Source organism: Phoenix dactylifera, chromosome 16 (assembly GCF_051530095.1).
Source record: "Phoenix dactylifera cultivar Ajwa chromosome 16, Ajwa_hap1_PhDact_Kaust_v1.1, whole genome shotgun sequence".
In the NCBI taxonomy this organism is placed as follows: Eukaryota; Viridiplantae; Streptophyta; class Magnoliopsida; order Arecales; family Arecaceae; genus Phoenix; species Phoenix dactylifera.
In genome coordinates, this window is record NC_143205.1 from 17415111 (window position 1) to 17522732 (window position 107622).

Here is a 107622-nt window from a genome sequence, read left to right on the forward strand (position 1 = left end):
ATATAATAATACCAAATGTTCCAAAGATTTATAAATAATTAAAAAATAAAAATATTCCAAAGATTTGGAAAATAAACGGACGGCCATTCCAGAAAAAACGGCCGTTAGTAGGTAGATATCGGCGCTACCGAACGGGCTATCCACCGCCGTCGGCGCCTCGCCGGAAAGTTGAAGCACTTCCCGGACCAACCAAGAAGCCCTCGTGCGCATTAATAAGTCGTCATCGAGAAGCAAGAGGTGACGCCGCCTTTAAATCCTCGTTCCCTCTTATTCTCCTCCTCATTCCCCTTTCTTTATTTCTTTTCGCTTCGATTATGCTTCGAATCCGCCCCCATTATGGCTCTTCCGCCCGTCCTCTCCCTCCTCCTCTTCTTCTCCGACCGCCGACGCCCGGTTCTTCTTTCGCTGCGAAATTCCTGAACTCGATCCCTCTCTTCGTCCCACGATTCGATGGATCTCACCGCCGGAGATCTCTTCCTCCCCCTGCAAGGCTTCCCTCGGTGATGGCGATCAAGGGACCGTCGGTGATGGCTGCGGTGCCGATGACGATGACCAATTCCTCCCGGCCGTTCTCTTCGTCTCAGGTCCCGTTGCTTTTCCCCCTTCATTCTTGTCTCTCGCGGTATACGAGATATCATTTAGATTTTAGTTAGGAATTGAAATTGGGGATAGATGTCTTCACGAGAACACACTGACGAATAAATGTGTGAAAGAAGATCTAAGTTGGTCTACCGGACTTGTAAAAGTTTTGGGGTTGTCTGTTCAATGCTTAGCATGGTTCAAGAACTTGATGAGGATTCTGTTGCAGTTTCAACTTGTTTGTTCATTTTTAATGATCCGTTGTCTTGAATCCCAAGAAAAACTTTTTCTGGTTAATTCGCGATTTCCAAATCAGATTTGAAGTTAGAAATTACTTTTTGTGGTTTCTAATATAGATTCTGTACAATATGTAAGTAGAGAAAAAATTTGTTACCAGTGACATGGTTTTGGTCCTGCCCCTCAGTGATTTAGGCTGGGTTTCATCCCATCAAGAAGAAAAGATTGTTGCCACTTGTTATACTGATTCAAAATCCACATTCTAAATTCATCATTTTCTTTAACAATGTCGACAATGCTTCATGTCTTGTAAGTAACAGAGTATCATTGTTTTTCATATTTTACTAATCTTTGCTAGGCTTTGTTGTATCACACCTTCATCTGATGACATTTGATGTTTGTAGACAGCTAGATATGTTTTTCTTGTAGACAATTGTCTGCCTTTTTTTTTTCTACATTGTGTTGAAACCTTGCTGCTGGGCAACTACAAGAAACACTCATATAATGTGTATCCATGCACAAGCAAACTCATATATGCCGGTTCTCAAAAGCAAAAAGAAAAGGTAAGTCATGTATGCTGCTTAAATTTTTCTGAGGTGCTTCAAGCTCATGACCTTGTGTTTCCCAATTCTTGCAGCAAAGGATTGGCATGCCTGATGCATATGCGACAAATCGAATTTAAGTGTTGAAGAGATCAACTATGCTTCTGTCCATGGCCTCCTTGGACCGATTGATGTAATTAAATGCTCATTTTTGTACGATCCAACTATAATAATGAGTTATTAAATTCAAAGTATAGGAGTGGTCCTTCGAACCATTCATTGCTTGGAGTATAGCAATTTAGATAGTAAAGATTCTTTTGCCTTATAATTAGAACCATGCAACCATATGTGCAACTTCTAGAACAATCTTTCACAAACAAACTAAGCATCTCGATGATGATTGCGTCTTAACCATAGCTGCCAAACCTTGTCTAAAACTCTTTAGGGTCTTCTTATTGCTACTTTATCCATTAATAGTTTCTGTTAAAGGTAACACCTAGTGTTATTCTAAACTTGTGTAAATCCTTTCTTAAAATTTTTATCCATGTTAACTTAGGTCTCCTCTTATTTTTGGTACTCCAATGCATTTTCAAGCACCTCTCTGAACCGAGGTCTTCTCAAATCTTCTTTACAGAAGTCCATACCAGCTCAGTTGTTTCTCCACCACATCATTCTTAACTAATGTTGTGCATATACTTACTTTGATGTACTCATTTGTCACTCTCTAGTTTTGTGTTTTACCAATAAATCCATCCTAACATTATTGTTTCTGTTTGATCATCTTATTTTCATGGAATCTTTTCAACATTTTGAACTAAACAGCATTGCAAGGTATGTTCTTTACCACTATTTTACAAAGTCTTACCTTGTATTTCCAAGACTTTTCATGGTGACATAACACCCTTAAGATACCTCTCTGGTTGAAGTAAATTTGTCATCATTAAACTCGTTATCTCCTTCATTATTCATTATAATCAAGTGGCAGATATTATTGCCAAGGAAACTGGACACGCTCATGATCATCCCTTGGAGGCCAAGTTGGATATGCTTGATCTCTATATGCACCACTAGCTTATGGAGTAGTGTTAATTATATGGTTTGTCTCTGATTCTAAATCTTTTGTACTCTGTAGGATAACAAGGAGCAGCACAACTAAAACTCATACTAACATCCTTCAATCCACCTCTTTTCTTTCTCTTCTTTCTCACCTACTTCCCCTTTTGCTTCTTTCTTCCTCATTTTCCCATCTTTTCGTTTATGTGGTAACTCACCAACAAGAAGGAACTCTTATAAATAATCCAAGTACTTTAATCCAGTTTCTGAAACCATGGTCCTTACCTTATTATCACATCAAGTGCCTGGTAGGCTTATAAAAATCATTCTCAGTTACCACTTTCACATTGTGTATCTGATTGAGAGCCCTGGTAGGTACTGCTGGAGTGGCATGTAGTTATGGTGCCACTCATGATACTGCCCCATGTACTCCAAAAATTGCCTTGGATCATGCTATAGATAACTTAAACCATCTGTATATGCATTAGCACTGGAACACCAACGGCTGTGGGCTAGTATGGTCCAATCTGATTATATGCAAAGAAGGCATCTCAATTATTGTATACCCTGAACCTTAAGTAAAAATGCCCTGAACGGACCATAAGAGTCGTATATGGACCTAAACACAATTCAGATAATAGAAGACGATAATTCAGATGTTAACCTTGAGTTGGAGGTGTCATGGAATCCATGCTAATATGATGGAAGAGAGTTCGGATGGTTCATCCCATTGGTAGTAAAGATTGATGACACCCAACCACCTTATCAATCTGACTCCCTTCTTGGTGGCTCTTAAGCTTTTTTCATATGGACCTAATAGTGCCCCTTATGGAAATTTGTAGATTCTCTTCTCCATATCCTTGCTTCTCTATTATCGCCTGAAGGGAGGAAGATGACTGTCTCTAGGATTATGATCAAATCTAGGATGTAGTGACTAAAATCGGCCTTGTATGTAAATAAGCTTAGTTCCACTTGTGCTCGCCCTGTGTCCACACCACCATGGCCATTAGTAGTCACATCACTGGAGCTACTATCATGGTCATTCTTATTGTTGTCTCTGGATGATGCGAGCAAGTCACAATCTGAAGGCACCAGAGTCTGGCAGTGTTTGCTGTATGCAGTCTCTAAGGATCAACCGGGATCTTCCCTTTAGTTTTACTATTTTCTTCAACTAGCCTGACTGATCTATGTAGAGTTTCTTTCTTGCCTAGCTCTAAAACTCTAAATAGTGCCTGATTGGCCTTGTTGACAATATATCCTAAAATTAATCTGAAGGAACATTATTACATCAGTTAGTTTCAGGTTTAATGTGTCTTTAGGTAAGGATTTTTGATCGTCTAATTTGACCTTAGAAAGACTGATGTTTTAGGGCATGCATTCAGTATATGTACAACAAAAGATTTAGCCAACTAGTAATCCCTTCCTATGATCTTCAAAATTACGTTATTTTTGCATACGTGTTCTTGGCTTGACTCATGTAGATCTGATTTGCTTCAGGCTCCCCTCGGCTGAAATGTTGAAATGGCAAGAGACAATAAAAAGGGTTTATGGCTGTTTAAGCTCAGTATCAAGCAGTACCAGCAGGTGCCGTTCTTGCTTGTAGATACCATTCAATACCACTAGATTTGGAGTGGTTCTACCTGGACCGGTGCTGGGTGTGTTAGCTGCTGGTTCCTTGTTGGTATGGGCGTATGACACATACCATCTAGCATGTTCCGGCAAGGCCAGCACCTAAATCCTTGCATCCAATAGAATTCCAGCCAAGAAAAATGTTCCTCAATTAGTCAAACCTGACATACTTTCTGACCTGTCAAAGCAGGCTGCATTATGTCATGATGCATGTAAAGAAAGACAAAAAGAAGCATATAAAGAAGGAAATGGAACAAATAAGATTAAATGGAGGAAGAACAGACAGAATCTTGAAGAAATTAAATCTTATTCAGAATATGACTGCTCAAGAGAATGAATCCTATATTGAATTTATATCCAAGTAGCTGATCAACTGGATCTTACCCTAAAACAAATTTTAGTAGTAGATTATTGGAAAGAAAGATGAAAACTACTCGAGAAACCTGCCACCATAAAGTGTTCCCCAATCTAATTTTCTCTGTAGAGAAGGGCCTCAACTAGATTTTTATCCTGTTTAAATCTCTATTTTCCTCAATATAATAATTGATTGGTCCAATGTCTTTCTCTAGGTCCTTTTATGCACTGCTTCCTGCCAATTATGCTATTACTTTAAGTTGAATCTAACCCTGTGTCTATTGCATATTACTCTCTTCCAACATTGCAACGATGCATTAGTATGACGATGATCCTTGTGCTTCCATCTGACATGGATTTGGGCCTATTGGGCCTATAATTTCTTCATACAAGAATGACATAATTATTATAGGACAAGATTACTATAGATCATCTACGTGTACTTCATCAAGTCATATTACTACATTAACATAACTGTGTGTTCTCACATTGCTCGAAGTCAAATTAGTTGGAATCCCAGTCGTTAGCAAGTCCATATGCATTCTGCAAACCAAGACAGTGCATCTGTAGCACTAGAAAATATTAGGTTGAAAAGAGTGCGGCAAAAGAATCACAGAAAACTGCAATATCTTGTTGTTTATTCAGATCATTGCATGAAGTCTAAGATCCAAGATATATGCTTGCCATTAGCCTGCAGGCAATGTGCAAAATTTGTTACAAATTTATTGCCTTTGTTATATAATTTATTAAAGAGTTGTTCAAATTTAACTGGGACATCTGAAATTGCGTTGCAACCTAACAATAAGCATTTTTTCCATAAACAGATATTTTCAACTTGACTAGCATATCTTGGAGTCAAGTAAGATATGATTAGTCTCACCCAAACTGTAGAATGCTGTGTACAGTGAAAGTTGTACTGCACTGTTGATGGCCAGTGTATATATATGGATTCAGAAAACACTTCCACATCTTATGCTGTCCGGTATGATTACATTTTCTTGGGAAATTGATATATCATTATAGGTAAATATGCATCCGATTGTCTTCTTTTATGTCTCAAATCTGAATGTAAGTCATTTTCTCTTTAAGCACGTTATACAACAAGATAATAGAACAGCATTAGGGAATTTGGAGTTGTCCTATAGGCAGTGAGTGTGATTATTGTGACATATCTTTCTTTTTTGTTTTTCTCTCAGTGGACTTTATCCATACCGTACTGGTAGGTACGATGAGGTTTCTCAAGAATACCAATTCTTTCGGACCGAAGCGCGGTCAATGGCTTTTTGGGGCTTTTCGCGATGCCGAGATAACTAATTACCCCTTCGAAGCGGAAGGTTTGGATCTTTCAATCTTATGTCGTGAGGGATGTGACCGATGTTAGGTCCATAATATACCAAAGCTTTTGGTGTTCTATGATTCACCTCCGAATAATGAGTAGGTAGTTCGATCCTTTTGATTCTTATCTTCCTAGTAAACGGGGATCCGGAGCAATAGGTCGAATTACTATATAAAGAAGACTTGTAAACAAAAGGACTTATTGTTCGAGTAGGAAGATTTCGGTTTTTCTCGTTCCTTCTCTTCAATAAGAAGAAGTATTTGAAATGAAACAAATTCCTCTTCATTCTGTTGTGCTCAGCGAAGGAACTGCCTAAGCATACTTTTTTGGATCCAAACTTCTTTGGGGACCCTCTCTAAGGCATAGGAGGACGAGGTCACAGCATTCTTACTAACAAAGGGGCAACAAGCAACAGAAAAACGTAGTGACCACGGTGGACCAATTGTATCGATTAACAAAATGCATCATGGCAGGTTTATATGCGTATCTTTTTGCCCTTATAAATCAACTGCATAGATAAAGAGAATAAGAGTGCCATGGCTGAAGTACTTGATATTATTTCTTATCATCTACCATCTCATATATTTCTCTCTTATTTCTATCTATCTCTGTCATGGTGTTAATGATTTCAAGTTTGATCTATTTTCCGTCTACCTAATGTAGTTCGCAGGTTGTAACAGATTATTAGGCTTCTCTGATCTTTTTTTCATTTAACATAACCATGTAAAAATATAAAACAAGTGGTCAATAACTTATTAAGGGCAACATGGTCTTCTGCCCTTCGTAATTCTCACCCTTGTTACTGTAATAAAGTTGAGGACACTTCCGAAGTTTCATTTTGTCTGCATTTTTATGCAGAAAATAATTATTTTATGGAGAAAATATTAAATAAGAATGTTTTCTGTGGAAATCTTTTAGAACACTTCATGATGGAATGATTTACAAATCTATAAGATCCCCCCCTTCCCCTCTCTCTCTCTCTCTCTCTCTCTCTCTCTCTCTCGCTTGCTCGCTCGTGTGCCCTTGCTTTATACTCAAATGCTGGCCAAAGAATTCTTAGACTATTGATTGAAAGCATCGAGTCCTCTCTCTCTGTCTGTATCTCTCTTGTGCTCTTCGTACTGAAATGCTGGCCAAAAAATTCTGAGTAGTCTGTTGATTGAAAGCATTGAGTCCTTCCACAAAATCTTCTCAACTTTCTGCTTTATATCTAACTCAATTTCATGGAAGAAAGGCTCAAATGATGATGAACTTTGAAACCACTCCATATGACAGTCAGGTACATCATCTGGTCTTGTCTAAGGATATGGCTGCCAAGATTGGAAAAAGTTATGTGCACAATTTTTCTTTTGTTTAGTCTTTATTTTTCCTTTGGCCTTTCTTAGAGAATGGTTTTTTTTTTTCTGTGTTTCTTTTCCTTACAGCAGGCAGAAGGAAAATGACAAACATAAACTAGGAGGTATGAATTTTTCCATATTTGATTATTCTTGTATTCTACTATATGTTTGTGATACATATGACAGCAACAGTGATTATGCATGCGCACAGAATCGAATTATTGTTGTTTTAGTCCTTCTCATGTGTTGATGTACTAACGCATACCCTAAGCCACGGATATCATTTGCCACCTTACACAAAAGAAACCAAACCTTGATTGTCTTGAGCAGAATGGTTATCCTAAATGCACTTGGGAAAATGTCTAGAAAGTTCTGATATCTATATGTTTTGAGTCTCAGAAATCACTTTTCATATCTTTATGTTTAAAAATAGGGTCCTATGTAAAATTAGGTGCTTCCATTGTAAAACTTTACTGGAAACTAGCATTATCATTGTGCATGTTATTGAAAGAGAATGGTCAAGTCCATTTAGCAGGAATTTTCTTGCAAATATAAACCAACTCAAAGTTACCTTTGCAGCTGTTCCGTTGCGAGTGAAGGAAAGATGAGAAGAGGGTTACGAAAGGTTCACTTCATCCGCTCAAGCTTGGGTTGCAAACAGATGGTTTCACAAAAAGGATCTCTTCATTCATGTTGGAATGGGTTGGAGTAAGCTAGGTGGGTGAATATGGCAGAGGTGGTGAACCCGTTGAAGTTGGACCCAGCAGATGCTGTGTATGCCCCCATGTTGGGAAACACAAGCCAGTCATTGACGTGTAGTTCTGGAAGCTGGTGCCCGGTGAGGACTGTGTCAAGTGCGTCACACGTGGGGCCAAACACTGTAGACGGGTACCTTTGCTTCCCTTGGCATGTTGGGTTATCACTGTCTGAGGAGCAAGCCAATGGCAGCGCCATCACACTTGCATGGTCGTACACGATGCAATTCATGGAACCATATATCCCATCATTGATCCAGTACTCCCTCAGCTCCTCACGCACCCTCTTCCCTATGATGTTGGTGGCAAGTGTGAATGCAGTCTCAGCAAAGAACCTTCCTGGTTCGGCTATTACCTTCAGGCTGGGCTCATTGGCAAAGTATTGAAGGAGCGCTGAGTTGACGACGCCTGAAGCTTCATCAAACTGTGCACCAGCTGTGAACCCACCACCAATGTTAAGGATCTGCAAATGGGGCATCCCGAGCTGCTCTGCTGCGTTGAACACGGCTTTAGCTGCTGCAATCGCTCCACTGAAAACCTGTGATCGCATCACCGCACTCCCAACATGGAATGAGACACCAACAACTGCAAGCTGTGCATCATTTGCAGCCTGAAGCAAAGGAAAAACCTCCTCCGGAAGTGCACCATACTTGGGGTCCCAAGGGACATCGGGCCTCACCATCATCTGGAGCCTTGGGCCTGATTAAGAGCTCGCATTTTGGATGCCACCTGCGAAGTTTGTCGATTTCTTCCCTGGAATCAAAGGTTGTCAGGTTGACACCAACATTGGCAGCATACTTGATGGGAGACTCAGCCTTGCATGGGTTAGCATAGATGATGCGGTCTGGAGAGACACCAAGGGCTAGGACCGACTCGATCTCCCCACGGCTAGCACAGTCAAAGCCAGAGCCGAGGGCCGCCATTGCTCCAAGGAAGGCAGGCTCCGGGTTGCACTTGACTGCATAGAAGGGTTGGACCTTCTCCAGATGATGGCTCCATTTCTTGAAGAGATCTACGACCACACCAAGGTCCAAGATATAAAAGGGGTCTTTCACCTCATGCTTCTTGGTGATGATGGACTGAATGAAGCTGGTTACACCTTCCTTTGACGCTCTTTTGAGGCTTGATACCTTCTTCCCCTTGACCCCTGGGGCACCAAGTGCAGCCTGGATGAGGCTTCCTCCGGCCATGGAGATGAGGTGTGAGGTGAAGGTAGACTGGTGTAGCAGATGTATGGAAGTTGGAAACAGGTACAATTTGCACTCTTATTTCCTTCTGAATATGAACATATTTATACAGTGGGACAGAATAAAGCAAGGTCTCTATTAGTGGGATTTGCTTTTGACAAAAACAGAATCAGCACAAAGGTACTCTTACCCAGTTTCTAGATATAGTGCTGTGAAGAGAATAGCATTGCTGTTGTCAGAAGCAATCTCTATCCAGTTTCCACGCTGCAAAAAGGCTTCGGCTTGGCTAAATTGACTTGAGCGACTAAGAATGTGAATAATTCTCAGAAAAGTTGCATATGAGAGGAGATGGGGAAGGTATTTCTGAATTTTGTAGTGGTTCAGGAGTGGTGTCTGCATGTGGGTGGAGCAGTCAATGCTCTGGGTCAGCCATGGCAAGAAATCTAAATGACCGTTCCAGAGGAGTTATGCTCTCTTTATTCTGTTCGGATAACCTTGAGTCTTTCCCCATAAGCAATTCACTCCTGACATTGCAGGTGACTCTTATGGGAGCAGGGATATTCAAAATGATGCTGGCATCTATGCATGCTACCCATATCAAAATGTATAGGCCCAAGTAATGGGGAAGTGACAACGGCAATGCTGCAGGTGGCCTGGCCATGCAACAGATTAGATGCTTGAATTCATTTGAAACGGAAGTATGTACAGATATATCATATATGATATCAGATTGCGAAGCACGCTGCTCATACTAAAATGGATGATTTGCTTTGAGGATGCAGGGCATTCTAACTTAGGGAGACACAAACCACAGTTATAATACTGATGCAACTTTGACATTGTGACTGTCTGTGTAGGCATGTACTATGATCACTTAAAAGTTAGTGGACTTGGAGCGGAGGATGGAAGAGTCAGCTTCTCAACGATTAAAATTCAGAGTCTTTCTGATCAGGATGATGGATGATGCGCTTGTCCTCCAATTAGCTTTTGGTATGCATTAGAGCACCAAGCAAACTTTATCGTGAGCCAGGAAGTAGTATCAGCCCAAAAGTTTCTTTGCTATGCAGCGTACTGTAACGGTCCTTGATTGTGACATCGGTTTGGTACATCGAGTTCGAGTGGTGATCTGATAGGTATTTCCAATATGACAGGATTAGAATTTTTTAAGAGGACCGAGTAAATAACAATTTTTTTATGAAGTAACCACTGCCTCTTATTGCTCCCTGCAGATATCATTGGAAGGGTAGGTAACCTTATCATAGATCCGGCATTGGCAGGCAACATACGTACTCTTTCTGATTTGATTGTCAACATCAAGGAGAAAGCTGAGGAATTGAAACCTGGAATCAAGCATGGGAGCTCACGTGGTTCACACTCCATTGTTCAGATGATTAGATCCGTTTTGACCTGCTATTGTGGGTGACCTGAAATTTCAATGGCCATTTTCAAGGCTGCTGCTTTTTTCTTGATGCATTTATAGTGGTCAAAAGTAGAGTTTGGATTATAAATGACTCGTTGATTCACCATATTTTGCTAGAGTGAATTCTCCCTCTTCAATTCTATGTTACATACTCTACTATTTGAATTCTCGCTTCAGCATTTCTGTGACTTAATACACATGATCATGTTATCATTCTCCAAAGGATTTCTAGTATAGTCCTCCAAGAGATTGTCAAAAAAAAAAGAGGAAAATATTTGCTCATCCGGACTTGCTCCACCGAAAGCAAGCCAAGCTCAAACCTGTTATTGAGGCATAATTTATAAATCCATGAGACAAGCCCCAAGAAATATGGGGTTAAAATAAATGTAAGCTGACACTAGTCTTGACATGAAACAACCTGGACGCAAGAATACCTTTATAGGAATACTTTGAGCTAGAAACAACCTCGAAACAACCTCGAGGGCCCATTGTCTACAAAAAGTTTTCTAGCCTGATAGGCCTGCAGGGCCAAGGTAGTGGGCCTCAGTTGGCCCAGTGCCATCAGTTTCGTACTACCTGCACGAAAGATTTATTATAGACAACTACGGGAAGTTCCTGGAATCATAAATGGGAATAGGTTTTCCTGGTCCACAAGCAGCAACATCATGGTACTCGTAGGTCAATAAGCATCACATGCGTCACTGACAACTTTGATGCATGGCATGTATTTCATGCACTTCAACTGGCAATATTTGAGGTAGAATTTCATGCTTGAACAGCCAATTTATCATGCATCCAAGGCAAGAACATGGCGTTAATCTTGCTATCCATTATACTCCAAGCCATGCTCCATAAAAGCATCACTAATGAGTGTGGTAATAACCTATTAACTCAAGACTTCATGCTATCAATTGGATCCTCTGTAGTACATGATCTGCACCGTATAGAGTTGCACACCCCTTGACGCTCATCACATCATCCAATTATGGTGATGGGTGGGTATGCAACCGACATCCTATTCGACGGCCATCCGTGCTCTCCACGGTGCAAAACATGCGCTGCAAAAAATCCAAATTCATCAATTCAACCTACCTCCTCTACATGATATCATCTTCCCTTTTCTTTTCCTAGAGGATGATCAAATATGTAACTCGAAACATTTCCTTAATAAAACTCAAGCTGGACCTTCATGACTTAAGGGTTACAATTCACCCACCACCACCGGAGAGTCTTTTCAAGATCAACTTCCTTTCTTTTCCAAGATCATGATCAGATGTGCCACGTTTCTGATTGCGGACTTGAAACATTTTCCTTGATAAAACCCCGAGCTGGACCTCAATCACCTCATACTCCCTCTTGACTTAAAGGTTTTATATGACTCCTGTCGATGTTTCAGAGAGAGAGAGAGGGTGACTGGCTTACATCATGGAGTAATTGAATATTGCTGCCATTCAAGTTCTCAATGACAGAGAAGAGATGGAGCTTCATAAATGGAAGGGTTAGAATTTGCATGCAAGTTTACCTTGTATCGTCTCTGTCCTAGACAAAAGCTTGTACCCACCGATCACAGGGCACAACCAAACACCACCACTCTTTTTCCAATGCTGGAAAAAGTCCCAGCTGCAGGAAAGGGGGCACAGCCTAAACTCATGAAAAACACACATCAAAATTGTACTGCCACTTCATGGTAGCCAACGCAGTCAAATTGGTTGGTCCAGCTTTTTTGAAGCCATTTCTACCTTGTGATTGGACCTCCAATTCGGCTCCAATCCTCCCAATTGCAATCAAACAGTTCTTTATTTGCCAATGGCTTGGGTCTGCTAGTTGGCAACTCTTGTGCTTATAAATAATAACAATGACAAAAGAGCTATCTTCTCTTTTGTTTCTTTGTTTTTTTTTTTGTCATCTCTTGGCATGGAAAAATGAGAACGACAAATCTTTAATTCATATGTCCATGCCTTAAACGTAACTTGACCTAGGAACTAAAAACTCAAAATCGATAGAGTTATAACTGCCAAATCAAGTTCCATCTGGATGGCTACCATTAATCAAGCATGGCATATAGTTGTCGTAACTGCAAACAAATCCATAGCTGTTCTAATATTAAGCCAAAATCTCGATTTTTGCCTCCACGTCTCCTACCATTCAACTACTCTCCAATAAGTGTATTTACTTTGTTTAATTTTTTTCATTTTGAAGGGGAGAAGCAATAAAATTAAGGTGTGCTCATGAAACTATATAAATACTTAAAAAAATTAATCATGTTTGGTCATAGATGAGTCATATACTGCTTCTCTCAAGCAGCATGTAAGTCACACAATGTACAAAATATATCCCTAAATTGGATTTTGGGTTTAGAACAAGTATGAGTCCATGGCACCTTCAACTTGATCTCTATGTGGTTGAAGCTTAATTTGACATGTTCTGAACATGGGTCCACACTCTCATGCTGCCTCCATCGTCATAATGATTGGCTCGTGTAAGATGGGGACCAAATGATCCAGAAAAATACAAAAGAATCTCCGAGTATGTTAATATTTAGTAAAATTTTAAAGTCGCTCTATTATAACCGGGGTATCATGGATTTGAAAATTTGTTTGCATCAATATTGGTGAAATTTTGAAAGTGGTCCTAGTTCCATGGATATCTCACGGAAAAGCCATAGGGGATCCGAATTCTCCTAGCTAGCAGCTAGGTATGTATACATCGGGCATAGCTTGACTTGAACCAGTAGCATCACAAATTGGGTCTTCTTGGATTTGGATGGATGCATCCACTCTCGTGAAACAAATCTTGCTCACTACTCTCCGCTCCCTCCTCGTCCCGGATGAAAGCCGGTCGGTAATAACGAGAAGGGCAGGATAAAAACAGAGCCAAGCTAGGACGAGAGGAAAAGTCTAGGAAGGCAGTTTGGCCATTAAAAGAAGCTGAAGAGCAGCAGAGGAGAAGACCCCCTCTTTCTCCTGTCCTCTGCCTCTCTATAGCTCTAGGAGAATTACAAGAAGGGTCTCTTAGCAGAGATATATAAGCCTAATAGCGTTGAGAGATACCGAGTTATAGAGATGGGCCAGTACGCGCAGCCTCATAGGCGGCCACGGGGGAGGAAGGGGGAGGCGGCGGCGTCGGAGAGGACGGGATGCTTCGCTGCAGCGAAGGAGCAGCGGTCGAGGCTCTACATTGTGTGGCGATGCGCAGTGATGCTCCTCTGTTGGCACGACTATGGAAAGTACTGAGCTTTAGTTTGAAAGCTTATGTGTGTGTGATACGTACTCTTATTTCCTGTCTCTAAGATTGTTATCGTAGTTAGTACATGGCTACGTTTACTTTGCCATTCTTCTGACTCTTGCTAAGCTTTCTCTGTATTTTTCACTCATCTGAATTATTTCTCTGCTCTGGTAGGTTTTCCTTTTTTTTTTTTATTGCATAAGTCGCTCTATATCTATTTATGTCTTTCATTAATCCTTGGGGCATTTATCCTCCGTTTTTTCTTTAAAAAATTACTGAGACAATAAGACAATATTCTTACTTTAAGAAAATTGCAGGTTAAAATGTTTTCAGAGGAGTTGTACTTGTAATTTTATCTATGGCTTGTGCGGAACAAATTTTAGTTAAATGATTAACTAAGAGCTGCTTAGCTAAATGGTGAAGGTTTGGACGATGAAAATATCATCATCATTGGTTTTACATAGAATGCATATCATGCAAGGTGGTAACCGCGACAATATCACTGCACGAAATGCATGCCATGCCAAGTGACAACTAATAGATTATCGCAACGTTGGATCCGTGCCAAAACCAGGCAAAGAACTCATAAAGGTTGGTGTCCAATGTTGTCATCGTCGCCTCTCAAGTGTTGATGCAATGGTTGCCTTCTAGCTTGGAAAGGCATTCATGCATGCAGAACCCTCGCAACATGCTATCGAGGGTTCTTGTCACATGTTTGGCTGCTCGTCCCACGTGCCACTCATCCCATTTTCCCAAGTGCCAGAGTTGGGCCGATGGCTTGGGCTAGAGCCCAGCAAGGTTGTTCCATTGGGTTGGGGCCTAGGGGCTGAGTATAGCCCTTGCCCTAACTGAGATCATTTGCATCCAAGGGCTTCTCATCAACACTTAATTTCTTAAATCATATCAGAGTTTTGAAGTTATGATGCTTTTATATAAGGAGCTATACTTAATGTCTCAAAACTCTCTCCTCAAAAGAAAACCGAGAAGAAATGACATTATAAATTTACTTTAAAGGAAAATGTAAAATGCTATGAATGCCGTGTTAGAGTGATATATATATATATATATATATATATATATATATATATATATATTTGTGAGAGGTAAAATGTGCATGTTTACAATCATCAAGCTCACCCATGTCTTTTGGGTGCCAACTTCATGATCTGTGACATTACATTGTGTGAATGACATTAAAATCCCATTGCTCAATTAAGGCTTTCAATCAAACTCTATTTAAATTAATTTCTCCTCTTCAATACAAAGCCATAAAAAATAACAGATAACTAGTATTTATTTAGTCCTAGCAAATTGAGCACTATCATTTCATTTATTTATTGACCGCTAGCCTTTTATTTATGTAAATTATCATAATTAGCTATCATCATTGCTGGTTTTTTGAGATATTGGAGGAAACAAATTAAAAGCAAGATGTATTAATTTAATATATAATCCAAAAACACCAATAAAATGTAAGTTAGATTCTAAAATGTTTAATTTTGTATACTAAATTTATTTATAAACATTATTTAATCAACTTTAAGCAAAAATAGAGTCAAAATACGATTACATCATTTAGCTTGTATATCTAGAGAACACAATATAGAAGCAACTTCAATGCCAATTTCTTTCTTCTAAATTTTCTCTCTTTTAATGCCAGTATTTTTTTTCTTAAATCTCTTCTTTTTTATTTTATTTTTCTTATACTTTTGTATTTTTTTAATTACTTTTTTTTATTTCATATTTTGTCATCCAAAAGCTTGAGTTGATGATGAATGGACCTACGAGTACTTAAGCTCTATGGTTCCTATGTGGCAATATTCAGATCGGCACTCGAAGGCCTTGATGAGGAGCAGGGAAGCCAAGCTGCAGTAAAGGCGATAGAGAGAGAGGGATCAGGATCCAGAGAAGAGAGAATCGATGAGGACTTTCACTCCCTACTTGCTCTTATTGTAAAATCTGAGGAAGAGAAACAGAGCATTGGACGACATGTAGATTAGTGACTACGCAAGGCCATCACAACATTAATTCAAGTAATGTTGTGGAGAAATTAGAGATATGAATCTTTAAGAAATAAGACAAAATATAATGGAACTTAAACTATAAAATAGAATAAGAAACAGAGTCATAATTGAAGATATGACATATGAAATATAAATTAGGTTTTTTATACAAAATTTATATTAGAAAGACATGATAGAATTTCTCTCGCATCTCACATACATTTGAGTGTGGTTGGCCTAATGCTCAATTCTAGTCAATAAATAATAATCAATAATGAAGTATAATTTGATAATTGATAATTCTAGTTTCATAACTGGTACTCGGGTTCAAACATGACAACAGTTGCATGTTTGACTGTGAAACATGAAAATTTATAACAAAAAGAGTTCTAGATAAGTTGATGCACCAAAATAGCTGTCGTGCTCAAGTCCTCAGCCTGTCCCATTGATTAATAATGGTATGGTTAATATCCTTGACAACCTTATGCAACTACGCAAAGTCTTAGGAGTATAGATATCATAATTTTTGGCACTTTGCACTATTAAAGATGATTAATCTAATTAAGATAGCAATATTAATCAATGGCTAATCACTTTAACCACAAAGAAACTGATCCCATGTTGAAATACAACATATAACAAATCATACACAAGAATATGCTTTTCCTCATACAATCATGGTATCAACATCATTCTACTTCCTGTGAGCACCACCACATGCATTAGAGCTGCATTATTTTTGGGTCAACATTGGAGTCATTTTGATGCGATGAATTTTCAGTGCAATTCAAAGAAAAGGTGTGAAATGTAACTTGATGCACCAAAATCATGTGTTGCCCTAGATTCTACTATCCCCTTGACAAGTTGTTACCAACCCGAGATGCATGGGTTCTGATTTCCCAAACTTGCTCTCTAGGATCTAGGGAAAAGATTTGCACAACTGGTGGTCTATAATATATGTGATGTGTTTTCTACTAATAATAGCAATATATTGGATGTTTGTCACTAAATAGAGCCTTTGCACTCCAAAATATGTACCCTTGGCACGAGTAGGCCTAATTTGGGCTCTGCGGGTTCTAGGGTAGTTGTCATTTGGTTGGTTGGGCTGTCGCTAGCCGGGTCGTAACCTAGCCCAGTTGATTCCCCAAACATTAATTTCTTGGACTTACTACAGTTTTGCTGTCAGTCGTGATCATACCATAAGATATTAATTCGTTAGTAGGGCTACAATTAGTACAAAGCTTCTGGAAAAAATAACAAGAAGAACTTTTTTTTATTGTGCTATAAGAAACTGTGGAATATATTATGAACGTTTGTATGAGAACAAATTAGGTTCGAGAAATTAGTACCATGCACTGTACTAGTTCTCCGACAAGCCGTGTCCGGTCTGTATCGAAAAAAATTATCGGTAGAAGAAGGAGAGAGGAAATGAGGCTGGCGGATGTTGGTGGTGGGCTGCAGGGGGAGGGGCAGCGGAGGCCGGGGTCCGGCGACGACTTCACTTAAAAATTTCAAAAAATTTTAACCAAAGTTGGACTCTTGTTTCATTTAAAACAAGAGAACCAGCTATGGCCTTGTCTGCCGTGGTTACCGGCCCTCCGCTGGCGTCAGTCACCTCTCACTCTTCCTTTCTCCTCCGCTCGTTCTCTCTTTCCTTTTCCTTCTCCTTCTCCGGCTCTGGCAACGGGTCTCGTTTCCATTGTCGGAACTATGGTAATATTCCTCAAAATGAAAAGGTAACATTTAACGATCAAAAGAAATTAGCTTTTTTTACTGAATAAAAGTGATTAGGTTCTGGCTAATCAATTTTTTGAAAAAACAAAAGAAATTAATACATTTATCCATATGCAAAGGGAGCCCACATGTGGGATTAACAACTCCTCTAATAACCGAACAACCAAATCTATATGAACAACATAAAGTGGCTAAGATGTTAAATTATAATAATTGTCAATCGAGGATCCACAATTGGTGCACATTGACAAGCAACTAGGCACCCCACTTGGGAAGCTAGTCCACAAGAACCACTCCGAAAAAGATTTGTGGATAAACTCTTGGATCCAAATAGCTTTCTGGCTCAAATCTTGCCGTGTTTGGGCTGGTGGTGGTAGGAGGCGGTTTCAGCTTTTCCTCTTGGTCATTGTCGTCTCAGACACAGCTCCCACTAGAGCCAATGTCATGCCATTTGAAGATGGATCTAGCATACCATCCACCTCATGTCCACTAGAATTTCCCTTCAACCCTTTCTTCATCATATTCTTTATTCCCCAGAACTAGAGCTCAGTTTTTTTTTTTTTTTTTTGGTACATCGACAACTTGCACTAGTCTAGCATGAGCACTGCCATCGGAGTTAAGAAATAAAATATTCTATAAATATGGAAGAAACAGATACAAAGTGGGTTCAGAAAATTTCTTCAAAATGGTGAGCAGCAAAGGAGGCGACTTAATCTCGATTTGCCTCTCGGAATACATATACAATCTGGTAGGCATCGCACTCCCTCAGCAACTTCCGGAGGTCATCTAGAAGTGGCTGACCGAACACCTCCGGTCAATCAGCTCTACTGAGTTATCCTCCAAGATAATGCGCCCCGCCCTCCCACCATTACCAACCTGGACTCATGGTCTCTAATCATAAAGACAACACCAGTACAATCTTCGCCAGCTGGCAAACTATCATTAAAGTTCATCTTTAGATGACCATAGAGTGGGGGCTTCTAGGATGTGAGGATATACTTACACAAGTATCTTTGTGGTTTGAATTTTGGAGATAAGATTCGAGGAATAATAAAAAAAAAGAGATATTATTTAGTTGGTGGTTGTTGGAGCGAATTTTCCCTCCCCGAATATTCCCCGTGGCACGGTCGGCGACCCTTGCGGGTAGGGCTGCAAATGGGTCGGGTTGGGTCGGGTCCTAGGTGACCCCGATCCGACCCGGTTGCATGTTCGGGTCCTAATTTTGGACCCAGACCCGACCCGGTTGAAAAACGGATCGGGTCGGGTCGGGTCCATACCTACCCCGATGGGTCATTCGGGTCGGGTCGGGTCCGGATCGGGTCCGGGTCGGATCCGGGTCGGATTTGCATTTTTAATTCAATATTTTGTCAACTCCAATACTCCATCACCAATTCACCATCAGGTGAAGCCTTTTGCAAGCTCAACAATTCCTCCTGGAAGGCTGGAAGCGTGAAAATAAAGGCTGCAAGCTCAACAATTCAATATCTGTTACATTCAAAACCGGTTCAGAATACGTTTCACCAAAAAAATTGAAGGCAAACTGATCAACCAGGTTTAGATCTAGCTTATTCAAAACACATCTGTTACATTTATCCATCTGTTACATTCAAAATAGGTTCAGATCTAAAACAAAATCAACTTGTCCAACATTGAGACTGCAAGTACCTGCATCTAAAACATTTGAACAGGTGCAACTTTCCATCTAAAACATAAACATTTGAACAGTTGCAACTTGGAATTGCTATTCATAAAGAATCAAAGCTGGTTACAGTATTAGCATCACAGGATTTTTCAAAGCAAAATTCAACCCCATATGACAAAGGACAATCCAAACAACAGCATTACAACCTGGGTCACAGTTTTAGGATCACAACATTACAATTTACTACATCACAGCAAAATTCTACCCCATATGACAATCCAAAAGGATGCATCACAAACTTCAACTTGAGAGTACAGATTTCAATTGAATAGTTACACACTTACACTAGCAGGAGCTAATTAATATACAGGCATACGGACAATCTAAACTTATTGTGAGCTAATTAATATACAGGAGCTAATTAATATACAGGCATACGGACATTAACCTATTTCATAGGCTTATAGCGTATTCATTCTTCACCATCCATGTTTTTTCATAATTTACAGCATGCAAAGCCAACTATAGAAATCCCTACTATATGGATCCTCCAGTCAAGACCCAAGGACCTAAACTTTGCTTAAGTCAATCAACATTAGAAAGGAGGAAAACTCTGATGAATGATAAAAGTAACAAATCCAAATTTATCTATCATTTCATGAGAAAGTAGATCGAGGAAGACCACAGCACTGTTCAAAACCTCTTGCAGAATATCACAAGTTATGCACAAAAAAAACAAAAACCACAGCACTGTTCAAAACCAGATCAAGGAAGACTTTAGCAGAGAGAATGTCGTGCATATAAAATCTTGAAAACTATGATTAAATCTCAAAAAAATTGTGCAAACTAGGTTAGATCTCACAGATTGGTAGAAAATAAAACAAGTAGGCCCAAATGATGCTCGCCAAGTGTGGCACGCCCCTCCTCCAAATCTTCCGACTATCCCCGACGACCCCCACCTCTCCCTCTCCCTCTCCCTCAAGTCCGGCGTCGTTGCCCTGTTACAAGATAAGCCCCCTTCGCCGGAACCATCTCCCGACCTATGCTAAAAAAAATACGGAGGACTGGAGGAGGGACATACCTTGGGACGCCGAAGAATGGAAAGAGGGAGATCCGCGGAATGGGGAGTCGAAAGTCGGGAGATCTAGGGCACCGAGCACGGAAGCGGGCTACTCTTCTCCAAATGATCCTCCGCCGCAGCTCAAGATCTAGGGCACAGCCGCACGGGAGATCTAGGGCACCGAGCACGGAAGCGGTCTACTCCTCGTCTCCTCCAGATGATCCTCCGCCGCAGCTCAAGAGTCAAGACCTAGGGCACAGCCGCTGCGCCGCACGGGAGAGAAAAAGGAAGGAAGGGGTCCAACAGGTGAAGCGGATAATTTATATATCATCTGTTGCGGGCTGCGGGTAAAGCACAGAGCACAGTAGTCACTAGTCAGTAGCACTGCGGGCCTGCGGCCCAATGGCCTGCATGTCTTAAAAAAATGATCCAAAAAAATTGGGTCGGGTCGGGTCGGGGTGCGGGTCGAAATTGGGCGGACCCGACCCGACCCGAAAAATAGAACGGGTCCAAATTTAGGACCCGACCCGGCCCCGCGGGTCCTAAAATGCGGGTCGGGTCGGGTCTTAAGCGGGTTGGGTCGGGTCGGGTCACGGGTCGACCCAACCCATTTGCAGCCCTACTTGCGGGTCTCCAAGGGCCATTCTTTCCACGTCAGCCTGAGATCCACCGCCATTTGAACCAAGTGGCGGCTTCAAATAGTCAATTTGGCGAGAGCAATCCGCTGGATGGTGCTCTGAATGATGGGAGAACAAGAAAAACAGAAATAAGGAAAATTATACCCCAATGACATAGCTACCCCAGATATTTATACTAAAAAAAATATATTCAGTATTTTTTTAAAAAATAAACTATCAAATTTTTCTTGAAAAATACCTTGGCATGTTATTATCTATTGTTAAGGAGTAATGTTATATATCATGATGTTTTAATATTACAATATATTACATTATTCAAGAATAAAATATATTACATAGTGATAAATTGTAGTAATATATCCCATTATGTGATCTTATATGTCCATATATTGTCTTTAATTTATAGAGAAAATGACTAACATATTAGAAATATCTTAATGAGTGGTATAGTATACATTTAATAATAAATAAAATGCTATTATTCTAAATAAAGTATTGTCAAAACAGAATACTATATCTGTAGATTAGAGATGTAGACATTACCATAATAATTTATTTTCTCTTATTTGTTATAATAAGTATAATGATATAGCAATATTTATTATATTGTAATATTATAATAAAATTATTATATTTTATATTATTATTATTATGGTATATCAATAAATTAAGTCATTATATATTCATAATATAGTATAGTGATACTATAATATTTTATTAAAGTAATGAAAGAATAATAATTCTTTTGATTGTAATACTATATAATATATATTTGATACTGATTTTCATGTTGTAATATTTATATCACATAACTCATAATATAAAATTAAAAATAGGGATGCAATCTGAATATGTTAATTTGGCATAAAAAAATTAGTGCAAGGTTATTTCTAGATCACCACTACCGATTGGCAGGGGGTAGCTGAGAAGGCTCTGTCATATAAATTGACTTAAATGGGGCACATCATCATATTTTATGCATTTTTAGTGCACATGTTTCCCATTGAATTTATTTTTTGACGCATATATGCATGCATTTTCGGCTCAAGCATTGTTTTACAATGTCGGCACGGATCATCACTGATGGGTTCATCTCTTTGGTGTCAACTTTTAGTTCCTTAGTGCTTTCCTACCTAATCCTTCAAGAAAGAAATGAAAGCATGACATTCTGTCATTGTATCAATGTGAACTTTGGAGGTGCAAGTCTTGGTATGAGTTTCCATAACATCTTTGAAGGGATGGAATTGATCAATCAATTTAACCATCTTTTATAATTCATATAGTTAAACGATATGTTCCACGTGTATCCAATGAACTATCCTTGTATCGACGCTAACTGCTAAGAAAATTCCATATAAGTTAGGAGACATTAGCAACTTGCTCCTTGAGTTGGAGGTTCTAGTTGACCATGTTAATAGTCTTTGATGGTTTGAAGAAGAGATCTGGGTTCAAATCCTTTGTTAAAAAAGAATTCTTCCTTGACTTCAATCATATCCTGTTCTTTATTGCGCATTTTAACTACCCAAAGTTTCAAGAATTGATCTTGAATAATTTGGAATATGCAAGGATACCAATTGCTTGCGCCCCAGTGGGCATGGAATGCCATCTTAGGCAATAAGTGACATGAAATTGACCACCTTCCACATAATTTTGCTCATCATATATCTCTTGAAAAAGACTAGTTGGTTCCATTTTATGTCAGCTTAGGATTAGTTTATATGGGGAAGCAAGACCAAATCCAAGCATATCTCCATCAGCACTGGGAGGACCACCACGAGAGCAACGAGCAATAATGCAATGATGCCTCGTGTCTGCGTCCATTGTTCTTCGCTTGCTCCTCGGCATATTCGTCTCATGGCGTCGTGCCAAACTCGCGGACGATGCGGTCCGCCCATTGACTAGCTCCACATCCCACGTACTTCGCTTCACCGCATGGATATCGTACAGTTTTTCTTTAGCCCGTTTACCTCCACTTATGTCATCGCCCAAATCCATCACCTGATTTGGCACCTACTCAAAATAAATTTTCCTCATAATCTATCATCTGGAACAACATGTGATTCACCTTGCATGTTCCTAAAGTTATATTTTATGAAATATGCAGCCATGTCACATGTCAGCACAAATAATGGACTTGGAGAACCCACAAAAAGATTGGCATGATCTATAGAGCTAGTACAACTCACGGTAGGATGATTTGGCACCTACTCAAAATAAATTTTCCTCATAATCTATCATCTGGATCGACATATGATACACGTTGCATGTTTCTAGAATTATATTTTATGAAATATGCAGCCATGTCACATGTTAGCACAAATAATAGACTTGGAGAACCTATAAAAAGATTGGCATGATCTATAGAGCTCGTGCAATTCACTATAGGATGGTGATCCAAGCACCAATTTTAGTTGCAACTCATAATTTTTTTTTTTGGAGAACCTAACACCCAATCTATTTATTGGTTGCCATTTTAGATCTGATCTTTTGGTCTTTAATAGCTAGTTGTCCCCACACACAATAATATTATTCTTGCACATGCATATTTATATTTGATTATACACGATTATTCATAACTGCATCCAAAGTTGCAATGCACTTCCAGAGGCCAAAAATTAAATAGCTAAGGAATCAAAGTTTGGGTCAGCAGATTTTATACATCAAATCATGGTCAAACAAATAACTGGATATTAATTATTTCGAATTTTCTTGATAGAAGCATACATAAGCAAAGAGTTACACGCCTACACCATGGGAGGTAGTTCTCTCCTAAATATCTCTAACATTCTAAAGTTCCGTATGGTTCTAGATCTTAAGTCTCTTAATCTAATTGTCAAAAATTTTACTGGTTCAATAAATTGGCATCTTCATCATACCCCTAAGCAAATATGATTGTGATCTAATTTGACTATAATCTATTAAACAAAAATTATGATTGGCATAAATCAAATGCTGGTGCAATTCATGGCTGGTTTTGTAAGTAACGCAGCAAACACAAATTAACACACCATACATGGAGAGAGAAGGGTGGCGTGCCATAGCATGATACAAAAACATTTGACGCAAGAGGTCTCCTCCACTGTTCAATGACTAGATGATGAGTGGCATTTTGATTTGCCGTGAGCTCAGCCAGTAACAAATAAACTCAAGTTAATTAATATTTTAATCCTGCTTTAAGTCTTATTATATATACATAATTAATCATGAAGAGAAAGTAAGGTCGAGAGAGAGAAAAAAAAAAAGAGGAGAGAAAAAGTACACTTTAGTACATTTAGAGAGAGAGAGAGAGAGAGAGTGCACGCTGGCGTGTGTAAAGTACAATGTTTTCAGCATTTTTTTTTTCTTGTGACAGAGAGAAGAATCTTAACTTTTACAGAAGATTGGATAAGGTCGAGGTAGAAAAACCTAGAAAGTTGCAGTAGATGCGGATCAGCAAGCTGGCACTTTCGCCCGCTGCAGTCTTCGGGTGGATACGTGGTGCGGGCTTCACCTTCTTTGCATGATGTGCATGGTTGGACGTGGAGGTCAGTGGGAGGACAAACTGATTATTTTACCACCTTTTGATTTCTTTTCCGTTTTTTAAATTATCTTATGGGAAATTTTAATGATAGGCTCTCCACCTTTCGATTCCTATACATCCCCACATGTTAGGTGCCACCAAGTATGAATGCCATCAAGACAATGTCCATGTCACATCTTTTTTTTTGTGTGTGTGTGTGTGTTCGCAGATCCCTTGCATCAAACCTGCTTAATTAGGATGACTCTTTTCCATCTAAATTGGCATCAGATAAGATTCATTGCTATATGTTCGTTGGTGCGTCGAGAAGTTTTTTTTTTCTTTTTTTGAAAAAAAAGACTAATTAACCTGGCAAAATTTTGAAGCTAGGGCATTATGCAACCAAATAGTATATGTCGGCAATCTTGAGATAAAGTTGGATCGGTGGCTCTAATTAGCCGTAAAGCAATAAAGCATGTGACATAGGATGATCAATCAATGGTTTAAAAGAATAATCTTTATCTTCATAAAAAAAGTAGCATGATGCCGAGGTTAATGACACTTGACCGACCATATTGAGATCATGGATTTATCATTTTTTTTTATGAAAATGTCTTCTAAGGACTTGGGTTTGGTAAGGATGAAAATTGGTTGAATTTGAGATCTTTTATACAAAAAAATATTTGTACGTGTGGAAGTTGTTACGTGGAAAATTCACCAAAAGAATTGGATTGGTGAATGAAGAAGAATATGACTTTAAATTTTGTATGTTGTAAAGAAAAAACTTTTAAATTCAGTTTCTATAATTAATTTATCCTATGTAGATAAAACCAACAGATATAGATTGAATAGACTAGGTAAGGGATTATAATTTGTATGTTACCCTCATAATATTAGCTCTTTGTATGCCAAATACAAAACAAGATCCATGGACATAGGATGGTGTTGTATATATAAAATAAACTTTTGGTGTTATGTAATAATTTGATGGCTTTTCTTTCTTTTTTTTTTTTAAAATGATCGATGATATGCGAACCCGACTATAGTGAGTTCATATGCTCTACAAACATGCCATAGAAGCTCTTATAATTTTGTCCGATAAGATGAGGATGGTTTTTTGTTGGTTTAACTATTCAAGTCAATCATGATGCATAGTTTCAAGGAATGACAATGTAAATTTATCAATTTTATCACCCCTCTCTATGTGATTAAAACAAGCCATATATTATAGGGCCCAATGATTTTAGCCTAACACGTAGATGATCATCTGCATATGTAGGGCCAATGCTTCACATGACATTAGGGGGAAATGAAAAAGGAAAAAACCACCACATCACTTCACAGAGAAAAACCAACATGGCTTGAAGACAATAAATAACTTTAATTAACAAATATATTACCTGATCAAAATAAGAATAACCTAATAATATCATTACATCTAAATACATCATTCAATACTTTGAAATTTCTCTTAAAAATGTTGAGTACCAATAATTATATTGCTACTAATTTTCCACAAAAATCACAAATGCAGGCTCGAGACTATAATATTTACAATCCAAAATACAATATAGAATTGCTCAAGTGCTTTCATACCATCAATTCAAAAATATTACAAACAAGATGTACATGTTTTATAATTTCTATGATTTTTAATGACTGGACTAACATAAATACCGGGATTGCTTGCAAGCAATAAAACATGTTTTGAGCAGCATCCACAATAAACAACATCTAATTCTTCTAATATTGGCAATTTTTTATTGACAAAAAAATACTATAAATTGTGATTCCATTATCAAAATTTTCTTCTGCCGCATGACCTGCCTTATTTAATATATCAAAAACTTGAAAACAATAAAGATTTGCTCTTGATTACTTATTTTGGGTCACTAATATTTCCTTGCCAAAGCTAGATCACAAAACCTCGCGGCGCCAAGGCGGGGGTTTCATAAGTGGAGCCCATCTAGACTCCAACGTAACCATCTCCTCAAATAAACCCGTTTCTAATATTATCCACTAATAATAAATTAAGGTAAAACGCTACAGGCTCCATCCTGTTACTTTGTAGCATAATTGCATGGATTTGGCAATTCTTTATTACAACGCGGAAGGAATTGTTACAGCGGACAAATTTGGTACTGGTTTTGGGTTTCCTAAGAGCTGAGTTCCTACATCTAAGAGTTGAATTCTTTAACAACTTCTCGCTTCCCTTGCTTCGTCCTTGCCCATAATCCCACCTCCACCTCGCCGCCTTTCGTGTCTCTATACATCTGCGGTTCTCCTCTTCCTCTCTCCCTTCCCCTCCCTCTCCTTCTTTCCTTTTTCTTTTGAAGAGATAAAAAGCCTCGTCTTTGGCTCACGTGGGATATTTGGGGCAAAAGGGACCGAGGGATCGCTTTCATTGCTTCTTCTCTGGGTTTCTCTTCTCCTTTTCTTGCTTTTTTTTCTGGCTGGTTTCGTGGATGGTGGCGATGGGGGAAAGCACGGAGAGCTGCGGCAGTCGGGCGGCCGACGCGTCCCCGGCGGCGCAGCCGCGACAGCAGCAGCAGCGGCACAAGCTGGAGGTCTACAACGAGGTGCTCCGCCGCCTCAGGGAGGCCGGGCTGCCGGAGGCGCTGTCGCCATCCTTTGAGGACGATCTGTGGGCCCACTTCAATCGCCTCCCCGCACGGTAGATTTGTCTTTTGTCTATATTTTTGTCGATTTGATTGTTTTCTTTGGGACTCAGGATTGGAAGTTTTCGCCTTCCGCGTGATTACCGGGAGATCTTGCTCGTCCTTGACTTGGCCTCAGAGAGTTTGATTTTTTAATTCTTTTTGTTCAAATAAACCATGCAGTGTTATTGTTTATCGAAGCGCCGCCATTAATTTAACCGTTTCGGTCTATGGTCTTCGGAATTCCTATGCTGGAACTATTTCCATCCTGTTGTCAGTGTAGTGATTCAGTTAGATTGGAGTGGTCGGTTTTTATGTTTCTTTTGTTTTTCTTGGAATCGGACTTTTTTTTTTGTTTTTTTTTGTTTTTGAACACCAATTGTTTGTGATTTTTACTGTGTTGGTTTTTGTCCCCTCCAGCTATGCGATGGATGTGAATGTGGAGAGGGCAGAAGATGTTCTCACGCATAAGAAATTGTTGGAGCTGGCACATGATCCTGCCAATAGGCCTGCCTTTGAGGTCCGATTAGTTCAGGTAAAGGCCCAGCCAGCTCGCCCTTTGTTGACCGTCAAAATCTGCTTCTTTCTCCAATTGGTCAATATGGGTTAATCCAATTCTTGATGGTCATTTCTTGGGCTTTATCACCACTTGTTTTCTTGTATTTATGCTATGGTATTGGGTGAAAAGTTTTTCTTTTCAAAAATTTAACTTCTGTTTCTATCATTAAATGTTGCAAAGCTATTATCTCGGCATCCTGGTTATACAATTTGATGGATCCAGTAATGGAAGCTTGTTACTGGTATTGCCCTAGTGTGTCAAGTGATAAAAGAACATAACAATACAATATTTTTTTGTTTGAATAATAGAAAATATTTAATCTCCTGTACCAAGAATAGAATACCAGGTTCCAAACTGCGGTCTCTGTTCTTATATCGATCACTTCAAAGTCTTCCAATTTTGAAATGTCTTGAACTGTTGTTTGATGATATTGTCTTGAAGCATTTCGAGATAAAGTATTATTTCTTCTATTTGATGATTATAGCGATATGACTGCCTTGCTTTTGTTTGGCATTTGGTTTTTGCTGCTCTAGTTATCATGTTTGGGTTACCATGATATGTTGGAGCTCCTTAACTTGCATGTGTGGTTGGTTGCATGATGGCATATTTTTTTCCTATTTAGGTGTCTCCAGTCCTTGATGGTAAGCAAGCTGATTCTTTTGATTCCAACAAACCAGGGGAGGAAGATGCTCAACCTACTTCAAATTACTTAAGTAGGCAAAGGTATAGTTACCACTTGTTTTACCATTCCATATTTTTCTGTTCTCAAAAAGATACCTTTATGTGCATCTTTTTTTGCCTTCTAATGGATGCATTTATCGGCAATGAATTTCTTGTTCATATATATTATACAATCCCCAGCAGCCACCCCCCTCCAGCCTTCGGCTCATCACCGAATCTAGAGGCACTTGCCCTTGAAGCCAGCAAGCAATATGTTCAAGATGCAGATAGTGCTACAAACACCTTTGCATGCTTTACCAGGTAAATCTTGCCCGCTAGTCCTCTTCATGCTAGTGACTTATACATATTTTCCTTGATTTCCACATCTTGAATCCTTTTGATGTCGGAAAACTCAGCAGTAGTTTGGGAATAACTGTAACTTTTAAAACTTGCATTATTATTTGTTATAATGCTAAAATCATCTTTCATGTGGATGCCGATGTATCATCTTAAATTCTTTGTAAGGCTAGCCAGTTCCTGCATAAACTATGGTAAAAATACCATTAATCATCTTGTCTTAATATCTTGTCATCTTTGCTCAAATTTTTTAGCTTTCTTTTTTCGAATTCACAATTTGAACAAGCAGCTAGTAAATATTTAGCTTATTTTATATGATTAAGACCTCCCTTTATTTAGGAGCAGTCTAGTTATATGGTGCTCAGAGCTCCAGCGGTTTTCAGGGGTTGGCCTAGTTCCATCGAAGTTTCTTTTCTATTGCTTGATCACATTTCTCTCATTAAAGAAAGATAATTGTTTGAACCTTCACTCTTTTGGTTGGTCAACTTGGTTTTGCAGATGGAAGAGTATCAGCATAGGACTGTAATTAGAACCATTGCTTTAATTAAAGCAGTGGTTTTTTAATTCTGATATTCACTGCACTTTTCAAATTGTGCTTCATTTTCACCTCCGCATGTATGACAAAAATGCGAATCTTCCTGTAGAAGTAATGATGCAACTGTTAGATCTAGATTGCCCTTTTGTATGCAACAGGATAAAATGAACCTGCTATCAAATTCTCTGTTGTATCTTTCATCTATCCAATATATGTTATAAAGGTTATATAACTTTTTACTTCAGAGGACTATAGGTTATTCGTAGGCTGCCTCCTATGTCAGTGGCTTCATTTTATGTGGCTCCACAGCTGACCTTGCTGTGCTAGGGAAGAGATAATAGTATGAACATAAAATAAGTTAATTTTCAGTTTTCCACTTTTCTTGAAAGTATTTGATCTTTGACTTGATCCATAATGCCATATTGCCATAATGTCTTTGACCAGGCAGCTAATTGTGCACTAGGAATCGTTGATCTAATTAAAATTTTTACTGCTGTACTCTGTAAGGTGATCTGTTGATGGCTGGTCAGGGTTAACCAAGATCATTTCTGGCTGATTGAAATAAGTAGTGGAGTATATGTATCCTCTGGAAGTTTATTTGAAGCATAGTACATAAATGTTTGCCAGAAATTAATGGTGATAGCTGTTGAACTGTTGAATTGTAAAAGCTAATAGAGTACGGTAGAAATGTGTGCTGAAGAGGAACTGAAATCCTGCAGAATTTGAGAATAAAGTGGCCAGAACCAATTGAGATGGTGTCAACATGCAACTAAACTTCAAGAAATCTGATCAAGGGACTGCTTACATTTTGTTGATGGATCAGGATAGAGGCATTAAGAACCAAAATAACTTGGCTAGATTTTGTAGGAAAGTAATCAAGGTTCGCCAAACGAGTACTGGAGGGGGTACTAGACAATGACTGGTTCGGTATGGTACGTGTTTGTACCATGCCATTTCGGGATGTACCATTCCAGGATGTATTGACACAGGGAGAGTCAGAGAGGGAAGGAAAGAGAGAGAACCAGAGAGAGGAAAAGAGAGAGAGAGGGGGGGGGATAGAGGCCGGGCGAGAGAAGGCTCGAAAGCCCTCTTTGGTCATCATGGGGGGGTGGACGAGAGAGGGGGAGAGAGAGAGAGGGAGGGAGGAAGGGGGGCGGGGTGGTGCCGGAGAGAGGGACTTACCGGGGGGAGGGGGACATCGCGAGCGGCTGGGAGGGAGTAGTGTTTGCGAGCATCTTGAGTAGGGGGAGTGGATTTTGAGAGAGTTTCGAGCGAAGAACTATTGCGAGCGGGGTTTAATAATGGATCCGACCTCGTCTCGATTTAATCGGTTGAATCATGCCTGTCCCTGACCGGTCCATTTCGGCATGCTATAAACCGGCTGGTTCGGCGAACCATGTTTCAAATAGTATTGCACAAATAATTAATTATTCCCTTAATATGAAAAGGATACAAGAATATATTGCCAGTTCCAACTTGATAGGATAAATATGTTGATCATTTTGATTCTTATACCACTAATAATGTTCCTTGTCTTTGCTATTTTAGTTGTTTTACCACAACTCCATTGAGCTTTCATGCATATCAATGAACTTCTTGTCATCCTTTATCAGCTTTGCTTTTCTTTGCAGTTTGTTCCATGAACTTCTGGAGGTGTTAGTGTTTTGCAGCTCGCACTTCTGCTAAACCCTGCACAATATGTCTTTTGTTGATTCTGTTTATGATTCTTTTGTCTCCATTAAAAATTTTATATTAGTCTTCCTTGTCATTATTAGATGGATTTATTGCTTGTTCCTTCATCATGTATGAGTTATATACATGGCTCTGGTGTTTACTGATTTTAATCCTTCAAAAATTGTTGTTACTATGCATATTTGTTATATTATCAGTCCGCCCCCCTCCACCCACAAAAAAAAAAAAAAACGTGAGAGTTACAATTTATGCTCTACATGGCTGTGTGATTTTGTCTGCTTTAGTATGTTTGTATATGATTATCAAATCTATTCATTTGAGTAAGTAATTCCCCCCCTTCAAAGCAGCTGTTTTTTACCCTGGAGCATCTTATCTATTTGTGCTGTGAAATACTGATTTTGTTTGTTCACTTTCTGATAATTTAACAGGCCCATGCATGAAGTTACCTTTTCAACTGATGACAAGCCAAAGCTTCTCAGTCAGGTAGACCAATTTCTTACCATATTAGGGTCCATTCCCCATCATTTTTTCTAAATACATTTGGAAATTAAAAATTTGCTCGGTCCACTGGGAATTTAGTTATGTCAGGAGGGTGGCTGTACTAAGTTTATGATAAGCTGACATTAATTGAATTCTTGGATTTTTTTGATTTGTTTTAAAGAGAATAATGTGGGGTCATGCTTGCTTGTGTGAGATATATATTATTGTGGGTTGTTGTTGTTCAAAGTCATACTTGTGCTAATTTTTTGTTAAGCAGATTATAGTTTCTATTCATCAATTTTAATCTATAAGATTAGCAAATATTGATCAAGCATGGGTAATTTGACAACATGAAGTGCGAAAGTTATGCAGGACATGAGAACAGATTTTTTGACCATTTGTATGAATTCCATCAACATGTTCCAATCTGTGAACTAAAATTGCTGATGTATTTGAGAATAAGGAACTATAAAATGATTAGGAGGGACACGTAGAATACACCGCCATATTCTCTTTGATCAACGATAGTTACACCACGTACTCATGATATTTATTTGGAAGACATTACCAAGTGCCAAGTGAGTTAATGTGATCTCACTAAAAAAAAAGTGATATCTACTGAAGAACAATCTGCATTAAATAATTATTCAGTATCTAGAAAATGGATAAAACTTTGCTTTTATAAGATTTTATAAAAGTGTTGTTACAAAAACGATGAACAACTGACTTGAATACAAAAGTTTTAGTTTTTAGTGATGCATTTTTGTATACCGATTAAAATCATTTTAGATTCTCATTTCTTATATTTTGAAATTATGAGATACAATTTTGTACAAATTATTGTCTGTTTTTGTCATAAAATTGTATAAAATCTCTGAATGCATGTCACTGGAAGTTTCTTTTTTTGGTGGAAACAGAATTTTCCATTGGCTAGTAGGTGCTTATGCAAGAAATAATATTAGTGAGTTCTAGAAGGAAGAGTTGCAGCTTTTGTTAATATTGGTTTACTTTATAAACTTGGTTAATGAAAGTTCCAGTATTCTTATGTTTCCAGTTGACTGCATTGCTTGCTGAGGTTGGCCTTAACATCCAAGAAGCACATGCATTTTCAACAAATGATGGCTACTCGTTAGATGTCTTTGTTGTTGATGGCTGGCATTATGAGGTATTACTTAAAACCCTAATGCTAAATTTCAGATCTTGACGTGGCAATCTGTATTGTGTAAGCTGCTAATATATTCTCATACTTGTGTCAATGATAAAACTAACATGCACTATTATTGTTGCTTAAAATCCATTATATGAATGCACTTTGTTAACAATCCAATATTCCATAATTTTGTGGTATATAATTTTGACCTATTCAATTTCTGCATTAGAGAATAGCATAAGCTGTCTCAGACTCTCAGCTAGCTATGCATTGAATCTGATGCTTGTGATTCACTTGATTATCAAAAGTGGCAAGAACATCAAGTGTTAAAAGTTGCTTTATGTTTGAAGAAGAAGATCAAGAAGGAGCAACTATTTTCTGTCGGATGATGATGATAAAAATGCTCTTTGGAGATAAATAAAATGGCCTAGTCATTAATTTTGTTAATGCTAAGTATAGGATATGAAAATTGCCTTAACCTCATTCATTTTCATGGATGAATCAGAGTCTATAATTCTGTTAACTGTTTCTGCGTGTAAAGACAGTTGCGTAACTTGGATACAGTGGGAAGAAGTTGTACTTGTTGGAGGTAATGTATATCAGCTCCTTGCACTTAGGTTGCTGGAACTTATTTGAACTTTCTTGAATGAATATTTAGGCATTGCATGTTTTCCCCCAGATAAATAAATTCAATACAATGAGAACTTGACATTTATTTGATCAAATAACGCCTTTCCTGATCGTCATTCTATAACCCTAAGGAAGAATATCAGAGTTGAGTAGTGAAATTGGTGAAAGAAGAAACAAAATAATTGTTTTTAAGAGTCAATGGTGAGGCTATTATGGTGTACTTCATTTTTGCGTAAGATTTTTCATGCAAGCTAAGCATGTTTCTAATCCAAAAACAACTCAATTTACGACAAATCTACTATTTTGTTTGTAAAGTTAGAAGTATGTAGGAATTTGCAATTGTTGAAATTTCTAAACCATTGTTCTAGATTGACAAATGTAAGAAAATTGTTATCCACGATTTCAGACATAGCTTTTATCATCAACCAAATCTGGAGTCCATGAATTTTCCAGCATTTACTAGATTCTGTCAATTATTGGGTGCGAACATTGTTAGTCCCTTTCCTGGGTCTAGGTGCATCATGCTTAAATGTTTGATGTTTTTGCACATGACTGCATGAATGTTATACTATGAAACTTGCATATATACACTGGTTCAGAAGGACTGTTCATTGTCCATGGGAACATGTGTGGGTCCACTTGTGTAAGATGGAACATAAGGTTCAGTGGTTATTAACGCGTACTTTCGTCCAAATTATTGGTCTTGCTACCTGAAATTTGTGTTTTTTTCTTTGAAATTACGGAAGGCTTGTAGTACTGTTAATGATGTTGACTGTTGGGGCAAGGGACTAACATATCCAACCAGGCCAAGAGTCAAGACTCTGAGTATGTGTTTATACTGGTTGCAGTAAATTTTAGGCATTACCTGTTAACTCATGTGCTGAAGCAACGTATTCTTCTCTTCTCCCATATCGTTGTTTTAAAGACCGTGGCAGCAAATGGGAGGCCATGGGGCTGCATAGTGCCTAAGCACTTGGCAGGTGTGTTGGTGGTCACCAATAGGTCAAGGTGGCCCAGAAGAAACAAATTTAAAAATTAATAATATATGGATACATGTTAAAGAAAAAATAGTATGAATGCGAAATATGACCACATTTTAAAAAAGATGTTGAAAGTCAATTGAAAGTATCAACATATCAACATGCAATACTAATTCATAAATTGATTTGCCCCCATATGCAAACTTGATGCAAAATAGGCAGGCATCTAGGTGGCAGTTTAGTGGCACTATCTAAGGGGGCACCTGGCCAGCCAAGGCAACACATTTTTAAAATAAAAATATTTTTTATTTATATATCCTTAATTTGTATAATAGTGGCTTAATCTCCGAATTCTTCAATTCCAAAACTGACCCTAATCAAATTACTCTTAAAATTTTAAAATTTTCTTGTAAGAACTCTAATTAGATTTCTTAAAGTATTTGAGATGTAATAGATTTCTATGGAAAATGGTTTACTAACATTGATAGACTTTAAGAGAAAATTCCAATTTAATAAAAAATAAAAATATTAGAAATTATTTTTTTAGGTCTTTTTAAAATCAATTTTTTAATTAAATTATCTAGCAGCCATGTGCATCTGCACATGCATTATAACTTTATATCTATATCTATATATATATAAAATATTTGTATATTGAGAGTTATGTGTAGATGGTGCTAAGGTGTGCCTGTGAAGGCTATCCATATAAGACATTCTGAGATTGCCTCATTTTAGGAATCATCCCCAATATTCCCTTGATGAAAATAACATGTGCATGCACATATACACCGTCTCAGCCTTTATTCTTTAATCTCTTCCAAGTTCAAACTTTATAATGACACAGTCTTTAGTAATTAATCCATTGTAATGTCATCTTTTTATAGGCTAAGTGTTGAAGTTCTTTTTTACGGTATTTTAGCTATGCAAGCTGTTGAAGGTTTTATTTATTTTTTTTGAGTATTTCTTTGAGAGTGTGTACTAGAATGGCTGCAAGTGGATGATCTGTTTATCATTATGACCTGTTATGCTAATATTTTCATATATTCGTCATCATGGGACAGTTCTTATATTTTATCAAATTCCAGCCTGAAAGAATTCTTACTTGTTCATTGGAAATATTTAGGAAATAGAGCAGCTTAGGGATGCATTGCAGAAGGAAATTCATAAGATTGAGGTAATTTTCTCCTTTTTACCTTTTCGGCCAACCGAATGCCTTGCTGATCAACTGTTGTTTCTTTTTGTACCCATCAATTTATCAAAGTAATGGAGTCAGATAAAAAACTATACATTTTAATATTCATCTCCTTACTTTTGCTGCAGCTTTTGTTTTAAAAAACTGCTGTTGCTAGTGAGAAAAATATTGGTCATCATATATAACATATTGAATGAGGTAAAAATTATAACACCTGTAAGGATTGCATAAACATGTACATTTGATCTTAAAATGTCATTTGTTTGGCCTTAATATTTTTAGGTAATTAAATTCATGAAAATTAAGTATAGTAAGTCACATCAATATGTAAACTTTGAACCTACCTAAGGGACGTTATTGCTGAATTAGTTCAATGGTGATCATGATTTGAAAAATAATTCTCACATTTTTAGTCTTGTATTGTATTATTATTATTATTATTATTATTATTATTGAGTTGATATACTATATAGTTTAGAGAAAAATGGTGGATTTGATGTGTAATGAGTATGTCGAAGGGAGCATGCGAGTTGCATCATTAGAAGGTGAAGTGGTAGAAAATTGATGAAGACAAGGCCACGTGCACTGGAAACTCGAAGAGTTTCATAAATAAGGGAAGAGGCTCAGATTTATGAAAGCTTAGCAAAGATGAGAGAAATCTAAGATAAATCAAAACAATGAGGTAGAGTGCATTGCAGCAACACTGTGATAGTGAATGATTGAATATGGCCCTTATACATATATGAAGGAAGAATGTTAACTAGTTGAAACGGCTCAAATGGAAAGTTCCAACTTATTTTAAATCTATGAGCAACTCTTTGTGAGCAGAATTTGCATTGATTTCAGCTTAAGTTTTGAACCAAGATTTTTCTGATACTTTTCGAATTTCTTGTCATGTATTAGATCAACTGATTATTTTTCAGTGAAAAAGTATGAGCTGAAATTTTGAGCCATGTTTATCCAGAATTCTCTAATGATATTCTCACAAGTCACAATATTAATTGCATGTTTCTTTTGGGAACTATTATCTTTACTGTATTGAAGAAAGTTCCCATTAAATTAACTTATACATGCACATGAGGTCATGATACTTTGAAATTATTTTCATAATTTTTTTTCAGGGAATCCTACACAATGCATTTAAAAATGTAGTTTTGTTTATTTTTCTTTATTATCATCAAAAATAGTAACTTAAACTCATCTAGAGGTCTTGATTTTTATGTCTTTTATTAAGCAGTTATTCATCTTGTCTTTACTATGCCTGCATATCTACGTATGTAATTTTGAATAAAGAAAGCAGAAAAAAAATAAATTATAAGAAATTAATAATTTTGTCCTTCCAGCTGAAAGAAAGGTGTTGATGTCTACACTCAGTGGCAATCCTGTGTAGAAATTGATCAGCATCTGGAATGAGGATGTGTTAAAACAACTTGGTGTGATTTGAGGAGTGGATGGCAAATTTATGATTTTGCTCTGAGTTATAGCTAACAAGTTTTTGGCACATAAAGTAGCCCTAGTGTTATGCTATTTTGGTCTCTCTATAATGATGAGAAGCTGCGCTTTTGTGTTTATTCTGTGTTCCCAGCTGATATTAGTTCATCAAGTTAATTAAAAATGGATTGGTGATTGTAAATCCTAAGATTGGATTTTTTATGCCAAATGGTTATAATGGAAGTAAATAGACCAATGATTGAAAAGGAGGTGTTCATAAGACTCTTTCTTCTGCTATATAGTAACATATACATTGTTTTTTGTTTGCATAAGTCATAATAGTATGGAAATGGCTTGATTGACTTTATTTGGTTTGACAGCATGCTGTAGCTTTCAACTTTTGTAGTGATGAGCTATTAAATCTTGAGATAGTCATCTCAAGTTCTAGAAAAGGAAGCTTAAGAAGTAAAGTTGCTTTTCTACGTATCAACATTGTGCAATAAAATGAGAACTCGTTTTATTCTTATTTGTGTCACTTGATGTACTCCAAGTCCTTGAAATTTTGTTTGTTTGATCCTTTGGTTTTCATTTCTTGGGACATTAGGTATGCTTGAATATCAGTATAATGTATGAAATTTTATACAGAAGCAAGCATGGTCAAAGACTCAGTCATGGTCTCCTATACTGGAAAATGCACAAACTTTGGAGGTGTCTCTACCTGACCATGTCCAAATACCTACGGATGGGACTGATGTATGGGAAATTGATTTCAGGCTGCTGAAGTTTGGAAATAAAGTGGCATCTGGATCATATGGTGATCTGTAAGTATACCAATTGACTAACATAGTAGACTCTTCTATATGGTTCCTCTCCTAATTCCTTGTCTTCTTCCAGTTACCAGGGAACATACTGTAGTCAGGATGTTGCTATTAAAGTACTTAAGCCTGAGCGCACAAATGCAGATATGCTGAGAGAATTTGCACAGGAAGTCTATATAATGAGGTTTGTCCGAAGAAAACTACTTTCGTTCAGCTGTAGTTTGGATCATTTGCCACCTCACCACTTTTTTGGATAATAGAATGAGTAGCTGTTGCTATTGGCTCGATCCTGATTTATATTATGGTGCTTTCGTCATGTTCTGCATACGAAATAAACAAATTATTCACATATCTTGTGCTTTGCGCTGCTATAATTTAAATTTACCTTCCATAATTGGTCATGTTTTGGTAGCAAATTCCTTGGTAATTACAGCTACCACAGTATGAGATTTTAACTCCTGATCATCATCAATGACAACTACCATGACATGTAAGGTACTTGATATCTTCACTTGTATATTTGTTCTTTCCATTATGTAGTGATGTCTCCTCTACTCTTAAAGCAGCTCTCATGCAGATCATGTGGAAGTATGCGCCAATATTTGATGCCACTTTATGTTCAAGAGCATCAATGAGACTTCTAAAGTATTGGGAAACAAGAAGCTCACAGAGATTATGCATTAGTTTACACACTATTATTGCCAATTCCTTATGAATTTGTCCTTGTGCCTGCTTGTACATTTTGTTATTTAGTCAAAAACAAGGCTCTTATTGCTGACTTCTTACCGAGTAAACTCTTGTTTTTCAATAAATCTTAAAAAATCTGGATGCTATAAGTATGGAATGATTTTAAAAAAATTATATGTTTAAGTAAATGTCCATAAGTGGACATAATGAAAGAACAGATGCCACAGAACCATGAGGGAATAGGATATCGTGTCATGTGCTAGCATATAAGTTGCATCTGCTTTGTAGCATTTAGCTGGGGGATTTAGGTCATTGCAGTCTTTTTTTTTCCTTTTCTGAAAAATGCTTTCCATTATTCTAATTTCTTCTTGATCTTCTTTGATTTTTTCCTCCATTCTGCTCTCGTTTTTGCAGAAAAGTTCGCCACAAGAATGTCGTGCAGTTTATTGGTGCATGTACCAGACCTCCTAGCGTATGTATTGTTACAGGTACAAATATCTTAGGAACTTTGGGTATGGATGGTAAAATTGGTTCTCTATAGTTTGCCATGCATGAAATACAATGTGGGTTGCTGGTGCTGAGGATATTTGCCTCGGTTTGTGTACTGTTCTCAGAGTTTATGTCAGGTGGAAGTGTGTATGACTTTCTTCATAAACAGAAAGGTGTTTTTAAGCTTCCGGCATTGCTCAGAGTAGCAATTGATATATCCAAGGGAATGAACTACTTGCATCAAAATAATATTATCCACAGGGACCTAAAGGCTGCCAATCTTCTGATGGATGAAAATGAGGCAAGTTATTCTGATACCTACTGTTGTTAGTAGATATATGCTATTTGTGAACTTAGTACCAAGATGCACTTATATATTGTAACAAACTAGGACCTTACCCCAAAACGCGAGCCGGAAGGTATTATTTGGACTCTTTAACCTTATATAAGTACTCAAGATCTACCCTATGCATAGCCGATGTAGAACAAAACACATACCCAAACGGATTCTTAGATGCTCCTCCCGTTTAAGCCTTGGTATCCTCGCTAGGCTAAGGGTCCAAATTCATTCAAATTCATTCACAAATATTACAAATCCAATTATAAATATCAAGATCGGCTCGTGGTTAGCCTAAATGGGCCCATGCTGCAGTATCCTTTAGTCCACATGGGACATTGATTAGGTCCGCTCTAATACCATTTGTAATAACTCAAGATCTCACTCAAAAAGGCTAACTAGAAGGTATTATTTGGATTCCTTTAGTTCTGTATAAATACATAAGATCTAGTTGATGCCTAGCCATTGTGGGACTAAAGACACACCTGCATAGATCCTCACATATAGAGTCCACTGCCTAGTTAATCATTGTTGCACTGTGGTTAATTGAGGTTGAATGTATTATAAGTTCTTCTTTAAAGCATTTTTCAGCTATCTTCCTAATTTAATAAATAACTGCTAGCTATGTTTGAATTTGTCAGAAAGACCTGTGCTTTTGAATATTTTATATTGAAAAACTTTGTAGTTACTTTGAGCAAATCAATATATCATCAAATGTGGTCAGTAGTTATCTGCAGCTATTATTTTCATTGTCACATGTTTATAAATGCATATTCGACTTGATTAAAATGTTTTAGTGTTTTTATTTAAATTAGCTCCTTTTGCATATATATTTCTTAGATAATGTGTTGTCTAGTGATATCAATCCTGCTGTCATTTTGAGTTGGTTCCTCATTCAGGGTTACCATGATATTTATAGATATCCTCTACATACCAAGATTCAGGAGAACATCATAAGGTTATTCTTTATATATATATATATATAAGAAGATCCTTTCCATTGGCTAGAATCCCTTATTTGAATGAAAATAGATCTTGTGGAATCATATTGAATATTCGACAATAAATTCCGTATGTATGTATGTGTGTGTGTGTGTGTATGTCAGATGTCTATTGTAACAGTTATTATTATCTGTTGTATTCCCCAACTTTGCTCTTAGTAGATCCCTGTGCTACATAGCTTTAGTATTTTTCTTTTACATCTTGATCTAGATATCTGGTGTATCATTTTCCTGTTTAAGTGCTCTAATAGGAGTTCTGGGTAGGAAATTAAAGCGACAGACTTGATGCTATTTATAAGAGATCCCTTCTTGAGAGTGTTGTTTCAAGTTCAGATGATCCTTTCAATTGGCTAGAATCCCTTATTTGAACGAAAATAAATCTTGTGGAATCATATTGAATATTTGACAATACATTCCGTATGTACGTATGTGTGTGTGTGTGTATATGTCAGATGTCTAGTAGATCCCTGTGCTACATGGCTTTAGTAGTTTTTTTTACATCTTGATCTGGATATCTTGTGTATCATTTTCCTGTTTAACTGCTCCAGTAGGAGTTCTGGCTAGGAAATTAAAGCGACAGACTTGATGCTATTTATAAGAGATCCCTTCTTGAGAGTGTTGTTTCAAGTGCTATTTATGGAATACAGTAAATAAGTCACAACCTGTTTAGCATTACTACTTTGTGATCATGTTAGTTATCCTTTCTTCTTGTCCATCTCTCTCTCTCTTAATTTAGTTATTTAACTGTGGTCTTGGGGCTTAGAACTGATTATGCAGACTCTGAGAGGGGTTCATAAATTGCTTTAATTTGTTATTTGAAACCTATTCATTAGGGCAATGCCTAGTCTTTAGTGCACAGAGGAATGCCTTGTTGCTGCTAGCTCATTTTTGTGCGAAGCATGTCTTTTAATTCTTGTCTTACCTGTTTGTGCAACTTATTACACCTTTAAACCTAATTCACACTTCTATTACTCATAAGGGCTTATGGACCCAGACTCCTACTAGTAACTCTCTCGTTTACATGGTTCATGTTCGACTGTGTTGTATTACTAACACATTAAATATGTTTTTTTGCATCCCGTGTGGTGTTGCTGAAACAGTCTCAAATTTATTCTTTTTTTTCCACCATCAAAAGTTACTGGGCCTTTGCACCCATCATTGGACCAGTTGTTGGAAATGCAGTCTATCTTTAAAAGAGTAGGGCATTGTTGTTTAAGAATGTAATTCTTTTGCTTAAAATTGCAGTAGCCAAAAGGACACCATGCAAAATAATATAGTTCTTTAAGAATTTTAAGTTGTTCATAGGATTTTAGTTATCCTTTCTTTTTCCCTTGATTATAATGGATCATATTGATGGAAAATGAAAACCTGTTTTAGTTTATAATTCAAGAACTAACTTTGAATTTGTTATACTCTTTATCTGACTTTTGTATTCTAATTCCTAATATGCTCTTTAATCAAATCTGATATTTTGAACAATTAATTTTCCATAATACAGAAGCTTGTCCTCGCTGACTAATTAAAAAAAGAAAATTTGACCGGACTAGGTTCAATATTGTTAAATACAGGTGCATAGTCTTCAAATAACCTGGAAATTTTGCTCGTAATTTCTGCTCATCTTTTGGAAGCACTTGTTGACTGTTTAAGTTAAAATTCAATTGGTTGTTTAGTAGAAAATTTTGAGATGATTTGAGGACCAATCTTCCAGGTTTTTCTTCTTTCAGCTGTGTTAAGTATTACTTATCTTGGATTGACCATTTTTTCACTCTAAGTGCTTGTAGGGTATTTTGGTTGGACTCTATTTGTCATTTGTGAAACCTGTTATTTGTTTGTACTTTGTAGTATGTCAACTCATCACATGATATTCGGTTTTTCTTGGAAACCTATGGAAAAATATTTTCTTAATTAGGTCATTTTGTGGATGCTTGATGAAATGTTACTTGTCTGTTTGTGGATGTTTGATTTTTTTTTAGATAGTTTTACTAGGAAATTAAATTTTTCAATGATTTTATTTAATGGGTAATAAGATTCTTGTTGTATTGATTTATTTATTGTTTTCCATTGGTCTTTAAGGGTGTTTCGGGTACTATTTATTGTTTTCTTGTTGCCACCATAAAAAAAATATATACCAAGTGCGTCCAAACTTGGCTCATGCAGGTTGATGACCAAACTTGATACCACACAATTTGGTATTGTTGTATCTAGTCTTAAGTGGACTTCCACACTTGGCACTTGGTACACAATTTGGCACAGTTCGGCAATCGTTGATCCCGATGATGACCCAGAACTATAGCAATTTCAGTCCATAAAAGATAAAATACCCTTGCTATAAGGTGAAAATATAACAGGATGGACACCTTTTTCATTTATATCAAGAAGACATTTTTGTTTTCAAATGTTCAAAACAATATTCTAGATGCACATATGGAGTAAATAAGAAGTTAAAGGAAGGCCAGGAGTTGAACCTATAGTAGAGGAAGTTCTTTAAAGTAGATTTTGTGGGTGACTGTGTCTATACAGATAAAATCTGGGGATTATTTTGATGAAGGTCTAAGAAGGGGTCCATATAAAACAAAGCTGAACAACACGTATGGGTAGAAAGGGCAGAAAAGGGGAGCATTAAGGTCTAAGATGACTTGGTTGGAGCTGATGCATTTTGATGATGTTTTCTTCGAACTAGAACTTAGCCCTTGATTCAAATGCGATAGAAGGATCCTGAGATTGCCCTTTGTAGGTTTACTGCTGATGCCATTAAGAATGGATATGCAGCAAGGAGTTCAAGGTAGTGCTAGTTACAGAAGTGCTATAAGATTGATCGACAGGTTATGGCTAGAGTTGAGGATTAAAAATGACAACATCAAGCGCAACTGTAGGCAGAATATGTTCTGATCCCAGGCGAACAGTTTTCAATACCTCAGTTCTTTTAATGCAATATAATGAAAAAAAGAATGTCTCGAATAGTATTATGTTAGGGTGGTTGAATGAAGATGCCTACTAATGGAGATGCCTTAAGACTTTTATGCAATAATAGGATGTGAAAAAGGCGTAATAAGATTTTGAAATAGACATATAATTGACTTTATTAATGGGGACAAACCAACTTTACTTTGTTTACCTTGTTCTTCAGATAATTCTATTTTGAAACCTCACTGTTGCACTATTATTTTTTTTCCCTTCAGATTCTAGCTGTTCTTTTTCTTGTGTCCATTTGACTTATGTTGATTCATTTGTTTTTTACACTTTAAGTCATCATTGCGCAGGTTGTCAAGGTTGCAGATTTTGGCGTTGCTCGTGTTAAATCTCAATCTGGAGTTATGACTGCTGAAACAGGAACATATCGTTGGATGGCACCTGAGGTATGTTTTTTTACTAGACATCAGTCTTTACTTTGTAATGTTCAGTTGTAACATCTTTCAGATACCTAGTTGATAAAAAAAATATACTCATGGTATATCTGAAGTTATTGAAGTAATTTTGAATGAAGTGGCAAAACAACAAACATACCAATATGACACAAAATCCAAAAATGCAACTTGGTGGTCTCCAAAATTTGGGACACATATATTAATTCTGGTATTTTATAATATATTTTGCAAAAGAATGATTTATTAATGTGTATGCCCAGATGCCTCACACATGCATGTTTGCTCTATCTTTATGTTATCCTGAAAACCGAGCCTTATGCTGAAAATTATGGCTATGAAGTACATGCAAAACATTTGAGTTAGTCTTTTAAGTAGCTGGTTATCCATTGCAGTATGTCAATTGCATACGTGGACAAGGTAGAGCGCATAATGTCATACACTTAGACTTTAATGGCTGATGACCAACAGGAGGCTTGCATAAGTCGAGAAAAAGCACTGAAATTGGGGTAGAGAGAGGCTAGAGAACCTAGTAGCTGTAATGTTTTCAAGGAAATCAGCTCATGCCAAAACTAGGAGTTCAGCTAGATTTTGAGATCTGAATTCTACTGTATCTATATGCTTCATATGTCTGAAGTCTAGCATTAAGTGGATCACAAGTAGTTATAGCAGTAATTTATACCATGGTTGACCTAAGGAATTGATTGGAAGGGCTGATGTTGGCTAACGACATAAGCAAGGTATGCTGAGCCGGGCTGAACTACCCGGTTCAAGTAGTACCGAGCCGACCCAGTGCGAAACCGGGTCGGTTCGCCATTTCAATTCGGTTCCAGCCCGTAGCGGTTCGCCGTTTCAATTCGGCTCTGGCCCGCCGGAACTGGCCGGTTTGATGCCAGCTTGGTGCAAACCCAGTTCGCACCAAGTCAACCTGCTTTCGAACCGAGTTGACCGTGGGCACTGTGACATTATTGCAACAGTGCCACACTAATAATGCCACAGTGCCGCACTAGCCGTACCGGTTCCGGTTTGGTACCGAACCGCACCGACCGCGACTGGTATGGTTCCCGGTATCGGTTTGGCAGTCCTTGGACATAAAAAAACATGAAAATTAGCATACACAATTATTAAACTAGCATATAGGAGAGGACTTGTAGGGCATCTCCACCAATGATAGTAACATGAAACCATGAATTTTCTTCATGATTTGCTACTGCATTATTCATGACAGCCTTGACTTAATTCATGTGGTTTTTAAACAATATTGTTCCTCTCATGTTTTCCTGCATTTATTATTTAATTGGAAAAGATCTGCACTGGGCTTCACAATAAACTTTTGGACACTTAATGTTATCTTTGGAGTACTGATGCCAGTCATTGGTCCATGGTCATTATCATGATCCTGCTCTGTGACTCACTTGATACTTGATAGTGTTATCAATACATAGACAATGTTAATTGGCTCTTTGCTGTCCAGGAAGATGATTATCTTCTTTGCTAGTTGTTTGATACTATTCACTTTCACTCTGATTTGAAGAAATAGTGCTTCCTGTCTTCAATTTTTGATTTCTTTTGGCACATTAGTCATGGTTATCATAGGAACTGCCAATCTGATGCCGCCATCACTCTGAGTCATTTGATTTATGATTTGTTAGTGCAAGTTATGTCGTCATTAGTTTGAATGTTTGTAACCACTTGGTGCATGTGCAGCCTCAACAAAGATCAACCTAGGCTTTGTTATCAAAATTGGTTCAGGAAAAGGCCTCATTGGACCCTTGTGTGTGTGTTTTTTTTTTTTTTTTTTATAATTCGTATCAGCTGGGGGACCATACACCAGCAGGATAGTTGGCCATCTGGATTCCTGGTTGCTTGGATTTACTGGCGATGTCGGCCATGACATTGGCTACCTGATTTCCTTCCTCTAAATACTTTAGAGGCTCTGAAGTTTGGGCATGACCTCACTCTGCTGAGATCGGACAAGTATCGTTGATTGGGGAGACCTCACTATGTCCAAGTTACCACCGCAAGTCTCTGTGTACCCGTATATTGGTTGTTCTCAGTTGGTTCATTGCAAAGTTCGCACCTTCCCAGGTTATGGCAGAGAGGTAAAGGTGGTCTGGTGGTGAATAGACCCTGCACCAAGCAGTGTGCCTTTCATGTTCCAAATGACAAAACCCAGCATCAGCACTATGTGCCTTGACTGCCCTGTTGAAATTTACCTTTACTTTGCCAGTTTGTGTGGAAGCCCATTGGATGAGAGGAATTTGGATGATGTCCAGTGGAAGGCACTTGCCAGATGCCATTGCTTTAGGGAATTGTTGAGGCAACTGAAGTTCTCGTGATACAGATCAATTGTCCTAAATACCCAACTGGAAGGATGATTTCACTTGGAAGATCACCTGATATTGAGCTATCAACTGCGGCTGCATATTATTCAAGTCCGTTGGCCTGTTATAGAAAGGTCCATGTGATGGACCACTTGGAGCCCACATGGGACTGCCTTAAGTGGTCAAGGGCTTGATTTACAATTTGGCTAACCTCAATGACCTGGGTCAAGAGAAGAGGGAGCGGCCCAGCACCATAACATTTCAGTTGTTTGCTAATTAAAGAAATGAACGATATATTAGGGTTAGGGTTTCAGTTTGGTATGAGGGTTTCCAAATCACAATCCTATGGGTTGAATAGGTCTGGCGGTAGATTTTGAGGCGGTGACTATGAGAGTAATGTCAAAATTGACTACATATAATGAGATTGTTGGTGGTGAGATGGACAGTATGTTTGGAAATTAAAAACAATTCCTCTGTTGATTTTGTGACTGCAATTGCCACTAGTTTGGGAGTTTGCAATGTTTTGGAGGATAAGCATGGGGAAGGCAATAGTGGCTGTCAGCAACTGTGCGTACTCTGGCTATAAATTAAGATGGTGGCAATGTTAACTGGAGTCTAAGCTAGGACCAAGGACTAGGAGCTTTGTTGGTATCTTATAACAAAATTTTGCTCTATTGATTAAGCACATACGAAACAATCAAGATGTTCTCTTTGAATGGAGACCCTGAAGAACATTTCACGATTCAAGCTCCTGACAGACTTTTTCTAGGAATTATGCTTCTACTATAAATGCTACTTAATTCCTACTTCTGGAAGTATAGAAGATCATAATAAACTTGTGCTGAGATGGGTATGATTAAACGCCATAGCCTCATAGGTGCTCATGTAATTTGACTTATTTGTGTTTTGGAATTTCTTTAGCAATTTGCTATTGGATATCCTCCACCCAATATCCTTTAATACTAGGCTCTCCTTCCAAGAAAGTTTCTAAGAAGGATAGTTTTTGCATTGTAGGTCATAGAACATAAGCCCTATGATCACAAGGCTGATGTTTTTAGCTTCGGAATTGTGCTTTGGGAGCTGCTCACAGGAAAGGTAATATCAGCTTATGGCATTATTTCATAGTCCTTATAACAAGAGTACCATTTCAATTAAGTTTTTTTAAAATAAATTTTAGAAAAGCCTTTTCAATCAAGTTGATGATGCATGCTTATTTATTGCTGTCTCAGATTCCATATGAATACCTAACACCACTGCAAGCAGCAGTTGGCGTGGTTCAAAAGGTAAGCATCATATCACCCTCACCATTATGCAAATTGCAAATATGCACCATAGCCATCATATGTAAATTATCTTACTATAGTTTTGCAATCTACAGGTATAGTAAGCATATTTGGTAGTTGAAATAAAGTTAAATGCAATGATCCCTCACCTACATAGCGGGTGGATTTTGCCCTGCTGGATATGGATTTTCTGGTTACTTACTAAATAGTTGCATCAAAAATTTCAAGGCTTACATAGAACAATAAAAAAGAGCATTGATATTGTGGCCTCTTGAACAATTAAATGATTTAATTCTCTTTTGACTGCTGCATTGGTGAGCAAAAAAAAAAGTGGTCACAAAATTTTTGGCCAAAAATATTTTTTTATCCATGCAATCTTTTTTTTTTCCTCGAGGAGTTTGTCATTTGCTTCTGCACATATCTTCATTTTCTTATATCTGCAGTTTTCTGAATAACATTTAACTAAGCACTTCCAGGGGCAGAGCTAGGATTATTCTCAAGGAGGGCGGGCCCATCTGCTTATGCGATTATTAAGAAAAAATATATCTTTCTAAACAAAACACTGCTAATGTGCTATACCATGTATACCTTGTCTTTTCTTATATTAATTATTTTCTTTTTAATGGTTTAACAAGAGGCATATGGGGTTAATATAACCTAAAACCATCATTGATTGTAACGCTGATCAATATACAATTAACCTGCAAATCAGTTGAATTTTAATTAAAAAATAAAATTATGAAAGTATGAAAACTATAGATTTATTTATCATATTAAAGCTGAAAGAAAACCGAAATTATTCTACTATGGAAGTTATTTTCAATTCTCCATTATATATGAAACTATACTGAATGGAATAATTTATAAACTTGCTTGATCTAGGCCACCAATTTACTTCAAAAATTGGCTATCTTTTTGAATTTGATGGTCAATATTCAAGTTAAATCTTTGGCTTAAAAAGTAGCAAAAGCATAAATTGACTTTAAAAAAGAATTAAAAAGTGAAAAAAAAGTCATCTCATTGCAGGGAGATGGGGGGGGGGGGGTGTGGAGTTAAGGAGGGGATGTGGGATTTTATGATAGGAAAAGAATATAATATTGGGCACCTGGAGGCTTCCTGTTATAGTAATGCCTCTTGATTTCTTACTCAAATGAGATAATGAGATCAGTTGGATTACTTTATCATTATGCTATAATTTAACTTTGTAAAAGTTTGCTTTGCTTGAAATTATAGACTAATTTAAATTTGAAATGAAAAGAAGATTTAGGAACTATTTCCCTTAACAATCATTCAACCTGACAAGCTGAATATAGAGTCAATATATATGTGTGTGTGTGTGTGTGTGTGTGTGTGTATTTGTGTGGGTTATATCTCACTAATGTGATTGATCAATATTCAATAGAAGCTTGAACCATCGTGTTCTTCAACTGACAATACATTATAGTTTGTATATTGTAAATTTCAGAATAGAGCAGCTTCTATGTTCAGTATACCTAAAAGTATATTTGCTTAGGAAAGGATAAGACATGCATGGGTATGCCCCCACCTGTCTTCATGCCCACATTCCTGTATGAAAGGCTATGGCCTTCTGATCACATATAACTAGGTTTTTCAGAATCTTTATATTTCTCAAAGTTGATCATTGTATACTGTTAAGCTTTGTGGCACCAGAGCTTTGCTACTTTCACGTATTTCTTTTTCACTGCTGCCTAAGCATTGTTGCAAAGATGATGGCCTTCCCTACTCTTTGCAGGGCCTGAGGCCTACAATACCAAAACATACTCATCCCAAGGTTGCTGAACTGCTCGAGAAATGCTGGCAGCAAGACCCGGCTCGAAGGCCAGACTTTTCAGAAATACTGGAGATACTCCAGCTAATGGCCAAGGAGGTTCAGTAAAGAACACTTTATTTTCCTTTCAATTCCTTAAAAGGGCCGATGGAATTTTCTTATGAATTATGTTAATTAGGTCGGTAATGAACCTGAGGATCGTCGTAAGGAAAAGTCATCAGGTGGGTTTCTCTCAGTTCTCAGGCGGGGCCACTGAAGCAGGAGAGCTGTCCATGAATCACTGCGTGGTCTCATCATGGGCAGTTTATGGTCCTTGGCAGGATGGTTCCTTACCTGTACAGTGTTTGATTGGATAACCTGGTTCTTTGTTCCTAATTTGCGTGTTCTAATTCTTTTGCCATCTAATTGCTGTCATGTCTATCTTTCAACAAATGGAAATATAATGTCGGGTGGGAAAGAGATCATGTATCCAAGTGCAGGAGTCTGTGATCCCGTTTTTTGTCCCCTAACCATGAAGTTAATTGTGGTTGTCGCTGTGCTTCTGTAACCCTTTTCGGCCTGTCATCTCTATGAGTGGATCTGAACCTTTTTGTTCATTTTTATGGATTGAATTATTTTACAAAGTTTTGAGATTTATCACAAGGACCACGATGTGGTGCGTGGACTACGTGGTTAGAATATGCATGGAGACCAACATGATTTCAAAAACATTGTTTCTGATTGCTGTGATGCGTCCTGAGTTTTGATACTATATCATTTCATGGCAGCTGCATCCGCTTTAGGCCGAAAACGGAATAAATATGGATTGGATATCAGTAATATCTGTATCCACATCCGTTATATACGTGACAAATATAAATATAAATATGAATATTAATCACATGTAATATTTTATATCGATAGCTTTTTTAAAGGCATACAGAGAGATATATAAGATTCTGAAAGTATGGAAATAAATATGAATAGAAAATGTTTAAACTTTATAATTGTAGAATTAAAAATATTAATAGAATGCATTAAGATAATTATATATTACTCTGATCATTTATTTTTTTTAAAAGTTGTATAAAATTAAATAAGATCATAAACAAAACTGGATACTCAAATAAGAATTGATGATTATTACACCAGTTTTTAGATATTCGGATGGATGGATCTACTTTCATCCCTAAGTGTTTTTTTTTTAATAACTTGGGATGTTCTTATCATGCAAAGTTTGCCCGGTCTGATTTTTTTAATTTGAAACAATTGTACATAATTTGCGGTAATCTTGGAGCTGATATAGGTAATGTGCCTATCAACTATTGGGTTCAAAATTTGAAAAAAATGTTACATAGAAATTATGTTTAGACATGGCCTTTTGGATTTGTTATTCATGAAGTTAAACTTAGGTGTGCTGCATTGCTGAAATTAACGGACGCCTAGAAGTTTTTTTTTTTTCAATATTTTCTTCAGATTTTCAACAATGGCGTTGACCGTTCGGAATATTCCTCTCATCGCCTCTCGCGTTGTCCACTGGGGACATTCCTCTTATCGCCCCTTGCATTGCTTTCGGTAGTCCATGGTTTCTGACGAGCTGCGCAATTAGCAATCGTAGATCCCCCCACCAATCTTAGTCCATTAATTAGACCTCTCAAGATTCGCAACTTCTTCATGTACCAAAAAAAGAAAGGATTCGCAACTTCCGTAATTAAACCCAAATATTGAGGTTACTTTACAAAACCACTTCCCTAACCGCATTCTCCAAAAGACTCTGGAGCAGATCAGCTATGCAATTCCAAACAGCATTTCCCCCACCACCCATGTAATGCTGACACGTACCCTCCTTTTAATCTTTCCCCATCCCCCTTCCCCCTTTCCTCCCGCCTCCACCTCTCTCTCCGATGGCAGCCCAACTCCCCGACAGCACGCGTGTCACCCATGTAATGCTGACACGTGCCCTCCTTTAATCTTTCCCTCCTCTCCTTCGCCCTTCCCTCCCGCCTCCACCTCTCTCTCCAATGGCAGCCCAACTCCCCGGACAGCACGCGTGTCCACCCATGTCATGCTGACACGTACCCTCCTTCAAATCTTTCCCTCCGCTCCTCCGCTCCTTCGCCCTTCCCTCCCGCCTCCACCTCTCTCTCCAATGGCAGACCGACTCCCCGGACAGCAAGCGTACCAAATAAAGAACCTTGCTACCCATAAAAACAGAAAGAAATCTTCATCAAACGTATAAGGAAAGAAGAGAAAAATCGCCAATTTAATCCTTAAAAAGAAACAGAAAGTCCTACTTGTAATCTTTTCTCCTCCCCTACTCCAATCAAATGGTGGAGAAGCGGCATGAGATCCTCCCCCATGGACGCCCACGCCTCCCTCCCCCACTCCGGCCACGACGAGACGCCCATCCTTTTGAACGGCGCTGCCGCCGGCTGCCGCCCGGACATCATCGTCAAGATCGACGGCGACGCCGGCAACCATCCCGTCTCCTTCTCCTCCTCCACCACCACCATCACAACCATTACCAACAACAACAATAGTAGCAGCAAGGTTTGGAGGGAAGCAAGCTACGATTTTTGGGAGGATGGAGTCCTCGGAACGATTGGTGGAAGCCGTTCGGAGTTCAGCTTTGGAAGCCAGAACCAGGACCAGGAGAGCCATGGAGTGGAGATCAGCGATGATCCACCGTCGACGCTTCTTCCCGGTGGGAAAAGATCGAATCTTGACGCTGGTTTCGGCGCGAACGGGCCGAGGGGGCCACCCTTTTCAAACCTGGACTCTGCTTCCAGAGAGCTCCGCCTCTCGGTCGACGATCCCTCCTCCACCTCCGATGACGGCGACCGGGACGGTGGCGCGGAGGTCATCCGGTGCACGTCGAATGCCTCCTTCCGGCGGCGGAGCTCGACCCTTCTCCGGGCCAAGACTCGGTCGCGGCTGCTGGACCCCGCGCCTCCTCCTCCTCCGCCGGCGGACGACGGCAAGAAGCGCGATCGGTCTCCGAATCCGTCGGAGCAGCTCCGTTCTGGGCTCCTCGGCCGGCCGGCCGACGACGATGACGAGGACCCCTTCTTCGACGAGGACACCCCCGCCGAAGAGAACTTCAAGCGCGGCCGATTCCAGCGGCGCACCATCCTCGAGTGGGCGAGCCTTGTTCTCATCCTCGCCGCCCTCGCCTGCAGCCTCTCCGTCGCCGCCTTCCGGCGGAAGGCCTTCTGGGGCCTCCGCCTCTGGAAGTGGGAGCTCCTCGCCCTCGTCCTCGTCTCCGGCCGCCTCGTCTCCGGTTGGGCCATCCGCGTCGCTGTCTTCTTCCTCGAACGCAGCTTCCTCCTCCGCAAGCGCGTCCTCTACTTCGTCTACGGCGTTCGGAAGGCCGTCCAGAACTGCATCTGGCTCGGCCTCGTCCTCCTCGCCTGGAGCCTGCTCTTCGACAACAAGGTCGAACGCGAAACCAAGAGCCCAGCTCTCACCATTGTCTCCGAAATCCTGCTCTGTTTCTTAGTAGCAACGCTTATGTGGCTCGCAAAAACCGTTCTTGTGAAAGCTCTGGCTTCCTCCTTCCATGTGAGCACCTACTTTGAACGCATCCAGGAGAACCTCTTCAACCAGTATGTGATCCAGACCCTCTCTGGTCCTCCCCAGATTGAAATCCAGCACGCCAGGGAGGAGGAGGAGGACTGCTTCTTCACGGAGGTGGAGAAGCTCCAGAGTGCAGGGGCTGCTGTGCCTACCGAGCTCAGATCAGCTACAATGCGGAGCAAGAGCTTGCAGATTGGGAAGAATGTGGGATATTCGAAGACGACCTCGAAGAAGGAGGCTACCGGCCAGAAGAATGAGGGGATCACGATTGACCACCTCCACAAGCTGAACCAGAAGAATGTGTCAGCTTGGAACATGAAGAGGCTGATGAAGATGGTCATGTATGGGAGGTTGATGTTGCTCGACGAGCAGATGCCAAATGCTGGTGCAGAGGATGAGTCAACGACAGAGATACAGAGCGAATTCGAGGCCAAGGCTGCTGCCAAGAAGATCTTCAGCAATGTGGCCAGGCCTGGTGCTCAGTAAGTCTTGCTTTCCTTTTAATTTTGCCGCCATTATCCCTAAATTCAGCTTGTTAACAATGAGATTCTACTTCTTCTTACATGGGAAATGTGGCAACAAAGTGGCCAAAACATATTAAATGAGTCAGACCTCTGCATAAGAAGGGAAATAGAGGTATATATGTGCTAGTGTGGAGACATTGATATATCCTACCACACTATCTTTGACACTGTTACTTGAACTCAATGCCAAGACTACACCAAGGGGTACGGCGGAAGCTGCATATTCAGCAAAAAGTCGAGGTTAGGTTCAGGGAAGGGGTTGCATCTTTCGCGCGAAAGAAGGATTCACCCTTCTTTGCACGAATCAACCGTTGGATCGCATAATGCTCGCTTCAAGATTTGAGCAGATGGATGAATGGAATTTCAGTGCTTCGAGAGCTGTGCATAGCGAGATCCAATGGTCAATGTCACAAAAGAAGATCAATTATTCTTTTGCATGAAAGATACAACCTGAACCCTCAGGTTCATAATGTTATTGCTAAAATATGAAGAGTCAAATTATTAAGCCATTTCTAAGTGAATTAAACCTGTGAAGTGTCTAAGAAACTTGTAACAATGAAAACAAAACAGATCCTGAAGTAGATCTTATGACCTAGAGTGAGGATAGAACAGCAAAGGTGATCCATGGAAGAAGAGAGACTGAATGCTTAAATTAGTCATGTATTAAATGCTACTGGGCCAAAAAATGGAATTTTATGTGCTTATACATAAGTATACAGATAGACCATGCTTTAAACATGTATGGGATGAAGTGCCTATTATAGGATGTTTTACTCTCTCTATGGTGCCATCTAATTTAAATAGGGAGAAAAATCCATATTATACATGCTTGTTCTAACTTTTGTCGACAAAACTTAATAAAATGTCACTTGGTATGTACTCAGACTTGAATGTCCTTTATAAGATATAACATCCTGGTGAAAAATTGATAGCCTTTTCATGAGTATGTAAGTACAATCAAGTTGTTTATATGACATTTTGCAGTATTAGAACTTGATAGCTCCTCAGAGACCTGTAATTGGTGGATTTGTTGATGGTCATATGCTTGGTGATCTCAAGAGGAGCTATGATTTTATGTAAGACCATATTTATTATGTTAATTTTTGACTTCCATGTAAACTTTTATGTGGATAACTTTATGATTCTTGCTAGTTTTGTGGAATAACTTGTCAAAATTGACAAATACATATTCTTCTCAAGAAAATGACAGAATCCATATGGCTGATAGATAATGGTATCAACAGTTCATAATTGGTACATGAGACATCAAAGCCATCAGGGAAGGGAAACTGTGGTTATTGGATAATGCACAAGGCACCTAAGATTTCTGGCACCATACTGAAAAATACAGAGAAGCAAACCAAGATAAGTTTACTCTCAGAAGATATTTTTGATCTGGATGCAAATAAAACTGCTTTGAGAAGCCTAGACTTTGATTGTTTGGGTACTGAAATTTTCTTTGCTGTGCTATTCCAATTAAGCTAGAATATCTCTAAATTTGGCTGTGGATATATAACAATGTAGTAAAAATTAGCAGGAAAGATATGTTGCATCCCCCTTTCTCCAGCAAAATTGTTCTACCATTTGATTTCTAATAATCATTGTCGGGGCTCAAATTCTAATGACTTGATGTTTGTTATTAGAATAGCAATTCAATGTTATTCGAGTTAGTATCAATTTATATTTTATTCATATGCAATTCATGATCCAGCACTTGCTTTCTTTGTTTGTGTTCTTCTCATTGCATTCTGTAATACTTGTAAACTTTTGCTTAGCTAGTATTGAAACTTTAGAGCTAATCTACAAGGTACATCTACTACATAGATATATGACCTATACATTTCTATAGTCATGAGTTATAAATTTTTACGAATGTTTTAAGGTACATCTACTTGGTAGATCTGATGCGTTTCATGAAGATAGATGAAGCTCTGAAAACTATGAACCTGATTGAAAGTGATCAAGTAAGCAACAGAGTCAGTAAGAAGTCTCTCAAGAATTGGGTGGTAAGGAATCTTGTTTTCTTGTATTTCTTATACTCTGACCAAAAGATATTATGCTATTGGTATAAATAAATGACAAATTAGTATTAAAATGTAAAAAGTTCTTTAGAGTTGGTTTCTATTGCAGATTCATGCTTTCAGAGAACGTAGAGCTCTATCTTTCACATTAAATGATACCAAAACAGCGGTGAACAAGCTCCACCTAATGGCAAACATAGTAGTAGTTGTTATTGTGGGCTGTATATGGCTTCTCATTCTAGGCTTTGCGCCAACCCAGTTTTTTGTTTTCATTAGCTCTCAGCTGCTTCTGGTAACTTTTGTTTTTGGAAACACATTGAAGACAGTCTTTGAAGCCATTATTTTCTTATTCGTGACTCACCCTTTTGATGTTGGCGATCGCTGTGAAGTGGAAGGACTACAGGTAAAGAATTATAACCTGACATGTTACTGGTGTTTTCTTCTGTCTTGAGTTTTGCAAGTCATCAAGAGTTGCGACAATGTTTTTCAGATGGTTGTTGAAGAGATGAATATCTTGACAACAGTTTTTCTAAGGTATGATAACCAGAAGATTATATATCCGAACAGTGTGCTTGCTACCGTACCTATTGGAAACATCTATAGAAGTCCAGATATGGGAGATTCAATTGATTTCTGCATTCATGTTGCAACTCCAGTGGAAAAGCTTGCTGTCATGAAAGAAAGAATAAAGGAGTAAGTATGATAAAAACTTCTTCATCTAAAGATTTGTCCAAAAGTTAAGACCTACTAGCATGATAAAAACTTCTTCATCTAAAGTTCTGTCCAAATGGTAAGATCTACTTGTCGCTTTAATCTGAAACATAAAACTAAAGGAAATTTGTAGAGTATGTGATTGAAAAATCACGAGGCTGAAAATAAGATCCATTTATGCTCCATGCTAGAAATAGAAGTATTACCCACCCAATATCTGCCAACGACGAGCTGTTCCAGAAGAGACTATATTTTTTTAAAAATCTAAGATCACCTTTAGGTTCCTACATTGATAGGTAACTCTAATGGTTTTAACCAAGTCATTTCCTCGTCCATTGAAACATCCAGTATACTTTTTTCTTTTTCAGAATTAAATTTTATTTAATCTTAAACTTGCTATTTACTGCATTTTATTGATTAACATCCAGTTTTTGCTTTTTAGGTTGTTTCAGAGCTTCTGCCTGTTTATTCCTTGACTCTTCAGAAGAATGCAGTTATAAATTATGCTAGCTCAGTCACTAGCATATCCTGTCACCATATGAATCTTGTAGATTTCGGGCACTGATTATATTTTGTCCCTCTTTCTTGATGGAAAAATGAAGGTTATGTTTTGTTCCCCGGTGCTCACACGATTGAGCCCACTAATTATGCACCCACCTCTTTAGCAGGAAACATACTGTCTTTCTATGAGAAAATAAACCCCTAAAAGCATATATGAATTTGAGTACTTTCGTTCTCTACTTTGCATTGCCTAGTCAGCCTCCAAGCATTTGGTATTCACTGCTTCGCTCGGACCGCATCCGCATACCTTGAATAGTTTCCTGTAGCCATGATCTATCATACTTGCTTGTGTAATTTGAATTCTCTCTCTGCTGTAACTATTTCAGGTTTATTGAGAGAAAGAAGGACCATTGGCATCCTAATCCTACAGTCATGCTCAGAGATATAGACGACATGAACAGGTTGAAGGTATCAATCTGGTTGCAGCACAGAATGAATTATCAACAAATGGGAGAGAGATGGAAGAGGAGAGAGCTCGTGGTCCAGGAGATGATTAGACTATTAAGGGAACTTGACATTGAGTACCGGATGTTGCCACTTGATGTTAATGTCCGTCGCATGCCTAATGCATCCTCGATGCAGTTACCATCTACTTGGACAACATGCAGCTAATTGGATAAACTCAGTTCTCAGTTCGAGGTATGGTGTGATTGATGATAAATTAGGCTGAGCTTATATGAACATATACCATGAGGGAGCTTTTGGTTGCTTTCATGGTGGAAATTTTGTCCATTCCAATCTTTCCTTTTAGTAGTTATGTGTTTCTTTTGCATGTACATGGTGCAAATTTCTTGATCTTAGGGCCACCTTGTTGAGAGCACTGAAATGCACATCCATGCTGAGCCTGCTCTTCTCATTGAAATGGTGGTTGCTATTTCTCCACTGGAGATTGAGATCTCCTCAAAAACTCACTATCACTTATGAAACTGAAGTTTGAACTGAACTCCGAAAGATGATCAATATAATGGAGTTCAGACACTGCATGCATCAGAATGTTCCTCGTATTGTCGCCAACCTGTACAGGCCAAAGAAATCTAGAAAGCTATTAACTTTATATTGATTTTTCATACATTATACGTATCAATCTAGAAGAGTACAATCTATGAACTGGAAAACTTACCCAACGGGTCTGCAAATACTTTGCATGAATACAACCCGATCCGGTTAGCAAATGGTTGGAGATCCGGATTTAAAGTCATCGACCCTAAAAGAAAACCAGATCTATCAAGGTCATGTTTGCCTCCTTTGGCCTAATTGATCGGTACTAATCTGAATTAAACAATCTCCAGCAACTACTAGTTGGTTGAAATCATGTCAACTTGTCATCGTTTTAAGCCACTCTAACGTGGTGTCAGGGAGTTATAAACCAGCGGTCCAAGAGCCGGACACCTTGCCGAACGTCCAACCATCCATCTTGTAAGTTGTACCCACTCAAGATAAGAGATGTGCTTCCTACTGCTTCCTTCCTTCCGGTTTGGTCAAAGAACAGACACTAGCCTCTGGTTTGAGAATTTTTTCTACTGTTCTTCCTTAAACTCGCTGAAGAGCGAAGGGAGACAGAGAGAGATGGGGAGTGTGAAGGTGTACGGCCCTCCAATGTCGACGGCGGTGTCGAGAGTTCTGGCCTGCCTGCTGGAAAAGGAAGTGGAGTTCCAGCTCCTCCCCATTAACTTGTCCAAAGGCCAGCACAAATCCCCCGACTTCCTCAAACTCCAGGTCTCTCTCTCTCTCTCTCTCTTTCCACACGCTTACGCTTTCTTCCTCTCTTGATAGCAATTAACACCTAATTTATTTATCTCCTCTTCCATCTATTTCTCCAACAGCCCTTTGGCCAAGTCCCTGCCTTACAGGATGATTCCACCACTCTCTTCGGTCCGTACCCCGATCTCCCTCTCATGATAACACTACGTTCTTCTCGGGAATTTTGTAGAAAATCTCCACTTAATTGGCAAGTTTTTAATTTTTCTTGAGAACATGATCCCTTTTAATTTTGCTAGATCATCATTTTGGTCCAAAAAAAAAAAAAAACCATTATCCCTGTGCCTCGGTCCTCATCAGTCAATGTGTGTGCATTGGTCAAGACAAATGTCTTTATCTGGCTGTTGCAAAATAATGACCCGATAAAACGGGCTATTTTTGCAGGATGTTCAATAAATATAGGCCATATTTATAAGTATGAAAAATCAAATGATCTCCTTCTATAATTTTTCTCGAGAAACTCAACACAATGAGCACTCTAACTGCTGTTATATTTTGAAGACCAGATATGCTATTTATATATGCAAATTCAGATAATAGCTGTTATTTTGCACTATCCATTTAATGAAAGACAGAACTGTTAGTTAACATCTCCATTGTTCATTAAAATAAATTCTATATTTTAAGTATAAAATACATCATTTTCCTCAAAAAAATATAAAATACATTATTATCTCACAATGTTTTATTTGGCAAACAGTAATGTGCATGAAGGATAGCGTTCGTTATTTTTCCACTGTTATTAATTTTTGCCATCGTGGCCAGCAACAGCCACTATAGCAGTTGACACTTTACATCTAAATAAACTCACTGCCGAGTTAAAAGAACAGATAATAATTGCTAATAATTTGTAATAAAAAAGAAATGCTGATATGCATGTCTACGGTGAGGCTAACTCAGCTGCGGACTGGGTGGCCATATATGTGGCCAACCACTCTGGAGATACTATTTGGGTTGGGGAGAGGAAGCTATTTAGTGCTTGTCGAGATATACTACATTTTGGCTTTCTTAGATGTATCCATATTAGATTTATATAAATCATTCGTTTTTTTATTTTGGGAGGAGGATGTTTTAGTTGATGGCATACTCTGCAGAGTCAAGGGCCATCTGCCGTTATATCTGTGACAAGTTCCCGGCCCAAGGCAACAAGTCCTTGATGGGAAGTGGGCCAAGTGGCCTAGTGGGGCGGGCCTTGGTGGACCAGTGGGTAGAGGCAGAAGCCCAGAACTTCAATCCCCCCAGCTCTGCACTGGTCTTCCAGCTGGTCTTCGCCCCAAGCATGAAGCTGAAGGCAGACCCCGCGGCCATCAGGGAGAGCGAGGCAAAGCTCAAGAAGGTGCTCGACGTCTACGAGCGCCGGCTCGGAGAATGCCGGTTCCTGGCCGGGAATGAATTCTCCCTGGCTGATCTTTCTCACCTCCCCAATGCCCACTACCTGGTGACTGCCGCTGATAGAGCCCACCTCTTGACTTCCCGGAAGAATGTGGGTAGGTGGTGGGAGGAGATTTCAGCCAGGCCTTCTTGGAAGAAAGTCGTCGAGATGCGAAAAGCTCCACTGGCTTGAGTGCTTCTTCTTCTAGTATTTTATCTCAAGTTTGTGTTTGTTGTTGAGGTGAATAATGAACTTGTCCTCTGTTGCTCTTGCTGACCATTGAGTTGGATTTGGATTTGTTTTGAGTTCAGAGCTTTATTCGGGTGTTTGAGAATCCTAAGGTTGAAGTTTTCAAGAGCTGCTTCCTCGGTTACACTTGATGTTTATGGTTTCTGGCTTTCTGCTCTTTTTTTGATCATCAAGCATGGAGAATGATTGCGAGGTTAATGAATGCGAAGAGGCTTTGTATTACTATGCCGCTTCAGTAAATCCACCAAGGGCTATAGTTATAGTGATTGTCCTATTCAAGTAATCATTTCCGAACACCTCATATCGTTTCCGAAGCATATAATAATTTGATTATCTATCGACGGTTTCTTGCCTGATGTCATAGGTTTCAAAGAAACAAATGCGTTTTTTTTTTTTATTGGCCCACAAATTAACCTGGATAAATTGATGAGCTAGATTCAACTAGTCCATATAATGTATATAGATTGGACTGAGTTTAATTGCATCAATTAGAAAAACAAATAGGAATTATTGAATTATATGCATTTATTTTATCTCTTCATCCAGCTTATCTACTAATTCGAAATTGAATTTGACCTCTTTCCATATTTTCCAAGCGGTAGTTAGTTAAGGACTTTATTATAATTTCATTTTCTTTATGAACAAGATCATGTCCCTCATTTTGAATTTGTATACATGCTTCTAAACCTACCTGATTAGCTATATGCATTTCCCCCAACCAAGGTTCACTTTTGCCGGTCCAGCTTTATGTTACTTTGTTGCTTCTGAAGGGCTAACTTGAACTTTTCATAGATGTTTCTAATATTATGTGAAATTACAATGAGATCTCCAATTATCCAATAGAAATAATTTATCATTGGCTGAAAAAGTCTGCATTCATCCAGGATTTGCTGGAAGATGCACAAACTAGCAATAGTTCACAAATTGTATCATAACAACAAATATTTTTTTTTATTAGCCTTTTGCCGATTAGACCAATAACTTTATATTATAAGTCGGTAATTGAAATAAAGAAACTGCAAGCTTCAAGTATCGCCGTCCAACCAACTAAAATTTGTGTTTTAGCATGCATAGGACATCTTAATTAGAAGAAAAAAAGGGATTGATTTAATAAACTGAGTTGGGATGAGTTAACAAATGAGTTAAAAATATATTTTTTTTTTTTTCTCTCTCTCTCTCTCTTTTTGTTCTCTCTCTTCAGGGAGATGTACGGTGCAAGACTCAAATTGGAACCTCTTATGAGGAAAGAATTCTGACTGCTGGAGTGTCAACTTGTTCATATAATTTTAGGAAACACGTAACACACTGCGTTATCCATAATTTTTTTCTTTATTAGCGTGATTATGTGTCAACCTATATTATTATTTTTTATTAGTACGATCTTGTTAGAATAATTTTAGGGATCATATAACAATCTGTATCAGTCTATATTATTTTCTTTATATGAAGTCTGTATACGAGTATATATAACTTACTGAATGGGATGGATCAGAGAAATAAAATCACTTTTCTATCTTTTTTTTCTTGTTTTTCTTTCTTCTGCAAATCTTTTAATATCCCCCGCCCTCCCCATTCATCCATCTGATTCAATACTTGAGCGGGCAAGGTATTGCCTAATCATTAACTTACATACTTTGGGTGCAAACAGCAACATCCAGAGTTAGCGAGACAAGGCTCATCAGTTCCGTTATGTCTTTCTTTCTCTTCCTGCATGAACTCACACGCATAACTTCCTTTATTTTGTTGGTCCCACGTAGCGACCTTCCATAATTAGCAGTGGACAGAGTCTTTCTTTCGTTATTTGTTTGTAGTCGTGGATGCACTAAGCCCCTAATCATGGATGCCCCATTGCGGTACGAAGAAGTTACGCCTTGTTGAAGACTAAAGCACTGAAGGTTCTCTGTGCTAGACTTGCATGCAGGTTTTTCTTTTCAACAGCATTTCTCGTCACGAAAACGATTTATCAATGAGTTGCGCATAGAGGCTGCTGAAGAAGTTGCCAAGGCAAACAAAACTACGAACACTTCGGGCTTGTTTGGTTCGCAGAAAAAGAAGGAGGAAAAGTATGGTCAATAAAAAAGTAATAAGATACCTCTTGTTTAATTAAAGTTTTCAAAAAAGAGAGCTGGAAAAATTGTATTTTCACCACCAAGGTGGTAGCCCAGTTGGAACGGGGCGTTTGCTTCTAACCAAGTGGTTCCAGGTTCGAAACGCACGGGCGTCGATTAAATCTGGGGACCGGATGCCCTGCGCCTGGACACGGGGTCTGGAAGTGCTACTGGTCGGCTGGTAGCCTGGGTGGTGCCAGGTGTGACGTACTCACACGGGGTACTCGTGCCAGGGCCCAGTGGGGTAACTGAGCCGGGGCCACGGATGGGGAGGGTATGAGTAAAATATGGCTGGGGTCTGGTGAGCTGGGCCTATACCAAACGGTCATTCTGCCCGCATCGAACATGCTCCTGGCGGGGTGGGGGCCCAGTGTGGGGCTGCTACGCGGGGTGGGCTTGCCCTTCCCCCCTCTTCCCCTTTTTGTTTAGCAAAAAAAAAAAAAAAAATGTATTTTCATTGAAATATGATTCTCACATTTTATGGAAAAATTTTCTCTATGAGAAACATTAAAAAATTATTTTTATATGAGTCGAAAATCATTCTATTTTTATTTTTTTTCCAAAAAAACCCTTCAGCATTAAAGAGGTATTAAAGATCTAATTTTTATTAAGGGTATAATAAGAATTACACATAACTTTTCTAGAAAAGTGGATGATTAACCAAACATAAGCACTCTGAAAATCTGTCACTTTTACATGGTCAACCAAACATGCCAAAAATACTATTTTAGACATCCTTTTTCTAAAAATTTTATTAGAAATCATATTGGTAAAAGAAAAAATAATTCCCGGCCCTACGGTTTTCCTTGGATGGATATGATTCCCGCGGACCATGATGCTTTAGCTTGCTGCAAGCAACCATGAGACTTTTTCTTTTGCTGTGCAGTCTCTTTTTTGATTTAATCCTTTATGCTGTCCATCAAACATCATAATTTCAAAAGCCCCTGCCATGATGGACGCAGGATTATGCTAACTCGTGATTACAGATGTGATTAGACAGGTGATTTAATCACGAGCAGGCATGCCAGTATCATGCGCCCGACAAGTATTTTTTGCGATCCACTGGCGCATCATAGCTTTTCTTAGTTCTGATTAAATCAATATTCCTTGCTGATGAACCCAAACCATTAAAAGTCCAGTACACTGTTTGGCTAGAATTTTCATGATTAAAATAATCACGTTTATAATGGTTGTTATTAGTCATCATAATGAAGAAGAACAGATAATAGCAATTAAATAGATCATGTAACTGCTAACAGAATAAATAATTTTTAAAATTAAAAATTAAAAAATATCTAGAGTCATTATAACATGTCATGTAGTAGGCCGGAGCGGTTATAACTGTCATTATACCATTACAACAACCCTTATGAAACAATGCTGCACCAAAGTCTACACCAAAATTTGCTGTACCAGCTCGAATCGAACGGTACAGAGCGTATCATATCATACCGTTTCGATATCGGTACCGATACAGATAATATACCGACACTCGGTACATCAAAAAAAATTTATACCATACCATACTAATGCTGTACTAGTATGGCACAGATACGAAGTTCGGTACCGAGACGGCGAACTTTGGTCTATACATTACAATGTTTAAGTCCTTTTTCACCCTATTATCTCTCCTTTGTTCTTAAACTTAATTGTCCATTTAAAATAGGTGACACATATGTCAACACACAAACAACCAGGCCTTGAGGTTGGTGGGGCTACGATAGCCTTTAAAAAATGGCTCCAATCTGCGTTATAGTGCAACACCAGAACCAGTTAACTTCACAAACTCAGCTAATACACGCCCACTAATTCGAGGATTTTCTGAAAATCCAGCAGTTTAAGCTAAACAACATACACTGAAACCGAAGTTTATAAGATGCACACAAAGCCCCCAAGCTATCCCTCCTTTCCCTTTTCCTTTTTCTTTTTCCTTTCTCCTTTTTCTTTTTTTTATTCTATCTTCTTTTCTTAATTCTTACCCTTTCTCACTGTGTCCTAGCATCTTCTTTGCTTGCTCGGCGAAGTTTGTAATGCCAACTCCATTTACATAATGTCCCAGAGAGATGCAGTAACTGATGTTCCACTGCGACATCTTGTTCATGGCGACGTCACCGATAGTGGAGGTGTACTATTGGAAGCCCGTCTTACCAGGTGTGTCGAGGGTGCTTGCATGTCTCAATGAGAAGGCCGTCGACTTTAAGCTCATTGACATGTACGAGGGCCAGAGAATGTCCCCCGACCTCCTCAAGCTCCAGGTAGCTCATCTCCACCTCAAGAGTTTGAAATTTCGTCCCTGGTCCAGCGAGAGCTTTCTCAAGGAAGTACCTCGCAATTTGTTGAGCCATTGGATATCCAGTGGCCACATATAGTACATGGCTCCAGTTTGTAATGCTTGCAACTTCTCGCTCTGTAATGTCTTCTTCTTCTTGAGCAGGCACCAAACCAAGTCCTTGTCCGTGGGTTTGAAAATGGAAGAGAGTTTCTTTCCGGTAATGCATTCTAATTTTGATTTACATGAATTTCCTCTTCATTCCATTTGTCAGGAAATCAAAGTCCAAACCATAACCATCTCTGGTCCTGCCAAGTCTTTGATGAGCCTCTAACCAAATACTTCTTAAAATCTAATTTTGTCATCCAGCGAGAAAAAAGGAAGCTAATTTAAGTTCACAAGACCAATCTTAAAATCTAGTAGTTAGAGAGCAATAATCTGCTACATAACAAGCCAATGTTTAGAAACCAAACAGAAACCACCATCCTGTCCTAAATGGCGGATCTTAAGCGATCGAGATTAAGAACTTTTAGCAGGCAAACGTACTAAAAGTGATAACATGAGGTTTACTGTTTCTCAGAATCCAGAGCAATATGCCGCTATATTACAGAGAAGTATGCAGAGCGTGGGAACAGATATCTGCTGGGAAGAGATCTCCTAGAAAGGGCTTGCATCGAACAATGGCTGAAGTCAGAGGAGCAGAGCTTTGACCCTCCGAGCTGGGAACTGGTCTTCCACCTGGCCTTTGCCCCCCTCATAGGCCTCAACAAACAAGACACAGCTCTTATCACCCAGAATGAACAGAAGCTGGCAAGGGTCCTGGATGTTTATGAACAAAGACTAAGCGAGAACAAGTTCCTAGCAGGTAATGAATTTACTCTGGCAGATCTCTCACATCTCCCCAACTCGTACTACCTTGCAGACTCCCAACAATGGGGCTACCTCTTTGACTCAAGGAAGAATGTCAGAAGATGGTGGGAGGATATCTCAGCGCGGCCTTCATGGTTGAATGTGGTAGAATTACTGAATGAGGTTGATGTGCTGCATGAGCATGCTGATACCGAAGATGCTGCTACATCTCAAGAGACCTCCACTCTGCTATTTTCTAAATCTCGTGGAACAGAACCAATCAAAGTAGCCCATGTTATCCAGACTCCCATGACTGTTCAAGCTGTTCCGCAATCAAAGGATAGTCCTGAAAGAGCTCTGACCAAACCAACTGCTCCTCCACCAGATACTACACCGCAGGCTCCTCAATCCACTGCCCCAGCAACAACAGAAGCAGTCCCTCCTCAAACTACTACACCCAAAGCTCCACCTTCTCAGACAACTTTGCCACCAACAGCTCCTCCTCCTGCACCGAAAACTGAACCAGCTCCAGATGCACAGACAACCACCCAGCCAGGTCCTGCTTCCTCTGTTGAATCAAGACCTCAACAAGCTCCTCCCACTAAGTTAACCGCTGAACCCGAGTCCACTGTTCAGCCCACCACAAGACCAACCTCTGTTGCCGAGCCTGAAAAACAACCAACTCCACCAGCCTCAACTGACCAGCCAAGTCTTCAGCCAACCAACCATTCCGCCAAGCCTACCACAACCCCTCCAAGTAAGTAAACCCATAAACAGAAAAATGCTGAAATGTATTTTTTACAAGCAATTAATTAGTCTACTCAATTTTCTCCACCAGCTGAATCAGCACCTGAAGCTGCAGAGACTACTACTCAACCTGCTCCTCCACACTCTCAGTCTGCTCCAGCTGAAACAAGATCTCAACAAGCTCCTCCCACTAAGTTAACCCCTGAACCCGAGTCCACTGTTCAGCCCACCACAAGACCAACCTCTGTTACTGAGCCTGAAAAACAACCAACTCCACCAGCCTCAACTGACCAGCGAAGTCTTCAGCCAACCAACCATTCCGCCAAGCCTACCACAACCCCTCCAAGTAAGTAAACCCATAAACAGAAAAATGCTGAAATGTATTTCATACGAGCAATTAATCAGTCTACTGAATTTTCTCCACCAGCTGAATCAGCACCTGAAGCTGCAGAGACTACTACTCAACCTGCTCCTCCACACTCTCAGTCTGCTCCAGCTGAAACAAGATCTCAACAAGCTCCTCCCACTAAGTTAACCCCTGAACCCGAGTCCACTGTTCAGCCCACCACAAGACCAACCTCTGTTACTGAGCCCGAAAAACAACCAACTCCACCAGCCTCAACTGATCAGCCAAGTCTTCAGCCAACCAACCATTCCGCCAAGCCTACCACAACCCCTCCAAGTAAGTAAACCCATAAACAGAAAAATGCTGAAATGCATTTCTTACAAGCAATTAATCAGTCTACTCAATTTTCTCCACCAGCTGAATCAGCACCTGAAGCTGCAGAGACTACTACTCAACCTGCTCCTCCACACTCTCAGTCTGCTCCAGCTGAAACAAGATCTCAACAAGCTCCTCCCACTAAGTTAACCCCTGAACCCGAGTCCACTGTTCAGCCCACCACAAGACCAACCTCTGTTACTGAGCCCGAAAAACAACCAACTCCACCAGCCTCAACTGACCAGCCAAGTCTTCAGCCAACCAACCATTCCGCCAAGCCTACCACAACCCCTCCAAGTAAGTAAACCCATAAACAGAAAAATGCTGAAATGTATTTCTTACAAGCAATTAATCAGTCTACTAAATTTTTTCCACCAGCTGAATCAGCACCTGAAGCTGCAGAGACTACTACTCAACCTGCTCCTCCACACTCTCAGTCTGCTCCAGCTGAAACAAGATCTCAACAAGCTCTTCCCACTCAGTCAACTCCTGAACTTGAGTCCACTGTTCAGCCTACCCCAAAAGCAGCCTCTGCTACAGAGCCTGAAAAACAACTAGCTCCACCAGCCTCAACCGACCAGCCAAGCCTTCAACCAGCCAACCATTCCACCAAGCCTACCACAACCCCTCCAAGTAAGTCAACCTGTGAACAGGAAAATGCTTAAATATCTTTCTTACAAGCAATTAATCAGTCTATTCAATTTTCTCAACCAGCTGAATCAGCACCTGAAGCTGCACAGACTACTACTCAACCTGCTCCTCCACGCTCTAAGTCTGCTCCAGCTGAATCAAAATCTCAACGAGCTCCTCCCACTCAGTCAACTCCTGAATTTGAGTCCATTGTTCAGCCTACCACAAGCCCAGCTTCCGCTACCGCGCCTGAAAAACAACCAGCTCCACCAGCCTCACCCGACCAGCCAAGTCTTCAACCAGCCAACAATTCCAGCAAGCCTACCACAATCCCTCCAAGTAAGTCGATCCCTAAACTGGAAAATGCTGAAATGTCTTCCATACAACTAATTAATTAGTCTACTCAATCTTCTCCACCGGCTGAATCAGCACCTGAAGCTGCACAAACTACCACTCAACCTGCTCCTCCACACCCTCAGTCTGCTCTGGCTGAATCAAGACCTCAACAAGCTCCTCCCACTCAGGCAACCCCTCAACCTGAGTCCACTGTTCAGACTACCTCAAGAGCATCCTCTACAACCGAGCCAGAGAAACAAGAAGTTCCACCAGCCTCAACCGACCAGCCAAGCCTTCAACCAGCCAACTATTCCACCAAGCCTACCACAACCCCTCCAAGTAAGTCAATCCGTGAACTGGACAATGCTGAAATCTCTTCCATACAACCAATTAATCAGTCTACTCAAGCTTTTCCACCAGCTAAATCCGCACCTGAAGCTGCACAGACTACTACTCAACCTGCTCCTCCACGCCCTCATAGCACCCAGGATAAGTCGCAATCAAATTCACAGCCAGATAGTGTTACCCAGTCAGCTTCTCAACCCACACCCACTGCCCAGTCAATCACTCAGCGAGCTCCTGATATGCAGTCCGCTGGTGAACCTGCTACGAGTGATCAATCATCAGTCCAAACAGTTCAAACTGCATCAAAGACTCCTACCACTGAGTCCACCAGTGAATCATCTTCTATTTCCCAGTCTACAACACAAGCAGCTCCCATTTCTCACACTGCCACTCAACCAGATCAGACAGCACCCGGTGTGAAGTCTAATCCTCAACCAGCCTCTGCTGCTCAGCCTTCCCTGAGTACACCCCCTACTGCTGAGATCGCCAGTCCACCAGCCAATATTGCTACCAACCTAACCCCTCAACAAGATCCCAACACCCGGCAAAAGCCTCGGCCTGATCTGAATGCTCAGTCAGACACATCAAGTACACTAAACCTGCAACCAAGTCAGAGTACCCAGCAAAGCTCTGAGACAGATGTGAATGTTTCATCAAAAGATAAACAAGATTCTGCTGGAAACCAGTCAACACCTCAACAAGCCACTCCTAGCAGCCAGCCACCGGCCAATACTGGTGAGACCATGACTCCACCATCCAGTACTATGAAGTCTGGTCCTCAACCAGCAAGTACAACTGCCAACCTAAGCTCTGAAACAGAATCCAACATCCAGACAAAGCCTCAGCAAGACCTGAATGCTCAATCAACCACATCTGCTACCTCAAACCCACAACCAGGTTCAAATACCCTGCAAAACTCTCAAACAGATTCAGATGTTCCATCAAAAACTAAAGAAGATTCTGTTGGGACCCAGTCTAAACCTCAACAGGCTACTCCAAATACTGAGCCCAACTTCCAAACAGAAACAGGTACTCAGTCAACATCTCAACCAAAAGAAGGGGCTCCGTCAACTGTTCAACCAAGCTCCAATGATCAGCAAAACCCTCAAACAGCTGCTCCTAATGACCAATCAAAACCACAACAACCAGATTCTATTGCCTCATCAACTGCTGAACCAGCTTCCGGTCAGTCTACCTCTCAATCATCAGCTGCTAGTGGGCTGACCCCTCAAACCGGCCCTACTGGCGAGCAAACCAATAAAAAAGATTCTTCCACTCCTACAAAGTAACCAGCCTCTGCAGTCTGCTATCTAGCAAACCACATTGAATCGTGGCTTTGCATTAGTCAAAAACTCCACTTCCATCACTTTGTCTCCATCAGGTCCTTCTTCTTCTACTCCTTGATCATCTGCAATCCAATTTCAGTGGCCCACAAATAATCAGATCATTTTGAGTTATGTGCAGAACCTCTGCTCTTCTATTTTCTGTTACCATGGTGTTTGCTTTCAGAACTTCTATATATCGGTTTGTTTTGTGGAATGTTATGATGTATATGTTAAGTTTGCTTGATCAGAAGCAAGTCTCTGTTTCAATAAGCGATGTATGCCAAGAGTTCACCTTCACTCTGAGGATAGCTAAATTGGGAGTGTAATATTAGACACTATACCTTTCATGTTTTGCATAGTGTGGTGAAAGAAAATGTATGGTGCTGAGAAATATTTATTTTACTTCTCTTTTTTATGTAGGAAGGCCAGTTAATGGATTTCTCCCTCCTCTTCCAGATAAGATTCTAGAGTATTAAGGCAAGATAGATACATCCATAATTACAGTACTGCATTATCGATTCATAAAAAAAAAAAAAAATTGATTGTTAAAAAAAAAATCAAATTCAAATCATTTTATCACCGATAAGATCTTGGCTACTTATAAAGTACTTCGTGAATCAGTCACGTTGATCACACATACTGAATACTAGTACTAACAACTGTTTTCATATTGTTCATGAAGGAAAAAATTTTGAATAGGTCCTTACAGAATTCGTAATCCTTTCACTTAACATGCCATCAAATTTGTGAAGGTATGAGCCAGTCCTACACCGATATCAAGCAGAATTCTTGCATGTGTTTCACAGAAATTACTAAACTTGTCAAATTTGCAAATAAATCAAATTTGTTAGATATTTTTTTTAAAAAAAGGAATAGAGGAGAAGACCGTGTTTTTCAATGTTAGGCTAGATCAAGCAACTGTTGAGTTCAAAATTCGCCGCTACTCCGTATTAATGCTACATTAGTATTGTGTTGGTATGGTATTGTACGAAATATTTTCGGCAGATTGAGTATCGGTACGCCTCCCATACCGGGTACCGGTACCGAATTGGTATAGTGCGCCCTATACCGTCCGGTTCGGGCTGGTACGGCAAACCATGGTTAAGTTGACGCTAGAAAGATATAACTTTATAACATCCATTGACTCTTCTATAGGGAGAAAGGGATAAATCTAAAATGAGATATATTGCACTTGCTATTTTGATGGCTGCAGGTAATAGCAAAACTTGATAAGGAAGAGGAAGAGGAGCTGCAGACTTCAACAACTCTGTTTATGTTTCAATGATTTGGCTCGATGTCATAACTGACAGGAAATATTTGGTTTTAGCTGATATCATAGGCTCCAAATCAGGCTGAGTAACCTATTCATGACCATCATACGAGTTCCATGCAGAAAACTTGCTATCTAAATCTACCTGCACAGTGTCATTTTATAATGAAGAAGAGAACATTCTATTTTGATGGCTGTAGGTAACAGAAAAACTTGAGAAAGAAGAGGAAGAGGAGCTGCAGACTTCGACGAATCAATTTATGTTTCAGAAGATTTGGCTCGATGTTGGAACTGAGAGAAAATATTTGGTTTTAGCTGATATTGTAGGCTGCAAATCAAGCTGAGTAACCAATTCACGACCATCATAAGAATTCCATGGAGAAAACTTGCTAGCAAGATCTACTCATGCAGTGTCATTTTATAATAAAGAAGAGCAACATGAAGACTAACCTAGCATGCATCAGTGCAAAATAAGAAGAAAACAAACAGGTCAATGGAAGCAGTAAAATGATCTCTAAATCTGCTACTGCGATATCATTTCACAAGAACTGTTAGTTCATCATCCATATATGGCATCATTTCAGAAACAAATGGTCCGAAATGAAAGATTAAGAATCAGAATAATCAATTGCCATAGCTTACAAGCAAATCAAGGATTTATAGGGCAAGATAATGCACCTACAAGCCGCTGTAGCACAAGCTGTCAAATGGATTGAGTTAGATAGTTCATTACTAGCATAACCAGTCCCGCACTGCCTTTCCCCGTGCTACAAATCGACCAGCATTCTTCCTATCTATCCTCATTGAGCTATTCAACTGAAACATCATCTCTGAAACCAGCATTTTCACTGGAGATTCCCCAATTTTATCACTTTTCTTGCCCGATCCACAAACAACTGAGATTTCCAGAGGAACAACTTCATCCACCCTGAACCTCATTCTCAGCTCCTCCATCCACTGTAATAAGATCACATACGCAGAAGACACATGAAACCCATGCAAGTCCAACTTCCCTTCATTAGGAGACCACTCCAAAATGTCAACCAAAACTGATGACCCAACCAGCTCCCTAACCAGCAATGCTTCATCCGGCGACGGAGAATCCTCCTCCACCTTCTTGACCAAAGCCGCAATTGAAAGAGGAAAATGCTTAGCATCCTGTACTATTGAAATAATTGTTGGGCATGAATTCAACACAACGTTAAATGTCCGAATTGAGAAACCAACACCCAATTTCTTCATCTTCCTAATCCAAGAAACCATTTCGGCGAGCTCCCCATGATCACCATAGCAAGAAAGAACAACATTGGTGCAAATCGTGTCGACGGCCAATCCAGCATCCTCCATTATCCCAAGAACCCTTCTCATCTCTGCGAAAGACCCCAACTTCCCGTAGCTCTGCAAGACCAGCCTGAACTCAAAAGGTGAAGGCCTGAATCCTAGCAAAGCCATCTCCTTTAGCTTCTCCTCGGCATCAACCGGCAATCCCATCAAGCAGAGGGCCTTAATCATCGATTCGTAGGGCTTCCTCCTAGAGCACGGCATTTCACGCAAACGAAAGTAGAAATCAAGAGCCAAGTCCTTCAATCCGCGCTCGGAGAAGGCCTCGATGAGGTCGCAGTAGAAGAGGGAGATTTCTAGATCGGAATTAAGCCTGGAGACCGATTCCGAGATTAGGCTTTCAGCCTCGGCGGCGCGGCCCTGGTTCACGAGCACGGCGGCCATGGCGGCAGCGAGCTTGGGGTTCCATTTGAACCAAATGGCCTCGCTGATTCTTCTATAAATCTACACAAAAATGAAAGCTTTCTTCAATTTTCGAAAAGATTTTGTTACCGTGGATAATTTGAGGGAGAACGAGTCGGGGAATTACCGGGAGGGAGAAGGGGGAGGAGAGGGAGAGGAGGCGAGAGAGGGTGTGGAGGGCGGTGGACTTGGAGGAGGCGGCGACGAACTTCCGTATGAGGCGGTCGGCGGCGGAGGGATCTGCGGCAGCGTCGAGGGATGAGAGGAGGCGGTGTGTACGCTTGCCGCCGCCGTGACCGTTGCGGAGGGCGCAGCGAGGGCCGGCAGCAGCCGGCGGGGAGAGTAAGAAGCTAGCCATCATCCAGCTTAATTGTCCAGGCCAGTTTTTGTTTTCTTATTTTCAGAGACTAGAAGTGGGCTGGGCCGGGCTATGCCCTTATCTGGACCTGGACCAAATTTTGTTTTTAGGCTTTAGACTGAGTTTAGGCCCAAAAATTATAGATAATTTAGGCCTGAGCCTGGCCTGAGCACTGAATTACTCATTTGAACCAAAAATAAATCCAGCCTGGACCGTTGAAGTTTAATATTTAAAAATATTCCTTCACAGCTCTCTCCTACCGATACATAATATATTATACTCAGCTAAACTCATTTTAATTTGTCTTTTATTTCTTCATATTCTTTCTAAATAACAATATACAAAAATAAGATTCGGGCCTGAATTTGGGTTCCGTTTCGGGTTATGCCAATGACATACAAGAGCCCAACCTCAAAAATAAATATGCTCTACATTTAAACTCAAATCCGATCGGAACTCTTTCGGACCTAGCCCGAATCTCGGCCCGAGCTCATTTTCAGCCCTATTTTTAGTAGACTTACGGGTGGGCCGAATCGGGAGCCTCGCATAGCTAAAAATATAATTAAAATTAGTTTGGCACGAGTCTAGAAATAGCCATGGATACAGTACTTACAAAACTTATTTTATATATATTTGAACCTATTTAAAAGTCTACCATCTGGACCCATCCCTAATCTGATTAAAAAATTATCCAAAAATTCCAAACTTGTTCCGTCAAAAAATGGTAAATCTGTCTGGTAGCCAAACTCGTCCATTATTCAGGTTGGATTATTTAGATACCCAAACCCGCCCAGTCAATTTTGATATTATATAAATGAAATCTAGAAGTGGTATGATGCGCTATAGTCATGAGTCTGGCATTCAAGAACAATTCAGCAAGGTTTACTGTGAATTATCGAGAGAATAAATTTAGGAAATGAATGCTTCAAACAGGAATAAGTTCACATATATAAAATCACTACAAACAGAAATCAAACAGCAAGTGAACCTTCTTGGTTCGCTGTTTTTATATCAAAACTCCGAACAACCAATACTAAGTTTATATATATATAATCACTACAACAAGCAATAAGTTCCAATATATAATAATAACAGCGACCAACAATAGCCTATACAACCAGCAACCATCTACTTTATTCAATAACAAACAAACAAAGCCTCCCAAATAAAATTCCAATACCACATATCTCAAGCACCAAAGCAAGTTCCTCTTCCCAAGCAAGCCACGATCTCAAACCCTATCCCACATATCTCTAAAAAAGAAAAAGAAATGAAAAGAAAAAGAAACGAAAAGAAAAAGAAGCGATCATTTTATGTGGGAAGAGGTCCCATCTTTCTATTTTTTTCCATTTTTCCTTCGTTTTTTTCTGTTTTTTCCTACGTTTTTCCCGGTTTTTCTTGGTTTTTTCGTTCCTCAACAGCCTCAATCAGGTGGAAGCGGTAGAGTAGGGAAGCCTGGACGGTAGTTAGGGTTTTGAAATAAGCATATGCAATGACGTCTGTGCATCTGATAGACATTAAAGTTACAAATCTTATAGTTATTATTTAAACTATTGATTTAATTAAAGTTAAAAAATCTTAAGGTTATTATTTGCTAATATCCAGTATATAAGATTTATGAACATCTAGATAGACATCAGAAGCTTGCAGTGAAATACTAAGATATTTGTTGACAGGCATATAAGAGTTAAAATATTTATAGTGAATCAATAGTTTTCTCGATTCTAAATTCTTTGTCGGTAAGGAATAGCCATCCAAAAGAAGAGGCGAAGCAGCACTTGCAAAACGTCTGGAGGAGTAGACGATTCGAGCCCGGTGACGGAGGTAGGCAGCGACGCTCTTCCCAGATTTGCCAACGAATTCGAGGATGTACCGTTGCAGGAGCTTGGTCTTTGAGGGCATCCTTAGGCTTGTCAATGAGGAGCTAATTCCCCATTCTCCTTCCATTGTTAGTGCTTTAGGGTGTCCAGGAGTGGCTCAGGCTCTGTTTGAGAGAGTTGTTGGCAGTAGAACTTTTGAAAGTAGAGCCGTTGAAAGTAGAATTTTTTGAAATAGAGCTTTTATAAAAAGTTGTTTGCTGTTTGGTAACTACATTTATAAAGTGTTGTGACACTTTAATATGTGTTTGATAAATAAACTGAGAAAGTATTTTTATATGACAAAATTATCATAAAGGACATTGCATAGAATTATACAATAGAGCATAATAAAATATATTATATATTAATATATAAATATATCATATAATATAATATTATTGTAATGTAATATAATATGATTATAATATAGTAATATAACATTGTATACTATATATGCAAACGATTAGAAGTCAACTATCTGAAATTAACATACATCAGAGGACCCCCTAACTCCATTTATTCAAAATCTGGTGCAAAAATCATATACAAGATCAGATTGTTGGATCACGCATAAGCAGCCTTCTTCAACTACAAAATGAGGCTTTTTTTAAATGAATATAGTTATTTTGCTCAAAAGAATGAGTACAGTTATTGACAAACAAAAACAATCAGATTATTAAGAGGCTTACAGCAAAAGCTGCTTAATATTGGGAAAAAGGTCCAGATAAATTCAGGCAGCCCAAATAAACTAATTAATTCATCAGCATTTTTTGGTTGAAAAATGGAGGTTAATATAAGATGTTGCTAATGATAAATCAGCATCGTGAAAATGTGTCTTTGAATTTAGAACTAATTAACATGGGAAAGGAGGCTTAAACAAATGAATGAGAGTCAATGTCACATGAATAGTAATGGAGGATGCAGTAGTACAAGCAAGTTCCATTTTAATATCACTATACCAAGATAATAAATTAAATTATGTGATAACTTGAGCTCCAAACACATGCATAAAATATTTATCCAATGAAAATAAGGAAAACCAGAAGAACAGCTAATGCATTATGCAATTGAAGAAACAACACTGCCAAATTATTAACATTTGTAAGGACAAAATAAACACTGAATTATTGCATGAGATTAAAATTATGATCCAGAAATTCCCAGTTACTGCACAAAACCTTTGGAGAGTTCCATCAAATTACTCTTCATCAGTTGTTTCATGCCTTCCAACAAAGTAACGTCATCATAAAATTGATGAGAGAAAGAATGAGAATTTTTCAAAACATGAAGACAAGACATTCCAACAGTAGAAATAAATGTATTTTCTGTTGGGGTAGTAGAGGAACCTCCAAACCTTTCATGAGACTAGATCCACAGTGCATTATTTCCTATATATTTTGTAAGGATATATTTTTGAAAGGTTTCAGTTGATTTCTTCCAAACTCCTATTATTGCAAGGTACATGCTGTAACTATTAGAACAAAACTAGAAAATACAAAGCACTAGATTCTTTCCCTAAATATCCAAACCACCTCCTTTGTATGAATCAGTAATTAAGTTCACAGTGAATATGCCATTGGCAAGAGTTGAGAAATTTTCTAAGCTTTGACACTAGGTGGCTAAAATTTTCTAAGCCTTCAACCGATAAAAGGTGGGGCTCTGCCTCTGCCTCTTGTGCTCACATAATTGAAACGTAAGTCTACACATCACAAACTATGCAAATCGAAAACCAAATAAAGCATCATTACATAGTAATAGTTGCCTAACAAAAACAACAAAGCAAATATTATTCGAACATTTAGCAAGTTATGACAATGACATTTCAAACAAAAGAAAATTGTTAATCTAAGAAGGCCAGCAGGTTGATGGAAACCAATATAACTTCTTAGTTGTTTGAGACCGTCAACTTGAATGCAGGCACATGCCTTGATCGATCATGAGCAGGAAAGATATCATCCTTAATGCCTCATCAAATATCAATTATTGATTCAAATACAAATGATTGTAGCTGGATGAATCACAAGCTCCATTGAAATAGATTAAGGTACTGAAAATATAATTCTAATTTTTTTAAAAAAGAAAAGAAGAAAAAGAACAACCAACGAATATGGCATAAAACAGGTTCATAACATTTAAATTAGGAGAATGCAGTTCACAGTAGGACCCCAAACGAGATCCTTGAAAGCATAATAGCACGGTAACTTGACACAAATGTTGCACGATAAACACAGTAACTTGACACAAATGTTGCATGATAAACACAGTAACTCGACACAAATATTAAAAAGGATGCTACCTAAACTTCGACTGCATCAAGCATCCCCCTTGCTAATTAAGATTGGGGGAAACCAACCACGGCATCTTTGGCTTAGACCTCGGCAACTCAATCTTCTCCTCCTCGCTAAAAATAAATATATCTTCAGTATTGTACTCCTCTAGGCTGAATACATCGATGCAGTCAACGCTGACATATTCCATGCCTGCTAATTGCTTGTTGTAAGTGTCGGCGAAATAGATGCAATTCCTTCTAAACCCAGGGAAATCTTGAGCCGAGATGGAGAAAGAGTGACCGGGTCCCAGGAACACAACCCGATCGCCAATGCTATGAACTCGATACACTTGCACATACCCTTGCTCATCGTCCAGCTCGCGCAGAATATCGATCTTATGAACATGGAACAACTTGGTAATCCTGTCATTCCGGTCAGAAATTTTGTAACCCTCACCGATCAGCAGGAGCTCCCCCGCCGATCCCACCAAGTACACCGGTCTGCATCTGGGCATGCCTCTAAGTCTTGCTACTGTCACCCTCACTGGCAGGCTGCTGAAGTCGAAGCGAACCAGCCTGTCATCGGAAGCTACGGCATAGAACTGCCGCTCCGGAAATGGTATGAAGTCATAAAGAAAACATATAGTGTTGCCGGGGATTTGTATCCTGGTCCATGATGCGTCTCCCAGCTGACAGAAGTAGAAACGGTACGGGGCGTAGGTTTTGACAATGACGAGCACGACAGCGTGCGGATCGAGAGCAGGATCCGAAGATAGTGCAGCCTGGTGCATTATCATGTCCACGAATTCTTCGTCCATAATGTTATCTGGATGGTAACCGCATAATAATGCGAGAAGTTGTGGGGCTGGGACATCATCCAGTGGTAGGATATCGAAGATGCCCGGGGTGGCGGCGAGAGGAGGGAGGGGGATCTCGGCCCCGGTGAAGGGGTTGAGGAGGGAGGGATTAAATCTGTAGTCTAGAAGGAATATCCATCCAAAAGAAGAGCCAAAGCAGATCTTACCGCGAGTCATGTTGGAAACCTGCGGGAGGTTATGAGTGAAGAAGGTGGCAACGTTGAAGAACCGGCCGCGACTGCCATCGGCGGTGGGGGACAGCATCAGGAAAGGGGGCTGAAAGGGGAGATGGCGGGGGTGAGGGGTAAGGTTTGAGAACAAGGTTTTGCAGGTGGCCCGGAAACGGACGTAGGCGGAAGCGCTCTTCCCGGATTTGCCGATGAGTTCGAGGATCTCCGGTGGAAGCTTGGTCTTCGGGCGCGTCATCAAGCTTCTCGATGAGGATGAGGAGTTCTTTGCCAGTTTTCCTTCCATCTTAGGGTTTTCGCTGGTGCTTGGGTTCAATGAAAGTGGGCGGAGGGGCTGTAAAATAGAGAAGAGTGCAAGCGCGCAGCGCGTGGTGGTAACTGGTAAGAGAAAGGACCGCAGAAGTTTCGGGAACGTGCCTTCATGCCAGGGGAGCAGCGTCTTGGACTAGGGACCCAACAATCGTACCAAGAGCGTTCTACTCCATATGGCACGAGGACATTGGTCCCATGACGTGTTCGGGTGTACTAATATGAATCGCCAGGCCACCCTACACACGTGGCCATGGAATGTTTTTGTTGGCCGCAAAGGAGTTCCGTTCAGGGCTGGTGCACGCTTTTGGCCGTGGCCATCCGTGTGAGGTGAAGGGAGCGTGACGGAGATCTGCCCGTCGTCACAAACTGGGGTAGAGACCCGTCCATGACACGTGGGAGGGAATGTCGACCATTTGATCCAGGGCTTTTAACATGGGCGTCTCGCTTGAAAGACCAAGATGACCGTATTTTATGTTGCCCAGGATAAATGGTTACAGAAAACACATATATATAGTGTAACATCTTAAATCATATGTCAGATCATGTGGGATTACAATCATAAAGAATAACAGGCATGATGAAAAGCCTGATGAAAGTTACAAATTAATAGGAAAAAGAAAGGTCATCTGAACAATTAAAATGATGTGAATTGCAACAAGGTTGGAACGATCAATAAAAGATTTAGTGGATACTTCCAGCAAAGTGCGCTAGACAGCTTGCTATTCTGCCTTCAAATCGGAGTATGTGAAATGAAGAGAGCGAAAGACAGGCACCTACATAACAAAAGTAAAGTACCACCTGAAACATGTAAAGTCATTACCTAAGTAATGGTGCTAAGAGGATGCATGTTTCATTTTCCATTCATATAGTCAAATTACAGGATGGCGGCGCGATTGTTTTATTTAACCATAATGATTTAAAAAGACATGAATAATAATTTGAGTACCCTATACGTACAAGTTGCAACAACCTAAATCTCATCTAAAAACGCTAGTTAATTAAAATATTATTTAGGTTTTTTAGTTCTGTATAATTATCCAAGATTTATCCAATGTATAGCTAATGTAGGACTAAATATACACCCTTTCAGATCTTTGTACGCTTCTCACGTTAAGACTTAGTATCTTTAGAAAGCTAAGCATCTAGATCCAATCAAATTCGATCAGAAATGTCATAATTGGCTTGTGCTCAGCTCCAAAAGGGTTGTGTTGCAGTATCCCCTAGTTCACATAAGTCATGGATTATATCTGTTCTAGTACCATTCATAACAATCCAAGATCTCATCTAAAAAGGCTGGTCGGAAGCTATTATTTGAGTTTTTTAACCTTATGCAAGTACTTAAGATCTCCCAATGCATAACTTATATGGGACTAAAAATATGCTTGCACGAGTTCTCATAGATCCTGGTTGCTAAAATAGTACCAAAGTAGACCACGCACATGGTCCATATCATGAACTAAGCAATACTATAGCATGATCCCTTTGAGACTAACCATGGACCGATTTTGGTGTTTGTGATTGAATTTGATTGAATTTGGACTCTTAACTTGATGAAGAAGTTCGAGTTTAAATGGGAGGGGGGATGAGGACATGCATTTTTAGTCCAATATCGAATATGTAATAGATATATTTTGAGTATTTATATAGGGCCAAAAATCTAAATAACACTTTATGGTTAGCCATTTTGGTAAGGTCTTAAGTTATTACAAATAGTATCAGAACAAACCTCACTCATAACTTATGGGGACTGGAGGATACTGTAGCATGGACCTATTTGGAGCTGACAATAGGTTGATCATGGTATTTATGATTTGATTTAACTATATTTGGTCCCTTAGTTTGGGAAGAATGACTAAGACTTAAAGGGAAAAAATATGTAAGGACTTATATTTGTATGTGCATAATCACATATCAATTATATGCTAGAAAAATTTTGGATATTTATACAGAATCAAAGAATCCAAGTAATACGCAGTGTAAATATAAACAATAAGCACCTGAAGGCACATGAGGTCAAGTATAAAGTATTCACATATGCAAGAAAAAGAGAAATCTCAAGCCCTTGCTTTAGACTAAAACTCATGATTGTATTTTTTGGTTGATAGTACAAATGATCAAATTAAAAATCAAAATAAGTTCTTTTAAAATTTCCAGTCAATTTAATGCATATATAGTAATATCTAGTTTCTTGTCATCAGAAAACTTGTGAAAAGTAAGGAAGAACAATTCTTTGTTGTTCCTCCTAAAACATTTGAACAAAACAAGATTCACTTTTTACATGAGTAAGCTGCAGAACTGTATTTCTTTTTTGTCAAGAGATCGACCATTGCTTTTCGTGTCAAAACATACAAAGAGAACCCTATCTGTTTGGATGCCAGAGCATCCAATCTGGCGGCAAAATATGCTCTTTTATCTATTTTAACCAAAAAGGCATGGGTTTGAGGAGAAGTTATGCAACGGGGAGGGAATGTTTAACAAAAATGGGAAATTTTGATCCTTAGAAGTCTGTTCAAGAAAAATTACTTCAAATGGAACCATTAATCCCGTTTTTTCAGGGTCATGAACTCGTGATATATAGTTCTGATCCCAGTAACTCCTCCTCTTCACCTGTTTCCCCATCCCCTTCTTACTTTAAAAACTAGTTAATGCTCATCAAATGAAAAATGTAGCAGGCCTTTCAAACCGAGTAATTCGATGCTAAGCTAAATCGATCCATCTCAAACAACGGGACTCCCCCCTACTTTGTCCTTCCTCATGATTATTTTGGTGGAAGGCATCTTTTAGGCCTTTTAACTACGTTAGTCATAATTTGTAATCGAACATACTAGGGACAGAATTTCGAGCAGGCACCCGTGGGTAGGGCCGTTAATGGGCTGGGCCAGTTACCATGTTTGGGCCCCTTTTCACCAGTGTAGGCCGAGTCGAAATTGAGGCTTTTGGTAACGGGAATGAAAGATCACTATATTCGAATGAAGGATATGCCACTAGCATCTGCTCTGATAAGATGAGCAAGATCGGGAGGAAACGTTTCAGTCCAAACTGATTCCAACTGCTTCATGCTAGCGACATTGGCCGGATGATCTGCTACTTGGTCGGCTTCACGTAGAACATGGTAATAATTTGTGGTCGCCTTTTGGTAAAAGTTAAACATCAGCCCATCTCAGTTGGCTTGGGCTTGGGCCTGACCCAGACTAGACCGGGACAGGCTAAGGCTGATTTCAGGAGTAGGGCTGACCTAGCCCCACCCGGCCCATCGGCTCGCCGGGCATGGGAAGCCTCCAAGCACTGATGCAATAATACTGAGGATAAAAACCATTCAGGTTGCTGATAACAAGTTTCATGCTCTAGTAGTTTGAATTTGCTGCAGGTCTTGAGATCAAATTACAGAGCACCAAAGAATCCTCTTGGCTTATTACAGAAGAAGGAAAAGTTGCCTTGTGCTTAAGAGCCTCTGCTGTTTACACTGGAGCAACCTCGAAGGTCCTGGACTTTTCAGGTACATTGTCTTCGCTTCGCATTGGACAAAATCTCAGTTAAACTTTCAAAGAATAGATGGCATGGTGTGGCTACTTTGGTCGTAATCGAGGATAAAGTGGCTTCTCATTAATCGTGGTCCTCTGGTGCTTAATCTATCTCCTTGCTCTCTTTCTAAATAGCTTCAAGAAATTTATTATAGCACAAAGAATTTCTTCATGCATATGTACTTCCAACCTATACAGACATCTGCTTGCTGATTATTAGCTGCTAATATATAATTTTCTTTCTGCGAAAGAGGCTAACTACCATTAGGAGGAAAAATGGGATGATGACAGGTTGAAGTATTTGTGCCCAAAACCATTATTAGGAAGCTGCCGTCATGTCTCATTTTTCCACCATGGAAACACATACACCTCTAAATGTCCCAGCCAGATCATTTTCACTGCTCGGTTGGGAGTCCATTCTGTAGCCATGCTGAATAACCACCTCCAATGTCTGTAATGCCTGTAAAACCCTGAGGGAAATGAAGGCGTTTGTCAGTTTAGTTTAGCACAATCAACATCATCACCATGACCAACAGTAAATATTTAACTAATAAATATAATGACTATACTGCAACAATCATACAATTTCTTGCCAATGATAGAGATATATTTCATGTTGAACATCTTTGATCTCATCAATATATGGTGTTGTTAATTGCAAATTAACTGCTATTGATTGTTCAGAAGCAAAGCAGGTCAGCAAATTATTACTTACAGCAGAGGATAGTTCAGCTGCAGCCATGAGCGATCTTCTCCCACTCTCGCATCCCTACAGGAAAAGGAAGAGAATTGCCAGTAAGGAAAAGCCAGAAATCTAGTAGCATAATTTACGGGCAAAGAATAGAAACTTAATACTTGCAGACTTACAATGATTATCTCATCATCCTCCTCAAAAACTTGTAACACTTCCTTCAAGAAGTTAGGATTTTTCCTAATCCCTACACCAAAAAAGGATGGAATGTAAATGAGAAGCTACTTGCTAAAAGGTGATCCACATAGGACAAAACAGATATGAGACAATTTCTCAGCCAAAACAATTGTAGGAATGTGATGATAAAACCTGCTGCAATACATTTTCCACTCAAGATTTATTTTAAGGATTTTGATCTAAATTGCAAACACTGCCTACCCAATAAGTAAGCTGCTAAATGACTTGCTCCAACAACTGTGTAAAATGCGAACCCTGCATAAGAAGCATTGTTATATCCACAGGCTTACACATGGCGAGCCACTTGTTTATATACCATCTTCCACTGAAAACTTGTTCTTAAGGATATTATCTAGAATTGCGAGTACTACGGTACCCAATAATTAAGCAGCAGCCAAATAACATGCCTTGAAAACTGTATAGAATGTTAAACCGCATAAGAAGCAATGCTTTATCCACAGGCTTCCGCATGGTGAACCACTTATTTATACACCCTTCTGCTTCGATCAAGATGTGGAGCAGTGGGCTTCAAAGTTTATTGCTTACTTGAATATTATTTGTAACTAGACTACGTAGCATTGATTTCTTATTTTTGAAAGACTAATAGCAAGATATTTAGAGAGCTAATGCAACAGAAACAAAAACAACAGCCATAACAACTCTAATCAAGTCGACAAACGGTAAGATTATAATGGTCTTTCATTGTTAGTTCTTAAATTCTGTATCTATTCCTCTCCTCGTGTCTTCTGTCCACTTTCTTCCATTCCTATCATCATCCCAGAAACAAAAACAACAGCCATAACAACTCTAATCAAGTCGACAAACGGTAAGATTATAATGCTCTTTCATTGTTAGTTCTTAAATTCTGTATATATTCCTCTCCTCATGTCTTCTATCCACTTTCTTCAATTCCTATCATCATCCCTTTGTGCATGACGTAAACCTGAATTCAGATAAATGCAGTGCACAATGCATGGATATGAACCCATAACCTAGCTGTAATGCTGAATCTGTTCGCAACAAATCCTCAAGGATTTTCATTTTTAGACTAGCTTCTGTTTTTTCTTAGTGAAGGATTAATCATGATATTATGTCGACAGAAAATGTCAAAGAACTAATGATGATTAAGCATGCTTCAAATTCAGTTTTCAACCTCAAATTGTAAATTTCATGCTATTCATGTAAATTCCTCCAAGGCTCCAATAATGAACTTGTAATTGTTATGTGTCTTGCCATGCAGAAGAAACGCTTATTTCTCTGTCTTTCTTTTTTCAAGGAAAGAATTCGAAAGAAAACTCCACATTGTACTACTTAATAGTTACCTATATATCTCTTTGAAAAATAATCCTGAAACTTTCAGTAGTCGTTACAATTTCCTGCAGTTTCATGTATGAATATCCTTAAAAAGTAAGCAGTTCTTTTTTTCAATTTTATTTCTTGAAACTTTTTCTACAAAGTCTGTCTTTTTTCTGATGACCAGAGTAAAACATGGAAAACATTCAATCAAAGATGAGAGATTTGTTCTCTAGCATTGGATGCTGATAAGACTGTAGCTAAACATGGACATAAACATAATGTCACAAGCATCTACAGCTCTTAGTCAAGTTAATCAACAGTCGTCATCGAGAAATATAACTTTTTTAAGGTCATAATCTGAATCCTGAGCAAGATCATATCATTGCTGATGTCAGTGAAGGTACACTTCTCATGATTCTTCATCTGATTACATATTAAACTATGTCAATCTCAATGTGCATTACCAGCACAAATATGACTGATGCACCATCCAAGGATATTCTTCAAATACAAAATATGCATTCAGATATAACATACAAGGAGCACCTTTTGACTATTCAAAACGAGTAAAAAGATCTAAATTCTTAATTGGGGCTGAATATGAGAGCTTCATTAAAATCGACAGACTTCCTAATGTTGAAATCTTATTTTTTTGCTTGGTTATGACTAATATGATTAGGAACAGAGCAAGAACAAGATGGGAGCATAGGGATACTCAATTCTGAGCATCTGGCAATTCAGACTATTATACGGAACAAAGCACTGAAGAAGGTTAACTAAGAATGAGTTCGGTGCAAAAGATGATTCATCCCTGCTTCTAGAAATTTTATTATGTAGTTTTAAATCATGCATGACTTTAAAAAACTATAATGCCAGAAAGAAGAATGTATTCTGGTACAAAAAATATAGGCAATTCGTATACTAAAATATATCTAGAATCAATGGGAAGAATCCACAGAACAAAGTAATGCAGAATGGAAGGACTTATAAATCCGGATTATTTTTATTGTCAATAAAACAGAATTATGAAGATTTATCATAAATCAATCAGAAAACAGAGCATTACCACAGGAGAAAAACAAAAGAAAATAGAAATCCTACTAATATACGCAAGCAAAGTATATAAAAAAACATTGTTTAACTACGCAATACCTGACCCAACCTTGAACACGTAAGGGATGTTTTTAGCACCCACTGCATGTCCGGCATTGAACTCATCCGCCGTCCTACAAAACCATCCAATAAAACATCAGACCACCCATTTTTTTTTCAAGGAAAAGAGTTGGCATCCACCCATCGCATCCTGTTATTATTATTACAGAAGATTCTTCTAAAAAAACAAAAAGAAAAAACATACAGAAAATAGTAAATGCACAAATAAAACTATAGATTAAGCCATTCTATAATCATAATTACCTGACGTCCAGATACCGATGACCAGCTTGAAGAAGCTCGTGCGCAACACGAACTGGCACCGATCTTGGCACCACTATTTCTGGACTCCCATTGCTGCTCACCGACGTAATACAGTAATCAAAGTTCTCGAGAATATTAGAATAAAAGAGAAGAAAACAATAACTATTATAAACTTAACAAATGACAACCCATGCCATTAAAGTATTAAACTATAATGGACCCCATACCGCAGGAAGCCTCGCCAACCATTTTCCGTTCTCGAAAGTGCATGCTGGAGTCCACACTGCTTTGATGCCGAAAGAACCGTCGGTGACAACGAAAGGAATCTGTGAAACAGAGATTAGATTATAACGAATACTAACAGAAGAAGAGAGAGAGAGAGATGACGAAGAATAGTTGCTAACCTTTTAGGGGGCGGATGAGAGATGAGAAGAGGGAGAGAGAAACGAGAGTAGGAAGCCATTCTATCTCTTTTGTTAAGCTTGAGGGAATGGAATGGAGTGGAAGGTGAGAAGGGAATGGAAGTAGATAGTCACCAGGAAGATGGGGGTGCGACGCAACTGAGGCAGCTTTCGTTCTTTGTTACCTTGCGGATGAAGGGGATGAGGCCTCGGGCAAGATGCCATGTAGCGCTTCTGGGTACGTTTGTTTCTGGGAAAGGACAGAGATAGAGCTGTTGCCATTAAATAGTGAAGTAACGTGTGTAGTCGTTCGGTAAAGGTCAGAGGCCAAGGGGTGAGGAGATGAACTCAAACGAAACTATCAAGTATAGATTGGAAGGACAGGTCGGAGTATAGTCTGCTTGCGTGTGCTGAACCGATTCAGACTTGTTTGGATAAGCATCTCCTGATAACTAGCCTTGGTAGCGATAAATGGTTTATTCGTACTTATCCAAAACTTGCTCTATATATATATATATATATATATATATATATATATATATATATATATATATATATATATATAGACACACACAAATTGGAACAAGATTGAAAATCCTCGGAGCTCCCACCGCTTGGCCATCTGAAAGAGAACTTTGACGGTAACCTGCTGGTTGGCGGCGGCTCTACCGGTGTTGCATTTGTAATCAAAGACCACTATTCTAGATTGATAGTTGCGGAGGGACAACATACTTTTAAGGCATATGTTTCTAGAGCGGAACATAGGGCGGCGTGGAAGAAAATCGTCTATGCCAAACGGGTGCTAGAGGCTGGGAGTATCATCCTAAAGGGAGACTCAGTAGAGTTTATTAAGCGGATTCTACAAGAGAGGACATGGGAGGCAGATAATCCGCTTCTGGTCGACATCCGGAGGATATAGGAGAAGTGTGATGCCTTCCAGGTTGTAAGTGTTTACAACGGAGTTGCGGATTGGATCATCTCTTTTGTTGCTCACAACTTCAGAGAGATTTTTTGGATCCGTCATGTATCTGTTTTTCCATCTCTATGATGTATCCTTTCTCTGAACTCTCATGGCAGTGCTTACGCGAGATTAGTGTAAGCAGACGATGTACCAAAAAAAATAATCTAAGTAAATATTCACAAAAAAATCCAGTTAAATATCTTCTGTTACACTTGTGATGACGCCATCAATCCTATGCTCTGCAAAAAAAATAAAACCAGTTACGTTATAATAGATTGCACTTTTCTATTTTTTGTCTAACTATTTGTGGATACGCAGAAGCGAGTGCGCATACAACTACGTATGCGGAGGTCCGCACCTGTGCTGAGCTTGAATGCAGTCCAGTTGGGAGAGCAGGCTAGTTCACCGACATAGAGCTCTCGTGCGGACGCATGCATTTGTCAATTGTACAGATGATTGTATATTCATCACCCCTGCTTACTGAACCTTGTGCGGGCTGGCGCATTCCGTACGGAAAAGAAATCCGCATAAAATCGTGCATGCGGACACCGCAAAATCGTCATCTATGCGGAATGTCGGTGCGCCCTCTCCCCATTCCGCGGCGCTCTCCCACTCCTTCCGCTCTCCCTCCGCGTCCCAGTCGCTGGTGGTGACGAAGTCTCCGCCGACGCCCCTACCTTTTTCTCCAAGCTTCACTCCGTTGTCGAGCTCTCATCCTCGGCGGAGACGGAGGCCGTGCCCTACGACTGCTTGGATCCAGGTGAAGGGATCGAGGAGGTTGGAATGGGATCAGTTGTCCGAGGCGGTGGATAAGGAGACGAGAAGGCCAATCCAAACAGCTCCCGGATGCTTGATAAAATGTCTGAAAGAGAGAGAGAGAGGATTCTTTCTTGCTATTTGAGCCAAGATCAATCCAAAATTCCTTTTTTCTTCGTTGCATGTTGCAGTATATTATAAGTGCCTTGCCATGCTTACCTCACTCCCTCGTGCAGTCGTGCTAGCAAATAAAGTTGGCACGTCCAAGAGAGCCATAGCTTGGACTTTTGTTTTTTTTTTGGTACATCCAAAGGGGCTTGGACTTTTGGTCTAGGTCCAACCAAAACATTTCCCAGCAGCACAATTTTTTTTTCAGAAATCAAATGATTTCTCATGTGAAGCCTCTTAGTGGCTATACCTATGAGACCTGGAATCGAGTCTGGCCTCCTTGATCAGCTATAGGGAGAATAAGGGGTACTGCATGCAGGAGGGCTAGCACCTTTTCTGCAGCACAAATATCCCCATTGCTTAGTAAGTCCATCCTTAACGGACAGAAATAAATACGATACATTAAAACACAAGTTTGGGTATCCATGGAAAGCACTCACAAGATATGAAAATTTATGTTTCCAAACAAATAAAGTTCCACTGCCAAAAGGCATGGTGATTATAGAACTACTGTCTCCATTGGATCTATCATATGTCTATCTTATCTTCCTGCACAACTACTCCAATGTTCTCAGCAAACAGTATAGTCCCTGCAGAAACTCTCAAGCTTAAAAACAGGTCTCGCCGAGAGGTGAACTCTGCCTGTGGTTCCTTGTAATGCCTTTACCATGTGCGCAGTAACCGCCCTTCACCGCTTGACAGCGTGACAACCAGAACTCCATTCGTTCAGGTTCATCATCAATTCACATTGGATGGCTCAGCCTCCTTGACTTCCTTGGACTGCTGCTGGAGCTTCTGCTTCTCCCTGTACTCCTCCATTTCCCTAATGTATCGCTCCTTGTCTTCATCTCTACGAGCCTGATATACCTGGAGAAAAGAAGCAATACATCTAAACATTGAAGCTAGTAGCCCATAATAACCTTTTAAATCTGCATTCTAAGTGTCAGCTAACTAGTACAATAATCTCGATCATTTACTATTGCAAAGTATTACAGTTACCAGTTTTTCTTCTTCAGTCAGTCTACTCCAAGTCTCTCCTATCATTTTACTATATTCCTTTTCCCTCTGGGGATAGAGAGCTTTGAGCTTGGAATGTTGTTCAGCAAAATAGAAATTGTATGCGCTCCTGCTTGGCTTCGGGCGTGCAGGGTCAGAACCTCTCCGCTTTCTCTTCTTCCTACGTCTGTCTTCGGTCAGGGTGCCATTAGCTGCAGCGGCATTCAGCGGAGGCAGAACATGAGTAGAGGGTGAAGCCCCTTCAGGCTGCTTGACATGATAGAGCACTCCATGCAGTGTCTCAGGGCCAATTTGCACCGTCACCAAGTACCCGTACTCGAACTTCCTAACGATTGATCCAGTCACAGTAAAACAGCATGACTCTGAAGCGATCAACACCGGAGTAAGTTCTCAGTATTTGATCAATAGAATATTTATAGCATGGTCAAGAGATGCCATGAAGTAAACAATATGCACTGAAAATGTCAAATAATATTAAGAGATGCAAACTACTTGAGACAGCCGAACTGCCAACTAGTGAAAATGATTTGATCAAATACGTTAAACTGTTTCTTTTACTTTCTTGTTGATGCTTCTGTTGAGGAAAAAAAAGATAAAAAAGAAAAGAAAATCACTCTCAATTTTTAGACATAATTTTTGGACGATGGTCTGAGCTTTTGATTACTAAACAAGTCCACCATCACATATATTATATGTAATAAGTACGTGCCTGCTACATGGACTCATCTATACTTGCAAATAAAGAGAAACAAGCCAAAAGTCTTTTGATCATGAGAGTAGAGATAAAGTAACTTATAGAAATAGCACTCATCAATCCTTAAATTTTTTCTAAAAATCCTAGCAGAATAATCAAATTTGTGAAAATCTCTGAGGTCCAATGAGGCCCAATATTCAATATCCAATGAGGACTTAATTACATGAGAGTTGTTATAAAGGCTGCTATTAGACACTACAGTGGAAAAAAAAATAATCAAAAGACCATAACAGAAAACAACAATATATTTGAATAAGACACATCTCACATTTAGAGTATCATAAGCAACCATTTGATTTGTCATGAAGATTTGAACTAACAAAACAATGATCATTTTACTCAGTTAAAGCGCAGAAATATATGTTAGATAATGATTGTTGTTTTTCGAGTGCATAAACAATAATCATTACATTTTAAACTAACTGTCGGTCGAAGCCATCACATCATATATTGTAAGAAATTCAGAATTTTGGTGACTAACTTTTAGTGGCAAAATATAAGTCTAGTTACGAAAAGTCTCATATTCTGTGACGAAAAAAAAAGTGGTCACAATAAGCCATTTTAGTCAATATCTTTAAAGACGACAAGATGTGATCATTACAAATATATATCTTCCATGACTATTTTTTTTATTTTATCACAAAAAAATTATCATTAAATATAGCTTTTCAAAGGTGCAAAAATAATTTTGGTGCCATAATTAATTTTCATCAGCTCACTAATAATAATTTTATAATTCATCATTAATACTTATGTCTTTAGTGATGATATTTTAAAGTTGTCACTGTAGATATATATCTTTAGTGACAAACTTATAGAGTGGTCATTAAAAATTTATATTTTTAGTGGCGATATATTATGTTGTTATAGTTTTTATATCAAAATTGATGTTGGTCAAATCACTATTGAAAATTTTGTAGTTTGTTACTAACACTTATATCTTTTGTGATGATACTTTAAAATGGTCACTATAGGTTTATACCTTTTAATAATGAGTTAATAAAGTGGTTATTAAAGCTCTGTCTTGATGATATATTATATCGTCATAACTTTTCGTGCTAAAATCACTAAAGCATATCTCTTTAGTGATGATATTTTAAAATTGTCACTATAGATATATACTATTAGAGTGGTCATTGAAAATCTATATCTTTAGTGCTGATACATGATGTTGTCACTAAAATTTTTTAAATTAATGATGAAATAACAATGCCATCAGCAAAAGTATCAAATTATAATAATATTTTAAAAGTACACGTATTAATCACTAAATAAAATGTAAACTTTGATTTTGTATTGGTGTGTTGTGAAAACCAAGCCAACCATCATGAGATTTCGATTAGAGATTAAAAGGATGATGAGATGTACCTAATACTACATTTTGTGATTAGACACTAGATGGGTTTTTAAAAGGCATCAAACTACTAAAGTTTATGCACCCCATCAGGATTTAATTTAATGAAATTGATGACATATTATATTTTGACCTAAATTTTTTTGACAAGTTAAATATTTATTTTCAACTTGATTTCATCCGATCTATTTAATGAATAAATTGCACGAGTCAAGGCAATTTAACAATTAGAGAAAAATAATTTTCAATACAAAATCTACTAACAATATTGCAAGCAACGGACCATAATCAATTAATAACTAAGACATAATTAACAAAAACTGCATGAAAACCGATTTAACCAAGAATTTGGATCATTGATCCAACCTAATTTATGTTAAAAATATATAAAAAAATAAAAATTACTTAAATAAAATATACAATGTAAAGTATTTAAAAATATTCTATATTAAATATCATTACTTATAAATTATAGCATGAATAAAAAATTATTATGAATTATCTACTTTTAAAGGACTTTAGAAGAAATATACGATTATAGAAATATGTTGAAATTATCAATATAAAATTATTAAAAAGAAAATTATATGATTATATTTTACTAAAAAATGATTATTTTTTTTGGAAATAATTAATTATTAAAATATAAAATTTTATAACATATTTGAAATGAGTATAATTTATAATGTGAAAAGTTTCAATAAGTATACTAAATCATGTATTCATACTAGAAACTAATGTTGTAATGGTGGGTAAGTAGCATGCAAATATCAATGATGTCTTAGGTTTGATTTCTTGTTGGATAATATTTAACTCATTTGTAGCCCTAATTTGCAACAAAAATATTTGTTTTTAGTAATAACTACTTCCATTTCATCACTAATTGCATCAAATTTTTTTGACCAACAAAAAGTCATCACAAGATAATGTTTTTTGTAATGACAAATCCTTATTAAAATTTATTTTAATCATTAATTTCTCTTCCATTTCATCACTAATTGTATCAGATTTTTGTGACCAACAAAAAGTCGTCACAAAATATTATTTTTAGTAACGGCAAATCCTTATTAAAATTTATTTTTAATCATTAATTCCTTACTGAGTGACTACCTAGTGCGAAATATTTTTGGTCACTATAAATTTTTAATAATGAAAGTTTAGTATTTTATAACTAAATTTTTTATCCCTAAAAATCTAAATTTTTGTAGTTATATTATATACAAGAAATATTTAGATAAGAGCTGAGTTTGACATGTTGTTACCCTCGTAATAGCCGGTGTATTGCTGAAGTAATAAACGATGATCATTATTTCAGTAATACAATGGATACTACAACAGTAACTAACAGTCAAATTAATTCAGCTGTTATCTAAATTCTTCTTCTGCTATATAACATAATATGACGAGTTCTCTATAAACATTCTATTCGACATTAGTTTATGCCATAAAGAAAAGGGAATCTATTCTTTTAATACTTTCATGGTTTAAACAACAAAATGAGTGAAAACAACAAAACTAGCAGGCGATGCTGTCAACTCTAAATATGGGCTGGATTCACCTTTGCTTTGCTGCGGATGCTCCGATCTTTTCCGTCTTCCAGTCTTCTTTGTCGTCGATTCAGAAGAAACCAGAGTACGCTCAACCTTGATCTTTGGGGTCTTGGTAAGCGACGAAGCTAACATCCACCACTCACATTATTCTTATTTCTCCTCTTAACATTAAGGGCATAATATACTTAACCAAAAATATTAAAGACATAATAATTAAATAGATGACAAATTGTTATATACAAATATAATTGATGAAATTTTTTTCCTTTTGGTAAAAATAAACCAATGGTACATCGGAAAAATAGTAAAATGTTGTATGTTACATGAACAGTATTATATATCATCCGCTTACCTGAAGGAGGGATAGGGGCCCCCTGGGCTCCAAAAAAATACACCTGCTCGTAGTGGTGGAGCAGGCTTAAGTAGTATTTCCTCAGCACGTAGGATGCACTTGTTGTGGTAGGAGGGAAACCAAATGCCGCTATTACATCCCTCCACCTTTTCTCCAAAATCACCTACATTAATCAAATTTAATAGCAGTAATATACAAAAATCTATATATAGCCAAACATTATTAGTCTTTCTTAAGAGATTTATCTGAGATACCATAGTGAAATAAACAATAGAAGAGAAGAAAAGGAGACCTTATCAAGGCCGCCCCTTTGAGTCACTTCCTTGTACAAAAGGTGCAGATCGATCTCCTTACCTCCTAACACGGGAATCCTTCACCATACGAAAGAAAAAGGAGATCATCATAACGCGTATAGCATACAGAAAAATCTGTAAACACAATAGAGGAGGGAAGAAAAGAATATGAGAGAGAGCCAAAAGCATGGCAAGTCCTGCATACGAGAACTTGGTGCCCATGGAGGAGTGGAAACGGCGCAGGGAATTCATAAAAAGGGCCTTGTCATTGGCAACGTCCTCATGGGAGTGAAGCCGAGGAGGGTAGACCTTCTCCTTCATCACCTGCACCGCCATAGCCCTTTCGATCTCCTCCATCTCTCTCATCCCTACCTCCTCTATTCTTATCTCCTCTCCCATCACACCAAAAGCCGTAGATGAGACGAGTAGAGACAAAATGGGAGAGCCAGATGTAGAACTGATTAAAGTGAGACTGTGGTGAGGTGTTAGCTAGTGGAGGTGGTAGTTAAGGCCAAAATCAGTGCCCTCCAGTCTACACAACAAACCAGAAACTCATGGAATGCAAGGAGGAGCTGGTTAATTAAATGTGAGGGCACCCACCCCCACCCTCACCAAAAATAGTTGACAGACACGTGGATTTGTAAAGGCTAGGCCCTTTTTTTCTACCTTTTTAACTTTGGAATAGTGCATTTGTAACATAATATGTAATTAATTAATAACTAAATCTTTTTTTGATGTAATTAATAACTAAATCTACAGCATATCTTCTGAGCCTCTGGTAATTATTACGGCCAATCCAGCTCTCGGATGACTAGGTGTCTATATACATATAAGGCATCTATATCTATTTATATTGGTGTATTTATCTCTGTTTATATCTCTATATCTCTAATTAATTATGTCTATCATAACATAATCTTATCATGCCAGTGGCGTTATGTCATGAGAGTTTAGCTAGGTGCAGTGATTTCTGGCCTCCGAATCATAGCAGCATATCATCACCTTACCATCTGCAAGACTTAATCAAATCTTTTGCGCTACCTTTCTAATTTTTATCTCTTTAACCAGTTAAAACTTTCCTATTATTTATCGAGTTATTAGTTTTTCCCCTCTTTAACTTCTTCGAATGTCAGGACATGACAAAATTTACCATAGGTTTTCTTTTTTGGCAAAAAGGAATGACTTAAATTATTTGAGTACAACCAGAAAATAAAATATTAAAAAAATAAACAGAAAAATTTGTTGAGAAAATTTATAGTGCAGATCCGTATGGTTTCGTATAAGATGTTATATCCATATCACTGCACTATTAGCTTCTTTTGTAAAAAAGGTGCAAGGGAACCAAGCCCACCCCAAAAAAAACCATGTACTATTATCACAGTGGGCAAATCCTAGTAGCCAAGAGCAGACTACGTTTCATTTAGCTGGCTGTAACGGCACCCTGGAATTCTTTGCCTTTCGGCATTTTGCAAAACCAACTCTAGATAAGTGTCAAGTTCCTTCGGCGAAGTGTTCGATTCTGGAGTGGCCGATGGGGCTTGGTGCCTTTTTGTGCTGGGACTTTAACCGCATTAATTGTGAGATAGGTTTTGTCCTGGAATGACCTAGCACCAAGACGCGTTACGTCTCCTCTGGGGTGACGATGCAAAGAAGGGAAGATGAATGGTTGGCCAGGCCTGAGCTGGTTGGCTGCTACTGTGGTGCATGCATGGCACCCTATCACGCCCTTGGGCCCCAGATGGTTTGGCAGTAACTATGGAGGTCTGTGTAGAAGTTCTTTCCTAGCGTGGGCTTGTGGGGTTTCTTATCTTCTTTGCAGATGTACGTGTTTCCCGGGTACCATGCAGGTCTTGTACGTGTTCCTCGAGTACCATGCAACCAATTACCTGGCTGGGATGCCAGTGGGGAGAGAGAGGGAGGGAGAGAGAGAGAGAGAAATGAGCTAGAGTCCCTCTTGTTCTCTAATTAGTAACCACAGATTTTTTTTAAAAAAAAAATTAAGAGAGAGAATCCGGTTTGCTCTTAGGAGAAATACATCACATCGATCATTTGGAGGAGCACAGAGTTCATAGAATAGGGGCCACAATTTTCTTCTAGTTGCTGTCAAAGATCTCTTCGAAGCAATCACTTGTATATATATGCACTCCTAGGTTAGGATTGATGCTCTCATAAGGATTATCCTACGACTCTGATAAATATTTTAAAAGATGCAGATATTTCTGGCCAACCAAATTATAGTTTTTTCTCACAAAGTTAATAATCACAATTTTGCATTACTGTGGTTGGAAGTCATTGTAGCCTAGCTTCCGTGTTGATGCTCTTAAATTAAAAGAGATTTTGACCCAAAAATTGCTTGCTAATATATATGGTAGGCCTGCAAATGGTCAAGACTCAACTTGGTTTCGACCTGGTTATGTAGATATTCCCATTTCTGGGTCAGATTTTGGATCTATACAATAGTCCGTTTGAATGGTTGGGTTGGGTTTTAATTTAAAATATGGCATGTTTGAAACTTCTTTTCGCGTATTCCAGTTCAACCCAACCTGTATAGTAACCTAGTCTAAAATAGATTAAGCATCAAATTATATGGGGACTGGTAAGCTCTGATGCCAGTTCATAAAGAAGGGCCAAAAAGGTTTAGAACTCTCTCTCTCTCTCTCGTCGGTTCAAACTTCAAACCCCTACCCATGCAACATGTGGCATATATTTTCAATCAAAAGAAGAAAAAAAAACATGTGGAAGATAACAATGTACACGGAGGAGCATATTAGTGCATATACACTTGAAATGAGTACATATGGATTTGGAATGGTGGTTGTTGTTGTTTTTTTTTTTTTTTGAATGAAAAGGAGGCAGAGGTAGCTACAGGAGCGAGGATGGAAGATTTAAAGAAGTTATATTATATATGGAACAAGTTTTAAAAAAAATTAAAAGTAAAAACCAGAGATCTTGTATGTCAACGTTCATTCGTGCTACTTGGACCTTCACCACTGTATATGGGCCGACTGAGTATGACCTGAAATCGCTCTTCTGAAGAGAGTTGAGGGGTCTTAGATCCTCCATCCCCAGCCTGTGCATTATTGGAGGAGACTTCAATGCCGCTTACAGAATCTATGAGAGGAATGATGCACCTTTAACCAAGGAAGATCGATCTCCATTCTTTCCTCTATTAGATCTTCACAGTTCCTGGATCTACCTCTTAGAGGCCACGATTTTACATGGAGAAATCACAGAGAATGCCCCATCTTACTTAAGCATGATAGATTTTTAATTTCTACGGATTGGAATGGTATGAATGTAAGTACATGTTTTCCCCTTCCCTGCATAAGGGGAATATAATATAGAGCAAACAAGCAATCATAAAACATTAAGAGACTCGAGACAAGGTTATTGGTGGAAAACCTTAATGGGAGAAAACTAAGGGACCGAGTCCATATATCCAGAGGCGGCTCAATGCATTTGGTATCCTAAGACATATTCATTGAAAAAAGCTCTTTTTTTTTAATGATAATTTTTTTAATAAGTGCAAAATATTTTTAAAAATTCATTAAAAAATAATTCGTCAAGCTTTTTTATATGCAAAATTACTAATCAAACATGTGTACTTAAGATTCATTAAAATACTATTTTTAATCGATAATATAGCTAATTTATTTAATATTTCTTGTGACATAATTGACCGCAAATAAGATTTTATCAACTTTAATTTTGAAAAACTTCTTTCAGCAGAAGCAACTATTACTTTTAGTAAGATTCTATAAGTTCACTAAAAAGGCCTTTTCCAAAGATATCATCTACTTCTAAAAATTCTAAAAAATATTTTCCTACTTTTATTGGACTTGTTGAAGTTGCTATACATCTTAAAATTAGGATCATTTGTTTTTGATGGCTTGCATCAGGAGTGCAATCAAGTATTACCGAAACATATTTTACTTCTTTAATCTTTTTAATTGTTATAGTTTTAATTTCATATGCTAACATTTGAATCAATTTATTTTGAATATTATGATCTAAATAATGATTATGAATTACACCATGTTGAATACATCGAACATATTTTTACATTACTGGATCAAATTCTACAATCATTTCAATAAAACTTAGAAAAATTTTGTTATTGCTTTAGTAAATCTTTTTATTTTTAAATAATAAATTATTTTTTGCAAGATTTTTCACATCTCTTGTGATGAAAAGGAAAAATGAAAACATCTAGCTGCCTCGCCGCCCACTAGGTATGTCGCCACCACTACCGCCACCCATGTAATTTTTATCAATTTTTATCCTCCTTTTCTTCTTTTTGTTGTTGTTTTTTTAGTTTTATATTTTAAAAAAAGTCTGCCTAATGTACGCTTCTGCACGTTGATGAGCTCCAAATCCTTTTCCTCTCTTGGCGGTGACGTTTTCAGCGGGCGGGAGCCGGAAGCAAATGTGGGTCGTGCCCAGTTCGGCTCGGAGCGATCACATTGGCCTTCTTACGAGTTACGTCCATTACGTAAGAAGAGCCGATCTGTCGAATCATTACGTCCCCTGTTCGTGCATCCCATGCCGGTGGCCCACTGCAGGCTTGCTCCCGATTCTTCATCCCTTGATTCCCATGCCTGTAACCCTTTCGTGGGACGATCACATGGGCCTTCTTTAGGCCCGAGCCTTAGGCGGGCGCTGCCTAAAAGTTGGGCCGACTCAGCTGGAAATTCGGCTATCTAATGCTCTCTTGGTATTTTCAACAAACAAATAAGAACCAAATAACAAATTATGAACAAAAAATGCTCTTTTAATATGTTTCTTCGTTGAATGGATCAAGTTTAATTTTTATCTTTATTTCTCTTTTCTCAGAGTGAGTGAACTCAAATGCAATCTTTAAGTATTTGATAAGAGAATCCATATGAAAGAGAAATGAGAGAGTTTTATCAATCAATTTTGTTGATTTTCATCGATTACTTCTAGATTTAGCTATCAATTGTTGGCATAAGGATAGAGCAAATTTTAGTTTAAAGAGAGTGCCTTCCATAGCATATTCCTAAAAAATTATCATCTATAATAATTTAATTTGCTTGCTCCATGTAAGTGTGCCAAGAAAATATTTGCTTGCGCCATGTAACTAAATATAAGACATTTTTTTATCTTATCGCTAACCATATTTTTCTCGTTCTCTTCCAGTAAACTAAACGAGCTCCCAGTTTTTGTCCAGAAATTATTCCTATTTGTTTATCCAAGATGTACATAGATGTAAAACACATGAAGAAATTTTTTTTGGCTATCAACCCTTTTTTTTCTGTTTTTCATATTCTTTTTTCCCTGCAGAGATTTTCCGCTTTTATCAATGAAAGCTTGAAAAAAAAGAAAAGAAAAGAAAAGGAATCCAAAACTGAAACAGATCAATAGGCCACTGGGGGAAACTTTCCTTCTGAAAGAATCTTCCCATCCTTCCCTCAAAATATAGAAAAAGAAAACCAAAAAAAAAAAGAAAGAAAAGGGAGGTGGGAGAATGTACGGCTTTAGTTTGCTCCAGGCGTATCACAGGTGGCGAAGCAGCCTGCCTCGCAAACTAGGAGTTGCTGCCTAGTGTTTAGTTACTAAATACATACAAAGAGCATATACTGACCAGATCGACACGCATCTCAAAGCAATCCGCACAGTTCTAGAAGCCCACTGCTATCGCATGCGAAACCTACCCAGTAATTGAGAACTAAAAACATGCAAAAGAGCCGCATGGGATCTCTTCCGTCCCCAAAGGCGGAGATGGACAGAAGGAAAATAGAACGGTCGCTCACTCGGCATTGGCATACGGGAATCTCGTGTACAAAACCCACCACCGCCATCGCGATAAAACCCTAATATCCCTTCATCTTCACTCGAAGGCTCGAAGCACCTCTAATAATCGACGAGCTCCCCGAATCCTCCTAGGGTTCACGTCTCTCCCTCGAGTCCCTAATCTCCCTCCGTCTCGAGCTCCAGTCTCTTCTCCCATGGCGGTGGCCACAACGGCGGCCCCTCGGGGCCAACAACCGTAGCGCCGGGGGGTCGACGACGAGCACCTGGTCTTCTAGACGAGCCCTGGGGTTGAGGCCATCACGAGCTTTGACCAGATGGGGATCCACGACGACCTCCTCCGGGGGATCTACGCCCACGGCTTCGAGAAGCACTCCGCCATTCACTAGCGGACCGTGATTCCGATTATCCAGAGCCCCTACGTCATCGCTCAGGCACAGTCTGCATAGAATGTCTATGCGGAATCAGTCCGGAATGCTTCCGCATAGACCTTAGTCCTTCTATGCGGAATGCTTCCGCATAGACCTTCTATGTGGAAGGAATGCTTCCACTCTTACTATGCATGTCCAAATGGAGGGCATCCGGTCCCTACATTTAATCGACGCTCGCAACTTGAAAAGGTTCTTCGTCGGAGGTCATTAAGCCGGGATTAGACCGAATTTGAGCCTGGCTAATTCTGGTTTTGTATGCGTCCAAGTCCGGCCTGAGCCTGAAATGGCTCACCCAATAAGCAGGCCTAGTGCTCGGCAACGATAATTCGTTTGGAGGAGACTTTAACACCTAAATACTGCATCCGAAAAGCAACTAGGTTCAAATATGGTCCCCGAGCAATCATTCTTTTCGGCCTGTAATGAAAGCCATGAAAGAAGGTAGAAAGCATACTTGACAAAGTTAATTCTTTGATTAGCGAGGCAATAGTAGTTGTGAAAAAACTGGCGTGAAGCGCTAGTTACTAAGAGCACATCATCGGCATAAAGCACATCACCGGATTAGTCCTTCAATTTTGCCACTGTTAGTCCATTAGTTTAGATTCTGCCCAAAAAGGCATATCATTCCAAATTCGAAAACAGGTGCATCCATTTTGTTTTTGCTCCTTGGCTACAAGACTTATAGCACAATCTGGGTACTTAAAATTTAGCAAATTACACATGGTTCGGTGTGATTCCAAAGTGATTTGTGTTGAGATCCGATGATGTTGAAGTGCAATTCGACAATGATTTCGATCAGATATGGTTATTTGCATGTAGCACATATCATGAGAAATTTGACAGCTACTACAATATGTACGACAGTATATTTGATGGCCCTAGTGTGACTGGGCCTAAGTTCTATATATAAAATCTCCAATTTAAAGTTTAGCATCGAGTTTTCAAAATTTCACAAATTATGAAATTATTTACTGGCATACTAATTAAATGTCATAATAGCGGTTCTAGTTTCCAACACTTCAAATTATATGCCATAGAATACAATTTTATAGCGGCATTTACAATAGAATACCATTTTAAAAAAATATTTATTTGAATGTAGCAGAATTTATACTATAACGCAGCAAAAAAAGAATAACGGTATTAAATAAAAAAAATACCACAATCAATTTGCTGCTGACAGCAAATTTTGCTCCTTTTTTTAATGAATTTTTTGTTAAAGGCAATTTTTGCAACAGTGACAAGCTAAGGATGAACCGCTGGATTCTCTCATGGTTTCAAGAGATTTACATAAGCATGGGCTCACACATGCCTTTAAATATGAATGTTGTTAAATTTCCTTTGACAAAAATTTGAAAATGACATATTGCTACTATAGTACAAGGCATGAGACATTTGATCTAAACAAATCGAAAAACAAGTATAAGAAAAAAAAGTTAATCATCATCCACGAATTGGATTCATTTTCGAAAAAAATGTAGCACAAGATATAAAACCTCCCTAACGTTGCAAAAGAATATAATTGTTACACAACATAGAAAACGAACTGCATAAGCAACAAAGAGGAGGCTACCGGTGAGCCAATACAAGCTCTCACTCAACCGGGGTACCAAAGATTTGGATATTGGGAACCATTGCTAAATCTTGCAAAGACTTTTTTATTAAAAAAAAATAAAAAAAAATAAAAGGAAGGATGTTTACTGAATGGTGGTGAGGAATGACGTGGGGGAGCTTTACAATATACATCACCATACCTTGTACCTAGCAAATCTTATAATTACAATATACTACACCACCACAACTTGTACCTATCAAAACTTTTAATTTTTAGTAAGTGGATCAATGTAAGATTTCCAGCCTCCAAAAAGGAATAATGGTGGAAGACAAATTTTTAGTAAGTGGAGACAATGTGATGGGATGATGCCCATTTACAATTTACCCCTCTTTATAAATCCATAGATGGATTTGCTTTATTATATTTCCAAAACTGAAAGAGGATTCTAAATATAGAATTTTAGGATCTGGATGAATCTTAAGAGATTGCACAAAATCTGACAGGATGGGCCGATGAGAGAAGGAAGGCCGAGACTACGAGGAGTGGATTGAGCGCGCTTGAGGCCACGGGCTCGGTCCCAAGCCGAAGCAATTTCGGGCCATTTGTCACTAAATTGGGCCATGAACTGATTTCAGCCCTACTTTGGGCCAACCAAATACGCAAAGTGGGCTCTCTAGAGGGAGTTCAGGTACCCGGTATTGGAAAACAAACAGGCCTAAGTCTCTCCATTTTAGGAATTTGGCGCGTCTTTTTGAGGAATTTGCAAAAAAAACATCATGTTTCAAAAGCAGAAATCTGTGAGGCTCATGTATTGAATACTCGTGGTCCCATAATTACATTTTTTTTTCTTCTCTCAAAAGAAAAGTCGCCAAACTAATATCTATATCTCTCTTGGTTATCTTTTCCTTGTTTCAAAATATCCCGAGAAGCCCATCTCTCTATCAAAAATACACTTGTTTTATCGGCGTATGGCATGTGCAAAATACTACTAACGAGTTAGCTTTTGCGATCATTGTTTTGTTTTTCCTGGTTCTTGGACAATGCTTGGATGAGAAATAAGTGAGGGAGTAATTTAGTATATGACCTTCCTAGCCAGCAAAATAGACTAATTGCTCCCTACATCGTATCAAGTAATATCCCTTTCACTTTGGAATTAATCCTAACTGTGAGGAGGGGTAGAATAGACTTATTCTATCCCACATCTTTAGTCAATTATCATATTGTCCCTTTATTTTTCTATCCACTCTTAAGTACACAAAAAAATGTAAGAGGATAATTTTATTTTTATGCCAATACATTTATCCCTTCCTTCTATGGTACATGTATAACTTTTCTTATTTGCTTCAAATTTATTCTATAATTGAACTCTCTATATTACTCTATCAGATATCACGATACGATATAAAAATCAGATCTCACGATACGATATACAAATCAGATCTCACATAAAGGATGTATTTTGCAGTAAAATGGCTCTCAATCATAACCAACTTATATTAGCACTTTGCGTGATTCCCAAAAACCTCTTTTTGCATTTTGGGGCTAAAATATATTAAACACGATCTATTAGTTCCATAATGACATTATATGGGGCAATTTTTCACTAGCATAATTATATTTAGATAAAATTATAGAGACACTCTCCAAATTTAGATCATTTACGCTGAGACCGCAAAAGTTTAAAAAGTGTCAATTAACCACCTAAACTTGAAATTCATTACAATATGACCTAGTCATCTATCTTTGCTGCAAAATATTATGACTAACTAAATTTTTATAAAATTTCAAAACTATTCTTTCCACTAATTTAGCAAGAGACTCTTCTCTTGGCATCAATAGAAAGGAAGGGTAAGGAGAGTTACATGGACGGAGCACTTTGAGCTTTGTGCAAAAGGATGAATGATAAAGGATGGAGCATTTTAAGATCTATGCAAGTGGTTGGACAACAAAAGATGGGATGCTTTGAGATCTGTGCAGAAGGATGAATGACATAAATAAGGTGCTTTCAGATCTATGCGAGTAGATGAATGATAGAGGATAGAGCGCTTTGAGATCTATGCAAGCAGATGAATGATAGAGGATAGAACACTTTAAGATCTGTGCAAGCACATAGATGATAAAAGAAAGTGTGCTTTTAGATCTGTACATGTAGATGGATGATGGAAGATGGGATGCTTTTAGATATGTGCATATGGATGGATGATAGAAGATGGAGTATTTTGAGATCTGTGTAGAAGGATAGATGATAAAGGATGAAGCACTTTGAAATCTATATAGATGGATGGATGACAAAGGACGAAGTGCTTTAAGATTTGTATAGGTCGGTGAATAATAGAGGTTGGAGTGCTTCAAGATTATGGAAATAGATGGATGATAGAGAACAGAGTATTTTAAAATCTATGTAGGTGGATGGACGATGAAGGACAGAGTGCTTTGAGATCTCTGCAGGTGGATGGAGAGTAGAGGATCGCGATCTATGTAGATGGATGATAGATGATGGAGTACTTTGAGATCTATACTGGTAGATGGATGATAGATGATGGAGTGCTTTGAAATATATGCAAGTGGATAGATGATAGAGAATAGAGAGGTTCAAGATCTATGTAGATGCACGGACGATAAAGGACGGAGCGCTTAGAGATATGTGCTGGTGGATGGACAATAGATGATGGAGTGCTTTAAGATCTATACAAGTAGATGGATGATGGAGAATAGTGGGATCTAAGATCTTTGCAAGTAGATGGATGATAGAGAACTTTAAGATCTGTGCAAGCATATGGATGATAAATGGTAGTGTGCTTTGAGATCTATGCAGGGAGTGGATGATAAAGGATGGATTTTAAGATTATGTGAAAGCAACGATCCGACCTCTATGGATCAAGGGTGACTTTATCTTTTCTCACTCTGTTAATAGTATCAGGATCCAGATAGACGATTGGGCCACGTTGCAACGAAAACGAAGTTTTCATGGCCAGTTGAACTTTTGAAATTTTTGGAGCTTAAGTGTAAATAATCCAAACTTGTAAGTATGTCTCTGTAACTTTTCCAAATTTTTAATTTTTTTTGTATTTTTATAAAAATATTTTTGAGAAACTGGTGAGCAGCTGCCTACCAATTTCATGAAGACTATGAAATATTAAAGAAGTCCCTGAATCCTCCATTGAACAAAAAAAAACATAAGGCACGGAAATAAACACTTGAGCAGCAAGGAGAAGGAATTGTGCTAACAACCACAAGAATTCTGATCCAGCCCAATCAACTAGAACTTCAAGCCTAGCTATCTCTCTCCTTTCCCTTTTTTTTTTTTGGTTTTTTGATGAAAAGGGAGGTAAAGATGGCGCCCGGCTGTTATAGAGAATGCAAATATTTGAAGTCTTTATAGAACTATTCTTTTATTGAACTTGAAGTCTTTAAGTGCAAGAGGAGAGGACCAGCGGTGCAGTGCCAGCTTGGTAGGCAACGACAAAGCATGGTTATCTCTAGCCACCATGGTGGTAATTAGTGGTACTGGGCAGCAATTCTAACCATAAGGTCCCAAGTTCGAATCGCTGCAGCGACGATTAAATTGTGGACCGGAGCTCACTACTTTGGCCACTGCTTGGACTTGTGGTGTAGGACCGCTCTTGAACCGCTAGTAGTCAGGGTGGTGCCGGGTGTGACGTACTCACACATGGGACTCGAGCCATAGCTGAGCCGGGCCCATGGGTGGGGAGGGTATGAGTAAAACCGGTCGGGGTGCCCAACACACGGCCATTTCTGCCCGCATCGAACATTCTTCTGGCGGGGCGGGGGCCCAGTGGGGGCTGCTACGCGGGAGTGGGCTTTGTCCCTTCCTCCCCCTACCCCTTTTTCTTTAGCAAAAAAAAAAAAAGAAAAAAAAAAGCATAGTTATCTCAAACAAACAACTGCAACCCTCTGTCGGCACAACCAAACTGCAAGTGGAAAATAAAGATAAGCCCTTATTATTACTATTACAATGATTTGAGATTCCTTACGAATGTCGCTCAGCAAAGACAAGGTGTTGCAACAAGCTGAAGAGCACTCTTTTTGCTCATGGTAAGTCCAAAAGCTTCAGCCATATCCATATCTTCTTCTTTCATGCCGTTAGGCAGCTTCCAGTCAAAACGATGCATGAGATTAGCAATAGCTAGTTCAAGGACAGGGACTGCAAATCCAATTCCAGGGCAAATCCTTCTGCCTGCACCAAAGGGAATCAGCTGGAAATCATGGCCTTTGAAATCCACGGAGCTGCCCATGAACCTCTCAGGTCGGAATTCCTCGGGAGCTTCCCATATCTTAGGGTCCCTTTGAATGGCCCAAACATTGACAAAAATTCTTGTCCGCCTTGGTATAAAATAGCCTGTTATCTTTGTATCCTCTATCAACTCTCGTGGAACCAAAAATGGCCCTGGCGGATGGAGTCTCATACTTTCCTTAATCACAGCTTTTAAGTAGCTCATCTCATCCAAGTCCTCCTCTTTTACCATTGGTTTGGAGCCAACTATACCTCTTATTTCATCCTTTAATCTCTTCCTTGCTTCTGGGTTTCGAATAAGATCTGCTAAAACCCATTCCATGGTCACAAATATTGACTCCGTTCCGGCACCAAATAAATCCTGATAATAACGCGACACAGTGAGTACAGGACAGCTAAGATGACTACCAAGATTTGAGTACAAGTAATCTGTAAGGAAAAGTCTGTCTTAAAACACTGAAAATATGTCGGTATGGCTGCTTGGGCTTCCCTACATCGATCTTCTTTTATTTCTCTTTTTATTTTTTTTTTTTTTTTTTCGCTCTTTTGTAATCGAGTATTGCGCTCTTTCACCATATTGCTCCAAAAAAGAAAGAAAAGAAAGAAAAGAAAAGAAATTACATGATTTCATTATCTATCAAAAAGAAAAAGCATCATTGTTGGTTTATTTTTAAGAATATCTGAATGTAATGGAGAAAGGCAGATAATTGTAGAATATGAAAGGATAAATTATTACTCTCAAAAGAATCTATCCATAAGAATTTGTATCACATGTGTTTAAGGTGATTAGGTGAAGAAATTGAAATATAAGGGCTTTTTGTTTTTTAAGACAAATAAGAGCTAGAAGAATTACCTCCACAATTGCTTTAATGTCCTCTTTGCCAAACAGAGCGCACTTGTTGCCTTCCATTTCAAGTGAGAGCAAGATATCAATGAAGTTATCAGTTTTGTGCTTGTCATGGGTCGATCGATTTATGTGGTCGTCGACTATGGCGTCAAGAATTTCATCAACTTTCTTGAAGAGTTTCTCGACCCTCGCATCCAAGCCAGTGAGTCTGCCCAGCCAGGAAAGAGATGGGAAGTAGTCCGCTACATGGAAAGCTCCCATCATTTTGGAGCACTCATGGATCACTGCATGAAACATGTTATACCACTCCTCTTCTCTCGGGCAGTTACCTAGAGCAGTTCTACTAATAATATTTTTGGCAAGACAATTCAGATCCTCGCTTATGTTCATGACGGTACCTGAGGAACAAGATCGAGAGATCGCCTCGATCATGAGAGCTACTTCCTGTTCTCTAATGAGCTTATAGGACTGGACCATTTTCGGGCTCAAAAGATGGAACACGCACATCTTTCTTGCTTGCCTCCAATACTCACCATAGGGTGCGAAGGCTACATCTCGGCCTTCGTAGAGGAATGTTTTGGGTACCTTCAAAGAAGGCCTACTCGAGAAAATATGGTCTTGGGTCTTCAAGATCTCCCGTGCCATGTCCACGGATGAGACCACGAGAGCCGGGACCTGGCCCAGCTGGAGAAGCATGATGGGTCCAAGCTTGTCGGCCATGGCTTGGAGAGAGCGATGAGGAAGGGTGCCTAGTTGATGGAGGTTGCCTATGATAGGAAGCTTGGATGGGGAAGGTGGAAGACATGTTTTTGTGGAGAATGATCCTTTGTTACATAATAACAGAAGAAGGAAAATTATCGACAGCAGAACTGCAATAACGAAGAATAGTGGTTGGAGGCTGAGGAGAGACATAATCGCATGGTGATGGCTGATAGAACCCATGCTAGCTCTTCACGCTCAGCTCAGTATTCGTATGTTTAGTCCGAGTATTTCGAAGGGAAGTGATGAATTTATAAAAGCCTCTTTGGCTGGTGTGTCTTGGAACTCGTTCGTGGCCGGTTTTGGTTGGCATCCATTTCTTCCTGGTCTTTAGTGAACTGTACGCCAAGAATAATTGAACCAGGCGATGGTTGAGTGAGTGATCCAAAATTGATTGACCTAACATGGATTTTTTTTTTTCTTGTGGCGTAGAGGGCTTCCGCCTCCTAACTTGTGTCTCATTCTTTCTTCTACAACTTTCACGTGGAATTAATTTCTTGGCGCTGGTGGAGCCATCTTCATCGGTGGCCCCTCCTCTAGGTATTCGTATCCCAATGACAGTTGCCTGATACCAAATCTTTCTGAAATTAACCCGTTGTTAATTAGAAAATCGTGGCATTGCTTGGCTTGATTTAATTCATAGGAGTAGGCGTGGTACACGGGCATTTGGACTATTCATAGTTTTGGAATGTACGAAAAATAAACTTGAAATCAGAATCTCACCCCATTAGCATCACGCATGTAGATAAAGTTAAAGAAGTACTCATCATTTCCGGATTTTTTTTTTTATAAAAACGGAAATTCATAGAGTTCTAATGAGTACATCCTGCAAAGTCAAGAAAAAGTAAAAAAATATAAGAATTGGGGCATGTCCCCCGTCGATGTCCATAAAAACTCTCCAGAGGATCTGCTACATGACACATTTAATTAGAAAGATTTTTTGCATGAATATCCTTCTAAATTTTCAAATTTGCGTGAATACCCTCTTAAAATTTATATTTATTTCTATATCCTTATAAAACACTATTTTTGCACAAATGCTCATAATATAATGATTTTTCTAACGCCGTTAATAAAAACTATATTTATTTTAATTAAAAATAAAATATAATTTTAAAATTATTTTTTTTGTTCTCCATCATGATCGCCTTATAAATATTTTTTTTGCACATCTACATAATAAGGATATTTTAGTCATTTTAATTTGAAACCGTTAATTTTTGAACGGCGTTAGATGGCATGGGTATATATGCAAAAATAAGGATAAAAATAAGAAAAAATAGCAAAACAAGTGTTTTACGAGGGTATATATATATATATGCAAATATCACTTTTGGAAGGGTGTTCATATAAAATGCGATATTTAGAAGGGTCTGTATGCAAAAAACCCTAATTAGAAAAGGCAGATCATTTTCGGTTTGTTTCTTCTCAGCTGTGCTTTAAGATTCCACTTGCAATTGATGGGGCACAACATGGAATTAGAAAGGGCTTCCCGTAGAATTTTTGTTCTGCAATTAGGGAGGGAGCCTAATTAACCAGCAAAGGGGAATTAATGGGCTAAGACAAGCACGAGCTAAGCTCTTGTTGAGGCCCTTGGGCTTTGGCCTAGGTCAAACGGGCTTCAACACGTGCGTCAGCTCCAAATGTGGTCCAGACCTGGGTTTT

The 107622-nt window shown here is 38.8% G+C and overlaps 9 protein-coding genes and 1 pseudogene across 14 annotated transcripts; 4 read left to right on the forward strand and 6 right to left on the reverse strand.

Annotated features, from left to right (window-relative positions):
- Window positions 1-7662: 7662 nt before the first annotated feature.
- On the reverse strand, window positions 7663-9012 carry LOC103701059 (ornithine decarboxylase-like; annotated as a pseudogene).
- A 17241-nt stretch (window positions 9013-26253) lies between these two features.
- LOC103701060 (serine/threonine-protein kinase STY46-like) lies at window positions 26254-49282 on the forward strand. 2 transcript variants are annotated; one of them, XM_008783008.5, is made up of 16 exons: window positions 26254-26901; window positions 27305-27419; window positions 28066-28166; window positions 28305-28424; window positions 31116-31170; window positions 32222-32332; window positions 35051-35101; window positions 37196-37371; window positions 37445-37552; window positions 38470-38543; window positions 38670-38845; window positions 43143-43238; window positions 46583-46663; window positions 46798-46851; window positions 48605-48739; window positions 48819-49282. In XM_008783008.5, exons 1-16 carry the CDS (start codon window positions 26693-26695, stop codon window positions 48894-48896), a joined length of 1740 nt encoding a protein of 579 aa, XP_008781230.2. In that variant the 5' UTR covers window positions 26254-26692; the 3' UTR covers window positions 48897-49282. The 2 variants fall into 2 exon arrangements, with proteins under 2 accessions (XP_008781230.2, XP_008781231.2); XM_008783009.5 differs by having other exon boundaries at window positions 26332-26901; window positions 28308-28424.
- A 1228-nt stretch (window positions 49283-50510) lies between these two features.
- Window positions 50511-58973, forward strand: LOC103701149 (mechanosensitive ion channel protein 6). Its single transcript, XM_008783122.4, has 6 exons — window positions 50511-52677; window positions 54602-54725; window positions 54850-55143; window positions 55231-55433; window positions 56339-56651; window positions 58865-58973. Exons 1-5 carry the CDS (start codon window positions 50963-50965, stop codon window positions 56622-56624), a joined length of 2622 nt encoding a protein of 873 aa, XP_008781344.2. The 5' UTR covers window positions 50511-50962; the 3' UTR covers window positions 56625-56651; window positions 58865-58973.
- LOC103701061 (glutathione S-transferase F11) lies at window positions 57418-59515 on the forward strand. The gene is made up of 3 exons (XM_017841334.4): window positions 57418-57728; window positions 57836-57884; window positions 58865-59515. The coding sequence occupies exons 1-3, from the start codon at window positions 57456-57458 to the stop codon at window positions 59332-59334; spliced, it is 792 nt and encodes a 263-aa protein (XP_017696823.2). The 5' UTR covers window positions 57418-57455; the 3' UTR covers window positions 59335-59515.
- Window positions 59516-63491: 3976 nt separating this feature from the next.
- LOC103701062 (uncharacterized) lies at window positions 63492-69135 on the forward strand. 2 transcript variants are annotated; one of them, XM_039117648.3, is made up of 10 exons: window positions 63514-63754; window positions 63934-63988; window positions 64349-65374; window positions 65456-65710; window positions 65792-66046; window positions 66128-66382; window positions 66464-66718; window positions 66800-67054; window positions 67145-67390; window positions 67472-69135. In XM_039117648.3, exons 1-10 carry the CDS (start codon window positions 63575-63577, stop codon window positions 68683-68685), a joined length of 3996 nt encoding a protein of 1331 aa, XP_038973576.2. In that variant the 5' UTR covers window positions 63514-63574; the 3' UTR covers window positions 68686-69135. The 2 variants fall into 2 exon arrangements, with proteins under 2 accessions (XP_038973575.2, XP_038973576.2); XM_039117647.2 differs by having other exon boundaries at window positions 63492-63754; window positions 67145-69135.
- Window positions 64157-72110, reverse strand: LOC103701150 (pentatricopeptide (PPR) repeat-containing protein). Of its 3 annotated transcripts, none has more exons than XR_015973985.2 (3): window positions 71862-72110; window positions 70670-71776; window positions 68667-68804 (listed from the first exon to the last, which is right to left on the reverse strand). XR_015973985.2 is itself a non-coding variant. In XM_026802174.3 (2 exons), exons 1-2 carry the CDS (start codon window positions 72093-72095, stop codon window positions 70724-70726), a joined length of 1287 nt encoding a protein of 428 aa, XP_026657975.2. In that variant the 5' UTR covers window positions 72096-72110; the 3' UTR covers window positions 64157-70723. The 3 variants fall into 3 exon arrangements, 1 of the variants encoding a protein (XP_026657975.2); XR_015973986.2 differs by having other exon boundaries at window positions 68674-68804; window positions 70674-71776; XM_026802174.3 differs by having other exon boundaries at window positions 64157-71776.
- A 4105-nt stretch (window positions 72111-76215) lies between these two features.
- Window positions 76216-78546, reverse strand: LOC103701151 (F-box protein SKIP23-like). Its single transcript, XM_008783124.2, has one exon. It carries the CDS (start codon window positions 77549-77551, stop codon window positions 76280-76282), a length of 1272 nt encoding a protein of 423 aa, XP_008781346.1. The 5' UTR covers window positions 77552-78546; the 3' UTR covers window positions 76216-76279.
- Window positions 78547-80898: 2352 nt separating this feature from the next.
- Window positions 80899-85454, reverse strand: LOC103701063 (thiosulfate sulfurtransferase 16, chloroplastic-like). Of its 2 annotated transcripts, XM_008783012.5 has the most exons (8): window positions 85143-85454; window positions 84966-85064; window positions 84739-84831; window positions 84475-84548; window positions 82228-82281; window positions 81966-82036; window positions 81814-81867; window positions 80899-81568 (listed from the first exon to the last, which is right to left on the reverse strand). In XM_008783012.5, the coding sequence occupies exons 1-8, from the start codon at window positions 85199-85201 to the stop codon at window positions 81494-81496; spliced, it is 579 nt and encodes a 192-aa protein (XP_008781234.1). In that variant the 5' UTR covers window positions 85202-85454; the 3' UTR covers window positions 80899-81493. The 2 variants fall into 2 exon arrangements, with proteins under 2 accessions (XP_008781234.1, XP_088568753.1); XM_088712627.1 differs by lacking the exon at window positions 82228-82281.
- Window positions 85455-87446: 1992 nt separating this feature from the next.
- LOC103701064 (HMG (high mobility group) box protein with ARID/BRIGHT DNA-binding domain-containing protein) lies at window positions 87447-92850 on the reverse strand. The gene is made up of 6 exons (XM_008783014.3): window positions 92550-92850; window positions 92344-92422; window positions 92052-92214; window positions 91708-91824; window positions 88024-88403; window positions 87447-87891 (listed from the first exon to the last, which is right to left on the reverse strand). The coding sequence occupies exons 1-6, from the start codon at window positions 92741-92743 to the stop codon at window positions 87763-87765; spliced, it is 1062 nt and encodes a 353-aa protein (XP_008781236.2). The 5' UTR covers window positions 92744-92850; the 3' UTR covers window positions 87447-87762.
- An 11185-nt stretch (window positions 92851-104035) lies between these two features.
- On the reverse strand, window positions 104036-106330 carry LOC103701065 (cytochrome P450 71A1-like). Its single transcript, XM_008783016.5, has 2 exons — window positions 105205-106330; window positions 104036-104712 (listed from the first exon to the last, which is right to left on the reverse strand). Exons 1-2 carry the CDS (start codon window positions 106138-106140, stop codon window positions 104101-104103), a joined length of 1548 nt encoding a protein of 515 aa, XP_008781238.1. The 5' UTR covers window positions 106141-106330; the 3' UTR covers window positions 104036-104100.
- Between the last annotated feature and the right edge of the window lie 1292 nt (window positions 106331-107622).

Bases quoted from the DNA above. Each gene is read 5' to 3' on its own strand.
- LOC103701060 (XM_008783008.5), top strand. From the start codon at position 26,693: ATGGTGGCGATGGGGGAAAGCACGGAGAGCTGCGGCAGTCGGGCGGCC. The intron at 43,239-46,582 runs GTATGTTTTTTT...TTTGCATTGTAG, and splicing joins ATCGTTGGATGGCACCTGAG to GTCATAGAACATAAGCCCTA. The intron at 46,664-46,797 runs GTAATATCAGCT...TTGCTGTCTCAG, and splicing joins GGGAGCTGCTCACAGGAAAG to ATTCCATATGAATACCTAAC.
- LOC103701149 (XM_008783122.4), top strand. From the start codon at position 50,963: ATGAGATCCTCCCCCATGGACGCCCACGCCTCCCTCCCCCACTCCGGC. The intron at 52,678-54,601 runs GTAAGTCTTGCT...GAATGTTTTAAG, and splicing joins GTGGCCAGGCCTGGTGCTCA to GTACATCTACTTGGTAGATC. The intron at 55,434-56,338 runs GTAAGTATGATA...TAACTATTTCAG, and splicing joins ATGAAAGAAAGAATAAAGGA to GTTTATTGAGAGAAAGAAGG.
- LOC103701061 (XM_017841334.4), top strand. From the start codon at position 57,456: ATGTGCTTCCTACTGCTTCCTTCCTTCCGGTTTGGTCAAAGAACAGAC. The intron at 57,729-57,835 runs GTCTCTCTCTCT...TTTCTCCAACAG, and splicing joins CCGACTTCCTCAAACTCCAG to CCCTTTGGCCAAGTCCCTGC. The intron at 57,885-58,864 runs GTCCGTACCCCG...CATACTCTGCAG, and splicing joins TGATTCCACCACTCTCTTCG to AGTCAAGGGCCATCTGCCGT.
- LOC103701062 (XM_039117647.2), top strand. From the start codon at position 63,575: ATGTTCCACTGCGACATCTTGTTCATGGCGACGTCACCGATAGTGGAG. The intron at 66,719-66,799 runs GTAAGTCAACCT...TTTCTCAACCAG, and splicing joins GCCTACCACAACCCCTCCAA to CTGAATCAGCACCTGAAGCT. The intron at 67,055-67,144 runs GTAAGTCGATCC...CGGCTGAATCAG, and splicing joins GCCTACCACAATCCCTCCAA to CACCTGAAGCTGCACAAACT.
- LOC103701150 (XM_026802174.3), bottom strand. From the start codon at position 72,095: ATGATGGCTAGCTTCTTACTCTCCCCGCCGGCTGCTGCCGGCCCTCGC. The intron at 71,777-71,861 runs GTAATTCCCCGA...ATTTTTGTGTAG, and splicing joins CCTCCCCCTTCTCCCTCCCG to ATTTATAGAAGAATCAGCGA.
- LOC103701151 (XM_008783124.2), bottom strand. From the start codon at position 77,551: ATGGAAGGAAAACTGGCAAAGAACTCCTCATCCTCATCGAGAAGCTTG.
- LOC103701063 (XM_008783012.5), bottom strand. From the start codon at position 85,201: ATGGCTTCCTACTCTCGTTTCTCTCTCCCTCTTCTCATCTCTCATCCG. The intron at 82,282-84,474 runs GTATTGCGTAGT...CTTCTTATGCAG, and splicing joins CGTGTTCAAGGTTGGGTCAG to GGTTCGCATTTTACACAGTT. The intron at 81,569-81,813 runs GTAAGTAATAAT...CATTTCCCTCAG, and splicing joins CAGCTGAACTATCCTCTGCT to GGTTTTACAGGCATTACAGA.
- LOC103701064 (XM_008783014.3), bottom strand. From the start codon at position 92,743: ATGGGAGAGGAGATAAGAATAGAGGAGGTAGGGATGAGAGAGATGGAG. The intron at 92,215-92,343 runs GTCTCCTTTTCT...TGATTAATGTAG, and splicing joins AAAGGGGCGGCCTTGATAAG to GTGATTTTGGAGAAAAGGTG. The intron at 87,892-88,023 runs GTAACTGTAATA...TCTTTTCTCCAG, and splicing joins TGACTGAAGAAGAAAAACTG to GTATATCAGGCTCGTAGAGA.
- LOC103701065 (XM_008783016.5), bottom strand. From the start codon at position 106,140: ATGGGTTCTATCAGCCATCACCATGCGATTATGTCTCTCCTCAGCCTC. The intron at 104,713-105,204 runs GTAATTCTTCTA...CGTTATTATCAG, and splicing joins ACATTAAAGCAATTGTGGAG to GATTTATTTGGTGCCGGAAC.